The sequence below is a fragment of the Marmota marmota genome, unplaced genomic scaffold (genome assembly GCF_001458135.2).
Source record: "Marmota marmota marmota unplaced genomic scaffold, marMar, whole genome shotgun sequence".
Taxonomy (NCBI): domain Eukaryota; kingdom Metazoa; phylum Chordata; class Mammalia; order Rodentia; family Sciuridae; genus Marmota; species Marmota marmota.
The window spans coordinates 3,347,136-3,461,823 of record NW_025999977.1 but is presented as its reverse complement, the minus strand read 5'-3'; the positions used below and the strand labels follow the sequence as shown (position 1 = coordinate 3,461,823).

The 114,688-nt window shown below is 43.3% G+C and overlaps 2 protein-coding genes, 1 long non-coding RNA gene and 1 pseudogene across 16 annotated transcripts; 1 reads left to right on the top strand and 3 right to left on the bottom strand.

Annotated features, from left to right (window-relative positions):
- Nucleotides 1-1,196: 1,196 nt before the first annotated feature.
- On the bottom strand, nucleotides 1,197-2,862 carry Asprv1 (aspartic peptidase retroviral like 1). Its single transcript, XM_015479563.2, is given in 2 exon segments — nucleotides 1,197-2,679; nucleotides 2,681-2,862. Coding segments are annotated over 2 exon segments (1,092 nt in total). The 5' UTR covers nucleotides 2,848-2,862; the 3' UTR covers nucleotides 1,197-1,754.
- A 35,951-nt stretch (nucleotides 2,863-38,813) lies between these two features.
- On the bottom strand, nucleotides 38,814-38,924 carry LOC125617370 (annotated as a pseudogene).
- Nucleotides 38,925-54,888: 15,964 nt separating this feature from the next.
- Nucleotides 54,889-107,568, bottom strand: LOC107137203. Of its 14 annotated transcripts, none has more exons than XR_007348020.1 (7): nucleotides 106,545-106,821; nucleotides 106,034-106,124; nucleotides 103,314-103,447; nucleotides 63,601-63,766; nucleotides 61,003-61,137; nucleotides 59,525-59,851; nucleotides 54,889-56,430 (listed from the first exon to the last, which is right to left on the bottom strand). It is a non-coding gene; the product is annotated as an uncharacterized LOC107137203 (long non-coding RNA). The 14 variants fall into 14 exon arrangements; XR_001502823.2 differs by lacking the exon at nucleotides 54,889-56,430 and adding an exon at nucleotides 83,374-83,450 and having other exon boundaries at nucleotides 58,417-59,851; nucleotides 106,545-106,827; XR_007348025.1 differs by lacking the exon at nucleotides 54,889-56,430 and adding an exon at nucleotides 83,374-83,450 and having other exon boundaries at nucleotides 58,417-59,851; nucleotides 63,601-63,665; nucleotides 106,545-106,826.
- A 369-nt stretch (nucleotides 107,569-107,937) lies between these two features.
- On the top strand, nucleotides 107,938-109,670 carry Pcbp1 (poly(rC) binding protein 1). Its single transcript, XM_015479562.2, has one exon. It carries the CDS (start codon nucleotides 108,217-108,219, stop codon nucleotides 109,285-109,287), a length of 1,071 nt encoding a protein of 356 aa, XP_015335048.1. The 5' UTR covers nucleotides 107,938-108,216; the 3' UTR covers nucleotides 109,288-109,670.
- The last annotated feature ends 5,018 nt before the right edge of the window (nucleotides 109,671-114,688 follow it).

Genomic DNA, 114,688 nt, shown 5'->3' with positions numbered 1-114,688 from the left:
GGAGGGAGGGCAGCGTTCCTGGCTCAGGTTAGCCTCAGATGTCCAGAAGCTTCCAAGCAAGAAGGCTTAGCCCCACAGCCTCCGGCCTCTGCTCAGGCTGTCTGTCTCTCCCAAGAGTTGTCCAGCTGGAATCTTCCAGAAGAGGCTGATTCTGCCATGGAGAAGGGAAAATGGCCCTGCCTGCCACCCATCAAGAGGCTGCCAAAGCTCTGTGCCCCAATGTCCCTGCAAGCCCAAGTCTCTGTCCTTGTGCCAATCTTTCTGGGCCTGAGTTCAGCCTAGAGGGTGTGGGCCATCATCCCTAAGGACCTGCTTCCCTGATGAAAGGAGTGAGGAGCCCTGAGGTTTGCAACAAATCTGCTCCTCTGTGCAGATTTCCATCCACTCAGCTTCTCCCTTTGATTTGAGGGGTTTTCAGATTCTCAGGCCTGTTGAGTTCCAGAGGAAGAGGCAGGAAATTGGAAGCAAATGTGAGGTGAACCCCTAAAAGAGCTGGACATCCCATTCCTGAATGTTCTTCCCCTCTATCTGGCATCTCTAGTGTCAGGCTCCTTTCCAAGTCCCCCCAGGAAGAAGCTGTCCTCCAAGGGTCAGAGCTTCCCCCAACTGCCTGAGTCCCCCCTGCTGCCTCCCCTCTGCCCTGCAGAATCCCTTGGGCTGCTCCCTACAAGTCAACACTTGTCTCCTAGCTTTACTTTTTGCCTCCAAATTCTGGCTCCCAGGGCATCCGTAAGAACCCATTTGTTTCCAATACTCATTATTTCCCAATTCCCATCAAGACATCTCACAAATAGCCTTAGGGTCACCTTAGGATATAAGGGACAATTTGGATGCTAAAATATTATAGATTAAAATATTTAGATGAATTATGACTTGATTAGAAATGATGAGAGGAATTATAGAGGGAATAAATAAAAATATTTTAAGTTGAGAGTGCCTTAGAAAAATCCAAGACATGTAGGGTCTCCATATGTATACATTATATACTTATTATTATTATTATTATTATTATTACTACATATATAGTAATAATAATCACACACACACACACACACACACACACACACAGGCCAAGCACAAGCATTCAGGACACACTGGAGTGTTCCTGGTCTTTGTCCCTGTTTTCCCTTTACTCCCCGTTCTCCCGGCTCTCTCACATCCATTTCATTCATCCCCAATCAGCACATTACAGGTTCTTCCATCAACTGGTCTTTATTGGTTTTGAAGTAATTGAATTATTGGCGCAAGGATCAGGGGTTTCAAAGCAAATGACAGAAGGAAACATACCGTTGAGCAGGTGGGAAGGTTCCCCAGGGAGGCTCTCAGGGCAACTGTCAACCCCAGCCTGAGAGCTGGACCTGGCTCCTAAGGGTCCTGCAGACAAGGACCCAGCCCCAGCTGAGCAGGCTTCAAGAACTCGGAGGTGACAGAACCACCTCTTAGGGATGTGAAGGGGTTCCCCCAGTCCTCTCTCCAAGACAGATATTTCCACCTCCTGGGAAGCTGCTTCTAGCCTTCCAGTCTTTGCCACCAACAATAGCTTGAGGACCGTGGGGACCCTCTCTCTGAGCATGCCGCCCTGCTCTCCTTCTCCCTGCTGTTTCCATGAAGCCTCCCCCACGAGGGGCAGAGAAAGGCCCCTGCAGAGGGAGGGGAGTGGAGAGCCAGCGTTAGATTTCCCCAGAGGACATGTGCCCTCCGCACAATGGTGGGTCTCCCTACCTATCTTGGGGGGGCAAGGAAAAGGGGGCTTCTTAATGGGAGTGCTGCTGCCGCCTCCCCTCCACGGAGGGCTCCTCCTCCTCCTCGATGAGCTCCAGGTCGAACTCATCCTCCAGGTTCCCGCCGACCGGCAGGAGGCGGAACTTCTTTCCCTTGAGCGTGCAGGTGCGGTGCTCGAAGTCCAGCACCGCGTTGTGGTCCTGCAGCACGTCGGTGCCGATGATGGCTTCCTCGGCGCTCGCGTTGGCCACCAGGAACTGAGCCTTCAGCTTCAGCTTGCCCAGGCGAATCACTGTGTCCCACACACCCAGGATCTTCATTTCGGCCCCGTTGGCCACTTTTACCACGTTCTCGAAGGGCCGCAGGGTATCCAGATCGCCGTCGGTGACCTCCTCCCACAACTTCGGGTGGACCACAGAGACCTGGGCCCCCGAGTCCACCAGGAACCTCACCGACACTGGGCCAATCATCCCCTTGAGGTAGTAGCCCTTGCCCATGCTGTAGGCAAACAGGATCTCTTTGGGCTGGTGGCTGAGAGTGGCACTGGGGCCCCCGAAGGCCTTCAGAAGGGTCTCCCTCACCATCCCGTAGTCTCCCTGGTCCTGGAGACTGAGTCCGTTGTAGACCTCCAGGGCGTCTCCCCTGAGCGACTCTTTCAGGAACCTGAGCTTGGTGGTGTGGTCCCAATGGTTGAGGTCGTTGATGACCTCGAAGCGGTTCAGCCAGAGGCTGGGGGCTACATTGGCCCCATCAAAAGGCTCTGGGATGAAGGCATGCTCCCGGGGGCCTTCCCGTCTCCTGGCTCCGCTGGCAGCCATCCCTCTGCTGGCCTTTGGAACTTCAGCAGCAACCCACACCAAGTAGAGAAAGCCACAGAGCAGTGTGGGCGCAATCACGCTGGAGAGCTGGGCTTCTCTAAGCAGAGTGTTGTTTACTTGCCCAGCCTGGGCAAGAGAAGGGAGCAGGTAAGGGTTGTCGGCTGGCTGCTGGATGCAGAGGCAAGCACTATGTGGCCTGCTCACTCTGCAGAGCCTTTTTGATGCCTATCCTGGGCCCCCAGGGCTCCCCATTCTCCTTTGTTCTGGAAGCTCCACCCCCTTTGGCCGGCTGCCCTCTTGCCAGCATCCTGCCTGACTAGCAGGATGGGTGCCTCACCCTTCTGCATCCATCCACCGGGCTGACACAGGCCAGCCCACATTACAAGAAACTTCAGTCTCAGTGGGGGGAGGGGGCTACCCAGGTACCCTTCCCAGCCTGTGTCCCAGAATAACACAGATGAGGACACAGAGGATGTTATGACATTCCGGTGTTTGTCCTTACTCAGAGAAGGAAGGAGAAGACAGGGACCAGATTCTTAGCAGTTTTTAGTTTGGGAAAGCCCCATTTGGGCCAAGTGACCACTTTGAGTGGCCAAAGAGAAGGAGCTTATGTTTATTGAGCTCCCACTATGTACAGGAACTGAATAGGTGTTTCACACACATTCTAAACCAAGTATGGGATTCCAGAAGTTTCCCTGGAGAGGAAGACAGAGGAGGGTCCCAGAATCAAGAATCCACAGAAATCACCAGGTGCAATGGCTCATGCTATTTATCCCAGTGGCTTCGGAGGCTAAGGCAGTAGGATTACAAATTCAAAGCCAGCCTCAGCAACTTACTGAGATCCTGTCTCTAAATAAAAATATAAAAAGGGCTGGGGATGTGGCCCAGTGGTTAAGTGCCCCTGGGTTCAATTCCCAGTACCAAAAGAAAAAAAATGCACAGAAATAATTTTTTAATTGAATTTTCACATATATATGTGCATGTACTACACACATTCACCGTCATTTTATATGAACTCAATTGCTGTGGTGATTTTCCTTCATTGGTCTTCCCTAATTCAGAGTCAGACCATCTGAGGACAAGGCCTCAGGCCAGGGGCTCTCATTAAGGTCCAGAAGTGGGCTGCTTCAGATCTTGAACTTCTGGGGATCGGCCCATGAATCCGGGATCTGGCTTCAACCCTGGAAGGGCCCCATGTTCCACTTCTCATGTGTTAAATCCTCCCTTCCTATCCTCTCTGCTTTCCAGGAACCCTCCCAAGAGCCCCTTCCCCAGATATGGCGGCCCTGCCTCTCACTCCCTCAGCCTGGTCATTTACAGAAAGAGCAACAGGGGAATCTCACTCCCTTTTTGTTCTGAGTCGAGAAAACGTCAATGTTGACAATGCCAGTGGTGAGGACCTCAAAGGCTTTAGCTAGAGGAGGCCCTGTTGACCCTCCACTGCTGAGGGTGGGAGACAGCCCTGGATATGCCACAGATACCCACAGAGCAGATCTGTGAGCTGGAGATCTGACTTGGGCCTGTGTGGGGTGGTTGAGGCTATTAAAGGGACTCACTTTTATAATCCTGTTCAAATGTCATCTCCTTGGCAGATCTTTCTATCCTGTCCCTAATGTGTGTACATACTTCTGGCTGCATGTGCATTACAGTGTGCTCTGATGGTTTATTCACAAGTCTGTCTTCTGCAATGAACCAGCCTGGAGCTCACAAATGTGATGATTCATGATTGTCTCTGTCCCCATAGAAACTTAATCTGGGACCCAGGGAATGCTTTCTGCTGGGTCTCAGGCCTGGATGTGTGCTGTCACCAAACAGGAGAGATTATGGTTGCAAGAGGAGAAGTCTCAATGTCACACCTGTGGCTCTGGGACTGTTTTTCCTGGCCAAGAGCCCGTCCCCCTCTGGTTGCTTTTCCCATTCATCACTCAGTGTCTATCTGAATCCCAGAGGTATCTGGATCCAATCCTGCCTCTGCATGGCCCCAGGGCCCCCAACTGCACCACAAGACTCTAAGTCTCTGTTGCTGTCTCCGGCCTCTTCCACCTGATGCAGTGAGCCAGTGGAGAAGCAGTTGGGTCAACACCTCTCATCACAGCTGCCTGGCTAAGGTGGGGCCATGGTAGTATTCCAGGAGCCCAGAGGAGGGGAAATGGAGACACTGGGAAGACATCAAAAGCAGATGGGTCTCAGAGAAAGACCTGCATCCAGAGAAAGGGTCCCTCCACTCTCAAGACCAGAAAGCCCCTTCTGCGAGTGCACTTTGGTGGATACACTTGGAGCTCTTGGGATGGGTGTGGTTCTGTGGACCAGGGAACCGACCCTGTCTGTGGCTTCCTGCCACCCTGATATTCGTCACCTTGCACATCTGGTCCCCTGGAAGTGGGGATGAGTGAGGAGGCTAGCATGTGACTGAGGGAAGGGAGAGAGTGGGTGGCTTGTCAGCTTCTGGCTGCATGTGCATTACAGTGTGCTCTGATGGTTTATTCACACCCAACTGCTTCTCCACTGGCTCACTTGCAAGTGAGGACAGGAGTGGATTGCTGGGCTCAGGCAGGCAGGCAGGCCCTAGGTCCCTGGGGACTTGTGCTATTAATGGCCTCTGAGGAGGGCCGTGACCTTAATGGACAGTGAAGCAAGAGCTGATTTAAGTATTCAAGAATTTTCAGAGCCAGTTGCTAAGCCAATTGGTAGCTTGAAATTGGACTTGGTGGGAGTATTCATGCAACAGAAACTGGCAAATGCTGAATCGGGACTTTTTTCCTGGAAAGCCAGTTTATCCCTTGCATGAGGTTGGGGCACGAATATCTTTGGATCTCTCTCCCTCTCTCTCGGGCAGGCAAAGCCCCATGGCCAGTGAGTGACGAGTTTGTAGCAGTCTTTTATCCCTGCTCCATTGTTTGGTCCCAAATCCCATGTCTAATGGAGGAGCCCGATCCCATCTGGCTGCTGCCCTCCCCAGTGATCTTTATACTTTGGGTCACTGTGGCACCAAGCAGGTTATCTTTTTCAAGGAGGCCCTCCAAGCTGGGTTCACACAGTTCCATTGTACAGGGTCTCAGAGTTACCAGGACAGGGGAAGGGGTCAGGGTCAGACTTTGGCTGAGCTTAGGGGCCATCTCTAGCTAGGATCAGGAACGGTGAAGGAGAGTTCTCTAGTTCTATTAGCCCTTGGAGAATGCCCATACCTGGAACACCCCAGAAACACTCAAGGACCTTGGAATGGCTATGCTCATGGTGCATTGATGAGCTAAACCAGCTGGGATAGGCCAGAGCCACTGCCTCCTCCCAGAACCTAGGACATGCAGCTAATTATTGACAAGTAAGGTATTGGGGTGGACCGACCTCATTATTCCCCATTAACATCTCCTGAGTGTGCTGGGAAGCAGGCATGCCAAACTTGACCTGAGAGGAGGTAAGTGAGGACAATAAACAGGAAGGACTTAAGGAATCCCCACCCTCCACACCCCCTCACAGAGATTTCTGGCCCGGGAGCTCCATGAGCCCAATTCTGCTCCAGCTTCCCGATTCCTGTTTGCCATCCCTCCTCCCCCAGGAGAGCACAACAAATTGGCAAAAGCCCAGGGCAGGGCTTATCAGGTCCCCAAGTACTGTAGCTCTTGGTGGGCCATGGAGACACCTGATATGCTTTAGATGGTTCCTGCTGCCTGGCAATTTCTGGGGATCATTGTGCGGACTTGTAGAGGAAGACTTTGACTTTTAGAAGGGATAGAGGACAGGGCCCTGTGATGCAGGATGGGGAGTAACTGGCTGAGAGGACATTGTTTTCTGAGCAAGGAGCCAAGGTCCAGAGATGCCTTGTGGATTGTGATGCCCCTAGCAGAGACAGCCTGGACCAGGAGGAGGCTCAGGAAAGGCCAAGACCAGCCTTGGCAATGCACAGGCGCTCTCGGTGGCTCCCTGCACTGCTGAGGCCAGGTCACCACAGAGAGCTGGCTGGGAGGGTGAAGGGGGAATTCAGACTTCCAAGACATCAGTAAGGGTTGGAAGGAGACGAGGAGGTGCACCTTCTCCACCGAGGGTCAGCTGCCCGGCCTGCAACTTGCCCTAGCACCCAGGACAGGCCTGAGCTTGGCTTGATGCCTTTGGGTTGCTGTCCTGAGATTTGGGCCCATACTTTTTTTTTTTGTTGGGCAAATTATCCAGCTGCTCTTTTCTCCACTAGACTGGGACCCTCTCTTCACACACACACACAGATGCACACACAGACATATTCCTTGCCACAAACCACACGCACTACCCACACACACTCTGCATACTGTACACACAACCCATGCATGTCAAACGTACACCATGGATCCGGTCACTCCACAGTTCCCAGATCAAAACAGCTAAGAAATTGGGCAATGTGCATGTAAAATTCAGCTCCACCTTTCGTTTCGCATATTTATTTGCACTCACATTTACACTGAGTATTAAAATCCTATTTATTGGAGGCACCTGCTGTTTATTAGCCTCTAGGCACACTTGCTGTTTCAGAAAACTAGGCAGATCCCCATCCCCACGGCTTACAAGCTAATGAAAACAGGATACAGACGTTTAACAGCCAGGTTTTGAAGAGTTGAAGACCAGCGTGTACATGCAGGCTGACCCACTTCAAGCAGCCCCCAGTTACAAGCACGCTGCTTTGAAAAGAGCTGGTTTTTAAGTGGGTCATCCTCTCTTTTGCTCCTTTCCACCCAAGAATGTGAGACCCTCCACCTCTGGGCATTTGCCACGCAGAGCAAGCAAGCCCCGCTCCTGGTTGGCCTGGCCCACCCCTGCACGGCTCGCCCCAGAGCTTGTCCCCTGGCCCCTGTGCCAGAGTCAGTGTGAGTACACACACACACACACACACACACACGCACGCGTTTGGAGACTGCTGGACCAGAGAGTGGCCGAAGGAGTCTTGGGCAATTCCTTCCCCAAACACCTAGGAGCACTGCATTGGTTTCCAGAGTTTGCTTCAGGAGATTCTTGGCACCAGGGCTTCAAGATGAAAGGAAAAATGAAAAGGTGAATTTGGCACCAAATTCTGGTTAGAGATTCATATTGGAGTCCAAGGGGGTCCAGTAGGCTCTGACCAAAGCAAGGTGTGTTGGGAATCTAAGACACCAGCAGGTTCCTGTTCCCAAAGCAAAAACCCTCAGGCACCACTACCACATGGGCACTGCCCAGCGCTCACCATCAGTTGTGCCAAAGGCATTTGGGCAGGGTAACTCTTCCTTGACAGTCCCCCTTCTTGGGCCCTGCCAGACATCCTCCAAATGAGGGTCCCTACCCCAACCCTCACCGATCGGGCCAATGTTGCTGCTGAGCACTCCTCCCTGCAGGCCCTTCCCCAGTTCTCCACTGTTCCAGAATCTCTTTCCCCCTCTGGGTCTTCTCTCCTCCTTTACCACCCAACTTAGGAGCCCTTCCACCTAGAAATGAGCAGTGCGGCCCACCAGGGAATCTCACACAGCAGCAGCAACGTGCTCAGTGCCAGTCAGGACCCTGGAGGGTCCCGAAATGTGTGGGGATGGGTGATCTGAGTCCCAGTGTCATCGTGAGCCCTCAGGTCCAGGGTCAGGACCACAGCCAACCAAGAGCTGGTCAGAGCAAGGTGCTGACTAACTCCTAGAAGTCCAATATTCCAAAACTGGTTCTCTCCTGTTTTATCTTTCAATCAAGTGTGAAGCTTACTAATGTGTCCTGAAGGCCTTCCCAGTCCCTCCTCATGGCTCAGCCTCCGACTGGGTTTCCACCTTTTTCTCCATTCCTAGTGCCCCTAGACCAAGCCCTCATCCCTTCCTGCTCTGATTACTCCCACCCTTTGGGGGCACAGAGGCTCAGGGGCTCTGCTTGGTAAGACAGGCTGGCTCCAAGGAAAGACCCTATGCAGATCCCCTCCTTCTTCCATACCTTCAGTGTCCCTCTATTCAACTGAGGTTGAGGGAGGGACTTGTAAGACAGGTCCAGACAGTTTTAAGGGCATTAAACCACTTTTCACAAATGCCCCTGCAACTTATGAAATATTTAGGCAACCAAAATATACAGGTTGAGTAACCTCCTCGTCCAAGTGGGCTTTTAATGACACTAGACAACTAGGCTTAGAGCTAGGCACATGGGGACTTTTGTCCAACCTAAAATACCTCAAAGGCAGCTTTGAACTGATCCTGAAATAGTTTTAATTGCTGCTAATGATAACTAGTATTGTGAGCAATGAAAACTCATAAAATAGTCTCAGCAGAGGAAAATGCTACTTCTGAATGCACTGCCAACTTAGCCTTGCCCTGAGCTTACACAAATGGGGGGCAGTGAAGAGCAGGGATCTTCCTTCCGGCCTGTCAAGGATTCTCTCCTATTTACCATCGAGAAGAAGTGGGAGAGATAGGAAATCCAAGAAACGTAAAGCCAGCAGAGCCCCTAATGTATTAAAAAGTCCAGGGTATTGGTAGCAGCATTATCAAATGTGTATTAAGCACCTACTTTGTTCCGGATGCCATGCTGGAGACATGAATTAGAGGAAAGCAATCAGAAAGTCTGTGGTATAGAAAGGGCTGGACAATACCAAATAAGTAGGTTGATGAATTCCATGCATATTTACTGAGGCCAAGCCTGCCTCCCTTTGAGAGATGAATCAGACACAAGGCCTGCCCTCACAGAGCTCACAGGTGAGGAGGGACACAGACCCCAACCTGGATATTCAGGATCCAGAGAGAGAGAGAAGACACACACACACATACACACACACACACACGCATGCACGCACGCATTTGGAGACTGCTGGACAGAGTGGCAGAAGGAGTCTTGGGCAATTCCTTTCCCAAGAAATCAACCAATATCATCAAAAAATGACAAAAATAAAAGGAATGTTGAAGGCGAAAAAATACATGAGCATTGAAACTAGGTAACAGGCATCCACAAAACAAAAACTTAGATTCCTTTTGTTGCTTCCAAAAGACCCCCTGAGGAAGGAATATGGAATTGAGGCCCTGGGACCCTGGTCCGTGTGGACACACCACCCAGGCAGGCTTTGGGGACTGGGTCAGTCTCTAGGCAACCGTCCAACAGAAAGGATGTGTGTAAACAGAGAAAAAAGACTGGAAATAAATACACCAAACAATGACAGCAATTTTTGGTGGCAGCAGAATCATTAATGACCTTAATTTTCTTCTATGTTCATTCTATGAATATTCCTCTCTCCCTCTTTTTTTGTCCCCCAGTACTGGGGATTGAACCCAAGGATGCTTATCACTGAGTTACAACCCCAGCCCTTTTTATTTTTCATTTTAAAACAGGGTCTCACTAAGCTGCTGAGGCTGTCCTCAAACTTGCAATTCTCCTGCCTCACCCTCCCAAATTGCTTGGATTACAGGCAAGTGCCATCTCGCCCGACTGAATAAGAAAATGTTCTTTAAGAACAGAAATGACGTGCTTGTATGCTCAGTGCCTTGGGAGGCCAAAGCAGGAGGATCTCAAATTTGAGGCCAGGCTCAGCAATTTAGTGAGATCCTATCTCAAAAACAAATTAATAATAATAATAAAGACTGGGGATGTGACTCAGTGGTAAAGCACCTCCAACTTCAATCCAAAAATAAAAGTAAAAACCCCATTCTTGCCATTTTCTGTAAGCTTAAAATTATTTCCAAATAAAAAAGTTTTAATCAGGGAATATACAGGAAATCTCTGAACCTTCTGCTCAATTTTATTGTAAATATATAACTGCTGTAAAAAAAATGAAGTCTATTTAAAAGGCATGCAAGGGGGACTGGGCTTGTGGCTCAGCGGTAGAGTGCTCACCTAGCACATGCGAGGCCCTGGGTTCGATCCTCAGCACCACATAAAAATAAAGGTATCGTGTCAACTACAACTAAAAAATATTTTTTAAAAAAGGCATACAAGGGGATGGGCATACAAAGTAAGATTGGCAACATTAATAATTGCTAAAACTAAACGATAGACGTAGAGGATTCATTGAGTTTCCCACTACCTTTGAGTGTGTTTGGAAATTTTCCATGGTAAAAAGTAAATAATAAGTAAACAAAGTCTCTTTGCCAGGACCCTCCCCAGCCTGGCCTGCCTAGTTCTTGGCCCAGTCCCCAAGCAGTCTGCATGCCACCTAATCTTGGGTCACTTGGGACAGACCATCTCTGCTGGTCTCAGTGTCCCTGCTCCACATGCAGATTCTGAACTAACTCTGCAGTTAGATTCATCTAGTAGCCTCTCTTCCTGAACCTCCAAATTCTTCATGGGTTCCCCTCCCTCATCCAAATAGGTGTGACCTAAGAAAGAAAACCCTTGCATGATCCTGCATCCCCGTGGTCAATGATGGCCTCTCTCCTTCCTTCCTGGGAAGTTTCTAGAAGGGTCGATCCACATTCTCAGGGCTCCGTGGGGCCCACGGGGGTTGAAGTCCAGCCTGCATCCCTGTTGCCAAGCCAGTATGCAGGATGAGGGGCTGAATCTGCCTGGAGGAAGGACACCTTCCTAATTCGCACAAAGGTGGCCCGGTGGCCTGGGTGCCGCCTGCTTGCTGTGCCTCACTGTGCCACCTCCTCTTACCCACAAAGCCTCTGGTGAGTGGCTTGCATCTGCCCTTCCCCTTGCCAAGGGCATCCTCAGCACCTTCCGCCTCCAGGGAAGTGGGTCTCCGAGAGCTTCTGTGTGTCTTTTCCCCCACCAGGTCTCCTGTGCCTAGTGCCCAGTTCCCTTCTTTCTTGGATGGGCTCCTCTCTCAGGCCCTTTGGATCAGTACTAAGGCCCACTGCCCTCTGTGTTCAGGCTGCCCTGGTCCCTGTCTCCCAGCTAACCCAATGCCAATCTGCTGGGTTTTCTTTTCTTTTCTCCCTGCCCCACCTCCAGTACTGGAGATGGAATTAAAGGGCACTCTACCACTGAGCTACATACCCAGCCTTTTGTATTTTCTATTTTTTTTTTTGGGGGGGGGGCTGGTCACTTAGCCACTGAGCCACATCCCCAGCCTGTTTTATTTTTTATTTTGAGACAAGGTCTCACCAAGTTGCTTAGGGCCTCACTAAGTTGCTAAGGCTGCCCTCCAACTTGCAATCTTCCTGCCTCAGCCTCCTCAGTCATTGCGATTACAGGCAGGTACCACGGAGCATGATTCATGCTGTTCTGCTCAACATTCCTCCATGACTCATCCCTAAATAAAATCTTGACTCTCAATATCAACTGTGAAGGCCTCTCCCTAGTTCATGCTCCACCTACACCAAATAGCCTATAGTGCTCCAAACAAAACTGGCTTTCTTGGGCCTTGTAGCAAGCCACTCACCTGGCCAGGAGAGCCCCTTCTCAGCTGCTTTCCTGGCACACCCCAGTGCTTGCTTCAGAAGTCAGCAAAAGCACTGCCATCTCCAAGAAGTCTCCCTTGATTTCCCCCAGAGAACTTAGCTGCCTCTTCTATACTCCCAGCACAGGGACTGTGACCCTCAGGTCACCTGCAAGCTCCCAGAGGCCAGGTCCAGACCCTCTCCAAATTGGAGCACCAGGACAAAGATGCAGGGAAGTGGTGGTGTCCCTGGGCCTTTGCTGGTCCCTAAGTGGACATCCTCCTACCCCAGCTCCTCCCTCTTTCCCCATGCAGTGTCACCTGGCCCTCCTCCTCAGGCACTCCTGCTACAAGGGCTCTGAGAGCCAGGCCTGGTGGTACCATGGTACCATCGTTATCTGTAGATAAAGTTCCACAGAATAAAAGTCTTTGTGGGGACCAGTGGCTCACACCTATAAATTCAGTGACTCAGAGATGGAGTCAGGAGAATTGAAAGTTCAATGCCAGCCCGGGCAACACCGGGAGACCCTGTCTCAAAATAAAAAATAAGGGCTGGGGATGAGGTTCAGAGCACCCTGGGTTCAATCTCCAGTACTGCAAAAATAATAATAATAATTTTTACTATAATCATAGTTTTTACATTTTTCATTACAATCTAGGACACAGATTTATTATAATAGATGACTATGTAAGTACCTAAAACAGTGCGTTTACTACAGGTATTTTCTATTTGACTATTTCCTCATCCCTTTCTTTCTTTCTTTCCAACCTGCAGCCCCCCCATCTCTCTTTCTCTCTGTTTCTTTCCAATGCTGACAAGAACACACTCAATTAACCTGCCCATCCTCTGATGGTCCCCACCCGTCCTTTGTAAACGTGCTCTGGTCAGCAGGGATCAGCACAGAGAAGGAACATAAGAGGCCTGCAGGTGAGGACTCTGCCCTCTCCTGTGCTCTGGGGGGCAGGACCCAATCATAAATTTTCAATTTGCCATGGACTTTATAAAAATGAAGTTAACAATGTATCACTCAAAAATAAAATAACAGCCAGGCCCCGTGGAGCATACCTGTAAATCCCACCTACTCCAGAGGCTGAGGCAAGAGGATTTCGAGGGAGACCCCGTCTCAAGAATAGATAGATAGATAGATAGATAGATAGATAGATAGATAGACAGATAAAAAGGGCTGGGAATGGAGCTCCATGGTAGAGTACCCCTGGGTTCAATATAATAAAATAAAAAAGGCCTGGTGATGTAGCTCAGTAGGAGAGCTTCCCTAGGACTGGTGTGAGACACCAGATGGTCCCCGAGTATCACAAGTAAAATAAGACAAAACAAAACAACAAAGATATGGAAAATGCAAGCCCTCATTCATTATAATGAAAATCCCTAGGCATGGGGGCAGGAATGGGGGGTGGAGTTAGGAGCCTCAGGTAGCAGGAATGTGCTAGGAGATGGGGGCTGGAGATATGGAGTGGCTTTGCCAATCCTTTTCATGTCCTTAAGCCCTTGACACACTTGGCCACATCTGCCCTACTGATCTCGGTCCTGAAGCAATGTGAGCTTTCCTAGCCTGGGGGCTTTGCTGGGGAGAAAGTGCCTCTGTGTGGTCTCCCGCCTGATCTGAGTTCAAATCCGGACTCAACCACTTACCTGCTGAGGGCTATGGATAAGGAAAATTTTCTAAGCTTCCTCCTAGGATTGTCCTGGGAGATTGATAAAGCCATCTCCACCATGGAGCTTAGCCCAGATCCAGGACCTGGTTGGCACTCCCGGCTCCTGTGGTCAGGGTCATGATTCCGTGGCTGTCATCCTGGCTGTCATCCGAGTGGTCACTGTGTGCAGCAGTTTTCTGTCTCCCTGGGGGCCTTCTTCCGGCCCCACACCTACTGCTTCCTCCACTCCTCACTTTTCTGTCCTTTACTCTCGGGAGTGTCTTGCATTCTATTTTGCAGAAAAAATAGGGAGCCCCAGCTTCCTGCCTCCCCGCCCACCCTGCCCCAAGCCCTCCTCTCTCCTACCTCCTTTCTTGGGGACTCTATGCCCGTCCAGGCTAATCTTTCCACTCAAGTTCCACCCACCCACCCCTTCTCTCTTCTCTGGACCCTCTTTCTGCCAATGGTTCCCTCCTTTTTCAAGGAGTCCTTCCAGAGTCAACTCTCAGGTCACTCCTCAGCCTAAGGCCATCTGCCCAGTGATATGCTGGTGTTTAACCAGGGGCTCTCTGGGGGGAAATACATGTGTATAGACCCATACAAATTTTAGTAATAATAAAATTATAAATTTGCCAGGTGTGGTGGTGCATGCACGCCTGTAATCCCATCGTCTCAGGAGGCTGAGGCAGGAGGATCACAACTTCAAAGCCAGCCTCAGCAAAAGTGAGGCACTAAGCAACTCAGTGAGACCCTGTCTCTAAATAAAATGCAAAATAGGGCTGGGGATGTGGCTCAGTGGCCGAGTGCCCCTGAGTTTAATCCCTGGTGCCCTCCCCACAAATTTATAAATTTTATTAACATAAAGGATGGCTAACTATTTATACATAATAATAATATACAGTACTATTTATTGTAAATGGCATATAGCCAATGGTCTTACAGAATGCTTTCACTGATTTTGGCCAACCTCCTAAATTCATAAACAACCTATAGTTATAATTAACAAATGGATGTCATTCTGACATGTATGTTGATGCTTTTGTTCGTACTGGTAAAAAGAAAGTGAAAGAATAAAAACGTATGCTGGAACTTCATTAGTCAACCAATGGTGTGAGCAAATAATTGTCTTTGAATTCTAGAAGATTTGCTTAATTTTTCTGTGTCATTCACAATGTAATGCCTGTAGGCAAACATACTTTTAAGAGTCATGAGTTATTAACACTTACTCCATGACTTTCTTAAGTCTGGACAGTCAACCAAACAATAAATCAAGGCCTGATGGGTGGTGGTTGCCAATTTCTGTGGGGTAAACATTCCTACCATGGCTGATTTCAAGCCATCAATACAATGTCAATGAATGCATTGTGTAGCATTTCCACAGATAAAATAGACTTAAATGATCTTAAAAGTATAAACAATAATAAAATATTGTAAAATTGCAAAGAAGGGATGTTTTGAATATCTGCCATCTGTTAATTAACTTAATTCTAAGTTTGTATGATCTAATTTTTAACAACTTCTGTGTTTGACCATTGGCTCACAAAATTCCTAAATACTGTAACCATCAGCTCTTAAGAGCTGGTGATCTGAACGCCCTTGGATGTGACCCTTCCCCCCCCAGCTCTGCTGGAGTGGGGCCTCAAAAAGGTCCCCAAACACCTGGTGGGCTCTTCCTGCATGGACTTTCTGAGCCTTGTCTTTTAAGCAGAACTGAGTCATTCCCTTCCTCTCAAACCTGCTCCTCTCTGGGCTGCCATTTGGTGAAGGGCCCCACTATCCACCCGGGAACCACGCCAGAAACCACAGTGTCAGCCTCCCACAGCCCTCCTGCTGCTCTGGCACCAGGTCCGGGCCATCGGGACACCTCTCCAGTCTGCCCTGCTCCTTCCGCCTTCTGGGGCCACGCCCCCACCTCCGCTCCCTTGACTGCCCATATTCTCCCTGGGCCATCGCTGTCTGGCATTGCTGCTCCTGTCCATCTTCCTCATAGCATCCAAGCACTTGTTATGTCCTGCCCTGGGCAAAGCCGTGCTCCCAGGCTCCCCAGAGCCCAATTGTCATTGTCGCTTGTCCATAGTCTGTCCCTCCAGATCATCGCAGCACATGCTACGTGATCAGCCTTGGCTACCACAGCAGAGCTGGCTGCGGCTCCCTCAACACGCCTGCTCTCGGTCACCTTCCTGCCTTGCATGGCCGTGCCCTGGCCCTGGGAAGCTCTGTTTTATTGAAGAGGCTGCTTCACAATCCAAGTGTGGATTCTCTTGGACTCACGCAGACCTTAGCTCCCCACTGAGCACCTCACCCCAAGCAGAAGGCATTTATTTGCTCTCTCATGCATTCCTTGATTACTAATATTTATCCATTGCTGCCACGTGCCAGAGTCTGGGCTAGGTGCTAGGGGTACAAAATGAGCCAGGGTCTCAGAAAGTCCTCAGACTAGTGGGGAAACAGGAATAAGATAGGGTTAGAGGTTTAGCTCAGTGGTCGAGCGTGTGCTTAGCATGTGTGAGACTCTAGGTTCAATCTTCAGCAGCCAAATTTTTAAGAAGAAAGAGATAGGGCAACCAGGATCTTAGTAGATAGTGCTCTTTGGAGGGTACTAAGGAAAAACAGAGGGGGACACACTACATGGGCTACTAGGGTGGCATCTTTGTCTGAACTGTGATGGATGGGTAGGAGTTAGCCAAGTAGGGAGTGTGGGGTGAGGAGGGTAGCTTCAGGCAGAGAGAGGCAGGTGCAAAGGCCCTGAGGCATGAAGGGGCAGAATGTGTTGGGAGATACCTGTGATTCTGTTTGGCTAGCCTTCAGGGTATCAGAAACCTGTAGAGGAAGACCAGACCTGCTCCAGTAGGAGTTTAATTGATACATGGAGAAAACTCATGTGGTGATAACAATATGGCAAAGGCACTGGGAAGCAACAGAAGCTTCTCAGTACAGAATTACAAGCTTTCAGGAAGATTGGCTGGAGGAATATGAGGTCAGAATGAAGACCCTGGTGAAGGACCCAGCTGTGCAGGAGAGAAGTGCAGAGGCCCACACCCTGCAGTGGCAGCAGGAGGAAGAAGGACAGGCAGATGGCCACCTGGACCTGAGCCTGAAGGGACAGCCAGGTTCCTGATGTGGGTCATGTGGAGGAGGGTGGCAGCACTGTCTGGAGTGGGGACCTTGGAAGAGGTCATCTTGGGACATGGCTGGTTTGAGGTCCCCATGGTACAACCCAGTGGAAAAGTCCCCTGGTATAGAGATCTGGACTTCAGGGGGAAATCCCAGTTGAAAGCTGGCACTTGGGAATCGTCGGCAAGTCAATATCTGGAAATCATCCCCCCCAGCCCCCAGGAGGGAGGAAGTCAACTGAGAAGAGAAGCAGGCAAATCCACGAGGACACCAAGTTTAAGTGGCCCGTCTTGGAGGAGGAGAGGAAGCTGCAGCAGGAGAGGAAAGAAGCAGCTCTCAGAATGGAGTCCCAAAAGATACGGGAGGGGAGAGGTACTGGGAGGACCAGGCACTCGGCACAGATCCACCAGGGAGATTGAAAGCTACCCCAGAAACTTGGGAAACCATGAGTCCCCACAGCCCTGGTGATGTTGGGTGTAGGGCATGTGGCTGTCATGGGAAAATGCAGGGCAGTGAAGAGCAGGAGGAGACAAAGGAACCAGGCAGGGGATCGGGAGTGGGGATGGCAGGAGACCTCCAGGAGCACCCACGCGGCCCAGTGGGAGGACTCACCTCAGCAGGCAGAACTGCCTCCCGTGGAGACAGCGAGAAGGCAAGGGGGGGAGCCAGGGAGGAGAGAGTGATCGCTGGGACCCTCCAGGGAGCAGAGAGCAGATGGAATTAGAGGCACAAGAGATGTATGGGGTGAGGACTGCAGAAGCTGGAGGGGAGAGTGAGCAGGGAAGGCTGGGACAGGGCTGGCCACAGGAGCCTCCCACTGTGGCCTCTGGGGCAGAGTAGCCATGTCCGATGCTCACTGCTGGCTGCTGCTGGGCTCTCTGATCCCAGAGATCTGAGCAACGGTTACTGGCTGCACAGGGGAGAGCTGTGGCCCGTGACCTCAGATGTCGTAGTAAAGTGGGACTTGGGGCTGTTGGACAGAAGCGCAGTGCAGTGGGCACCCGGGAGAGTGGCCGGGGCTGGCTGGCCGGCTGAGGTGTGGTGTGATCAAGGTGAGGACTGGGTGACAGCAGTCCTGGGGAAAAGCTCTGGACAGGGAGGGGTCTGGGGCCCGAGGGTGGGGATTCCGGAATTGTTTCCTAGCAGAGATGGGACAGTGCTGAGTAAGGAGCATGTCTGGCGGCTGGGGAGTCCCTGGGCTGAGGAGGGCATGGAGCCATGAGGCCAGGCTGTTCCCAGGAGGTCAGTCATGGGCCGATGGCCTGCTCACATCCTGCCACGTCCCTGTCAGCCGACTGCCCTGCAGTGCTGTGTGTCTGACGGCCCCCAGAGCAGGCCCTGAGTCACGTGTCCAGCGTCGCTGCCACCAACACCACCTCGGCCCTCCCTGGCCCCCTCCCTGGCCCTAGAATAGTTCCAGGATAAGGTCTGATCTTCCTCCCAGGAAGAGGGAGAGTCACTCTCCACAGAGGCATAGAAAAACCGAAACCCCCAACGAGGAAGGACAAAGCCTCTTCAGAGGAGAGTCAGGGCCTGGCGGGGAAGGGGTTAGTCACAGGAGGACTTGACTCAGGCTTCCCAAAGAGGCTGTGCCTGGGCCAAAACCTGGAGAAGGAAAGGGCATCCCAGGTGGAGTGTGGGCTTGGGAATGGAGCCCACAGGGAGGCCCTGCCAGCCCCATAAAGGGCCAACCTGCAATGCCATCTTTCCTTCTGTGTCCCCAACTCCTTCTCAGCACCAAGCCACTGCGCTCCCTGCCCTCACCATGGGGCCTGTGCCCAGGCTGTCCCCGCTACAGGCCTCCCGGCATCCTCTCACATACTTTAAGGAATTGGTAAGTTTGGAAAGCACCTGAGCTACTTGGAGAAAGGACTGTCTGCAGCAGGTCCCGGTGGACTTGCCAAGCAGCTCTGCCACCAGCTCCTCTCCCTCAGAGACCCAGGCCAGGCCCAAGGCTTGTTCCCCAAGGTGCCATGGCTTCACAGGAAAATGTGGGCCTTCCTGAGCTATAAGGGGGAACCAAGTGGCATGTGGAAGAGACCAGAGCCAAATAGCACACAGCACGGTGTGCGGCCTGGAGCAGGTGCTCAGAGATCACCGTGCAGGATGGAAGGGCCCTGCCCGGGTGGCTTGTTTAGTAATCCCCCGCCCTTTACCCAATGGTCAGTGAATCGCTGTGGATCTCTAGTTTGTTTTGATAAACTAGAGCCAGAGTCCCTTTCTACATGGCTTCGGGGCCACAGGCAATGGGTGGAGGCTGCACTCCTCAGGGTGCAAGGGGCTATACCTGTCCTTGCTCAAGAGTCACGGGAAGTTGCTAAACAGAACAAAAGAAGAACCTGGTGTGTACCGTCCTCTGTGTCCTCCACCCCACCCGGCCAGCTGTTGCCTCACGAAGGGTCAAAACAGGCAAGATAAAATCTGTCCCACTCATAGTTCCAGGGAAACAAGACTTAGAAATGAGGCGACTCTGCCCCACCCACCCTCTCTCACCAGCTGTGAGGCCCTGGGAGGCCCAGACCCTTCTGGCTGGTTGTTTGCATCTTCCCTGAAAGTCAGTGACTGACTGTGAGGGAGGGATGGAAACCACTGACCCTTCAACTACTGCTCTGGGCCAACAGCTTCTCCAAGATGCTGGCTGCCATTTTCCCTAGAAGCCAGGCCCAGCCCGCTGCACCCCCCCCCCAGAGCTTTGCTCCCCAGGACCTGATCTGATCTGATCTTGGTGAGGCATCAATGTAGATGGGCAGTCTTCACCCTGACCCCAAGAGGCCCAGAGCCAGCCCGTGGGGTCACTTACCAGGAGTCACCTGCTGAGCCCTGGAGACCAAGTAAGCCCTGGAGCAGGCCTTGGACCCTAGGGAGACTAACTCTCTCCTGTAGAGGAAAGAACATAATCAAGATACAGCTTGGGTATAAAATAAATCCTTTCTGGAACCTGATTCAAGGCCTTTGCCCCAAATAATTATGTTCTAAGTGCTCTCCAGAACTGGGCAATGTTGGCACACATATATAATCCTAGAGACTCAGGAGACTGAAGCAGGAGGATAGCAAGTTAGAGGTCAGCCTCAGAGACTTAGCAAAACCCTATCTCAAAATAAAAATTTAAAAAGACTGGGGGTATAGCTCAGTGGTAGGGCACCCTGGGTTCAAACCCTAGTACTAAGAAGGAAAAAAAAAAAAAGTAGAGCAAACTCAAAATGATCCTGCCTAACTAAATGTTCTCCAGAATTCCCTGAGTGAATGAATAGATGACAATGACCCTAAATCATGAGCCTTCAAAATCTGCCACTGTGGGTTCAGAAAGCCTTTTGCCAGCTTCCTTCCCACATTCAGAGATACACCCTAGCCCACCGGGGGAGAGGCATGGCAGACACCCTGTCCCTCCAGCACAGTATTCTGGTCAGTGAGATGGCACCATTCAGCCTTTGTACGAGGTCCGGGACCTATGTCCCCACACTCCTCCGTCATTTTATTTCCATTCAAGGTACCTGCAGAGAGAGGCCCCACACAGATCAACCTGTGTGAAATGGTCTAGAACACCCCCCATAACACACACACACACACACACACACACGAGACACAAATTGAGAAAAAAAAATTAGATTTCGATTTTACTAAATCTTTTGTTTAATTATGGAAATTCCCAGTGTCTAAAAAAAAAAACCAACTTGTAACTCCTAGACACGTATCTATAAGTACACAAACTAAAGATATTGGCAGTGAGCCCACTGTGGGTGGGAAATCACCAACAAGGGGAACTCAGCCCCCCCTGGAGTTCTGCAATTGTTTCAGAGGTGAGATTCCTGCTCCTCTGACCGTACAGCAAATTGTGTAAGATGCTGTCGAAAGAGCACAGGGTTGAAAGGCAGGAACCTTGGGTTCCAAACCCAAGCCTGCCCCCAAGGAGCTGTGTGACCTTTGCATCTCTGGGCTTCCATCTATAAAGTAAAAAGTGGCTTCTTTACCTTCTGTGTCTTCTATCTACCCCACAGCGCCTGGCCCAGAACCACCTGGGAAGGGCTTCATGAATACCAATGGGAAGAAATGCCACGGCATGATCTTTTTTTTTTTTTTCAATATCACCTAAATCTGGGTTAAGCTAAGATTTGGGTAAATAAGATACCACTTCTCCACTACTTTGGGAAAGTCGTGTGGAATATGTCTTTGGAGGGTCATGGAGTACTAGGAGTCCTCTCTTTCTGATGTTTAGCCCATGAGGTGAAGGAGAGAAAAGTAGATACAGAAGTAGAAGGAACTCTAGTAATTGTGACAGGCTCCTGAGGCAGGGCTTGGTGTCACCCTGAGTGGACCACTGTAGCCTCTATTGTCCTGTCCTCGATATCATAAGGCCTGGAAGTGGGTCCCTGCTTTTGAGTGGTCCATAGTGGGTACACGCCCTCCTAGGATGCTCTAGCACCTTCTCTGCATGAACACAACTGGCCAGGTGCCCATCCCTGCCCACAGCCCTCTGCAGGGTAGGCATGTTGACAGGGTCCCAGGCCTCATGGCCAGGTGGGGACCCCAGTCCTCTAAGGTATGCTTGCTCAAATTCCTGGAGTCCAAGAGAAGCCTCTTCTCTATGCTGCCCATCTCTCTCTCTCTCTCTCTCTCTCTCTCTCTCTCTCTGTGTGTGTGTGCTTCTTTCTTTCTCTCTTTCTCCATCCCTCCAGGATCCAGGACTCAGGGGGACATGAAAACCTAGGAGTCTCTTCAGAGAGGGTTTGCCCAGACTGGTTCTGAGGATGATCACACACCTGTCTCAGGACAGCTGCCTTTTGATTCTCTCTGCCACAATTAGGGCGCCCATAGGACTGGAGAGGTTAGTTTAAGAGTCTGAGCCGCCCCACCCCTCACCCATCAAGCAGCTGTGGGAAAGGCTCTGGGCCCAACCCAACAAATGCTATGTGGATTAAATGAAATAATGTTGGGGAACACTTAGGCCAAGCCTGGAGCTAACTCGTATCTACCACAATGGGTATACAGGCCTGCAAAACACCCCCACAGACCAGACTGACAGCAGGCAGCAGGGACGATCTGTCAGTGACGATCGTGTCCTGGTCAGACAGTGACTGAGAAAAGATGGGAACACCAAAATGAGCCCATGAGCCCTCCCAGGAAGTGGCGGACTTGGGGCCTTCTCTAGAGGTTAGGGAACCCTGCCCCTCATTGCACAACCGAGGAAACTCCAAGCCTGGAGACAATCAATGGGACGTGCTGGAGGCCACACTGCAGGTTTGGGACAGTTTGGTTCAGAGGTCATATCTCCCACGTGGTCAGGTTTTCTTCTTAGATACTCATTTGCATTTGGATGTTTGTAGCTTTTCCTTTACCTTCCCAGTCCAAGAAGGACTCGGGCTGTCCTGTCTTGGGCTCTCAGGACCAGGCTAGAGCTCCCTAAGTTCTTTCTCTCCTCCATCTCTCTTTTCCTGCAGCTGAGTCTTGAAGGCTGCCCAGAAGGAAGGAACTAAGGGGGCGGAGGGAAGAGGCACTGGGGAGTGGGATGGGAAGCAGAAGGCCATGATCTGCCATCTAAGAGGGGCAGGCTTCAGAGGTGGGGAGGCTGGGCTCCAAGGCCCCAAGTGTGGCCTGGGGACAGAGTTTGAACCTCATGGAACCCATGAGTGGGTAACCCATAGATGTTCCCCTTGCCGGGGCCATCCTGCCCATACTTCCTGGGCAGCACCAGCAATCTCCTAGATTGTGGGGTGATCCTCACAGGGAGGAGGCCCAATAATAACCAAAAGAAATCTCCTCCGTGTCAGGCAAGATGAGAGCACAGAGTTGGAGCTGAGTTGATTCCAGGAGCATTTGGGGATGCCCAGGAGGACCACTGAGATCATGCCCTCCATAAAAGCACAAGGCATTGCCCCCCCAATAGCAGGCACCGTTCCCAGCAATGGCATCACCTGTGGCCCAGGGCTTGACCAGTGCCTCCTCAGTCATCCTTTCAGTCCCTGCCACTAATCTGAACTTATGTCCATTTAACAGATGAGAAAAACTAGATCTCAGAAAAAAGCCACGTGCAGGGGGAGGGTAGCTGCCCTGTGGGCCTTGCCAGGGTGACCTAGTGCAATGCAGTCGCAGCTTCTAGATGCTCACCTGACACTGGTTGTGTGTTACCTTGAATGGAATCTCAAGGCCTAAACATTGACAAAAATCCCTTCAGGTGACTGGGAAGTCAAAAGAGGGAAACACAACTAGCTGCCAAACATGGCAAAGTCTGTAAAATCACCAGGGATGAAGAAATGCCCGAGCCTGCCTGGCATGGTTTATGCACGCCTGTAATGCCAGCACCTCGGGAGGCTAAGGCAGGAGGACCACAAGTTCGAGGCCATTCTCAACAATTTAGCAAGGCCCTAAGCAACTCAGTGAGACCCTGTCTCTAAATAAAATATAAATGGGTCTGAGGAAGTCTGGGGTTGTGGCTCAGTAGTAGAGCATCTGCCCAGCATGTGTGAGGCACTGGGTTCAATCCTCAGCACACATAAAAATAAAATAAAGGTATCGTGTCCATATATGTATATGTATAGATAGATAGATAGATAGATAGATATAGATACAGCTATAGATATAGATAGATATAGATATATTTTTTTAAAGGGGTGAGGATGTGTCTCTGTGTATCAGTGATTAAAGGCCTCTGGGCCCAATCCTCAGTACCTTAAAAAAAAAAAAAAAGAAAAGAAAAAGAAAATGTCACAAGCCTGGGGTGATAATGCATACCTGTAGACCCAGTTACTTAAGAGATTAAAGCAGGAGGGTCATTTGAGTCCATGAGTTCAAGAGCAGCTTGGGCAATCTAGACCCCATCTCAAAAAAAAAAAAAAAAAGAAAAAGAAAAGAAAGAATAGAAAAGAAAACAACAACACAACACTCAATAAAGCCACATTGTTATTATTGCTGTCATGCCTATTAAGTTGGTAGAGCTCCCACACACACCTTCTGATGCCTATCAGCAGAGAATGTAAACTGATACAACTTGTCCATCTATACTGGCACACATATATAAACATACACTGTGTATGGGTCTCAAAAGCCTTACAAATACTCACACCCCAAATATAATATGGTATTTTGAATTGGATCCCAGAACAGGAAAAGGACATCTGTGGAAAAACTAGTGAAATTCAAATAAAGTCTGGGGGTTAGTTAATAGTATCACACCACTTCTAGTTTATTAGTTTTGACAGATGTGCCCGGTTAGGTCAGACAAGTAGCATTGTTAGAGGAAGCTGGTGAAGGGGAGGTGGGAATTCTCTGTGGTATCTTTGCAATTTTTTTGTACACCTAAAATTATTTCAAAATAAAAATTTTCTCTTAAAAAAATGTTCATGCTCTTTGACCCAAAATTTCACTTCTAAGATTTTATCTCAAAACTTATCAGAGATGCAGATGGACATTTACGGATATTGCACTCTTTGTGATAATCAGAACAATGTGGAAATTTTTGACACATCCAAGAGTAACAGGTTGGTTAAATGAGTCATGAGGCACCCTAGGATGATACAGTGTAGCCAGAAAGAATTACCTTGTACAGCCAGGCACAGTGGCACACACCTGTAATCCCAAATATCCAGAGTCTGGGGAAGGAGGATCAGAAGTTAGAGACCTGCCTCAGCAATTTAGAAAGACCCTGTCTCAAAATAAAATAAAAAGGCTGGGATGTAACTCAGCAGTCCCTCACTTGCTCAGCATGCACCAAGCCCTAGTTTCAATTCTCAGTACAAAAAAAAAAAGTCACATTAGAAACAACTAGCCTAAACAAGTTAAACTCAATATATTTTTTAAAAACTATGCCCATCAGAAAGACAAGAAGAAAATATACCGATAAACTAAAACTAAAGGTAGTTACTAATGGGTCATATTATTAGAGTGAATCTTTTTTTTTTTTTTTTTAGTTATAGATGGACACAATACCTATATTTTATTTTTAGCCCTGTATCACTGAGCTACAACCCCAGCCTTAGAGTGAATCTTATCTTTTTAAAAATTTTTATTTTAGTTGTTGAGGAACCATTATTTTATTCATTTATTTATATGCAGTGCTGAGAATCGAACCCAGTGCCTCACACATGCTAAGCAAGCACTTGTCCACTGAGCCATAACCCCAGCCTTTTATTGTATTCTGAATGCATTTTTTTTACATTATAAGTTTTCTACAGTGAATATATGTTTACAATCAAGGGGAAAGGCATTAAAAATTCCCTACCTATGCCAGTTCCTCAAAAAGTTAAACATAGAATTACTATATGACCCAGCAATTCCACTAGAAGGTATATACCCAAGAGAACTGAAAATTTATGTCCAAAAAAGAAAAGTGTACACTAGTGTTCATAACAACATTATTCATAACAGACAAAAAGTGGAAACAACCCATTGGAATGATAAACATGTGGTGTATCCCTACAACGAATATTGTTCAACCACAAGAACAAGCCAAGTACTGATACGCTCTTTGACATGGATGGACCTTAAAGATGTTAAGTGAAAATTGCCAGACACAGAGCCCACATATTTTATGATACTTCTTTTTTTTTTTAAGAGAGAGAGAGAGAATAGAATATTTATTTATTTTTAGTTTTCGGTGGACACAACATCTTTGTTTGTATGTGGTGCTGAGGATCGAACCCCTCACCGCGGGTATGCCAGGCGAGCGCGCTACCGCTTGAGCCACATCCCCAGCCCCTGATACTTCTTATATAAGATACCCAGAATAGGCCAATCCATAGAGACAGGACGTAGATTAATGCTTGCCAGGGGCTAAGTGCGTGGGAAATGCCTGCTAAAGGGTCCAGGGTTTCTTCTGGAGATGATGAAAATGTTCTGGAACTAGTGGTGATAGTTGCACCACATGATAGATATATTAAAAAAAAAAAAACACTGAACTGTACACTTTAAAGGAATTTTGTAGTTTGTGGATTATATATAAAAAAAAAGTTTAAAGGAAATAGGGAACGAAGGGAGGAAAAGAGAAAAATTCCACAGCCCAAAAGCTAGATTTTACTGCTTTTTATAATTTTCCTTACGAAAAATTGCTTTAAATCATGCTCAGGATGGTAAATTTTAGCTGCCCCCAAATCCAACGCTTTGAAGGCAGAACAGGCAGCTATCAGCTTGTTTGATGGAAGTAGTCCTGAGGAGGGGATTGTGACTAGAAATCACCCATCCACCCATCCACTCACCCATCCATTCATCCATCCATCCACCCATCCATTCACCCATCTACCCATTCGTCCATTCATCCGTTCATCCATCCATCCATTCATTCACCCATCCATTCACCCATCCACTCATCCACCCATCCATCTACCCATCCACCCATCCATCCATCCATCTACCCATCCACCATCCATCCATCCATCCATCCACCCACCCATTCATCTACCCATCCACCATCCATCCTTCCGTCTACCCAGACATCCTTTAAGCACTAGAGCTACACTCCCAGAGAACTTCACAAGAAGAAGGAACTTCAGTTATCCTTCAAAACTCTGTCATTAAAATTCCCCTATTAAAATAAAATTTTTCTGAGATTTTAAAAATTTACTGCCTATGTGGGAATTCATTGGTCAAAGCTTTCTAATTATATAGATGCCATCATAAAGGAAAGATAAGCTTTAACAGGGGCACAGGAAGGGAAGGGAGTTGGGATGGGATTAGGAAAGACAGTAGAATGAATCGGGCTTAACTTTCCTATGTTCATATATGATACACCACCAGTGTCACCCTGCATCATGCACAACCACAAGAATGGGATCCTCATTAGAATAAATTATACTCCATCTACATATAATATGTCCAAATACACTCTATTGTCATGTAGATCTAAAAACAACAACAACAACAAAAAAGGTAAAAATAAATAACTAAAGGCACAAGAAAGGGAAGGTAGGTGACAAGCGGTACCTCCCTGAACAAATAAATCTTGGCGGAGCCAAGATTTGTGTGCAGCTCTGCACACTAGGAATCTTGAGGGGATGGAAGAGAGACGCAAAAGGCAAGTCCACAATGCCACATCCTGAGGGAGGGGGCCTGATTCATGACCCTGGACAGCATCACAACTTGGGGCTCTGAAGTATAATCCCCTCAGACCTGGAGACCCTTTAAAGGAGCAGAAAGGACTGGCAAAGCCTGGGATGGGGCCCTTGGCCAAGCCCTTCTCTCCCGTGGCCATGGGGAGGGGGCCTCAGGAATCCTCAGAATTGGTGTCTTCAATTCTCCCTGGAGCTGCTGCTCTGCTGGATACCCCCCAAGTCTCCCAGAAGCTTCCCGGGAACATAGTCGCTGCAGGATTGGCCAAGAGTAAAGATTTAAAAAAAAAATTGCTTTTGACAAGTCAAAGTAGGAAGAAGCAAAAAAGAGCTTTATAAGGGAGCCTGAGGTTCTCTACTTAGGGTGCGCATTTGGCCTGAGAAGGGCTGGGGAGAGAGCAGGAGGCCCTTGGGGCAGGGTAGACCTTTGAGCAAAGATGCCACCCTCCTGCTCAGGGCTGGTCTGGGTCAAGTAGATAGTGTGTTGAAATTAAAATGAGTGGAGGAATTTGAAGAATGGGGGAGGGTGGGGTGGTAATTACATAGTTCTGCACAGGAGTGCTGAGGGTTACCCCGCAGAGCCTCAGTGAGCCTGGGGGTGGGTCTTCCTGTGTGGTGGCCTGGGACTTGCACCTCCCTTCTTCTGGACTCACTTTCTGAGGGGAACTTGGGGTCACGTAGTCCTGATGGGGCTGTCAGCACAGGATCCAAACGGACAATAAGACTGGGGAGAACCTGGAGGTCACCCAAGGTTGGTACTACCTCTGCCCAGGGGCAGATTTGCTGAAATCCCTGGCCTTCCTGAGATATTGGGAATCAACCCCTTTTTCAACCCTTTGAGTCAGGAGTTGTCTAATAAATGCCCTTTTTTTTTGGCTTAAGTTAGCTAAACCCTAACTGATACAGCATGCAAAACATTTTGCTATGGTAATAATAATTTCATTATTTACTGTCTGCCACATTCCAAGAGCAATGTGAGGCACATCACGTACATACGTCTGAATCTCATTCCACAGATGCAGAAAGTAGGGCTCCGAGAAGAAGAATATATTAGACCTCCACAATTAAAAGAAGTGGGCAGGGGATTCAGGCCCAGCTTGTTCTGGTTCTAAGCGTACACCTTGTCTCCTTTGCTTCTTTCCTCTTCTTTCTTTCCCTTCCCTCCTTCCTTCCTCTTTTTCTCCTTCCTTCTTTCTCTGTTTCTTTTGAATTTAGTCCTCAAGGGCAGAGAACAGAGTTAACCACATCCCAGTTCCTGGCACTTAATCACCCCTGGTTCATGCAAAGCCCCTCCCTTATTTTCTTACCCAAGTTCTTCTCACCCCACAGAACCACCTTCCCATGGCCCTATGATTATGGTACACATGATTGGGTCTGGCCTTTGGCTGGCAGATCTTCCAGATATTTGGCAAAATCAGGCCTTTGGGTTTTTTTGTTTGTTTGTTTCCTCGAAGATCAAAATCCAGTTTGACTTGGAAAAATTTTGAAGGTCACTCTCTAATAGTCCCATCAACTGGCTAACCCATTGACCCCATGTGTGCTGAGCTCTGGGCAGACTGAGATGTGAAATTGGTAAGAAAGGGGTGGAGGGAGTCCCCACACTCAGGAAGTCTAAAATTCCATCAACTCAACAAATACGTAGACAGCACTGATTTCATGTATCTGGTCGGGGACAAAACAATGACAAGGACAGTTGCTGCCCCCTTTGAGAGCTAAGAGCCTAATGGGGGCAGACAATGAAGCAATCTCTCTGCCTTGTGTCATAGCTTGGTGGGAGGGTGTAGGACAGTGCCAGCAAAGCCCAGGCCTGGGTGTGGCACGGATGGTAACATGAGCTGCAGTAGTCACCAAAGAACCACACATGTGCATAAGTGCAATTGTTTCCGCTCATCTGCCTTGGTATTGTGCAACAGTAAAGATTTCTTTATTGACATTTGAAGGGGAAGTTCAGAATGGCCAGACTTAAAATGTGACTACATATCATGCAGAAAATTTTAAATTCACTGACGGAGGAGAGTATAAGAGGATACCTCAGAGAAGAAAGCAGTCACCCTAAACAAGATCTGTGGAGACTGCAGCCAGATGCGTGCCTTGGAGAAAGCAAATGTGGCCCAATATAAATCTCTATCAAAAGACACAAGTGTAGAAGGTTCTGTCATACAGGTGGATTCATAGCTGGGCTGCTTCTTTTTTTTTTAAGTTTTTTAATATTTATTTTTTTAGTTTTCGGCGGACACAACATCTTTGTTTGTATGTGGTGCTGAGGGTCGAACCTGGGCCGCACGCATGCCAGGCGAGCATGCTACCACTTGAGCCACATCCCCAGCCCGCTGGGCTGCTTCTTGCATGCGTAACTCCACATGTGGCCCAAATGCATGGGGCAGTTTAGCCAACAGGGTGAATGTCCTCCCCAGCAACCCACTGCCCAGTGGGTGAGAAGGCAAAAGCACCCATCCAGTCAGACACAAGTGTCCCCGGAGCAGGATCTGCTCACCAGGGCTGCCCAATGGGTAGGTCAAGGCATCCCAGATCATGAGTCCATATGGGCACAACCTGGAAAGCTTACAGAACTCAGGCCTTCAGGTCCCCAGTCAACTGTGCTGAGTAGAGGGGAGATCGCATTGGAAATAGGAAGATTATTTCCCAGACCCTTGTCCACGCAGCAGGTCGTAGAGGTGCCCTGGATTCTGGTATCAGTCCCTCTTCATTCAGGATCCAAAAGGTGAAGGACACGAAGGCCATCAGACTCCCTCTGGGGAGCCCTCACTGCTGGTCTCTGCTGCGCCAGGCCTCACCCTGCTCTCTGTCTTGATCATACAAAAGGAACACAGTTTGGGGCCCCATCTGTACACACCTCTCACTGTGAACCAGGAAAGGATTGTGAAGCCACTGAGTGGCAAGACTCCTGTCTTGCTCAAGGAGTCCCCATCAGCACGTAGTGCCCAACACGAGCCCACGCTTCTGGTCACAAACCACAGACAAGGCAGGGCTGGGCTTGGCAGGGCAGAGGAGTTCAATGGTGGGTAGAGCCCTGCACGGGAGGTACACATCCTAGGAAGAAAGAGAAAGGAGAGGGGATAGCCCGGACAGAGGTGCAGATGGGGAGTTTGGGAGGAGTCGGATTGAGTGAAGAAGACCCTGCTGGAAATGGGAGTCCTGGAGACTCAGAGACCATGCCCCTAAACCTGCCAGCTCTCTCCAGTGTCTCTGCTGCAGGACTAGGCACAGAAAATGGGGGATGTTCCCAAAGGTCACATCCCATCTCTCCTACCACCCAACTCCCAGGTCCACGCAGACAAGCTCCAGGATCTACAGAAAAAAAGAGGTGGGCTTTCCTCACCCCCTGCCCCACAGCTTCCTTCCTTCACGTTCCTCAGGCCCCTCCACTCTTCTCTTCTCCCTGGATGAACTTTTACTTTCACATAAACACACACACACACACACACGCACACACATGCACACACACCTGCTTAAAACTTTCCCATGGCTCTTCACTGATCTTGGGATAAACTATGCCCTTGGGATAAACCCTTTCATCTCCCCAGCACACAGTAGGAGCTCAGAGCAAGATTGTACAGGCTGAATGTTCAATTAAGGGAGAAATGTTCCCGTATCACGGTGAGCCCCCAAACAGTGTGGGCTTCCTGATAAGGTGAGCAAGCTCTGGACCATGGGGAAGTCTTGAAGTGGAAGCTGTGAGCCCAAACAGTGGTGATTCTCAAACTCCTTGTAATCCAACACACATACACATAAACACCACACGGCAGACAAAAGTTACACAAAATGGTATGCATTTTTTTTTTCCCCATGTGGTTTTCCCTGGTATTTTTTAAATTTCATTTTTCATAAATGCTAGATTTGGCCATTAAAAATTGGTTTCAAGGGTCAAAAATGGATCAAGACTCGCAGTTTGAAAAATACTCCTGTAGAAACCAGCTTGTTAGAGACCCTGACCTCCTCAGAGCCTCCAGCTCCATGGTCCTATTTGGCATAATTTTCTTTTCAGTGTAGCTTTTGACACCAGCAGGCACCTCTAAATAGCTTACCCCTTCAAAAGGGTGATTCTCTTAGAGGTGAACAGGGACTCGCAGGGGAAGTTCTAGGGACCCTGTGGGGGCAGGGCACTACTGATGGCGTGCCAGCTTCAGGTGGGAAGGTTTCCAGGTACAGCTGCTCTGAGACCGATTTCCTCCTCCCTCCTTCCCTCCCTCCCTCCTTTCCTTCCTTCCTTCCTTCCTTCCTTCCTTCCTTCCTTCCTTCCTTTTGTTCTTTCTTTCTTTCTTTTTTTAGTTGTAGATGGACACAATACCTTTATTTTATTTTAATGTGGTGCTGAGGATTGAACCCAGTGCCTCACACGTGACAGACAAGTCTACCACTGACCCACAGCCTCAGCCCTGGTCCCCCATTCTTTTACTCAAAAATTAGCTATTAAAGCTGGTCGTGGTGGCTTATACCTGTAATCCCAGCAGCTCAGGAGGCTGAGGCAGGAGGATTGAAAGTTTGAAGCCTGCCTCAGCAATTTAGTGAGGCTGTAAGCAACTTAGTGAGCTCCAGCCTCAAAATAAAAAATAAAAGGGGCTGGGGATGTGGCTCTGTCTTTAAGCACCCTTGGATTCAATCTCTGGTACAAAAAAAAAAAAAAAATCTACTGAGTACCTACTGTGTGTGTTCCTGTCTATCTCTGAGGATATAAGCATAAATAAGAAATTTAAAAACCCTGCCACATTGGGTGAGGATGTGGAGAAATCAGAACCCACCACCACCACCACCCCAATCCCCACCAACATCCGCTGCATTGCAGGTGGGTATGCAAATGTGTAGCCACTGTAGAAAATGGTAAGCAGCGACTCAAAGAGTGGATCAGAGTTACCCATTCAATCCAACAATCACACTTCTTTGGGTATAGACCCCAAAGAACTGAAAGTAGGGACTTGAACAGAGATTTTTACACCCGTGTTCACAACAGCATTATTCATTCACTGTAGCTGAATGGTAGAAACAAATTAGATGTCCATGGCTAAATGACTAGGGGGACAAAATGTGACATGACCATACAATAGAGTGTCATTAACCTTAAAAGGAGGTGGAGCTCTGGGGCTGGGGTTGTGGCTCAGCAGTAAGAGCTCTCGCCAAGCATGTGCAATGCGCTGGGTTTGATTCTCAGCACCACATAAATAAATAAATAAAGGTATATTAAAAAAGGGGGGTGGAGTTCTGATACATATTATAACATGAATGGATGTTGAAAACATTATGCTCAGTGAAATAAGCCAGACATTAAGGAAAAAAAGAAAAACAAACATGAATATGGTATGATTCCACCTACATGAGGCATCTAGAGTAGTTAAATTCATAGGGACAGGAAAGTGGAACTATAACTGCATGAGCTGGGGAGGAGGGATGGGAAGTTAGTGTTCAGTGGATACAGAGTTTCAATTTGGAAAGACAAAAAAAGTTTTGGAAATGGTTGGTTGCAGTAGTTACAGGACACTGTGAATGTACTCAATGCAACTGGGCGGTACTCTCACAAAGGCTAAAAATGGTAAAATTTATGTTATGTATTTTACCAAAATTAGAAAACAAAACAAAAATATAAACCTGCCACATGGAGAAGAACAGTAGTCTAGGGGATTACATTTTTCCTCGCTTTTCATCCAGAACAAACTATTTTCTATTTTGAGTACAATCACACGAAAGATCAGCCTCAGCCAGGCATAGTGGCACATGCTTGTAATCACAGCAGCACAGGAGGCTGAGGCAGAAGGATCGCAAATTCAAGACCAGCCTCAGAAACTTGGTGAGGTCCTATGCAACTTAGCAAGACCCTGTCTCAAAATTAAAAATTAAAAAAGCTGGGGATAGGGGCTGGGGCTGGGGCTCAGTGGTAGAGCGCTCATCTTGCATGTGTGAGGCCCTGGGTTTGATCCTCAGCACCACACAAATAAAGGTATTGTGTCCACCTACAACTAAAAAAAGTTTATAAAAAAAGAAAAAGATATTTATGAGANTATATATATTTTTTTTTTTTTTTTTAACTGAAAAAAGGGGTGGGACTAGGATATGGCTCAGAGGTTAAGTCCCCCTGGGTTCAGTACAAAAAAAGAAAAAGTCAATCTCTTACATCTGTTTTCCTTAAACCATGTCCTTCTGTGTCTACAGTGGCCCCTGTGAAGACATAGAAAGGTTGCTGTGAGAGGGCGCGGGGGTCCACCTGAAAGAAGGTGGACAGGCTCTGCAGGGCAGGCCCCTCACAGCCCTCTGCCCCCACCCCAGACTGGGTGGTCATCTGGCTCCATCTCCTCCCAGAGGTCAGGGTTCTCAGCTGAGTCACTTCTGGTCTTGCCTAGGGTTGGGTACGGAAATGGCACCAGATTTTGGCATTAAAAACCCTAGCTCCAAGTCCTGGCTCAGACTTTTATAAGATACTTAAAGTCCCAGACTGTTTTCTTAGCTGTAAAATGGGATGACCCTGACACCACCCATCTCCCAGGATAGGGTGTGTCACCACACCACAAAGGACTCCCAGCACACGTGTGGGGAGCTTTAGTGTGGAGGCCTGAGGCTCAGGAATGGGGGATTATGGGCCTCAGCTATGCCCGGGGCCCTGGGGCGGGGTCCTGTGCCCTCAGACCTGCTCAGCCAGCCTGGGCAGTCCTAGTGCTCAGTTGGGGCGTGTCAGAGGCACCTGGGTACAGCCACCCCCAGAGCAAACAGCCTGAGAGCACAGCCCAGCAAGACACTGAAAATGCTTCTGAGCCACGTCACAGTTTCAGAAGCTGGTTTCCGCCGCCCCCAGGAGCCTTTCCAGATGGGCCTGTCTCAGGTGACATCACCACACCCCACGCTGCACCCCCATCTCCACGTGTGATAGTTCTGTGCCTTCCACACTAGACTGCAACTGACTGAAAGCAGGCACCCCACCTACTCATCTCTACACCCCCAGCAAAGACAGGGTTCAGTTAGTGTGGTGAATCAGTGGTGGTGACGATGGTGGTGACAATGACAATCCAGCACATAGTCTTCATCTTAGGTGTGGCACAGCTCTGAGTGCCTTAGTTTATCTATTTTTAACCTGCAAAGAAATCCTAGCAGGTGTGTACTATTGACCCAATCCTCATTTTTTGTTTTTTGGGGGTTTTTTGTTTGTTTTTGTTTTTATTTTTTAGTTGTCAATGGACCTTTATTTTATTTATTTATATGTGGTGCTGAAAATCGAACCCAGTGCCTCACACATGCTAGGCAAGTGCTCTACCACTAAGCCCCAACCCCAGCCTGGTCCTCATTTTTAACGAAGGGGTAGAGGCTCAGAGAGCTTAAGTAGCTTGTCTAAGATCACCAGAGACAGAAACAGGACATGAACTTGGCACTCTGCTTTGCCCTTTTAATCTCTTCTTCAAACTGCTGTTCAAGGATGGGTCCAGGGCGTCCCTCAGCATCTGGGGAGGGGGCTTCTGAAGTCCTCAGGCCACCTTCCTATGTAGGCTCTAAAGCCCATTTTGAGGAGTTCCTGGCAGGGAGACCATCCGGAGACCCTCTCACTGCCAGGAATTTGCCATCACACACAGCATCTTCCTCAGACAGAGCCCAAGTCTTCCTGCCTCTGACATGGCTGCTGGATGTACAGAACTGTGCTGTCACCCTCGGGCGACTTCTCAGTATCTAAATTCACCTTTCTTCTCCAGGCTGATGGCCCCCTGCCTTACCACCACTCCCCTGTCCCCAAACCTTCTTCTTCCTGGTGGCCTGCCTGGACATTTCCTATGTGGTCAGTGTCCTGGAGCCTGCACCCCATACTGGGCCAGGGAGTGAGGAAGGGTGGTGGCCTCTCTTTGTTCTAGGTCCAGAGAGATGAGAACTGTGGCTGGGCTCTCTTAATCCTCTCTCTCCTGGTCCACAAGAAACTATAGAAAACCAGCTCCCTTGGGCCCCTCGCTTCCCCCACCATCTACCCGAAGGACTTTTTAGTGGACCTGAATATAAAGTATTACATTTTTTTCCAAGTAAAATTCCCTCTTTTTTTCCCTCCATCCTGATAAGACTAGAATTCTGATTTTGTCACCCCAAAGCCATTTACTGTCCCTCTCCAGGTCTAGGTCATCTAAATAAATCCCTTCAGGGTATTTATTTTTAAAAAATAAATAAATAGCTTAGCAGGATACGTTTCAGTTTCCTCATCTGTATTTGAATTTAGAACTAATAAATGGATTTGTCTCTGGTTAGATGGCCTCCCTTAGATACTGATTCAGAGGCTCTTGTCTACCAGGCTGACCCCATTTGGGAAACAGAACAGATGGGAGTTGCTCCAGAAAGGGGTTGAGGGGCCTCACTAACGTCTTCCCTACTGTTGGAGGCTTTATTTAATTCAATGATGCTTATTCCACGTTTTTTTCCCTCCTGTTTGAGAACTATTCTCAAGGGAGACAGAGTTGGAAGCAAAACGGAAATTAGACACTTTTTCTTTCTTTCTGATATGAACACTCCCTGACAGAGGGGAGTCATTGCCTCCCATTCCACATGGACCTGATTCCTTTGCAACCAATACTGATTGTGGACTTTGGTCCTCCTGGGGGATGTGACATACCTGGATCACCATGAAGAAGAGCACAGGTGAATGTGAAGAATCAGGAGGTGCCTTGAAGAACTAAGCTCACCTGTCCACTTTAGCTGCTGCCCTGCCCCGCTTTCTTCCTGTTAGGATCATTTGTGATTTCATCATCAGAATCCAGTTGATACTCAGCACGGTCAAGTGAAGGAGGTTTTCCTTAGTCCCTCGTGTTATTATATTCTCACTAAGCAGCTTCTTGAGACTACCACTTGAACAAGCTCTACCCCATCTCTGGTGCTGGTGACATGGGACAGCTTTGTAAACCCTCTGAAATTTTATCAAAGACCTTTGATATTGTTATTTTACATTATTATTTTTTATTTATTGTTATTCTGCCCCCTAGCAGAAGAAATGGTTTCATCATTTTATAATCAAATAGCATGTGCAAATGTCAATGTATTATGTATGTATAATGCGTAGTAATCTATTGTTAAGACAGAAAATTCCTGATGATGTGACAGGTCCCCAACCTTACCACCTTGTATTTCATGTTCTCTCCAATGGTATGGAATAATTCGTCTTTCTTTCAGAAATGCCTGGCTTCTCTTTGATGTCCCCTACCTGAGGAGCACCCCTGTCATTACCCAGGATGACTCACAGAAGCAGATCGGGGGTCCAAGTGGCCAGAGAGCTTGGAAGGACATGTTACCAAATAAACAGGGTCCCAAAGTGATTGAGCTGCCCTTTCTCAGGCAAAGAGGATAGAATTTGTCCTTAAGCTCACCCCTCTGCTCCAAAAACTGTCCCCCGCAAGCCCAAATACTGAGTGGCTCTGTCTCACCCTCTCATCACCTGGGCCTACCTCAGAGTTCTCTCTCCACACCCATCTCCAGGTGTCAGCAAGTAAATTAGCCCAACACTAATGGAGGCATTTTCTGGTGAGACAGACAAGCTCCAGGAAGGCGGGGGTGGGGGGGTGGGAGGGGCCTGAACCTGAGATCACAGTGTGTACAGTCCCCAGGGGGAGGACTAGCTCAAAGAGCGCAACTCAATAGCATCTCAATTATCCAGAATCTTCGTTGAATTCTTTTTCTGAAAAGTATAACTTCAATTGCCAAAAAGTATTTTAGCCACATTGAAGGGAAATGTTACTAAGATTTGGCTCACAGTTTGTGATACCTTAAAAAAAAAAAAAAAAAAAAACCCTTCTTTTCCCGCTGCAGTGATTGATTTCCTTACAAGCATTCCCTGTGAAACTGGACCCTAATGGAATTGTGCTTCTATTTTGTTGTTCTCTATCCTTCCCTACAGCTTCACCTTCCTCTTATCTACAAGTCCGTCTGTAAAGCCACCTGCTGCCTCTGCCACTTTACCCAGCTGTCTTCACACCCTACCCTACAGAGGTGTCAGAAGAGTTTGAGGCCCCGGAGGAATAAAGCACCTGGTTTGGATGCAGGAATTTTGCTTTAGCTATTTCTTAGGGTCCTGCTTTTCATAACGTCCAGTTCAGTGATAAAATCCAAAGGAAAATGGGGCATGAAGACTCATGTGCTCCCAGGAAGCTCCTTAAATATATTTATCATCTGTCCTCTGGCCAGAATGACAGCTCCAGGTCTTGCTCTTCTCCTCCTTACCCCTCCCCCACCCTTGCCCTTCTTCTTTTTAGATGGAGGTCTCACTATGTTTCCCAGGCTGGCCTTGAAATCCTGGGCTTAAGCAATACCCCTGCCTCAGCCTCTGTTGTCATTGGTGGCCCTGCTAGGTCAGCAGTACCACTACCCCCTACTAGGACTGGAAGGTTCCCTCATCAAGGATGAGGTATGCAGCTTGTGACTCTGACCCTGAGCTGGCATCTTGCTCTTGAGTGTCTAGAATGCTTTGCGGACTTCAGTCTCTTGAGACCATATCTGTGACTATGGCCATTTTATGGCATGACCAACCAAGGCACATAAAGAAGACTTTTTGGAGAGCAGGGCCTCACCAGGAGGCCACCAGCACAGACTGGGCGCCCACTAGCCCTCTCTGTGAGGAGCCTGGAATGCCATGTCTGGACAATGCTGGGACAGGAAGACAAGCTGCTTATCCCAGGTTTGGACCTGCCTGGAGTCTGGTCAAGGCTGGCTGTCAGGGCTGAAATCAGAGATTAAGCTATAATCTCATGATATGCTTTTCTCCCTGTGCGTTGTGACTCATTGGTGCATTGTGAAATCAGTTCCATGGGTCATAATCAACATTTTTCTTTAAAAAATAAATGTAGCAGAAAATATCCACATGCTTCATTTGTGTATTAGTGAGGGTAAGTATTATGTTTATAAAACTTTTGTTTTTGTGTTTTATATATAGGAATATGTGCTTTGGTTGGTACATGAGATATATTTATTTCTCACTGTGAGAAGTAGCCAGAGGTTGGGTGCAGTGGTGCACACCTGTAATCCTAGCAACTCCACGAGGCTAAGGCAGGAGGATAGTGAGTTCAAAGCCAGCCTCAGCAAAAGTGAGACCCTAAGCAACTCAGTGAGACCCTGTCTTCAAATGAAATACAAAATAGTACTGGGGATGTGGCTCCGTGGTCAAGTGCCCTAGGTTCAATCCCCAGTACCAAAAAAAAGTAGCCAGAGAACCTGAAATACAGTGTCGTGTAGCCACATCTTCCTGAGACCTATCACCACCCCACCCCTCACTCCCAACTAGGAAGCCAATGGAATCTGCTCAGGGCCCTAAAACTGTCTTCACCTCATAGGGACAGAAGAGTCAGGAAAGGCTTCTTGGAGGAGATGGGGTTTGATCCATGACCAGGAGTAGGGAGGGGGATGCCAGGGCAGAAAGGCTCAGGTGACCTTCCAGGAGTTGGAAGAGTGGGAAAGACAATGGCTGGGAGAGGTCATGGGGTATGGCTGACATACCTCTGTTCTTGTCTTGCCTCTCAATTCAGGCAAGACAAGAACAGAGGACAGAGGGATGGCAGGAAAAAAGTCCATTTGATTTCAAAGATCTATATTCAATGTCACCCTTGAGGGGTACTTCATAGTGGGGCAATTGAGTGGAGTGTCAGGCCTAATGTCCCTGTTTCTCATTGAATACAACATAATGGCATCTGCTTTTCTTTTGCCAATTTGAATTCTAATTAAAATTTAAAAATCCAGAGCCTGGCCAGGTGGTGCACACCTATAATCCTGGTGGATCAGGAGGCTGAGGCAAGAGGATTGCAAGCTCAAAACCAGTCTCAGCAATTTAGTGAGGCCCTGAGCTACTTAGTGAGACCAAGTCTCCAAATAAAATATAAAAAGGGCTGGGGATATGGCTCAAATGGTTAAGCGCCCCTGGGTTCAATCCCTGATACAAAACAAACAAACAAACAAAAAAAAAAACAGTTCCTTGTTCATACTGGCCACATTTCAAACATTCAAAAACCACAGGTGACTAATGGTTATCAAATTGGACAGCACAAAGTAACATTTCTGTCATTTTAGGAAATCCTATTGGATGGTGATGCTCTAGAATAAGCAAGTTAATAATAAATCCACTCCAGTATCACCTTCTTTGACGAATGCAACATTTTTCATGATTTCTATTACACCTGCAATCCTAAATGCAAATGCTTCTGAGAAAGGCACTGGAATCCCTTAAATTCTTTTTTTTTCTCCTCTCTCTCATGACAGATAGGTAATATGCCAATGGGTCAATGTCGTAACAAGGTTCAGAGGGAGGCACATCTCACACAACAGCGTGAACACCCAATCATCACACTATGAACCAAAAAGGATCAGACCTTAAATTCTTACAAAAGAGAAACTAATTGACAGCAGGGGCCTGAAGAAAGCCAGGGTATAAGGAAACCATCCACCTGTGGCTGGCTGTGACAACACAGGAGATATCAAAGAATGACACTTTCCATGACTCAGTGTGCTGCTTGAGGATGCTGATGGATCAGGGCAAAGCAAGCAAGCTCCTCTGTTGAGGGATATGAAAAACTTTGTGAGCTTGAGAAAAGGGAATGACCTAAAGTCATTATTTATCTCTAGATGAGAAAACTGAGTTTATTTTTCAGTCTTCAATAACTTCAGGGGGGTTACTACATGAGAAAAGAGTCTTCTCTATCTCTAGGGAGGGCAGATTAGGTGGACACAGACCTTTGTAGAGGTGGATGCTTGTGAACTTGGCCCTCCTCTGACCTCTGCATTCACTCTGTGGAGGCTCTATCCATCTTCTCTGCACCTGAGCCTCCCAGAACTACACTACCCACCCAAGCCTAAAGATCCAAATACTAAGGAACTCAAAGGGAATTATCACAATCTCTGTCCCACCCCCACCCCTCCTCTTCCTGTAGTTCCAACCCTGGCTCATCCTCCACCTGCTCAGCCCTCACCCAGATCAGCACACTGTGAGTCACCCTGACTCCTCTCCTTCTTACATCCCCCGCCATGATCACCTTGGCCACCTTTCCACTCTGCCTAAGTCTGCCCAGCTGGGTTTCCTCTCCAGCCCTGCCCAGATCCTGAGGCAGCTGCACCCTGGCAGGGGCCACCTGTTAGCCTCTTTGCCTCCAGTCATAGCCACCTCCAGCCTGGTGGTTCTTAGCCATGGATGAGCTACAGAATGACTTGGGAATACGTGCAAAATCTAGATCCTGACTCAGGAGCTATCTGGCTGGGTCAAGCACATGTGTTTTGCAAAAGAGCCTCAGGTGACTCTGATGTACACTCTTAGTTCAGAACATGGCCTCCTCCTCTTCATCATCCTTATGAATAACAACAAAAACAGCAATTAACATTTTTTGTGCACTTACATGTAATGCCTCATGTAATCTTCATGACACCCTATGAAGCAGGTTATTGAAACTAAGGAAAAAATTTCCATGGCTAGTTAGGGGGATGATCAGAATATGATCAGCCACTCCACTCCATTCTCCATATCCCTTTCTAAAACCAAACTTGACATGTAACTCCTCATATAACCCTTCATGACATTTCTAGGAAAAAATAAATAAACATAATGGGAGCACATTCATTCCTCAGTTGCTTATTAACTCCAAAAGAAATCTTGCTGGGCACAATGGCCCATGCCTATAATCCCACAGGTTTGGGAGGCTGAGGCAGGAAGATCATGAGTTCAAAGCCAGTCTGGACAACTTATCGAGGCATTTAGCAACTCAATGAGACCCTGTCTCTAAATAAAATATAGAAAAAGGGCTGAGGATGTGGCTCAGTGGTTAAGCCCCTGGGTTCAATCCCCAGTACCAAAAAAAAAAGAAAGAAAAGAAATATTTTGAGTTTTAAGTGGTTATATAGTGAATACCTATGTAAAAGTTTGCTGAGATATATGTTTAGGATTTTTGACTTTATGTTTGTTATTCTCCATAAAAAAAATATCTTGAAAATAGGTTAAAAAAAAAAAAGGCTACCAAATGTGAAATAGGTCAAAACATGGGTCTACTAAAGAAACCATGAGAAAGCCATCTGGCAAGAATACAGATAAGAAAAGATTTAAAGATGTCCTAAGTGCACCCACAAAAAATCCTCAGGGGAGGTTGGGCATGGACAGAGCATGGGCTGGAAGATGGGTACCATGCACAACTGTCTGAAAAATCCCACCACAGGATGGCTTGGCGACAGTGGGGAGCCAGGGCAGATGCAGCAGCAGCAGCAGCACAAGAGCTCTGAGAGTCCACAGACTGTCTTTGGGTCAGAGACTATGGGCAGCCCCATGGAGAGATCAATGACAGTAAAGAGCTTATGCATTGGGAATAAAGTCCAACTCTACAAAATCCAGCTCCTGCTGATTTGGTGCTGAGGGACTCAAAGGATCCAAGTGGGGTCACCTATGTTCCCAGCTCCACTGAGCAATCCAGAGACACAGCTGTGGTAAAGTGATTTTGAAACCCATCCTCAAAGAACAAAAACAATTCTGAGAAAAAAGCATTGTGAAGCCTGCCTCACTCTAGCTCCTGTTAAGGTACACTTACACTGTGCCCCCATAATGATGCTGCTCTAGAGCTACTCCATGGAACCTACCAGAAGGTCCTGGAGCTGACCTAGGGAAAAAAAAAAAGCCACCAATATTAGGATATAGTGTATGCGAATACACAATTCTGTAGCAGAAAAAGCCTGAGTCTAACACAAAGCCAGAAATCAGTTCAGTCCTGTTGATCCAAATACCAGTGAATTATCCCACAAGGAAACTCCACTCAACAAGCCCAAAGGGAACTGTACCAATCTCTGTCCTGCCCCTATTGCTCCTCTACCTGTAGTTCCAATCCTGGCTCATCCTCCACCTGCACAGACCTCACCCAGGTCAGCATCCTGTGAGTCATCCAGACTCCTCCCCTTTCCCTGCTTCCTGCCCACGATCACCACCTCCTCCACCTGAGTCTGGCAGCTGGGCTTCCTCTCTAGCCTTGCCTCATGGGCCTCATCCTGATGCAGCGGCATCCTGTCAGGGGCCACCTGTTGGCCTCCCTGCTTCCGGTAAAAGCCACCTCCAGCCAGTGATTTGGAAGACTACCTAAATTACATGGACATTTTACATTATAAATGCTTTATAAATGAACAAAACTAAATAACAAATGATAATCTAGAATAAAATATTTATAACATATGAAAAACAATGAGTTAATAGCCTTAAAACATACTAAGTACTCTTATAAATAATTAAGGCAAAAGGAATATACCCCATGAAATAATAAAAAAATAAATGAGCCAGGTGCTGTTGTGCACACCTGTAATCCTAGTATCTCAGGAAGCTGAGGCAGGAGGATCTCAAGTACAAAGCCAGTCTCAGCAACTTAGCAAGGTCCTCCTAAGAAATTTAATGAGACCCTGTTTCAAAATTTAAAAATCAAAAGGGTTAGCAAGAAAAGGAAAGAAAGAAAGAAAGAAAGAAAGAAGATATAGAAAATAGAAGACTAGAGAGTACATGATCAGATAATTCATCTAAAAAGAATCACCAGTGACTAATTGGCCGGTAAAACAATCTAAGTAATAAAGTAACAAAAAGAAATCAAACTAAAGTTACAATGAAATATCCTTTTTTCTTATCAAATTTACAAATTTTTTAAATTGTTAATATTTAGTGATGGAAAAGATGTAGTTAAAGAGCTACTCTCACAGGACTGATGGTGAGCACCTATGCTGATATGCCTTTTTGGAAGGCAATTTAGCAATATATATCAAAATCTTGAAAGTGTGCATGTTCTTTGATCTTGCCATTCTCCTTACAGACCATATCCAATAGATAAAAATAAAGGTGCACCCAGTGTCAGTATATATAATGGGTGCAATTGTTAATAACCTTAAGTGACAAAAATAAAAGATTAGTTAAATCATGTTCAATACACAATAAAATATGAGAGATTCATAAGAAGTTTATTTATGAACAAGAAAGAATGTTCACAACATATTGATAAGCATGAAAAGCAAATCACAGAACAATATGTACAATCTGAAAAATTTCTTCCTGTGTTTCCTACTTCTTGAGAAGAAGCATTGCAGTGTGTCCTGGCAGAAATCTCACAGGGAATGCAGACCCCACCACAAGTCCACCTCACCTTTCATCTGGTGGAGAGTCTGCCTCTAAGTCCTACTTGGCCCTGAGCACTCACACGCTGTATTTTGACATATACAATATTTCTTGTGCTGCTGTTTAACTTTCCAAGATTAATCTTGACTCCTCAATTCACTAGAATGTTGCTAAATCTCACATTTCCTTCCTCTCAGTGCCTCCTACAGAACAAGTTATCAGCAAACAGCAGAAGAAGAAAGAATGTATCACTTCTGTGCATGCTCCTGTAGGCTGGCCAAACCACTGGCTGGCTCCACAGGTGTGGCAACCAAGCCCAGTTCTAGGCCAGGCTTGGGGCTGTGTGTTGTCGGCCACCTATCAATCTAGTTCTATGAAGATGCTTATTGTTGCTGCTAATTATTGTTGAGTGACAGGGCTGTTTGTTTAAAGCATTAGGTTACTGCCCCACACCCAGAGGCACAGCCAATCCTACTGCATCCTATAATTAATGAGCTGATAAGTGTTTCTTCCTTATTTCCAGTGCAAAGTTGGCTTTGGACCAACAGACCACGCCCACTCCTTCTGCAACCCTCTCCCATCTACAACCTCATGTCTTGGCTGTTGGACGCCTCATATGGAGAGGCATCCTCTTTTTTTTTTTTTTTATATTTATTTTTTAGTTTTCGGCGGACACAACATCTTTGTTTGTATGTGGTGTTGAGGATCGAACCCGGGCCGCACGCATGCCAGGCGAGCACGCTACAGCTTGAGCCACATCCCCAGCCCCGAGAAGCATCCTCTTTATCCAAACTGTGGACATGGTCAGAACAGCCATACGTAAGTCCCTGTGTCCCCACCCAGACTCACCAGGTCCTTCTGGTCCTCCTAAGTGACAGAGTTTCATGACAAGTCTAAGCCAATCTATTACCCAAGCAGCTCACCCTCTAGGCCCAGAAATCCATACAGGAGGTACAGAAGGGCTCTCGCATTCAAATTCAACAACTCAAGTCTCACAGTTGTCCTAAATCCCTGCAATCAGTGCTCACTTGTTATGCCTCCTGCAGGAAAAAAATATAAAAGCCATCGGAAAAGGAGTGGGAGTCAGAATCAGGGAGAGAGAATTGGGCAACTGCTTCTTTTTTCCCCTTCTACAGATATGAACACATCCTGGTGTTCACAAGGTCCAAAAAGGAGCAGAGAGGGAAGTCCTGGAGCATTTGCCATGAGCACATGTAAGAGCTTTATGAATGCCAAGCTTGGCCTACCCGCCACTGGGACTTTGGGCAAGGTATCTGATCTCTGGATTCAGCTTTCTGGCCTGTAAAATGGGACCACAGCAATGGAACATGTCACACAGAGTTGTCAGGATTAAATAAGTTAATGGATGTCAAGCACTTAGAACATGCCAAGCATGGAGTGAGGACCAACATAAATGTTGGCCATTGTTAATGTTGAAAATGTCTTCCTGTGAGTCCCCTGAGCTCTCTCCAGCTTCTGAGAAAACAGATGCCGCACAGCCAACACAGGGCAAGCTGCTCTCCCCGGTGCTTTGAAACTGGCCATGAAACATTTCTGCAGAAACTCTGCTCTGAGCAGACCTCCAAGGATGTTGAGTTGGCCTAGCCAGACATGGCAGCTGCCACAGGCCTACAAGGCAAGGGCTGTTTGGGGGTGATCCACAATGGCCCCTGGGGAGAGTCCCATTTCCATAGAGACAGTCTCCTAAGGGTTGGGAACTGGAAACGGCTCCAATTTCCATAGCAAAGATTTCTTGTTACCTGGGGGCCTGGAATAGGGAACAGAAAGGAAGGGAAGGAGGGACCCACTCCAAAGTAAGTCCTTAGTTTTAAGAGATTGGGTAATTGGGTGCTGGTCAGTCCATCTCATGGCCCTTCAGACACACTGGTGAGTAGATAGGTTCCCTGGGTCATTAATAAATATTAATTTTCTAGCCAGGTGTGGTTGGCACATACCTGGAGTCCCAGCACTCAGGAGGCTGAGGCAAGAGGATCACTTATGAGTTTGGGACAAGCCACAGTAACACAGCATGACCCCATCTCAAAAAATAAAACTGAAAAATAAATATTAATGTTTTTGTGTTCTTTTTCTGCCCTCTGGATCTAGGCTTTCTGAAAAGAAGTTTAAATTCCTCTCATCTCCTGCTTTACCATCTCACCTGAGCTGCAGCATTTTCTTGTTTGTTCAACTTACATTTTGGGATCCAGGCACTTTGGCCAGCCTTGGGACTTAGCTGAGCTGATGTTACTGGTTCCCACCTGACATTACCTCAAGGCTCATTAGAGCTCAGAATGGCATTGAGGGCATTGCTCTTCATCTGGTTAGTGTTACGCTCCCAGTGCTTAGAAAAGTGCCTTGCACACAGCATGTGATCAGTAAACTGATGTTAAATAAGTGCATGTCGATGTTGTAAAGTCTGTCATCCTCCTTGTGCCCCCCTCCCCCCCCACACACACACACAGAGCTTCCTCTGTGGCTTCTTCAATCAATGTTTTGTTCCATTTCCAGGTCCACTTGTATCTAATTTTATGGTCTTCAATGTATTTATTAAAATGAACAGATTTCCTGTTTTCTAATTCATTAATTTGTTTTATCTTGTTTGTTCTATCTTGTTTTCATCAGTTTGTTTTCTTATGCTTTGTCTTCATTCTTGAGTTCCCAGCTTGTGGAGTTTAATTCCCTTTTTTCTGGTTAATGATAAAACATTTAATTCCAGGCATTTTGCTTGAGACTAGCTGGGCCATATCTAGTAAATTTTGGAGTGTTTTCCACATCCTTAATTTCTCAATAGTCTGTAATGCAGGTAAGGAATGCTTATCTATCCCACTACCCACCCCAAACTTCACCAGCCATCTTCCTATTCTTTGACAGAAAAATAGTGTCTACTATATTCTATTTAAAATAAAAAACAGGGGCTGGGGATGTGGCTCAAGTGGTAGCGCGCTTGCCTGGCATGCGTGCAGCCCGGGTTCGATCCTCAGCAACACATACAAACAAAACAAAACAAAGATGTTGTGTCCGCCGATAACTAAAAAATAATAATAAAAAAAAATAAACAAACTTCACTGACTTTATAAAAAAAAAAAAAATTTGGGTGTAATTACTACTTCCAGCCACTGCCCTTCACACAGCCACCCACCTCTTGGCTTCACTTAAATTGATTCCAAAGCCACAGGGGGCAGCCATGTGCTGGGTACTGTCTGCCCTCCCATAGCCCAGGGTTCATTTGGGGCTGTATTGTTCTTTGTTGTAGGCGCTGTCCTGTATGTTGTAGGATGTTCAGCAGCATTCCTGACCTACCCAGGAGATGCCAGTAGTGTATGTGTGGCGCCAAGAGTGTGTGTGTGCATGCCTGGGCATGTACACGCCACACACACACGCCACTACCATCAAGTGTAACAACCAAAAATATCTCCAAACATTGCCACATGTCCCCTGTTGGGAGTTGGGAGAGTTGGTTCTCTCTTGTCGGAGAACCACTGATATATTCCCATAAAAGCAGAGGCCATGAAGAAGCCAGGCCACACATTGTGACCACCCACCTCTGTGCAGGTCTGGTGAGCATCAAGGCCTGGAGGTCCTGCAGTGGGCCCCTTGTGGTTAGATGTAGGAGCTGCAGGTGGGGAGGTGCACCTATTTCTCTAAGTGGATGTCCTTTTCTCCTCTTGCAGAAAGAATAGGAAAATGGGGAATAGAGGGCTTCCAGTTGGAAGGTACCCTCACCTTTAGGAGACTAAGAAGGTGCAGAGAAAAGAGAAGGGAAAAACTCCTCTAGCAGTCTGTGGCCTTGGCCTTAAAGGGCATGAGCCGGGTTCCCAAGACTCCTGGGAACCCAGTCCAGTATGAAAGGGAGAGAGCCAGAAAAAATTCAGAGCTGAAGCCCTGACCACAGCAAGAGAGGATGCTCTTATTTAGTGGGGCCTCTGGGCACAGGGGCAGCAGCAACCCCTCTGTTCTCAGGAAACAAGTGGGCTCCACAATTGATTATGAAAGAAGCACATTGCTCTCCTCATAAAACAATGTCCCCACCATTTAACACTATTAAAGTGTAAAATGCACAAAGTTTGACCTTTTATATGGACATATCAGCATGAGTGCTCGGGGTCTACAGAGGGGCTGTAGTGTTGTGATCTAGAGTACAGGAGTGGGACTCAACTGCCTGGGTGCAAGTCCCAGATCCTCCACCTACCAGACGTGTAACCTTGTGGAAATTATTGATCTTTTTGTGACTTAGTTCCCTCATTTGTGTAGTAGGGGCAATAAAAGAACCTATCTCATTGGGACATTTCAAGGGTTATATGGCTTACCACATGACAACAATATCTGTTGTCAACAATTGCTAGCTATTTTTCTGTTCATTGTGCCCTTAATTGGTAATAGCTAAAAATCTGGATACTTAAATGCCAATCAACTAATTAAATACATGTGGCACATCCAATCTATGGGAAGACTGGGCAGCCATTGAAAGAAATAAAGTAGAACTACATCTACTTAGATAAATAGAATCTATTTAATGATGAGTAATAAATAATATTATCTTTTATTTATTTATAGAGAAATAAATAAAATATAGAAATAAATATTTATATAGAAATAAAGATTTCTATTATATATAATAGAAAATATATGCACAAAAAGTATATAGAGTTAAGAGCTTATTATTATATAAAAAAGCTAGTAAATAAATAGATATGTGACGTAATCTGCAAAGAAATTTTCTAAGGTTTTAACAATAGTTATATCTAGGGAAAGGAAACGGAGGATTCAAGAACTTCTGCTTTCTGCTTTGATACTGTTTGAATCTCTTATCATGAACACTAACTTTTGAAAACTTTTTTAAAAGTATGTGCTCATGTACTTTTCCACTGGTGTGAAATTTTAAAGATATATTGTTAATTTTTAAGTGGCAGAATATGAACAGTACATGACATCTGAATCTTAATTTACAAACTTAGGCATGCAAGAAATCACATTTTAGTGCCTGTAACTCAATTCACTGCTTATGGGAAGCTTCAGTCCTGACAATAGGAGACTTGATGTCAGACGTGTCTAAATTCTCCTGAACGCTGGAAGAGCCAGGCACAAGCTAGAAAAGGTGAAGGTGAGGCTGGCTGAGGCCAGGTATGGCAGTCCCTGCTGCTATGTGCCTCTTCAGAGCAATTAGGAACCATGGATCAAGTTGCCAGTGACCTTGTGTCCTGCCTTCACCATGACGTCAACTCTCTTTGGGATTTTACTGCCTGTCTAGGCGAACAGGTAGAAAACAAGGTGGGACATTTCTCCTCTTGTGTCTCCTGCCCTTAGTCAGACTGGAGAAGGGAGGGCTTACAAGGGTTGGAGGTCTTTCTACTCCAAAGCAAATTATTCTTCCATCTTGTTTCTAGTCAAGGCATTCAATCTCTGCAAGAGAGCCCTTGTCCTTTGATAAGCTGTTCAGAAAATCTTGAGGTTGCTCTAGAGAATGCTTAAGCTTTCAGCACACAAAAGCCAGAGATACTTGAAAGCTGATTTGGATTTCTAACCTGGAGAGAAGTTCAGAAGTGATGAGCTCCATGAATGTGAGGACAAGAAAGGGGAAAATTCAGGGATGAAAAAAGATCAATTCCACAAATATTATCTCAGACTCACATATGTGTAAGTGCAAAGCAAAAAGTCTGAATGTTTCCACCAAATAATTAATAATGCCTACTTGGAGGATAGGCTTTTGGATGTGGGGTGGGAGGAAGAGGATCATTAACTTTTTATTCTATATTTCTAAACCATTTGGTTTTTCAACTATGAAACTGTATTCAGCATTGCTTATATAATTTAATATTGTATTTGTTTTTTTGGTACTGGGGATTGAACCCAGGGGTACTCTACCACTGAGCTACATTCCAGTCTTGTTTGCTTTTTCTTCTGAGACTGGGTCTCACTAAGTTACTGAGGCTGTTCTTGAACTTGTGATTCTCCAGCCTCAGCCTCCCAAGTTGTTGGGGTTACTAGTGTGCACCACCACACCAGCTAATTTATTATTTTAAATAAATAAATATTCATGCATACTTTGCCATCAGGCTGGTGATAGATGGTGGTGCAGGCCAACATCCCTTTCTAGCACGTTTATGGGCAACCCTTGGGAACCTCTTTGTATGAGGAGTTGAGAGACCTTCTGAGAAAGAACTCTTTCTAAGGTAAGAGGGAAACTGGCACAAGGAGCTGACACAGAGACGAAGCTTTGCTCAGTGGGAAGGAGCTGATTCTGAGATAGATTGGTATTTGTGAATTAGATATATTTGCGGGCCAAGTCCATGGCTCTACAAGGCAACAGGGGACCAACAGCTCCCAGCACTGCTGCTTCAGTGAGGTCAACCGGCATGCTGCTGACTCCCTACAGGTGTAAGGTGCATGATGGGTGTGGCAATGTCCAGCAGAACTGATAACTCCATGGGGTGTGGTAGGGGCACAGGGAGGTTGCAGAGCTGGAGGAAGGAAAATGATGGGGGTGGGGGGGAGGTGGTAATAATTTTCTAAAGTTGTCCACTAGGACACAGGAAACACACACCCTGGGAACAACCAAAATGATCTTGGGGTGAGGGTGTGGGAACTAAGCATGAACTGGGATCCTGAAATAGCAGTCAGAAGCAAGAAAGACATGTGGATGAGCCCTACCAATGTGACATGTGCGTGAGTCCAGGTGTGTGCACAGGCAGGGAACACAAGAGAGGGAGCCACAAAGTCTACATGGGCGGGATCAGGGAAGGTCTCCTGAGACAGCTGATGTCAGTGACTCAGAGCTTGATAGATAGGCTATGGGACATTGGATGGCAAGGGTGGAGGAAACCAAATGTGCAAAGGCCTGGAGCTGAGAAAGAGTGTGGGGTTTGGGGAACTGAAAGCAGCATAGGTTGATTACAGTAAATGAAAGGGTGTGGTAGAAGATGAGGCAACAATGGTTGTGTTCCATGGTAAAGAATTCGGACTTTATCCTGCAGCAGTGGAAAAGCTCAAGAGGTCTGTTTAGCAGGGAAATGAGATGATCAAATTTATCAGAGAGCATTTCACTACCATACTCCCGCTTCTCTTAATTCCCACCCAATAAGCAGTCTGAGTGTGAGATTCTTTTCCTTCAGAAAGTGTTCCTTGACCACCCTGGGACTCAACCAGCTCTCAGCTTATGCTTCTAGAAGTTCCCAAGCACCTATTCCATCTTTCCCCATTGCACTGCATCTTAATGATCCATATCCTGTACTTTTCCCTCCTCCTCCATACGCCGTGAGTACTGGTGGTAAGGAACAATGTCTGTTGTGTTCTCTGTTGCATTCCTGCACCCTGCACATTGCCTGCAATGGTAAGTACTCAATATATACTTATTTAATAAAACATAAAATGTGAGACACTCTTATGGTTTCCAACCCTTGGAGTCTAGGCTGGAAATGGGTGGCAGGGGACCAAGAAGAAGGCTCTTGTAATAATTTAGGTGAGAAGTAATGAAGGCCTAACCTAAAGTGGTGGTGATGGAGATGGAGAGCAGGGAGACATAGGGAAAATATTTGGGAGGCAGAATTAATAAACCTGGGTGATTAAACCAGGGTGCCAGATAAGGGAAGGAGGGCTCCTAGGCTTCTGGCTTCAGCAGTTGAGTAGATGAGGAGTAAACCAAGAACTGGCTATTCTGGAAGAGGAGACAATGTGGAGAAAGGGAAGAAGATTCTGGAATCAATTTAGACTGACTTTGACATGCCTTTAGTACATTCAGGTAGAGAGGTCCCAGGTGGAAAGATGAAACTGGAGCTTAGGATAAACATCTAGATTAAAGAAGAGATTTGGGAGCCCTCAGCCTGCAGGTAATGGTTAAAAACCAGAGAGGGGATAAGATCACCCAGGGAGAGGAGGAGGAGGTAAAACAATGGGGATGTCAACTTTTAATTGGTGAGCTGAAGAGGAGTCAGGAGAAAAGAAAAAAAAGCAGGTATGACATGGAAGAAGGAAAGAAGCCAAGGTCGTATCACAATTAAGAGAGAAGCATTTTCAAGGACTAGAAAATAGAGTCCAATAGGGTCGAAAACTAGGGCCTCACTTGCAGTAGAGAAAACCAAGGCCCAGGGAGGCTGACTAAAGTGGTAGAGGCCAAATGCAATCGAGGTCTATGGTCATAGAGACCAGTGGCTCTCAAATTGTGATCCCTCCCCTTGACTTGTAGAGTACCCAAGACCCTTCCAGGGAGGTCCATAAGGTCAAGACCATTTTCATAATAATTCCCAAAGGTTTTTGTAGTATTCACTTTGTGGACATTTGCCTTTATGTTGTAGAAGCAACAGTGGGTGACACTTATGGGGCCGTAACCCAAATCACCAAACTGGCACAAAACTTCCTTAAAAGTCATACTCTTCACCCACCATAGTTGCAGTTTTTAAACTTTTAAGTTGTTTCATATAAGAATGTCCATAACAGCTAGGTACAGTGGTGCATGCCTGTAATCTCAGCAACTCAAGAGGCTAAGGCAGGAAGATCAAAGTTCCAGGCCAGCCTCAGCAACTTAGCAAGACTCTAAGCAACTTAGCAAGACCCTGTTTCAAAATAAAAAATAAAAAGGACTGGGGATGTGGCTCAGTGGTTAAGCACCTCTGGGTTCAATCCCTAGTACCACACACACACACACACACACACAAAAGTCCATGATAATATTTTAATAACCATTAATTTTATTAAAACTGGACTATTAATTACCTGTCTTGCTAACAGTCTGCTCATAAAGCAATTTTGAAAACAGAAGTCCAGGAAGAACTTGTACAATTGTTTTTGCAAGCTGAACTACCTGTTTTTTTTTTTTGTGGAACATCATTTTTGTATAAAGGACTAACAGACTATGCTTCTTCATACTCGTATATCTTTCAGATGTTTTCAGGGAAATGAATGAAGTGAGCCTTTCACCTCAAGAAAAACAATTATGTGTTGCCAGGTACACCAGCACACACCTTTAATCCCAGCAGAAGGATCACAAATTTGAGGTCAGCTCAGGCAATTTAGCAACACCCTCTCTCTCAACAACAAAAAAAAGGGCTGGGGATTCAGTGCAGTGGTAGTGATAGAGCATCTCTGGGCTCAATCCCTAGTACAAAAAAAGAAAAAAAAGAACACACAATAGGGAAAAGACAGTTTCATCAATAAATGGCACTGGGGAAATTGAATATACATAAGCCAAAGAATGAAATTAAACCTTAATCTCACACAAAAATGAACTCAAAATGGATTAAAGACAAATGTAAAACCTGAAACTGCAAAACAACTAGAAGTAAACAAAAAGGAAAAAGCCCACAATATTGGTCTGGGCAAAGATTTTCTGGATATGACTCCAAAAGCACCAGCAACAAAAACAAAAATTGACACATGGGATTCCATCAAACCAAAATGCTTTTATAAAGAAGAATGAAATTATGTCACTGGCAGGAAACTATGTGAACCAAAATAAGTCAGACTCAAAATTCAAGGGTGGTATGTTTTCTCACATTTGTGGAAAAGAAGGTTGGTGGGAGGCAGGATCTCATGAAAATCAAAAGGAGATCAGTGGAATAGAGGAAAAGTACCAGGGGGATGGAGGGGAGAGGGGAAGGGAAAATACTTGGGAGTGATACTGATCAAATTATTATACTGGGGCTGGGGATGTGGCTCAAGCGGTAGCGCGCTCGCCTGGCATGCGTGCGGCCCGGGTTCGATCCTCAGCACCACATACAAACAAAGATGTTGTGTCCGCCGAAAACTAAAAAATAAGTATTAAAAAATTAAAAAAAAAAATTATTATACTGTGTGCACTTACAAATATGTAACAAATCCCACCATTATGTATGACTATAATGCACCAATAAAAAATGTAGGAAAAAACCCTAAAGGACAGAGCAAATGAAACAATAAACAGAAGAAAGAGACAATCTACAGAATAGGAAAATATTTCTGCAAATTATTGATAAGTGGTTACTATTCAAATAACTCGACAGGCATGGTGACATACAACTATAGTTCAGGCAACCCGGGAGGCTAAAGCAGGAGGATAGCAAGTTCGAGCGCAGCCTAGGGAACTTAAGAGAGACCATGTCTCAAAATAAATAAGAAAAAAGGCTGGGGATATTTGTACACTCATGCTTTCAGCAACATTATCACGATAGCAAGCAAGGTACAAGTGTTATCGAAGAATGAACAGATGGGCAAAATATGGAATATACATACAATGGAATGTTGTTTAGGCATATAAAGAAGGAAGTTCTGAAACATGCTACAACATGAAGCCTGAAACCACTGTGCTGGGTAACGTAGCTGGTCACAGGGAGAGATGCACTCTATGGTTCCACACACTTGGGGTGTCTAATAAGATTCATGGAAACAGACAGTATGGGAGGTGGCTAGAAGAGGGAGGGGAGAAAGGGGAGTTGTTATTTGGGGGGTATAGTTTCAGTTAAGATGAGAAGAGTTATGGAGCTAGCTGGTGGTGATGGTTGTACAATAAAGTAAATATACTTAATACCACTGAACTGTACACTTAAAATAGTGAAGATGGTAAATTTTATATTATAATCTATTCTACCACAATTAAATTTTTTAAATTATATAATGGAAACTTGATGACCATTGAAAAATGATTTCCTATTACTCCCTCCCCACACCTTCTGATAGCCACCATTCTATTCACTTCCTTATGCCTCATAAGGGTAGAATCATGCAGTGTTTTTCCTTCAGTGTCTGACTTGTTTCCCTTGGCACAGTGCCCTCTAGGTTTACCCACGTTGTTGTAGATGGCATGATTATTGTTAAATTTTATATGTGTGTGTGTGTGTGTGTGTGTCATTTTGGTATGTATATTCTACTGTATGTTTATACCATTTTTTTTAACCCTTCTATATACACACTGAATAAGTTCTAGAGATTTATCATACAACAGAGCCATACAACATTGTCCATATAATTGACAATACAGTATTGTGCACTTTAAAATATGTTTAGAGGATACATATCATCTTAGTTTTCTCACCCCTCCCACTAAAAAGCCACATACAAACAAAAGAAAACAAGAAAAATTTTGGAATAGATACATTTTCTCTACCTTAGTTGGTAGAGAATTGCAAGAGTATTCATGTGTTCAAATTTGAAATGTACACATTAAATGAGTGCTATTTTTTGTATATTAATTATACCACAATAAAGCTAAAAGGGAGGAGTAAAATGTTTCTAAGAGCAAAACATCTGAGAACCTCTGATGCAGACTATCTGTTCCTGTCTTCCAGTTCTTGGACCCTGTTTTCAACACACCTACCCTTCCATTTACTTCACTGAATGCAGAATTATAAAACTCCCCAAACAAACTTAGTTGAAGAGATAAGACATCAGGCATAGCAAGCTAAAGAGAGAATAAGACCCTCAAAATCATTTTCCTCTAGCAATAGTGGCAAGGCCTGGTAACTAGCTCTGCCAGGCTAGGCTGGGTTCACAACCCCTGCCTGCAGCCCACCAGTAGGAGAATAATAATGCCAGAGCTTAAACAGGAGTTCAGGTGTCTTATCTTTTTCACATTCCATATCTGATGTGATACAACAGTGAAGTAAAGGCAGGTGGAGCCATTTTTTTTTAAAAAATCAGTTACGATTTACAGGGGAGAAAACACCAAAATATAAAAGAGAGGGCTGTAGTGGGGCACCTTCTGTCTGAAGTCCAGGGGTCCCTTCGCCAGGCACTGGCAACAAGATGCCTAAATTGCAAAGCACAGTGGCACATGCCTGTAATCCCAGCATCTTGGGAGGCTGAGGCAGGATGATCACAATTCAAAGCCAGCCTCAGCAATTAAACAAGACTGGAGACCCTGTCTCAAAATAAAAAATAAAATAGACTGGGAATATGGCTCAGTGCTTCAGCGCCCCTGGGTTCAATCCCTAGTACCCAGCAGACAAAATGCCACTCAAGCCTGGAGGTCTACCATTAAAACATGCATTTTTTACTTTATTCTTTGCATTATGTTTATAAGCCATGTAGACTTCTTTTTTTAAAAAACTTTTTCCATTCTTTTGGGTTATTAGTCTTTTTATTTTATAAGATAAAGTGACCCTCTATATTATTTTTTATTACAGAATAAATATTTAAGTGATTAAAAAATAAAAGCTGTGGTGCACGCCTATAATCCCAGAGGCTCGGGAGGTTGAGGGTAGGAGGATCACAATTCAAAGCCAACCTCAGCAACTTAGTGAAGTCCTGAGCAACTTAGTGGGGCCCTCTTTCAAAATAAAATATAAAAAGGTCTGGGGATATTGGTCAGTGGTTAAGCCCCCCTGGGTACCCCCCCTCCAAAAAAAGTTAAGGAAATAGAAGACAAATAAGAGATGACTAAAACAAAAGCTGATTTCTTAAGAGGCAGATGAGTAACAAAAATTATTATGAAAAAAGACCACAGCATCAAATAAGTGACACTAGGAATGAAAAAGATAAAATACAATAGATATGAAATATAAAAAATTCTATATTAATAGCCTCAAGACTTTTTTGAGAATTAAAATTATCAAAATCAATTAGAGAATAAATAATAGTTTTAGTAATACTTAAAGTCATAATAGAGGTAATATCCTGGAGTTTCCTCTTAAAATACACACTTGTCGAGGTAGTTAAGCACTAGTAAGTCGTTCCTCAGCTGTGGTCTTCTATGACAAGAGTTGGAACTTTGGACCTTGGACTTTGTCAGTCTTGTTTGGAAGGAAAGAGGATGTTGAGAGTATAGCAGAGGGACTGGTCTGTGTTCCCTGAAGTCAGGTTACTCCAAGGCTGAACCAGGCTGCCAATACATCCCTTCTCACCTCCTCAAGAGTAGCAAACCACCCACCTCACTTAGCCCTTCCCACAATTCCCTCCTCACTCACTGCTTTCCTTCTTCCCTATTCTCCTCTTCCCCCTCTGAGCCTCCCCTCCTTACCCCCATCCTCTGTTGAAAGAAAAGAATAGCTCCAGGTGCCATGCTACCTCACCCAACATCCTACCCTCTCCTGGCTCCTGGCAATTTCAGCCTGAAGAATTCAGCAAAGAGGTAAAGTCCTGAGGCCTAACCCTATGCCTGTCTTGGCCCATTCCTCAAACTCATTTCTCAGTATGATCTTACGAACAAAAAAGGGACCCCAGGGGTAAAGGATATGCAGTAACAGGTGATAGTTGTCTAGCTCTGAGCCCTGGTACTAGAGCTAACCCAAATGATCCATCATTTCGTATCTTGTTCTATTTGTAATCCAAATAAATGTCTCACATATATAAACAATACTGTGTCTCAAATTTGTCAGTATAGTTGGATGAGTAAAAGTTAAATGTAGTTAAATTTGCTATTCATTCTATTCCAACTGTGAACAACTTAGTATCTCCAAAAATACACACTATGAGTACCACATACAAGCATGTATGTGTTGGGAAGTAGAAAACCATTAAATATTTTAATGACAAAAAGAGCCATCTCCTTCAGGAAAAGAAGGGGATGACCAGTGTACCTGACATTACTGTGGTCAAGTTGATGTCTCTTTATGGTTCTATCCATGGGGTGGGTGGAAAGGAGTCAACACAAGTTGAATTCAGGTAGGAAGTCTTCCTTTGTGGATCTTGACAGAGATTTAGTCTTGGATTGACCCCCAGCCCTTAGTTGTTCCTAAAGCAGGTAATTCCATGGACTCCTTACCTTGCTCAAAGACTGGGAGATAAGATGGGAACCGGAAGGCAGATATTCTCCGAGATGCCCAACTTCCGCTGATGTTTGGCGTGACCAGCCTGTCCAGATACAGAAAAACTGATGCTGCAATGATGTCAACCAAACCCAAGTCCAGGACACATGACCAGGTTTGTTCAAGTACATGAACGAACATAGTTAGGAGGATAAAAATCTGGATCATAGCAGATATTTGGTGGTTCTTACCAAAGTCGATCTTTGGCAAATGTGAATAGAAATCTAGCTCTAGGAAATGAAAAATCCACAAGGGTAAGAGAGAGGTACCACATCATGAACATTAGCCAGTTCAGGGAACTGTGACTGAAAATCCCTAAGGTAGGTCCCCAGATACTCCCACCTATCTCATGAAATGCCTAAAATCCAGAATAAGAACTATCGACCTTTAAGCAGGTTGGGCAGGACGGGTGGGGCTAAGTAAGGCTAACTGGAGCTGGAACCAGTATTATTCTGAAATGCTGACACTCTGCCACTCCAGTACAGATGAGGGCTCTGAGAATGGAGTATGATGGGTATATAGAGGAGTATACAGAAGTAATGATGAAGAATGGTGAGGAAACAACTTTCTAGTGTTACTTGTGACTGGGTCTATTTACCATCTGAACTTCTGGGTCCCCCTCTAACCCTACCGAACTTATATAGGTTCAGTTTTGGAAATTAGTGAGCTGCCTTCTTCAAAGTATCCACCACTCTCTAACATCAGAGACCTAGGAGGTAGAGGGCTTTCTGCTTGGGCTTTATACAGACTCAAGGGCTGTTAACAAGTGACCAACTCAAAACCTCCCTCTATGGTTACCTCTGGAGGTAATATCATAGGAAGCCTGAGTGTGTTTTTATGTAATCTATTAGGCCCTTAGAAGTCTTCTTTCCAAAAATATCTTCCCTGCTCTAGATCCACCTGGTACCTAAAGTTTTACCATTAGGGTCCTTAAAGTTGCTCAAAGTCTCTAGAGAAATATAAATATAACCCTTAACTCAGGGTAGGAGTAGGGGATTCGTGCAGAGTTACACAAGAACAAATGAGTGGAAGCCCTGAAATTCCTTTATCAGGGGCACAGAGGGCAAAGGAGTGAAGTGTGAGTGGGGAAGTGGAAGAATTAAGGGTGTCTATCTAGAAGCTGTTTTCAGAGAATACATGGTTTGTAATTACACTGCATATTTATTTAGAGTAGCTTTGACTAAGACTGATAGGGATTTGGTATGCCAGACTCTCCCCATAAGCCACTCCCTGGCTCCACCACTGCACAAGAAAATAAGCTGACTACAAAGACCTTGGAAATCCAGACACAAAGACCTGGACTTTGAGGGGAGCTGTCAAATTCAACTCCCTCTCCCTGAGCCACTGTGCTTGCCAGAAGCAGGTAAACACAACAGGACTGAGCTAAGGATTATCCACGGGGGATCTTGTATCCTCTGAAGGAACTGCTGGCAGCACTCCCATCCATGGAGAGGCCAAAGAAAGAAGTGCAGGACTTTGGGTCAAAAATGGCAGGGAAAAGGCACATAAATTGTGGCTGTATTATCCAGTCACAAGATGCAATCATACTGCTGCTTGTCACATGATGTCTTTTCCCCTCCTCCTTTGGTCTTTCCCTCTTCTCCTTTCCCCTCCCTTTGCTCTGTTTTGATTTGGTTAAAATAGATGCAAACCCTGGTCTTTTCTATTTTTACTACCCAGCCATTACATAATCCACACCGTAATTGCTGACTTGCAAAACTATTGGCAACAGTAGAAAAACCCTGGAGTTTTAAAAAGGAAAAGGATTATTACAGTACAAAAGCCTTTGGCAGCTTTACTGACTGGTAAAGCATCTGTACTCGTCACTTGCCAGTGGAAGTCACATGGGCCCTGGGAACATCCCCCACACACATACCTCAGGGAAAGTGGGCTAGGGGATGAGAGGCAACCTGGCTAAGAGGAAATGGCAGTGGGTGGGGGCCTGGGCTCATATTTAATAAATGCCCTCACCAAAAAAGTACTCAAGATTGAGTGCCAGATTACCAGGGGTACCTTTTACTGCTTTTGTTTCTTGCTAGGGAGTGAAGTCTCCAAAGGCCAGGACCTTGCCCTCATCAGCTTCCGGGCCTTCCTTCAACCTGCAACATATTTCTGCAAGAGTCTGAGGGAGGGAAGACTACCTCAGTTAAACAGGTGCCTGACAGACACAGGAGCAAGGAAGATTTCAAGCACAAAGAGCTTCTCTGCAAGGCTTTCCAGATATTAAGCCAGAAACACATTATTCAATTATTTCACAAAATGGTCCAATAAAAATATAAGAACTAGTGGTCTGGTAAAGGGTTTCACAACCAAAAAGAAATATTTCACTGAGCCAAAATTCTCTGTATGTTGAATATGGGTAATGCAGTAGATTAAGGAGGGTTAATGTCTTCTTTCCCTGATTTTGCCAATGTTGCCACATTCCTGATCCCCCCCCCCAAGAATCAAAGTGATCAGTCCAATTTGGATAATTGTATGTGACCATTTAAAATATTTGCCAAATGTGATATACTAGAATGGGTGATGAGATGGAACTGTGAACAACCCAGGTCAATCAGGAAGGCAGGTATTAATCAAAATAAGATACAAACATAACATTACAACACAACCATGATGAAAGGTTATAAAGGGAAAGTATAGGGTGCTAAGGGCATTTAGAACAGTATGACCAGATAGGGTCTGAAGGTTCTTAGAATATTACCCTAAGGACTTCAGGGTTCTTTCAATTTGGCACCTTTGTTTCCTTCTGTCCCCTATCCCTCCCTCCTTCCTATATTTATTGGGTTTTTACTATGCCAAAGATAATACTAAGTTCTTTACATGTGTGGTCTCATTTGATTTTTATAACAAACTTACAATTCAAATTCAGCACTTTAAGATAAAAGGATCTGTTGAAAAAAGCTGAACCTAGCCGGGTGCAGTGGCACACACCTGTAATCCCGGCAGCTCGGGAGGCTGAGACAGGTGGATGATGAGTTCAAAGCCAGCCTCAGCAACAGAGAGCTGCTAAGCAACTCAGTGAGACCCTGTCTCTAAATAAAACACAAAAAATAGGGTTGGGGATATGACTCAGTGAGTGAATGCCCTAGAGTTCAATCCCTGGTACCCCGCATCCCCCACCAAAAAAAGGTGAACCATACCATATTCTCTGTAAGAGAATGATATACCATTTATGACATGGATTAATTAAGACACTTCTGGCAGCAGGTGATGATTCAAATCAAACTTCTATAAGGGGTAAAAAAAGGGAAAGTCTAGGTCCACGCAAAATAAGCGTCCAGGATTCCACCAGTTTAACACGTGGTTACATCCAGGTACTCAAGACACCATCTGATCTCCAGTTTTCTCTATCTCACAGCTCAGCTGTCATCTGTGTTGCCTTCATTCTTGGGCAGTATTCTCCTTAGGGTGGCAAGATGGTCTCCAGCAGCATGGGACTTACATTCTGTAGGGTCAGGGCAACCGAGCTGGAAAGGAAAATTAGAGTGCACTTCTTAATAGTTCTAACAAAAACCCTGAGAGACCTGATTGGCCTGGATGTGGGTCTATGCCCCTGCCTGCCAAGTACTATTCTCTGACTGGCACATGACTATGTGTCCTCCAAGAGATGAACTTACTCCACTGGAACCACTTCTGAAAATAGGAAAGGAAGTGGTCCCCTAAAGAAAATAAAAATGCTCTTATTTAAGAAAGGAGAATGGCGAATAGTCAAAGCTCACTGACCTCTATTGTTCTCAAAGTGGGTGTTGAGACCATACAATAGGTTCTTCCATCAGCCAGGTCTTCCCCGCTAAGGCATGCACAAAAATACTAAATTCAGTGTGGCACTGACTAGATTCACACTGCTCAGAGACCATGACTTCTTACTTTAAGATACTAACTGAAGGGCTGGGGAGGTGGCTCAAGTGGTAGTGCGCTCGCCTGGCATGTGTAGGGCGCTGGGTTCGATCCTCAGCACCACATAAAAATAAAATAAAGATGTTGTGTCCACCAAGAACTAAAAAATAAATATTAAAAAATTCTCTCTCTCTCTCTTTTAAAAAAAAAAAAGATACTAACTGAAGTCTTACTATTTATTTAGGTCCTTGCTCAGAACAGTTTTCAAGTTCCAAGATTTTACAGAAGATTTTTCCCAATTTTTATTTACCCCTAAATGATAGACCCTACTCGGCAATAGCATGGCTGGGAAGGGTATAGCTCATTGGCTCTTTAACCAGCATCCTCAGGTTCTGCATAACTCACAGGGAAGGAGAAATATGACAAAGTCCTCCGTGTGGACATTTTTTTTTTTTTGCTTCCCTTTTGAAGTCTGAACGGAAAACAGCTTTCACTGGGCAGAAAGAGGAATATAATATGATAGCTGGAACATTCACAGAGCAAGATTTTGGAGAACCACTGTTAAACATTCTGAACTATACAGCACTACAACAATCAGATGTCAGCTGCAAACCCCCTGTCATTGTGCATTCTTTTAAAAGCTGCCTGGATCCTCCCATCCCAAGAAGAAATCCAATGGTCTTCCCAGAATCTCAGCAAATTACCAGCAGTTAATACTCTTAGTAGTCTCTTTGGCTCTGCTCCAACTCTTGCTAGAGCTTTGATCTTTTTCACATCTCACCTCCTGAGGCTGGTCTGTTCTCTCTGCTCTAAGCAGTCCCAGATGTGGGACTCAGCTCTTTTTCCATGCTTTACTCCAAAGAAAAAATATGTACACACAAACTCACTCAAAGCATCATGTGTCTGTCATATTTCCCTGAAAGTATAAAGAGACAGAGATTTTATATTACCCTGCTGCTTGGTCCTTTTATCTATTCCACATGCTCCTCACATTTTGTTGGTGGTAGGGACTAAATTCCCCTTATATTATTCAGAGTACCTTAGCTCTCCATCCCCCTTCCAGAGTTGGGAACCCACTAAGAACCATTCACTCCAGGTTTCTCCCTGATCGGCACCAAGGAACAGTTAAGAACTTTTACTCTCTTGTTGCTACCACCATTCTGTAGTGGTCAAAGGAATGGAATGATTTTTTTCCCAGTACGAATACGAATTATATCACCCCTCTTTACAAGAAGAACTAGTCAAAGTTTTTGTTTTAAATAAATTTATATTACACTACCCTAAATTCTCCACCTCAGAGAACAGCTTATGTAACAAGTCTGAAACAATCCCCATTATGTCCACTGACACTGAAATGTGAGTAAGCAAAGCAACACTTCTGTCCCAGAGACACTGCCAATCTTTGAAAGACAAGGGAGTATATATCCTTGCCACCTTCTGATGGAATTCCTGCTGTTTCCAGGCTGGAGTTTTGGAGCTTCAAACTTCAGCAAAATAGGTAAAACTAGAGTAAGTTTCAAAGACTCCTTTCACCTAGGTTGGTGAGTCTGGAACCAAGGTTAAAACCAGTGAGAAAGCCTCTCCAAAAGAGAGGCAAGGACAGATGCAAAGAACAGGTTTCCTCCCATGGGCTAGGCCAGCTTTAAGCCTTGCTTTCCTGAGCCACTCATGTTTCCCATCCTTTTCTAAGAGCATGGGACAAGCAAGGCTTCCCACGCAGAGGCCCCTGCATCAGAGTCAGAGGCAGGGAGGCTCTGCAAGGCTGTAAACACCAAAAAACAAGTAAATCCTAGCAAAGAAGAATCCTGAGCTTTGAATTCCTTTATTCATCACTCCAAAACATGCAACTGCAGACAACATAGTAGCATTCCTTAGGGATCCTTTTAGTTCCTGGGAAGATAGGGTGAGAAGTCTCTAAATTCTTCCCAGAAGCTAAAATTTATAATACCAAAGTACATTAACAAAGAAAGGATAAAGGTAACGATGTAGAATATATATTTTCTATCTTATATAAGAAACTGGCAAAAGTTAACATTTCATTCTTTAATGCCATCATTAGAAAAATACAGCCTTAAATAAAGGAAATTACTATAAAAATTATATAAAGTAACTTGTATACATTCTAAGTCAAACAGGAATGATTTTCAAAATAAATGGGAATCTCCTATTCATACTGTTCCATGCTTTCTATTTTTACTGACACAAAAACCTACTTCAATGTTTTAACAGCCACACAGAATTTCACAGTACCCCTACTCATGGATATTCACCATTGCAATGAACATCCTTCTCTAGAAGACTCTGGGCATAAGGGTGAGTGATTCCTTAGATGAAATCTGTTTGCTTCGCTGTAACTTGCCTATTTGTATTCTATGCCATTTTATATTGGGTTTATAGTATTTTTCTTATTGATTTGTAGGATCTCTCTAAAGATTGTAGATATTAATCTATCATCTATTACATATAGTGCAAAAATAATCTCCTAGCCTGTTGGCTCTCTTCTAACTTTGTTTATAGTAACTTGTGCCAGAAACAAGTTTCTCTCCTCTCTCTCTTTTTTTTGGACCTAGGGCCTTGCATATACTAGGCAAAATGTTCTACCACCGAGCCACATCCCCAAGCCAAGTTTCTCACTTTTATGTAGCAAAACCAATTACAAATTACTTAGAAAAAAGTGAAATGGGAGCAATGCACCTCAAGCTCTAAGCCACTATGGTCTCTTCCATTTAGGTCCCTTGATAAAGTGGCTGGTTAGACAGTTATTTTCCGAGTTCTGGTTTTATAGCCAGGGTGACAGTGAAAATTGATCAAGAAAGGGCAAAAAGAACTATGAGGATTTTTGTTTGTTTCCAGTAATTTGGGGTTGCTTTTTTAAATGTTTGAAGTCATAGTACTAACAATGTTGAAGGAATCCTGAATCACTGAAAATCCTTAAAACAGCTTTATGAACAATGAACTGAGAATTTCCAGACTCTTTCAAACTATGTAAGCTTTAGGGCATTACTTGCTGTCACCATGAAGGGAATGACTGAACACAGCCCAGGAAAAATAAACGTCAGACCCCAAAGGAATACAAAGGCTCAAGAGTCCACTGATTCCTACCAGAGTTTTACGCAAGAAACTTTTAAAAAGTTTCCATTCAGCCTCTCACAGATGATTAGTACAGCCCACTCTAGAGCAGTTAAAAAAAAAAAACACCCTAGTGGCCAAATAAGATTTGCCTACAAGAGGGCCAATAGCTTTTCCCTAAAAGTACTTGGCTCCTGTATCTGTAAACAAAGGCCCAGGATCTTAGGCGGTTGTCCTAGTTGGCCATTACTCACCCCAGCAACCCCATTAAACCCCCACACTATTTAAGCAGGCAGTGTAGAAAGCATACCTGAAAAACTGTCCTGGCCACCTTCCCTCCAGCTGAAACTTGACACTCCTTTATGAACTTGCATTCTGGGCAATGAAAGTTCCAACATAAAAACAATCTTCAGTGTCCAGCAGGAGGAGGAGGAAAAAGAGACTTCTTTGCTTGATATCTTGTTGCCTTGATGTTGCTTCAAAACCATTATTGTTATAATATTACCAAAAAGCATCTTTTTTTTTTTTTTTTTGCTAAGTCTTATGCTGAACAACTATATTCCTACTCATTGCTGTCATCTGCTGACCTCCTGGTCATCAAGGACTTGGTCACAGTCTGCCTTTCCATCTCAAGTCAAACCTTTGCCTGGTCATGACCTCCTCTATTTCTACTTCTCATCATTGCTTCTATAACTTCTGTTCTTTAACTTCACTGTGATTTCCAGGCCCTTCCCCACCACTGTGCCACCATCAGAACTCTCTTGGATTCACTTCTTTCTCTAGTCAGCTAAAGGACAACCACTCTCCCACCAATACTCTAGGCCACATTTATTTCTCCTCTTCTATTTGTTGTACAACACAGTTTCTATCTGAATGCAGATATTCTCAGCTTTAATCCTCCACTTGTTTCATACTGCTGAAATAATCATTAGTAATGAGGGCTGCTTCCTCTATAAATTAATAATCTCCAACATTGGGTGAGTCTTCAGCACTGCTCAGTTATCCTCTTACATGTCTCTCAAGGTCATAGCCAATGGCACAAAAGTTTTTTATGAAACCATACCACTCTCCCCACTATCTCACTTGCTCCTAACAGATGATTTCAACTTCTGTTCAGAAAAAACAAAGCTCAAAGAAAGCCCAACTGTCTCCCAAAATCTCATCAAATCACTCTAACCATTATATCCCTATGAAATAAGACTTAAAAGTACTCAGCAGAACTCAGCGGTACACATCTGTAGTCCCAGCTACTTGAGAGACTAAGGCAAAGAATCACTTGAACCCAGAGATCAAGACCAGTCTGGGCAACACAGTGAAACAACATCTCAGGAGGGGAAGGAAAAAAAATAAGTGTTCAGAAGAATCTTGGCAAAATGTAAGAAAGTAACAAATGGTGGTACTGGTGGTGATGTTAATCTCAGTGCAGCCTTGACCTTTGTTCAGTTCAAGTTTAAACTTGTCCACCAATACTCAGGATACAGTATTCCCTTTTCCCCAGGAGACTTTCTCAAACAATTTCTACTTGCTGTTTCCCCACAGCATAGGGTTGTGCTCTCAAGAAAAGAGATTAATAGCCCTCTTTATATCTTGCACCCTCTTTTTACTAATTCTTCTCACTTCACAGCTGAACTTCTTCAAAGAGGAGCCTCCCCAATGGGGTCACACCCTTGCCTCTCATTCAGGAGCTGCAGTCATGGCCCACTAAAACAGTGAATTACTTTTTAAAAAAAATACTTTCTTAGTTGTTGATAGGCCTTTATTTCATTTATTTATTTATTTATATGTAGTGCTGAGAATTGAACCCAGTGCCTCACACTTTCTAGGCAAGTGCTCTACCACTGAGCCACAACCCCAGCCCAAGTGAATTACTCTTACTTACCAAAAATTCTTCTCTTTGAAAAAATTACCTTAGCAATTAGCAAAAGAGTACAGTGAATGGAAATACAGTGTATTATTGATATAGAATTATAATAGTGAGGGCTGGGGATGTGGCTCAAGCGGTAGCGCGCTCGCCTGGCATGCGTTCGGCCTGGGTTCGATCCTCAGCACCACATACAAACAAAGATGTTGTGTCCGCCGAAAACCAAAAAAAATAAATATTAGAATTATAATAGTGAGAGAAATTTTTGATAATATGAACTAGAACAGATTTTCAACACTGTTGATACAAGCAACAGAAAGATTGCTTTTGCTTTTTTAAATGTTTGAAGTCATAGTTCTAACAATGTTGATATAAGTAAGAATATTTACTGTTTTTTTCTAAAACAAACCAACCTGTTTTCTAAAACCTTACCTAATTCTCTAGATCCAAATATTGGAAAAAAATCTCTTCTTACTCTGAATTCCCATATCATTACTCTGAATCTGTCATACTATGACTTTCTCTACAATTAAAGTTATCTACGTGCTAAACTTAAGTTCCTCAAAAGCAGGCTCAGTTGAGTTATTGCAGAACTCTCTGCAGTTAATAAATATTTGATAAATGAAGAAATGGACTTAATAAGCATATATTATAGAAAGCACAATTTTAGTTCGAAATCAATCTAATTGGCCCATTAAATCAGGCCCCCTGAAGAAGAACCTCCACTGACATTTTGCTAACCTAATAATTAGCTTTCCTTAATAAACTTGCATTCATTCACATGTTGTAATTTAGGTTTTTACTCATTAAATATGCCTTGAAAATGCAAATTCTGGGACTATTTCCTTTTAGGACCAGTCTGGAAGAACTAAGATAAGTCAATGAGGTAGGAATTATCCAGGCTGAAGGCAGTGAGCCTTCTCCCTTACCCCCAAATACTTTAACTACTTTCACATAACCATGTCAGCTCCTCCGCACAGGTCTGGCTTTGCCCCTTGCCCAACCTCCCTAGATCTACTCATTTCAAAGACAAGGAAGTTGATCTAGAAAATCTAAAAAGTTTTTTTTTTTCTGGTACTAATATTCTGTGAATAATTGCATATTACCATTTGAAAATCAGATTTTATTCTGAAAAGCAGAATGCTTAAAGAAATGCAGTAGTATATCCTTTTGTGAATATACTTTATGCCCCCCAACACTCTCAATATAACTGTTAGATCATCTATATGAGACCAGTAATGCTCCCAGGGCACAGGACATAGAAGAACTTCTTCTAAAACACTGACATTCCTATCCCACATCCCTCTGAAGAAGCTAGCCCCTAATCCTTACCTAGGCAGAATTACAGACTTGGAGAAGCATGCCAAGGGTAAAAAGGTGGCCAGGAATGCATGATGGAAAACACAAGGCAAGGTTAAGTGACAGGTCCCAGTCCCTCTGGAGCCAGAACTTACACCTCCCAAGTTTGCTTTACAGTAGAGAGCATAATTTCTAGCAGGGCTAAAAACCACCAATGGCAAACAACCAAAGGGCAGGGCCAGTGTGGGTAAGCAAAAGTCAGAGATAAGCAAAAGAGGCTCCTGATTTAGTATCCAAACAGTCAGGAGGAACATCTATAATGTAACTCTTTGGGTAAGATCCAGTTTGCCAACAGGAAATCTCCTATCTCCTTGGACCTCTTCATTTGTTCTCATCCTTTACGAGGAGAGATCATGTGACTGGGACCCAAGTGACACTAGCTTACTAGTTTTGGAAATACCTAAACAATCACCAGTTCATAAAGCAGAAACTTCTAATAGTGCCTCCATTTCCTCCCTCCTCCCCATAAAATCTGAGCAGTAACACTTATTATGAACAACCCATCAAAGCTGTGGTATGAGGCTGTGGGAAAACTGTTCCACCCAGCTCAACAAGCCTCAGGAAGAAAGATTCCATCAGTCCTTCACACACTCATTCAAGCACCCTTCCCGGACTCCCCAGAATGCTCCAAGCACTGGACTGTAAGGATTCCCTGTAAGATTCTTTAAAGACTCAAGTCTAATGACTGCAGACCATCCTTAAAGTTGACCCTTTGGATTCAGAACATCTAAAAGGTCATAACTGCCTTTTTATTTATGCTATCAGAATAAGCTAAATAATTTAATCTCATAAGTATAATTTCCAGTTGGAAAACTGAAGTGACTTAAGAGACTCATGATTTTCTACTCACTAAAGCAGGTCCTCCCAAGATTTCCACTAGTTAGTGAATACCCAAGTGGAGGTAACATGGGATTCCAAAACTAAACAAACATCATGACTTCAAAAAGTTCTTTTATCATTTAACTAACTCAGACAAGCCTTTCCCTCACTAGTCAAAGTCAATACACTTTTACTGTATTGCTTTCAAAGACTGAAGCCAGAATTCAATAAACTACTACACCACCACTAACTATGCCATAATCAAACTGGACACCCTTACTTCCAAAACACTTCATAGCTATTTATGGACAGGTTAGGACCCCTAACCCACACCCCCCGCCTTGAATTCAATGGAACATCCAACATTCTCTGGGTTTAGGAGAATGTCAGAGCTCAAAAGGACCAGGGAACAATGCAGTGACTATAAAGTGGTCCTCTTCTGCCCATCTCATAACTGTTCCTAACTCCAGGCTGCAGCTTTTGCATCAGTATTTCCTTCCTTAGAAAATTCACCTTTAAGAGGCAAGGGAACGGGAAAATTAGAAATGGAATTTGAAGCTGAATATCTCAATTTGAGTCCTAATTCTACATTCTAATTGAGTTTCAATGTCCATATAAAAGAAAAAGTAATAAAGAAAAGTATGCAAGATTGTGTTAGCTAAGTTACTGTATTGGTGGTACTCTGTAAATGATACAGTGATTTTTATGTGTTGTTTTGGCTGTTGTTTATTATTACTAAGAACTCCTATCTTTCCCCAAGATCTACCCTTAGATCTGATTGAGATCGCTGTCATGCACTCCTCTCCAGTGTCTCTTAAGATGTACAGCAAAGAAAGAACTAAGATACCACCATGCTTCCCCCAAGCCTGTAAGGGCACCAAATTTAGGGAGTCTCCATGCTTACCACTTCTACTTTACAAGTAACTTTCTCTCTAAATGGAGATCTGTAGCCTACAAAACATTTCTTCTCAGATATACCTTTAGACCTTCAAATTCGACTCCAGGAAACAAATTCATCTCCCACTTCTATAAGAGTGGCTCCCTTTTCTAATTACCCCCTTTCTGTCATAATGGATAGTCTTCCAATTTTATAGGACAAATACTAGCATTATTGGGTGACTTACTACTCTTTGTTCTTTCTCCTCTTCCAGCCTTACAGACTATCAAACCAGTAGTTTCTTCCATGAAATGTCTTTAGATTAGCCCTTTCTCTCCCTGGTTAAAGTTATAATCCTACTGTCCACCCTAGTTGATAACTTATTACTTCAGGCCTATACTGTCACTATAGCTTCCTAATCAGTTTCTCAAATATTATTTTCTGCTTCATTCATTTCAGACACCCACACCATAAAAACTTCCCTGATCACTACTACTTTTATTACAACCACCTGCCCAGTAATCTATAATGGCTCTTCATTAGCTAATACACCAAGGTAAAATAATTTTATCAGCTCACCCATCACTCACAAGTCAGAATTCTGTTTTTTCAATAGTTTTTTCCCAAATCTGAAGACAACTTCTGATAACATTGTGTTGTATGATTTTTTTAAAATATATACACATAGTTATGCCTATATTTATTTCAGGTGAAAGAAGTTCATATACTATGTTTTTCATGTATATATTATAGCTATCTTCCATGTTAATTATAAATCTACCTCATTATCAATGTATGGACACACCATATTTGACCAGTTTATTATCAATGGCTATTTTGTTTTAAATATATATATTTGTCCCTATAAACTTGCCCTTAGTAGTAAAGATACCCAGAAGTGGAACCAATGGTGCACTATACACACTTTAAATTTTGATAGATACTGTCAAGTTCAACTTCAGAGTAGTTGTACTAATTTATATTTCCAATCACAAAGTATGAGTTCCTGCTTCCTCAAGCCCATATCAGCAATCCAGTAATAAATATTTTCTTCTTCTCCTTCCTTCCCCTTCCTCTTCCCCTTCCCCTTCTCCTTCTTCCCTTCCCCAGTGCTAAGGGTTAAACGCAGGGCCTCACACCATACTTGCTTTTCCACAGAGCAACACTTCTTCATTTTAATATTGGTTGATCTAACAGTTGAACTATGGTATCTCATTTCTATTTGTGTTTTCCGCATCAGAGTGAAACAGGCTTTTTCTGTGTGTTTTATTGGTTATTTGTATTTATTCTCCTATGACTTTGGCACATTTTCTTTTGTGGTATTTGCTTTTTTTCCCTATTGATCTGTAAGACTTTTGTGTACATTACTGATATGTTTTTTAAAAACCTAATTATCTCCTAATAAATTTATTACTTTAGTTTTAATGTAAAAAACCTCTTCTCCATCTAGAATTTATATGGAAACAGTGAATTTTTTTTAATGGTTAGTCAGTTTTCTATTTTATATAATTTGTCCTAACTATCCTTTCCTAATTGAAACTGAGATCTGTTTCTGGACTTTTTAATCTATTCTGAGCTCTGTTCACCAACAAGAATTCTCCCTTGCAATAGTACTAGTTTTTCTTCATTGTCCACACAGGTCTTATAAAGGTTGCTGTCTATGTTCAAATTGTTTTCCATGCCTGGATAATCATCCTGCTTCTACTCCATAAATCATTCAATGCAAAATCATGGGGCTAAAAAGTAAATGCATTTTCAAAAAGAAATGGCTTTAAAAGAGGAAGATAATGAAAAGAACACATCAGAGGTTCTATAGATGATCTTCTGTGTAGCTGAAGAAGTGGATGGAGCACTTTATTGAGCTGAGCCCTATAGTGGGTTCTGAACAAACAGAAATGAACCAAGAGTTGCTTTCAGGAAGAATAATTAGTGAGAATTCAACTGCTGTGCAAAACACAGTAAGAAGAATTTGTAGTCCTTAGTCACAATTATAGTATGGAAAGTTTCAAAGGAGAAAAAGACCAAGGCCATATGCATGGGCAATATGAATAGTGATGCATCCCTAATAGAGAGCACTTTTTTTTAAAAAATATTTTTTATTTTTTAGTTATCGGCGGACACAACATCTTTGTTTGTATGTGGTGCTGAGGATCGAACCCGGGCCGCACGCATGCCAGGCGAGTGCGCTACCGCTTGAGCCACATCCCCAGCCCCAATAGAGAGCACTTTAAAGTTCAGGGATAGGCCAGTATTAGAATAAAGTTACTTACCTTTTTGCAATGTAAAATCCTGCTCATTACTCTAAAAGTTTAATAAAGCCTACTACACATACAAAAGCTTTAATTGGGGGTTCTGCATCTGGTACAATGTAGATAGAAATGGGAACAAAACATGCTTGAACTGTAGGACTATCCACAATCTGAAATAATTTAGTGGGAGCAAGACCTCAAAGTCAGAGGGACTGTAATACATGAGCTCCCAGGAACTTAGAAATCTAGAGGAAGGAATCAGACTTCCTATAAATTGTTGAATGATACTTTGAGTTAAAATTTAAAAGGGAAGAATAATCCCAGTCAATTGATGGCTTAAGCTGGGATCTTAATCCTTAAACTGTTTAAAAGGAACCAAACTGCATAAGGTTCAGTACACTTACAAACACAGTCACCAGAGGAGGTGCCAATTACTCTGCTTATACAAGAAAGGATCATAGGTTCTACCCTTTCTCCATCCTTCATGCATACAAAGGTGTCAATTCTCAGCTCTTCAATGACATATATCCCCGCCCCCTTAGCCCTCAGATGTTTTCCTTCTAGGACTTCCATTTTATTTAGAATCTAAACCTCAGATAAACCTTTAATTGCTCTTGAATCTTTTTTTTTTCCTTTTCTGTTATTTTTTTTACTGTAGAATTCAACTAGATTCCTTGTAGACCTTTAAGAAAAAAAAGTGCAGGGGCTCATACTAAACACCTTACATTATACTCAGAGACTATTAAATTTCTAATAGGGGAACAGTGGAAGATGGTGATGCAAAAGTAATGCCCGATAGTGACATACCTGAGTCTAAGAACAAAACTGGAAGAGAAGGAGATTTGGAATAGGAGAAAGAGAATGGGTTGATAAAGAATTTAATGTGGCTTGAAATGCTGACTTTAGATGCCTAAATGCTATCCAGGTTACAGTTATCAATAGTGTTTTTGTTACTGTGAGATAGGAACTCAGAAGAAAAAAATGCTATAGACAACAAGTTTAAGAGTATTTGACATATTAGTAGAAGATGAAACCATAAGCAGATGGCATCACACCAGAGACAGTATATAAAGGGAGGTGGGAAGTGGGCCAAGGATAGAATCTTAGGAAATGGCCTCATTTAGGGAACCTGTTAGGGACAATCTAGTAATGGGAAAACAAGTCTTTTACAGATATAGGCCAATTTAGTAAAAACCTATAAAATAACAATATAACCAACAGGCTCTATTTAAGATCTCTGAGTGCCCATTTCAAGTCCTCTTTGTACCTTCCTAGAAGTGAGCTGACTCCCTGATCTTCACATGCCCCTATAGTCCCAACTACTAGGAGGCTAAAGCAGGAAGATCTCAAATTTTAGGCCAGCCTGGGCAACACAGCTAGACCCTATCTCTCATAAAAACCAAACCATAGTCTTTCAAAGGAAATAGCAGACAGACAAGTACTACAGGTCAAAGCCCCAAGGCCTCTTCTTCACCCCTTGTGGGTAAAGGATACTACATGATAGATGTTCAAAGAACATCATACCTAAGTATAGATGAAAGTTGAGTCTTTCCATCTATTTTGTTTTAGGATTAGCTCAGTTAACAATCTAAGATCAGCCAAAGAACAATCTCACTCAAGAAAGGAAAGACATATACATCAGGATCTTCAAAAGACCAGTAGTTTTTAAATCAGGAGTCCTAGAGATTTCTATTTGCTTCGAATGGTCCTTTCCTAGCTATACTGCGAATGGCATGCAGAGAAAGTGGCAGGCTTCTCTTTAGTTACCAGCTGAGCCAGCTACAACTCCTGGCACTTGCTCATCCATCCTGTAGATTTAAAAGGCTCTCCACTTGTAACACTGCCCCACTCAGAAAGCAAGTACCTATCTTCATTCAAGGACTGAGAAATACTACTATATTCCATACTGCCCATGAGATGTAGAAGAAAAGGGACTTAATACTGAAAGTATAAAATGTATCACCCATTCCATAAAAATGAGCTCCATGCTACTTGGCACTGATCTCCATGTGTAGGTAAAAATCCTGAAACAGCATTGAGACTTAAGGCTGATGCTGAGACAAACAGTTCCAAAGTAGGAGGAAGAGTTGCTCAGAGTGTTTTAGAGAAATCCTGACAGAAGTCAAACCTGGGTAAAGGAGCCTTGAGAAGCCCTCCTTCTTTGCATCCATGAACTGATGACATCTATAGCCATGATGGTATCACCTCACTCACCACTTCCCATTTCAATGGAGACAAAAGGAGGAAAGGATTCAAAATGGGAAAAAGAATGCAGAATCCTTAGAGCTCCACTCTAGATCATAGCTGCCTAAGCAGAAGCACAGTAAGTAGTCTAATATATGGTATGATTCCAGAGAAACTGGTGAAGAAGTGTAGGTATCAAGAGAGCATTTGTTGCCCCCGAAGAATTTTTTCACTGATTGTCATATTACTTTCATCTGGAATCATTTCATTTGCTGTTCATTTTGCAGGCAAAGCCTCACACTTTCAAAAACTATCTTCCACCAAATGCCATATTCTGTAAAATTCTAATAAATATTTTCCAGGAGAAAAAAAATAGTTCTCTAGTTAAATAAGTTTGGAAAATGCTATATTCTCATTTCCCTTTGGAGTTTTTTTTTTTTTTTAATTTAAATCTTTTTTTTTTTTTAGTTGTTAATAGACCTTTATTTATTTTTATGCGGTGCTGAGAATGGAACCCAGTGCCTCACACATCCCAGGCAAGTGCGCTACCGCTAAGCCACAGTCCAAGTCCCTCCCTTTTGGAGTTTTATAATGCTTATTAAAAGCTCTTTTTGAGGCGGAGGCAGCTGGAGAGCTAGCATGAAAAGCAGGACAAAAGTCCATCTAAGCTAACAGCCTTGTTCCAGAAGAGCAGCCAGACAGACCAGAATGACATCCAGTTAGCACAATGAGCAGTAGGCAGAGTTCAAGGAGGTCAGTACAAGGAGATCACTGCATGGGAAGGACTCTACCTACTGAAGCCTCGAAGGAGGAAAAAAAAGAAAAAGGCTTTAATATTAGAAAAGCTACCTGGACCAGGAAAGGCTGGAAAGCAAAGGCCAGGGCTGGGGATGTGGCTCAAGCGGTAGCGCGCTCGCCTGGCATGCGTGCGGCCCGGGTTCGATCCTCAGCACCACATACAAACAAAGATGTTGTGTCCGCCGAATATAACTATAAATATTAAAAAAAAAATTCTTTCTCTCTCTCTCTCTTTAAAAAAAATAAAATAAATAAATGTCATTTTCTTTAAAAAAAAAAAAAAAAAAAGCAAAGGCCACAGACCCTGGTGAGGGACAACAGCAGGATTTTAGTCCTGGATAAGGTTGGGGTTCCAGGCAGGGTGCTGGACAAAGCCTGGTACTGGTAAAAGGCAAAAATGGTAAGATGGAGAGGAGGCAGAGATTGGGTGGACAGAGAACTATCATTTATGGCACAGAACACATGCCCCAAAATCAGGCATTGGTTTCAAAATGCTGGTGATCAGCAGATCCAGTTAATTTGGTGTAGAAGGCTGTGAAGGTTGGGAAGAGACAAAGGGGTGTGGAATATCCAGAAACTTCCACAGAGTTGAGCTGATTCTGTTAAGAAAAGAGGTCCAGATCTTATCAAACACTGGGGAGAAGAGAATAGAGGTCATTTTCATGATAGCTCTCTAAAGAATGTACCAAAAGAAATGACTTAAAATCCAAGAGAACTGAATGAAACCTAAAGAAGTTGCTCTGGACTTAAGATGGGACTGTGTTCAGAGTAGAATTTGTAGCCTGCAGGTGAAGGGAATCCATGAACAACACTGTGAGGAGTTGAGAAGGATATGGATTTGAGTTGCCCCAGAAAAAATTCCCTGGGGAAGGAAAAGCCATGAGAATTCATATCATAAAGGCCATTTGAGAACACTGAAAAATGAAAGTGGATGCCCAGTCAACTAGGAAGACTATGGAGAAACTCAGGCCAAAAAAAATTTCTATATCTGAATCATAAGGGCTACCCTTAAAAGTTTTTGGATCTATTTAGTAGGGCAAGGGGGAACTGTACCTTTGTGTACACACTCCAAGTGCTTTGTCATTGCTGTTGACATGGCTTGTGTTGTTTTCCAGCAAAGTCCCATCACAACATAACTCACTGGGAAACAGAGCAAAAGTTGTCTGTGACCAGCAGCCACTGAGGAAGTGCCCTGCCCTTGGTGTCAGTGGTGGCCTCTTTTGCGCCACTATGTTGCACCACTTCTGGGAAGCTGTACCTCCCTCTTCCTAAGATCTGTGACCACCTCATCTAAAGACATCACAGCAAACCACAGACCCAAAGCTTCTACACTCCTAGTTACTACCCTCCAAACAACACTGTCTGTAATATAGCATGCTGGTGGGAAAATCTCTCTACTCAGCATCCCCTCTTTTGGGGTTAAGAACCTCTATTCTCACCTATTTTTTGTTTGTTTGTTTGTTTGTTTTCTTGGTACTAGAAACTAAACCCAGGGACAGTGTACCACTGAGGCCACAACCTCAGCTTTTTTTTTTTTTTTTTTTTTGAGACAGGGTTTTGCTAAGTTGCTTAGGGACTTGCTAAGTTGCTGAGGCTGGTCTCAAACTTGCAATACTCCTGCCTCAACCTCCTAAATCACTGTGATTACAGATGTAAGCCACTATGCCAAGCTAGCTATTTGTCTTTTTATAAACAAAACTGTGAAGGAAATAGTTTCTTTAGGGAGTCAGTTTCTCTTTTCAGCACCTTTACCTCAATTTCATTGTGCCTTTTTTCTGTTTCTACAACTAGGTGGGCAGTGTCCTCTCTTCTCTACTCCTTCCTTAGTCTAGTTCTCAGAATCAATTTCACAAACTCCTTTACACTTTCATTTATATGACCAAGATGCTTTATCATCAAATCCCTTCCTGGAGGGATGTGTGTGTGTTTGCTGGGAATTGAACCCCCAGGGCCTTGGACATGCTAAGTATACTCTCTACCACTATTCAATAGAGTCTCAGAGATTTAAATCAAGGGGAAGAAATTTCAGTTGTGGAATTCCAAGCAACAACAAACAGCTGTGCCAAGTCTTTGAGGGATAGGACACATTATTGGAACCTCTGAAATTATACCACTTAACAGACCAGACTTTTTATTCCATCACCTGACACCCTTCTGCTAGTCCAGAGACCAGGATCCCCTGGATCAGGGCCAGTACTTTTTGCCACCTGGTCTCCCTTAGAAAGGCAAAAGAGAGATACCTCTTGTTTACTCAGTACTAATTCATTGTAACAGACACACAACAGGTGTCACCAGCTCCAACACACACGGTGAAGGCATACCACACCCTCACCTCTTACCCATCACAGCTTACTCCTTGAGACACATCAGATTTCATGTGGAGGACAGGATGGAGCCACTTAAGTAGTAAGCCAGTTACCCATGGTTATTTTTGACTTGTGGGCTACACTGAAAATGTAGAGGTAAAGAACAAAGGCTTTTTTAATCCTCCCCTACAGCCTATTGGTATCATTCCCATATATGTTGTTGCAGCATTTCTATATATAGAGCCTAGTATTCTATAAACAGGATCCTCTGGCTAAAAGGATCACTCCAAGCAAAATTGTGAGGTAGAGAAAGATAGTATCTTCCTGTCTTTCCTCATCCTCCTTTCCTAAATCTCACAAGAGACAGAAAAGCTCTAGAAAGTAGTATGGACTTTGAAGCTGGACAGACACAAGGAATAAACCTAGCTCAGCCTTTTATTAGTTGTGTGACCTTGAGCAAGTTATATAACTTCAATGTTCAACTTGCCTATGTACAAAAATGAGGATGATATTTTTTACTGGTTCATATTATAATTAAGAAAATACATGAAAAGCATCTAATACATGCTTGACTCTCAAGGGGTAACTATCTGTTTTTCCCCATTTAGTTCATTATGCACCTGGTGCCCTCAAGATATTCTCTGGCTGTCCAAAGCCATGAAGTGTTCCCCATACAAACCTTCCTTTCCTTTCCTTTCCTAATCCCTATCAAAGTTCCCAAGATTCTATCTCTTATGAGAGCTGACCTATCACACTGTTAAAGGAAAGCAAGTCTGATGGTGAAATGAATTCAAGTACAATGTAAACAGTATTGCTGGGTTCCTACATTAACTCTGTGGGGGTGTTTCTGTATTTTAAAAAGGAACTTAAAAATTCAAATGAAAGAATTATAATGGTGAGACTCTCCCACAGGATAAAAAGACTACAGTGTCACCTCTTTCCTTGGGAACACAGCCTCCATGACTCTCTGAGATGAAGATGAGAAATCAGATCTACAGAATGTCAGCTCGGATTGCTGTCATATCTCAAATCAGTAACAGGTCCAGAATAGAACTTGGGAGCCTTAGCTGCCCCTCCTGCTATAGCCAGCACACACCACTTCCTTAGCCAGGAAGTTATAGTGATACTTTTTTTCCTAGGAGGTTTCCAACACTATTTTAAACTCTTTGGAATCAAGCAATAGAATTTGAGGATAGTCAGAGCCTTGGAACAGTCTATGGGAGGCCTGGGCCCCATTTCCAACATCACATTTTTCTTTTCCTTTCAAAATGGTCTCAATGAAGCACCGATTAACACAGGAAGTAGAAAGGACCTGCATCCTAATTTCTCTCGCCATGATCCAGAAAGAAGGATCACAGAGTAATTTCTAGGCTTACCATATACAGGATCACAGAAGCAGATTATTATGCTAAAATCAGCCTTAGTATAATCACCTGGCACAATGTGCTATGCTCACTATAAATCACCATTCAGCATAGGAATTCTCATTGCCAGGTATTCTTTAGCATTTTTGTGTGTATATTCAACTTGACTTTCCTGGAAAGCCCCTGGGGAGCCAGGAATACCAGCCAGACTGGGTTCTCAGGAGCCAGACATCTCTTGTGGGTGGAAAAGGCTGGCTGGCAGCTTCAGCAGGTGGTATAAAGAACTGAAAGTGAAGTCTAGGTGAGGAAGGGACTGGTCCAGGCAGGATTACCCAACAGTATGTGTTTAGGAAACTGGCAGAGACTATGACAACAAATATTTTAAATTATTTTTTTTAATGTTTATATTTAGTTTTAGGTGGACACCATATCTTTATTTTATTTTTATGTGGTGCTGAGGATCAAACCCAGTGCCTCACACATGCTAGGCAAGCATTCTACCATTTGAGCCACAACCCCAGCCCTTAAATTATTTTATATTTATCAAAGTAGTCACTACAATAAAAATCAGAATTTTACTACATCTTCCTAATTCTTTGCTGTATTTCCTTATACTTTTTTGCATTCAATACTGATTTTGATATATACACTAAGGACTCAAATGCTTTAAACTTTAAAGTTCTTAATTTGGCCCTTTGCTTCAGGAAGAGGGAAGAAAAACCAAGAGTCTGAAACTTCAAGGTCAATATTCATTTCTTCATTCAGCAAACACTTCCTGAGGGGCTAGTAAGTGCCAGGTCTTTGCTTATCCTGAGTAACGAACTAAACAGATATGGTTCCCATATTCCTGGAGCTCACAGTCTAGTGAGAGTAGCTGAGAATAAAAACAGGATCCACAGCCAAAGGTCTATACTGCAAAACAAGATTCCTCAGCCAACAATGAGATGGCAGCAGAAGAGTCCATAAGCAGTCAAGGAGCTATTCAAGATGAGCTGGTTCAGAGAATGACTTCCACCCCTCACTTCCTATGTGCAAGGGAAAGAACCACTGTGATGGGTTGAGTTCATCAATAACATGATGACTGATGCCCCTCACAGCTGGTGCAGCCACACAGTTGCTCCTTTTCTGCTCATAGCCATGTTCTGAAAGCTGTGAGATCCTGAAAACTTCAAATAAAAACACAAAATCTGAGCTATCAGAACAGAAATTCTAAAAGATACAACTGGCCAGAAGCAGGAATCATAAAAACAATGGCCAGAATCAGATGAGGGATATCCCCAATCTTGTCACATCAGGTCTCTGACTGCATGAAAAATAATTTAAAAAGGAGGAAAGCTGTGAAAAAGAGACTGATTATAATGGTCAGGATACCATCAGAAGTCTCTTGAAATGAGTTTCTGCACTACAATATGAAGTGGGTAAGAACTGGTGAAAGGCTATGGCCTGATACGTTAGACAAGGGAGACATATCAGGAGCTCAGTTCTGGCACTGCCAGAAGTTGGGGAAGGTGGAAAGCCAACAAGAGCATCAGCAGGAGCCAGAGAATCAGAGCAGTATCTACAGAGATCTCAAAGTACCTCACCTCTTTGGGTTTCTGTTTTCTTTATCTGAACATGGAGATGATGGTAACAGCATATATTAGTTCCTTAGGTCTGCTACAACAAATTGACATGAATTGGATGGCTTAAAACAGAAATTTGTTATCTCACAGTTCTGGAAGCTACAAGTCTGAAATTAAGGTGTCAATAGGCCCACACTCCCTCTTAAAGCTCTAAGGAGTTCTTCCTTGCCGTCTCTAGTTTCTGGTGGTTGCTGGCAATCCTTGGAGTGCAAAGCCATTCCTGAGCTTATAGCAGCATAACTCTAATCTCTGCCTCCACTGTCATGTGACCATCTGTATCTCTCTCTCTCCTTAGAAAGTCATTGGATTAGGATCTGCCAATAGGATCATCTGAAACTTGATTATATCTGCAAAAACCCTATTTCCAAATAAGATCACATTCAGAGGTTCTGGATGTGTATATGAATTTTGGGGGAATGGACCTAACAGAGCATCAAACTCATAATAAGGGGCTTATGTGTGTCAGTGCTCCAGACTATGCTATAATGCATTCTATGTAAAGGTTAATCACCCTTCATTATTGTTTCTGTCAGGCAGCAGCTGCCAACAGGACATGTAAGTGCTCTGTTATATAAGAATCACCTTACCTCCATCTTGAGTTAAAGAATGGAACTAGAGTTCTGAAAAGAGATGATGAGGACAAAGACAAAGCAAAACAGGTTTACTACAGTACTACCCTGGGTTCCACCTCCAGCACTGGGGGCGGGGGGGGGGGAATAAAAGGAAGAAAGAAAGAAAAAAATCATTGGAAAAATGTTCAAAGGACATGAATAAGTCAAAGAGAAAAATACAAAATCCAAAATATATTTGTAAAGATGTTCAATCTTTTATATTCAAAAAATACAAATTAAATCATATTTATTGAGTGTTATACCCCAGTTGATATTCTAAACATTTTAATTGAACTGATTTATTCCTTATAATAATCCTTTAAAATAGGTGCTATTATCATCCCTACTTTACTAAAGATGAAACTCAGAGGAAGGTAAATGACTTGGTCACACAACAAGCGGTTGAGTCAGAATTCAGGCTATAAGAAGCTAGTTCCAAAGACACCTTCTTTACTCTTGACTATCATGTGACCTGTTAGACGGATAAGATATATCACCTGTAGGATGGATAAGACAAAAAACACAATGCCAGCCAGCCATGGTGGTGCACACCTGTAATTCCAGCAGCTCGGGAGTCTGAGGCGGGAGGATAGTGTGTTCAAAGCCAGCCTCAGGAACTTAGCAAGGCCCTAAGCAACTTAGCAAGACCCTGTTTCAAAATAAAATATGAAAAAGAGCTGGGGACGTAACTCAATGGTTGAGTGCCCTGGGTTCAATACCTAGTACGAAAAAAAACCCTGCAATGCCCAGTGTGATTAAAACTATAGAAAGTCATGTGCTACTTTCTTTTTTTTTTTTTTTCCTCTCTTTTTAATTTTTTTCTCTCTCTCCCAGCAATTCAAAAGGCTAAGGCCCTAAGCAACTTAGTGAGACCCTGTCTCAAAAAAAAAAAAAAAAAAAAGCCTGGGAATGTAGCTCAATGGTAAAGAAAGCACCCGCTAGGTTCAATCCCCAATACAAAAAAAAAAAAAAATTTTACACATATACATGCTTATACTCTGTGAGAGAGGATTAGCACATAAAGAGATGGTTAATAATAAACAAGGGTTCAGATTAAGTGCTAGGAAAGTGGTACAGGTAGTGTGTATGTTCTCCCACCCACTTACATATCTTCTTCCCCATACTTTGTTCCAGAAAGAATATAAGGAGGGGCTGGGGATGTGGCTCAAGCGGTAGCACGTCACCTGGAATGCGTGCGGCCCGGGTTCGATCCTCAGCACCACATACAAACAAAGATGTTGTGTCCACCGATAACTAAAAAAAAATACTAAAAAATTCTATCTCTCTCTCTCTAAAAAAATGTTTAAAAAAATTTAAAAAATAAATAAATAAATAAATAAGAATAAGGAGAGCACATCTACACACCCTCCCAAGTTCTTTAACTTTCCCCATCCTCCCTCATCCTTTCCCTCTTCTTTCCAGAAGCCAGGTCACTCACAGGGTGAAAAGGGGATACAAGAGGGATGGAGGAGCCAGGTACAGTGGCCCACACCTATAACACCAACAACTTAGGAGTCTAAGGCAGGAGGATCTCAAGTTCAAAACCAGCCTCAGCAACTCAGTGAGACCCTAAGCAATTTAGTGAGACCCTGAAAAGATAAAATACAAATGGGCTGGGGATTTAGCTCAGTAAAGTATCTCTGGGTTTAATCCCTGACTGACTGACTGACTAAATAAATAAACAAACAAACAAACAAACAAATAAATAAATAAATATATTGTATCCACCTAAAACTAAAAAATAAATATTAAAAAAATTTATTAAAAAAATCACTTTTGATCATAATTACTTTTTATCATATTCCTACTATGTGCTATTGAATTTAAGACGTCAAAGGAACATTCAGGTTCAGCTGACCTGCTAACCTGATTAAATATCCAGGCCTGATACTAGAAAGAGGATGGAAATTTGAGGTTCTCCTAGGGCTATGACACAGAAGTCTCAAACTACATACTATTTGACCAGAGACTTTAGGCCCCAATCTGTCTTCTGCTGCTTTCCTGGGCTTTCAGCAGGAAACATTCACAAATTCATTTTCTCTTTCTTTCTCTCCTTCCTCTCCTCATCCCCTACTTTCCTCTCTCCCCACCCCTCCCCCACTCCCCAAGCCCCCTACACACTTAAGTCTGTCAAAGAGAAGAAACAACCTGCTAGAGAAGTATGCAAGATGTGTCAGAAAAAAACAATCATTCCTTTTATAGAAGAGTCTTTCTTTCTCATCTTTGTTGAATGTTTAATAAGCAAATCTTATGCTACTCACTATAGGATAAAATCTTAAGAGATGCCTCCTTCCTTTGAGAACTTACTCCATTTGGGAAATCAAAAGCAACATACATATACATTTTTTTAAAAAGGATTGCTCCTAGCCAAGTGCGTGGTTTATGCACACCTGTAATCCCAGTGACTTGGGAGGCTAAAGCAGAAAAATATCAAGCTCAAGGTCAGTCTCCACAACTTAGCAAGACCCAAGCAACTTAGTAAAATCCTGTCTCAAAAAATAAAAAGGGTTGGGGATGTGGCTCTATGGTTAAGTGCCCCTAGGTTCAATACCCAGCACCAAAATAAATAAATTCAATTCAATCCAATCCAATTCAAAAAGGACTGAGGATGTGGCTCAGCAGTATAGCACCTGTCTAGCATGTGTAAGGCCCTAAGGTTCAATCCCCAATACCTCAAAAGTGCAGGGGTGTGTGTGTGGGGGCGGGGGGGTTCCAAGATTTCTATTGAATGGAACAGGAAGAATAAAGATGCTAATAAAACAAATGGTAGGAAGAGCAAGAAAAATAGTGTGATACTCTGTTGTACACAGGTTATCTTAAGTTTCAAAATCAATCAAAATTCCCCAATTTTTTTTAGTCTGGGTATGTAATAGGTATACAAATTTGCCCTTTTTTCTCATATGAATAGTAATACTAGCACAATAACCATAAGTACTATTATGTACCTCTCTCTAGTTATCTCTTAATAATAGGTCTCCACACCAGTATGTATTTGTATCATTCTTTTTGATAGCTACATAATACAGCAATAACCACCTTTATGGTTTGGATCTGGAATGTCCCAACAGTTCATGTGTTGAAGACTTATTCTTTTTTTTTTTTTTTTTAAAGAGAGAGAGAGAGAGAGAATTTTTTTAATATTTATTTTTTAGTTTTCGGCAGACACAACATCTTTCTTTGTATGTGGTGCTGAGGATCGAACCCGGGCCGCAGGCATGCCAGGTGAGCGCGCTACCGCTTGAGCCACATCCCCAGCCCATGAAGACTTATTCTTAATGCAGCACTATTCAAAACTGGGAATTATGGGAACTGATTGGATCATGAGGACTCTGACCTCATCAACGAATTAATTCACTGAGTATTCAAAGCTAAATAGACTATTGGGAAGGGGTAGAAACTGTAGGAGATAGAATCCAGTTGGTTCAGAGCCCTTAGGGGCATGCCCTTAGAGACTATATCCTGTCCATAGCCCCTTTCCCTCTCTCTGCTTCCTGGTTACCATGAGGTGAGTGACTGTGTTCCACCACACCCTCCTCAGTATGATGTACTGCTTCACCACAGGCCCAAAAACAATGGAGCCAGCCAAACAGGGGCAGAAACCTCTGAGACCATGAGCCAAAATAAATCTTTCTTTATTTAAATTGATTTTCTCAACTAATTTGTCCCAGCAATGAAAGCTAACATATCCATTATAATTTATTCAACTAGTTTTTATCAATGTTTTGTTGCTGTTGTTATTGCTGTTATCTGGCCTCACACAAGCCAGATAAGCACTCTACCACTAAGCTACACCCTTAGCCCATATATTTTTAAGCAAAATGTACTGATGGCTCTCTACACACTGTTCCCCTCAAAAAAAAAAAAATGTTCAGACGTCATTCTTCATATATCCTCTAAGAAATCATGAGTTAATTATTGATAACTGCTTTGGTTTGAATTTAATAGTGCTCCACATCATTTCTACCAAGCTGTAGGTTAGTTTTCTCAGAATCACAAGAAGACACTAAGGAGAACTGGGCACAGTTGTGCATACCTATAATTCCAGCGACTCGGGAGGTTGAGGCAGGAGGACCACAAGTTCAAGGCCAGCCACAGCAACTTAGCAAGACCCTGTCTCAAAATAAAAAATAAAAAGGGCTGGGGTGGTAGCTCCATGGTAAAGCAACCCTGGATTCAATCCCAGTAGCCAAAAAAAAAAAAAAAAAGTCACCAAGGATATGACCAAGAAAATACATGAAATATACATCATCCTTTGAACACTACAGTCACCCTTTTTCTCTATTATCCCTACTAATGGCTTATCAATATTACTTATTTTACTGTGTTTAACTCTCAGGATACTTTAAAGAGCATACACAGTAGTGTTACCTAACTAATAATAATAATAAGCACCCCTTTGACTTCAGTGTTTCTATATCTGCTGATTTTTTTTTTTTTTTGGAGGGAGCATAGTGAAGTAGAATAGGGCTTCTCAGGGTTCAAATTATCAGATTTCCTATTTTCAAGTTAATTAATCTCTCAGAGCCTCCAGTTGGTCACCTATAAAACTGGCAATACCACCTATCTTTCACATAGGCAAAATCACAACACAGGGTGAGAAAACCTATTCAAGAGGAACAAAATACTGTCTCTGTTGAACCAGCACAACCTGGGAAGGTCAAAAAAATGCTTAAAGAAACAGTAGAGGACAAGAAGCAATCTGACAAGTTAATAAGAGAAAGGGTGTTTCTGGGACAGGCAACAGCTTATGCAAAGGGCAAGAGCTGTGCAGAGCCACAATGCAGCAAAACAGATACTAAAAAGAAAACAAAAATATGGATTAGTCAACAAGGACTTATTGAGTGGCTTTATGCAAAAGGTACTGAAAATACAATCATGAACAAGAAGACCCCTGCCCTCATGGAGCTTATAATCTAAAAGGAGAGAAAGACAAACAGGTAAATAGCATTAAGTGATCTGACTAAAGCCAATGGAGGACTAAGATAGTTTCTTGATATACAGTGGCCAAAAAAGATCTCTAAGAGGAGATTATACAGATATACAAAGTTGCCCTCTTTTTTATACAAATACTAATATTAGTTGACATGGTAAGTCAAAGGATAGTTAATGAGATAAAGTACAAGGTAAAAAGTATTCCAGGCAGAGGCCATATGGTATTGCAAAGGCCCTGAGGCCAGAAATAGCTGGAAAAATGATCAAGCGACTGTAAGCAAGTGAAGGTAGGAGTAAGGAAGGAGGAGAGTAGCCTGGAATGAGATTGGAGAAACATAAGATATTGCAGATCTTCAGACAATTTGGGCCAAATTGTTCATGATTGTTTATTCCAACCTGATACATTTGGACTTGAGTATATAGGTAATAGGGATGTAACAGAAGATTTTAAAGGAGAAAGATAACATCAAGTTGTCCATAGAAAGATGGATGGAAGCAGTATAGAAGATGGCCACAATGGAGAGTGAGGGCAGCTTCAAGGTTAGATAAGGAAAACCAATGTCAGAGCACAGTCAATGTAAATAAAAATGAGAAGAACTCCAGAGGCAAATCTGAAGTGTGACTGGCAGCCTCAGGGTCTACATTAACCTACTTTCTCTAAGTCCAGTGCCAAAGTTCTCTATAAACCCCAAAGATACTGATCTGCAATTGGAGAGATATTAAGGTCTTCCACCTCATCTGGGCTCTGTTCCTACGGTGTCTCATGTTCTGGCACTCTCATAGGAGATGGAGGGACAGAATATAAGACACTGTCATCATTGCATGACAGGCAACAAGACTATGGTTCTAGGATCTTAAAACCCAAATAAAGGATTCAAATTCTCTTCTTGCTCTTTTAGGGATGAGGAGCTGACAGGGACCTCTGTCAAGGGTCAGAATCAGCCTGGAAGATGATCAAACTAGATTCCTGGTCACCATTTCACATCTAATGAATCAGAATATCTAGGAAGAGAACAGGAGTCTGTTTTAAACAAGTATCCAGGCTCCCACTTGACTCCATGGGTAATTTCTACACATTAAAGTTTAAAAATAATAGCTCTAGGAACAGGGTTAATGGAGGAAGGCCCTTACTTAAACCTGGATAGCAATGTCAAAATTAGGGGATGATATAGGGGCAAAGCCAAGCTGGGTATGGAGTGAATAATCTAGAAGGAGAATTCAGAATGAATATGCAATTTGAAGGCCTTAAACCATAAAAGAGAAGGCAGAACATCAGAGCCTGAAGCTTAGAGCAGTGGGGTAAGCAAAGACCAGGAATACATGGGGAAATCATGAACAATGGTCACGATTGCTGACTCTTAGCCTAATTTTCCCAACAGAGCCCTAGAAGGGGAGTGTAGATGTCTTGCCTTACACAGGCCAGATGACTGGCCATAGACTATCCACTCTGCACACACAACCACTCCATCTAACCTTCAAAAGAGAAACTGTTCGTTGAGTGTAGTGGTGTATGCCTGTAATTCCAGTGACTACAGAGACTGAGGCAGGAAGACCACAAGTTCAAGGCCAGCCTAAGCAACTTATAAGACCCTGTCTCAAAATAAAAAGAGCCGGGGATGTGATTCAGTGGTTAAACATCCCTGGGTTCAATCTCTGGTACCAAAAAAAAAAAAAAAAAAGAGAGAGAGAGAAACTACTTCTGCTCTCAGTTAGTACTGTTTCTACTCTCATGACTCCTTCTCAGCATATAGAAGAGCTCTAGGCTACACAGTAAAATACAAAAAAACATCTAAGGGCTAAGGACTAGTACTACTAATGACTCTCTACTTGGTATATCAGAGGCCCTAACATTGCCTAATTTGAGGACCATTCCAGATCAGAAATCTTGAAATCTACTCCACACCCTTAGATCCTGCCATCTACACATATCTACTCAGTCTTCTACTAATTCTGACTATGCTTCATTGATAGAATTCCTTCCTATAGTCTAAACTCTTATGACCCTCCCAAAATTCCAGATTCAGTCTCAACAGAGTCTTGAACTCCTGAGGCTGCTGAGCTCCTATGCCTGGTTCAGTGGGAAGAGATGGTCTGAGGAGTGCTCCCTCCTTTCATCCTACCTGAATGGAACTCCAGGACTGCTTCAGGCTTTCATATAAGAAACTTATTTCAGAGATAGTTGAACCTGATATATTTAAAGGAATACAAAACAGAATCTGGTAACAGAATCTCGTAGCAGAATCTGAGGGAGGATAGGTAAGGTAGACTTTGATTTTAAAATAAATAGCAAATAAAATACAAAGAAAAGAATATGCAATCTCACTCAAACACTTGTAGGTCAATGACCTGATAATTCAAAAGGTGTTTCTAGATGAAAAAGGTGAGACTACTAAAAGATGATTTAAGTAGTCCCCAAGTTGATTTATGACCCTAATCCTGAACTGCTGGCCCTGTCCCTGCTTACACTATCCTGATTCTCTAGGTTTCTGACCTAATGGTTCAGCTTCCTGTTTCATCTTTGCCTCGCCTTATCCCTCAGGCCTTTTGCTTCTCACCTTGCTTACAATTTTGTTCCACTCTCAGTTATTCTGTCTTCAGCCAATCTTCCTACCTGAGTTAACAATCTTCCTACACTGGTTCTCCATTTCATCCTAAGCATACATGTCCCTTTCATGGGCAAGTCCCCTGTCAGGTTTACTCTAGTTTCATGAACATGATTTGGAAACTAAACACAAGCACATTAGATGATTCAAGTCAAGCATGTTAGAAATTCATCCTGGCAAACACTGGAATTACCAAAGGTGATCAAGTAAGTAGAATGACAATAAAAAGGGCCAAATTCTAATTAAAGAATACTATAAACAAATATGCAAATAAATCAGAAAAATATCAGATAGTACTACGTATTACTCAAAGAATAAGATAATGGAATAGAAAATATCTGGTGACTACTTTTAAAATTATTAATCAGTCTGAGGAATGCCTCTCAGAAGAGATGACATTTAAAAGCTTGTATATCTCTCTCTTTCTTTTTTTGGTAGGGCTATGGGGTACGGGATTGAACCCAGGGACAATTTTCCACTGAGCATTCTAGTCCCTTTTATTTTGAAATACAGAGTCCAAGATGCTGAGAGTCTCACTAAACTGCTGAGACTGACCTTGAACTTGTGATCCTCCTGCCTCAACCTCCTAAATCACTGAGATTACAAGCATATGCCATCAGCATCTATCTTAAAAGCCGGTATCTCAATAAAAGGAAGCCAGCCTTTCAAAAATCAAATAGGAAAGGATTCTAGGTGGAGATAACATGAACAAAAGCCTAACAGATATATCACTGAACTATTTTTAGGCAGAGGAATAACTCCATAATCATCCTTACATTTTATAAAGATTATTACAGTGTGGAGAATGGAATGGAGGTAGGGATATATAGAGATAGATAGATATTCAAGTAAGTAGAATGATAGATAGATAGATAGATAGATAGATTTCTTTTTCATTTAAATGCTCACAATATGGTTTTTTAAATTAGGAAACCCAGGTATAGGGTAGTAGCAATGAAAAATGAAAATTACTAGATTCAAGAAATATCAAGGAAGGGAAAAGGAAGAAGCCTAAGAAAATTATGTTATATACATATACAAACATGGCATAATGAATCCCACTATCATGTATAATTACAATGCACTAATAAAAAATAAATTAAAAAAAAAAAAAAAAAAAAGAAACATTGAAGAGCTGGGTATGGTGGTACATGCCTATAATCCCGGCAACTCAGGAGTCTGAGGCAGGAGCATTTCAAGTTTGAGACCAGCCTGGGCAACTTAGCAAGGCTCTATATCAAAAAAAAAAAAAGCTGGGGATGTAGCTCAGCAATAATGGGCCCTGGATTCAATTCCTAGTGCTTAGGAAAAAAAGAAAATAAAAATCTGAGGATGGAAGGAAGACAAGTCCTAGTGACTAACTGGTCATCAGATGTGGGAAAGAAGGAAGAACTATCCATCCCTACTAGGTTTTGGGCTTCAGTCATTACATGCTAAATTACAATGTATATGATAGGGCATTGGAGAAACAACAAGTGGGACAAAGCAGGAGACTGTGTTTTGTCATGAATAAAAGACATTCCAGTGGAGTTTTCCATTAAGCCGTTGGATATTCTGGTCTGGAGAAAGATCTGGGCTGGAGATTTGGGAATCATCCACATGTAGATGGTAACAAACTGTCAAAGAGGCTGAGATCACCCAGAGTAAGTACGAGGAAAAGCACAGGGCGGTGGAAAAGGCCTAACAGCAGAATGCCAACATTTAAAACAAGAATCATTTATTATATTAAAAAACTAGAAATATCTTATCTCCTTCAATAGAAGAGTTAAATATCGCCAGGTGTGGTGGTGCATGTCTGTAATCCCAGCAGTTTAGAAGGCTGAGGCAGAAAGTTTGTAAGTTCAAAGCCAGCCTCAAGAACTTGGCAAGGTCCTATTTCAAAATTAAAAAAAATAAAAAGGGCTAGGAATGTGGCTCAGTGGCTAACTACCCATGGGTTCAATCCCTGGGTACAAAAAAAAAAAAAAAAAAAAAAGTTATTAGCCAGTCTATGGAACACTATGCAGAAGCCAAAAAGAATGAGATGTGGGGCTGGGGTTGTGGCTCAGCAGTAGAGTGCTCACATAGTACATGGTTCAATCCTCAGCACCACATAAAAATAAATAAAATAAAGGTATTGTGTCCAACTACAACTAAAAAAATAAATATTTTTTTAAAAAGAATGAAATGTATCTTTATGTACTAATATAGAATACTGGCAAGGCACATTCTTAAAACAAAAAAGGAGGGGCTGGGGCTGCAGCTCTGTGGTAGAGCAGTTGCCTTGCGCTGTGAGGCACTGGGTTAGATCCTTAGCACCACACAAAAATAGATATTATATCCATCTACAACTAAAAAAAATTTAAAAAAAAAACAAAGAAGGAAATACCAGAATGATACATAAAATGTAATAATATTTGTGTAAATAAATCACCAAAATTCACTTCATACAAATGGATATAAACTCATGGGAAAAAAGTAGTCTGAAAGTTTCACTCTAAAACACCAGTGTGTTACCACTAAGGACTATAAAAATAATTGAGATGGAGGGAGTAGTCAAAATATTTTCTACAGCTGGGCACAATGGTACATGCCTGTAATCCTAGCAACTCCAGTAGGCTGAGGAAGGAGGATCCCAAATTCAAAGTCAACCTCAACAATTTAGGAGACCCTGTCTCAAAATAAAAAATAAAAAGGACTGGAGATATAGCTTAGTGGTAAAGGGTCCCTGGGTTAAATCCCCAGTGCCAAAACAAACAAATAAACAAAAAACATATATATATGTTTACAATATTTTGACTTTTTAAAAAGATAACTTGCCATATTCTTTCTAAATTATACTTTGTGTGTGTGTGTGTGTGTATGTATGTTTCTGGTGGTTTTTTTGTTTATTTGTTTGTTTGTTTTTTATAGTGCTGGGGATCAAATCCAGGGCCTTTTTGTTTGTTTCTTTGAACCCAGAGGTGTTTTCCCACTGAGCTATATCCCCAGCCCCAGCCCCCACTTTTTTCCTGTTTTTTGAGACAGGGTCTCACTAACTTGCTTAGGGCTTTGCTAAATTGGAGAGGCTAGCCTCAAATATGTGATCCTCCTGCTTCAGCTTCCTGAGCAACTGGGATTGCAGATATGCAATGAGACTTGAGCGCTAGGCAAGCACTCCTTTTACCACCGAGCCATACCCCCAACCCCAAACAGCAATTACCCTTTTGGGGATTTTTTGTTTTTTAGTAATCACCCTTTTTTCTCTAAGTTAAAAAAAAAAAAATTTTTTTTTTTTTTTCCAAAACAGAATGGGCAAAAGAGGAAGCCTATAAAAGATATCTTCTGTTTGTCCCTCCCACACTCCACTAGTCTTCATGTTCACATCTTCCGGCTTCCTATCTGCCCAAATCTGAAAATGCTAACACCAATCCCCCTAATTCCACACTCGATTCTGAATCCTTGGCCCCAGGTCAGTCCTAGCCACCGAACCCCCAAGTAGGGCCACAGGCCTAGAAAGGGAGGTCAAAGCCAACCTCAGCAACTTAGCAAGGCCTTAAGCAACTCAGAGAGACCCTGCCTGTCTCTAAATAAAATAATGTAAAAGGATGGGGATGTGGCTCAGTGTTTAAGCACCCTTGGCTTCAATCCTTGGTACAAAAAAAAAAAAAAAGAAAGAAAGAACAAGGATCACAAGGATCAGGTAGAAATCTCAACGGGGAAAAGATATTTGAAGGTCTAAAAGCAGCTCCCAAGTGCTGGGAAATGGGGATGAGGACAATCAGGCAAAGTCATTTAAGGGTGAATTAAAGGGTGAGCTAGTTCTATTTGTAAAGATTCCAAGTGAAGTGCTGTAATCTGGTGGAAACCAGGTTTACAGCAAAGGGAGCAAGACAAGCTGTATTTTGTGAAGAGCCAAGTTGGAAGGAAGGGTATCTAAGGGAGTCACTTCACAAAGCAGCAATTCTAGGAAGCACACTATAAAGGATTACTATAGATGGAGCAGCAAGAGGAGGCTAGAGGCTTGAATAAAAAGGAGGTAAGTAGATTCTACAAATGAAGAAAGATGCAGCTGAGATAAAGCTTCTCCTTCTTAAGTGAACCAAAGGCAGAGAGATCATAGGCAGCTCTCTGGTGGACTGTGCTCTTAACTTTCAACTTTCTGTGGATAAAACACAACGTACTTCCTCATGTTTTCCTGGTCACCCAAAGAAATGACACTGCCCAGGCCTTACACAATAGCTGATTCATCATCAATTACTCTCTATCACAGTTTGCTGAGCCTCACAGCTCACGCAGACACATACCAGACGGCCCTGGAAAATAAAACAACCTGGTGTGAGCTGTCAAAGTCCTCTTGGTACTTGACCTCACCCTCTGAGGTAGGTTTCATTTCAAAACTGAAAGGTACTGTAGAGCTGGGGAAATCCAAAGATCAATAGAGCTAGGAACAGGTGGTTCCCATCAGAAAAGGGTCTCAGGATGGAACTCAAAACAGAAACCAGACCAGTGATAAGACATGGTTTATGATGTCTGTCTCCAAGCCAGCCTTCAGATGCCATTTATATGTTTTCCAATATTTATAACAGGGCATGACCACTCTTATCCACTGACTGACTACTAAATATCTAATTCCCTGAGTGCTTAAGCAACTTTCTCGTTTTATTCAGTTTTAGAGCTTTGGGGTAGCTCATTAATTGTGATAGTAAGGGACTTATAAACTTTTTAGTCTTTCAAAAATGGCAGATTTTCCTTTTTTTTTTTTTTTCCTTCAATATGGGGATCACACCCAAGGCCTCATGCATGCCAAGCAGGTGCTCTACCACTGAATTACATCCTCAGTCCTAGCCACATTTTTTTTTTTGGGGGGGGGGGAGTTACCAATAATAAACTCAGGGGCACTCAACCATTGAGCCACATCCCCAGCCCTAATTTATATTTTATTTAGAAACAGGGTCTCACTGAGTTGCTTACCACCTCACTGTTGCTGAGGCTGGCTTTGAATTCTCGCTCCTCCTATCTCAAGCTTTGGAGCCACTGGGATTACAGGCGTGTGCCACCACACCTGGACGTGGCTATATTTTAATTGTAATGAATTTTATTATCTTTTCTTCCTTGTTCACCTCCCCATGAACCCTTTCCAAAATTTCTGTTTCACTAAAAACTTTCCAAATTATTCAAAATGGCCCACTCACTGAAGCAATATTAATACAATAAAATTTTAGTTCAAAGAGTCAAGTTATCTTGAGGTTCAATCATAACTATATGATTATAGGCAAGACATTTCATCTTTCTGGGTTTGGTTTCAGTTTCTTCTTCTATAAAGTAAGGAGACTAGAAACAGAAAGAAGGAAAGCAATACAATGTCCTTTAAGAAAGATTTAAGCTCATCAAGTGCCCAGCAGGGTTACTTTAAAAAGATACTGACTGGGTGCGGTGGCACATGCCTGTAATCCCAGCGGCTTGGGAGGCTGAGACAGGAGGACCAGCCTCAGCAACAGCGAGGCACTTAGCAACTCAGTGAGACCCTGTCTCTCAGTAAAATACAAAATAGGGCTGGGGTTGTGGCTCAGTGGTCGAGTGCCCCTGAGTTCAATCCCTGGTACCCTCCAAAAAAATATACCTTAGCATATTATGGTGAAACTCTAAGCAAGAACAAAAAAATTCAGAAACCTCCAGAGACAACGGGTTATTATTCACAAAAGAAAAAAAATCCTATTCACTGAACTTCTCATCTGTATCACTAGAAAATCAAGATAGTGAAAAGCTGCTTACAGTCTTTATAGAGACTAAGACGAGTATTTCAAGAATCCTGAACCCAGCTAGGCTGAGTGGCATACTCCTGTAATCCCAGCTACTAAGGAGGCTGAGGTAAGATCACCATTCAAAGCCAGCCCAGATAATTTAGCAAGACCCTGTCTCAAAAAATAAATAAATGAAGGGGTGGGGATGGTGCTCAGTGGTAAAGCACACCTGAGTTCAATCCCCAGTGGGGAGGATGGAGAATCCTAAACCCAATCAAGACATCATTCATGCATGAAGTTTACAAAAAATTGAACAAAGAAGACATTGCACTGCCAGGTCTATTGCTAAGAAATGGAGACAACCTCAGTGTCCATCAACTGATGAATGGATAAAGAAAATGCAGAACATATGCATAAAGGAATACTATTCGGGAATAAAAAAGAATGAAATCTTTTTTCTTTTTTTGGTACCAGGGGTTGTACCAAGGACACTTAACCACTGAGCCACATCTCCAGGCCTTTTTTTTTTTTTTAAGTTGTAGATGGACATAATGCCTTTATTTTATTTATTTATTTTTATGTGGTGCTGAGAATTGAACCCCGTGCTTCACATGCGCAAGTCAAGTGTTCTACCACTAAGCTACAACCCCAGCCCCATCCAGCCCTTTTCATTTTGAGACAGGGTCTCACTAAGTTGCTTAAGGCCTCACTAAGTTGCTAAGGCTTGCTTTGAACTTGTGATCCTTCTGCCTCAGCTTTCGAGGTACTGGATAACAGGCATGACCCACTGTGCCTGGCAAGAATGGGCTCTTTTAAAAAAAAATCCTGTCATCTGTAGCATCATGTATGAAACTGATGATCATTATATTAAGTAAAATAAGCCAGGAACAGAAAGACAAGTACTGCATGATCTCACTCATATGTGGAAAATAAAAATAGCTGATCTCATGTAAGTTGAGAATAGAATAATAGTTACCACAGGATAGAGAGAGAAAGAAAGAATAAGGAGTGGAAGAGGTTGATCAATGGCTACTAAGTTATAGTTAGACAGGAGTAAGAAGCTCTAGTGTGCTGCTGGGTGTGGTGGCGCACGGCTATAATCCCATCAACACAGGAGACTGAGGCAAGAAAACTGCAAAATAGAGGCCAGCCTTGGCAATTTAGCAAGACCCTATCTCAAAAAAAAAATAGGGATGCATATCAGAGGTAAAGCACCCCTGGGTTTAATTGCCAGTACCAAAAAAAAAAGTAGTACTTCTGCTGTGCTCTTGCACAGAAGGATGATATTGATACCAATAATGTCCTATATACTTCAAACAGAAAGAAGAAATAATTTTGAATATTTTTACCATAAAGAAATAAATGTTTGAGCTGGGGATGGTGGCACACACCTGTAATCCCAGTGACTTGGGAGGCTAACACAGGAGGACTGCAATTTCAAGGCCAGCCTCAGCAACTCAGTGAGGCCCTTAGCCACTTATTGGAGACCCTGTTTCAAAATAAAATATAAAAAGGGCCAGGGATCTAGCTCATTGGTAAAATACCCCAGGGTTCAATCTCCAGTACCAAAAAAGAAAAAAAAAGAAAGAAATATATGAGGGAATAGATATGTTTAACTTGATTTAAATATCACATGATATACCATGAATGTGTACAATTTTGTTTTTGTATGTCAGAAAATAAATTTAATTTAAATGTTTAAAAAATTGGACATATAAAGACTGTTCATGGGGCTGGGGATGTGGCTCAAGCGGTAGCGCGCTCACCTGGCATGCGTGTGGCCCGGGTTCGATCCTCAGCACCACATACAAAGAAAGATGTTGTGTCTGCCGAAAACTAAAAAATAAATTAAAAAAAAAAAAAAAGACTGTTCATGGAAGAGAGACAGTGGAGTAGAGGAAAGAGACCGGAAGAGGAAAGAGAAAAGGAAAATACTGGGGAATGACATTGGCCAAATTATATTATTATTTTGTGTGCATGTACAAATATGTAACAATAAATCCCACCATTATGTATAACTATAATGCACCAATAAAAAATATGGAATAAGAAAAATTAAAAATTAAAGAAATATATATTTAAAGATTGTCCATAGGAGCTGGGGATGTGGCTCAAGTGGTAGCGCGCTCGCCTGGCACGCGTGCGGCCCGGGTTCAATCCTCAGCACCACATACAAACAAAGATGTTGTGTCTGCCGAAAACTAAAAAAATAAATATTAAAAAAAAAAAATTCTCTCTCTCTCTCTCTCAAAAAAAAAAAAAAAAAAAAGATTGTCCATGCCCCTCTTGTATAAAAATCAAAGAAACAACCTAGCAAAATCAGTATCTAAAATTAGAATAAACCCAAGAAAAACAAAGTATACAAAAAACACATTTCCTCTCTTTACTCCCAAAAATCCTTTTAATAAGTTTGGACCAGATGACTTCGGATGGCCTTTCCAATTCCAAACAGAAACCATCCTTGTACACCACAGTCCCTGGCAGTCTGGATTTGAGTTGTTCATCACCTAGTGGTCTGATGTAGTAAATGCAGTTCATCGACCTGGGATAAACTTATAGCCATTTTGTGACTTCTAACAGTGCGCAAGGCAGCAGCCTGAACTTCTAGAAATTATAAGAGTAGAAGATTACAAATCCTCCAAAATCATATGCAATTGTAAAGGCTTAGCTCACCATCTATTCATTCTCCAAGGATGTGGGAAAGGCCCACTTTGTGCCTAAGTTATCACAAGAAATAAAGATTTGTTAGGTTGAATTTACAAAATAGTGAGAGGCAGAGATTGCTCTTGTGCATATCAATCAGAATTCAAAGCAAGTTTAGATGCTATAAGAAAATTGCAAATATGCCTTAGGAAGACTGTCTCCAAAAGTTCACAAGACTGGTATATGGAAGATGAATTATATTTATCCTATATGGTTCATGGGATTGGCCTAAAATTAATGAGAAGACTGAATTAGATTTCAATTCAAAAGAAGAAACAGTTATCCACCAAAGAGAGCTATTCAACAATATAATATCTTCAAGAAGTGATGCACTCCCCCATCAATGGAGATATTCAAAGGGAATTTGGATGATTATCTGTCAGGGAGACAATAGAAAGCATTCCTGTAATTGGTTGGCAGACTGGAGACAAGATTGTATTAAATTACTTTAATGGCCCTTTCCAGCTCTGAGAGTCCATCATTTCTAAATAAAACGAAACAAAAACAAACAAAACTCACTAACAAAAAACTAAAGTTCTCCTTCTACTTTTTTTTTTTTTCCTTTTAGACCTACTCAGACAGTATAACCCAGTGGCTAAAAGCATAGATTTGACTCTATTTTCTACTTGAGTAAACGTGGACAAATTATTTATTTCCTTCCATTTCATTATCTGTAAATTTAGAAAAGGCCCTATTCTCACAAGCTTACTATAAAAATTAAATAATATAACACTTTGTTAAGTACTTAAAACAGTGCCCTACACATGAAAGTGTTCAGAACTAGCAGTTTGAAAAGGAAAGGGAAAGGAATGATGGGGGGCAGGGGAGTAGGGGAGGTAAGGACTGAAACCTGTTTGTTTTAGTTATCTGTACCCAAGCCTCAACCAAAGCATTTCTGGCTATTGCTGACCAGCTAAGTTCCTTTGGCAACCAATCTCAAAAAAGAGCCCAGACCTGCCTTCTTCAGGAAGGAGGCACAACCCTTCACTGAAATCTGGCATCCTCCTTGCATAAAGCAGAGTTCCTAAGACTGCACAAATACCACTACACCAAGCTAAAAAATGTCATTCTTCTTACCTGCTATTATCAATCCCAGAACTTGAGAGTTTAAAGGGACCTTATAGACCATATAGAGCAATTCCTTTGTTTAATGAATGACGACAACAAGGCTAAGAAAATTGAACTCCTAGACATAACAAGTTGGTAACAGAACCAAGAAAGATCAAAGGCCTCTTTATTCCTAGTCACTAACCAAAATCTTGCCATTTTGGGAAAAACAAAACTGGCCCTTCTACCTCTCAAACCACATGGCCTACATAGGTTGAGCAACCTTTTGAGTTTCAAGATATAGATGTTGGATTTTTAGATTAGAGATACTCAACTAGTAAAAATCTATGCAAATATTTCAAAATCCAAAAAACTCCAAAGCCTGAAACACTTCTAATGCTAAGCATTTCAGATAAGGGATATTCAATTTGTACCACCTACTTCACACAGGTCAAAGACGCCTAGAAAGAGCAGAACACAAAGCTTAAAAGCATGGACTGTGAAGCCAGGCCACTTTATTCAAATCCCAACTCTTATATTTATTAACCGTGTAGCTTTAAGCAAATTTCCTAATCTCTCTTTGACGCTATAAAATACAGGAGTAAAAATGACGATGTATTTATTTGGTACGAGGGATTAAGTCCAGGGGAACTCTATCACTGAGCTACATCCTCAGCCCTTTTATTTCTTATTTTGAGACAGGGCCTCGCTAAATTGCTTAGGGTCTCTCTAAATTATTCAGGCTGGTCTTGAATTTGTGATTCTTCTGCCTCAGCTTCCAAAGTTGCTGGGATTATAGGCAACTGCCACCATATCTGGAAAGAATGACTATTTATAAGGTTATGTTTAAGGATTGAGATAATCCATGAAAATTCTCAGTACACTGCTCTGCTTCTCTTTGTTACCAGTTGTATTAACAAGAGAAACAGGGGCTGAGGATGTGGCTCAAGCAGTAGCGTGCTCACCTGGCATGCGTGCGGCCCGGGTTCGATCCTCAGCACAACATACAAACAGCGATGTTGTGTCCGCCGAAAACTAAAAAAAATAAATATTGAAATTCTCTCTCTCTCTCTCTCTCTCAAAAAAAAAAAAAAAAAAAAAAAAGAAGAAGAAGAAGAAGAGAAACAGGGGCTGGGATTATGGCTCAATGGTAGAGCACTTACTTAGTATGTGTGAGGGGCCCTGGGTTCGATTTTACCACATAAAAATAAATGAATAAAATAAAGGTCTACCAACATCTAAAAAATTTTAAAAAAGAAGAAGAGGAGAAACAAGCATAACCACAAAAGATCAGAGAAACTCCCACTTCTGTTCCAAAGAACACTGAGACACACATATTTATTTAGCTTCATTTCCTGGCCCAGGAAATACCCAATCTTACAAGAGGAGACTACAATTAACCTATTGCTCATATATTTCTTTGGATTGAGGGAAGAACCAGTTCAGAGGATTAAGGCACATGCTATGATGATAAGATGCTTATGGTCAGAAATAAAAGTTAATAATGTCAGAACCCTTTACACTCAGTTCAAGTTCAACAAGATGCAGTTCTTGTTCAATCTCTTCCCCTCAACCTACTAAAGACAGATAGCATAACAGTTAAGAGCAAAAGCTCTGCTGCATACAGTGGTGCACACCTGTAATCTCACCAACCTGAGAGGCTGAGGCAGGAGGATCACAAGTTCAAGGCCTGCCTAGGCAACTTAGTGAAACCCTGTCTCAAAATAAAGTCTAAGAATGTAGTTCAGTGGTGGTGCACCCCCAGGTTCAATTCCCAGTCCAGGGGAGTGGAGAGGATATATAGATATGTAGATACATATACATACACATATAAAATATACATTCAATTAAGTATATATTATAACTTTTTTCAAAATAGGGCAGAGATATATAGTATTTACTTAAAAAGAAAATAACAATCCCTCTTCCACTTTCCATTCTTTTTTTAAAATTATATATTCATCATTTAATTTTCATAACAAAGACTGGTGTCATTTGTCATTATCTCCATTTGACAGGTACAGAAACAGGTTCAGAGAGCTTTAAGGCCAGATAGTTAGTAAGTAGATGGGCAGGATTACCAGAAAGAACTTTCAGATATTCGGAAGGTAAAGTTGGTGAACTCTTTTCACTCATCCTGGGAGGCAGGGGCTACATTAGAAGATACCTAGAAGGCACCCAAAAAGAATTAAGACTAATAATGGGATTTTTAAGAAATTCTTCAAAAGGTCATAACTGCTCTAACAAGGCAAGACCAATCAGGAATTGTAACCTAAAAAGCCAGTAATGAACTAAACTATCATCAATTCTGCCCTCCCAGAAAGAGCACAAATGATTGATAGGCCTGACAAAGCAGGACTTCATCTCTGATGACAAGCACACCCCTTTATACTAGCCTTAATCTCCCCAATTCCAGAATGATGTAGCACTTTATCATGCTAAAGAAACAGCTTTTTTTTTTTTTTGGTTATAAGCAATTTAGGGGCGGGAATAATACCTTATTCACAGATATTTCCCTTGTTATGTGGTCCTTTATATACCAAATATATTTTTGTTTGAAAATTAAATAAATTTATTCATTCAACTCCAATATCCTAGGCACTATTCTAGAATATGAGAACACAGCAATGATCAAAACAATGTCCTGGGCTGGGTGAGTAGCTCAGTGATACATCCCCCAGCTCCACAAAAAAATAAAAAAATAAAAAAAGAATTATCAGGTTAACAAATATATATATTATATAATATACAAAGTGTATATTATATGTACGATACACATAAATATTTTATATATTAAATATAAAAATGTTTTGTGTATAAATTTTTCTCCTAGATACTGGGGATTGAACCAGGGGCATGCTACCTCTGAGAACCATCCCCAGACCTTTTTTTTTTTGCTTCCAGGAATTGAATCCAGAGGTGCTTAACTACTGAGCCATATTCCCAGCTCTTTTTTGTATTTTATTTACAGACAAGGTCTCACTGAGTTGCTCTGAACTCATAATCCTCCTGCCTCAGCCTTCTGAACCACTGGGATTATAGGTGTACGCCACCACACCTGGATATATGGTATTTAAAGTTTTGAAAAAAAAATAAAGCACTAAGAAATAAGTGTAGGCAGAACAGGGATATATGGACTACTTTGAGTACTCTGTCACTGGAGGCTGAAGAGATGAGAAGGCATTAGGAAGAAAAAAAATGTTAAGGAAGAGGGGCCAAGGAGGTAGACAGAGAGCTAAGAGAATGCCATAGAAATTAAGTGAAGCCATAGTGCAAGGAAGGAGCAGCAACCGCTTCTGATAAGAAAGGTAAGAAAGATGACTGAGAAATGACCATTGAATCTACAAGCTGATTTCTAAATTTATTCTTCCCTATTTCACATATACCTTTTTTTTTTGTTGTTGTTTAATCCAGTAAAAATCCCAGCATTATTCAAGGAATACACATAAGGTTTCTGTTTAATGGAGCTAGGACCATGTGGGGAAAAAAAACAAAAACAAAAATCAATGCTCTTAATCTGAACAAAACAGACTTTACAAAGTGAATGATGTTGAACAAACATTTTGTCTAGTTGAAGTAACTGTCTTTCTAAAACAAAGTTCCTGACTATGCCTTGTTGTGCTTAGTTGGTGGGATCAGAGCTTTTTAAACATATTTTTTCTTTTTTTTTTTTTGGACCAGGGATTGAACCCAGGGATGCTTAACCACTGAGCCACATACCCAGCCATTTTTTATTTAGAGACAGAGTCTCGTTGAGTTGCTAAGCGCCTCACTAAGTTGCTGAGGCTGGCTTTGAACTTGTGATTCTCCTGTCTCAGCCTCCAGAGCCGCTGGGATTAGAGGCGTGTGCCACCTCCCAGCATGAAAGGTATTTCTTTTGTTCTGCCATAAAAAGGCACAATTATTCTAGACCCCCTTTCCCTCCTCCCTAACTCAAATATCCTAACCAACTGAATAAGACCATAAATTTACACACACACACACACACACACACACACAGCCTTAAAGCCTTAAAAACAAAACAGAGCACAACAGACCCTAAAGTTGGATGACAAAGATACACTGTACACTGCATCTTTCTTTTTCTTTTTTTGAGATGGGGTATTGCTATGCTGCCCAAATTGGCTTTGAACTTCTGGGCTCAAGCAATCTTCCTGCCTCAACCACACAATTGGCTAGGACTACTGGCTTACACTATCACACTCTGCTGTACCTTCTTTCTTTCTTCTTTTTTTTTTTTTTTTTTTTTTGGTACCAGGGATTGAACATAGGTGAGCTGATGTCCCAGCCCTTTTTTTATTTTTAGTTGTAATTGGACACAACACCTTTATTTCACTTATTTTTTTATTTGGTGCTGAGGATCGAACCCAGGGTCTCATACGTGCCAGGTGAGCGCTCTACCGCTGAGCCACAACCCCAGCCCTATATTTTTCTTTAGAGACAGGGTCTCAATGAATTGCTAAATGCCTCACTAATCTGCTGAGGCTGGCTTTGAACTCGAAATCCTCCTCTCAGTCTCCTGGAGCCACTGGGATTACAGATGTGCCACTGCACCTTCTTTCTTTTACTGTACAATTGATCACCAGTCATTTGCTAATTCAAAGGTTGGGCTTCATTTACATTTTTCTCCTTAGCATTCCTAGATAAAAGTGCAATTTCTGGTGTCTTCATTTTAAAACAGAAGTAATACTCCAAAATAAAGTCTGCAACTTTCTCTGCTATAGCAAGCACAGTAAAGTTAGAATAATCCACACTACTGAAGCAGGAGAACAATAATCACTAAAAATTGGATAATGCAAACATCCGTCATAAATGCCTACAACTTCTCAATGGACTATGCTCTCTCTGATTTTGAACTTTTGTTCCCTCTGCCTATAATACCCTTTCCTACCCTCCCCCTCACATTTGGGACTCTGGATGTCAACTTTTATCTAGACCGCCTTCTCCCATTGCTTCCAAAGCTAAATTAAGGCCCCTCCTCTCTTCTCCCACTGCATTCTCTGCTAACTCATATATTAATACTTAACACATGTCTGTGTTACCTGTCTCTCCATCTAGATAATAAACATCTTGAGGCCAAGGTCAAGATCTCATGCATTTGTATATTCTTAGTGTCTAAGACATATTAAACAATCAATAATGATTTGTTGAATGAATGTATACAAACTTGACCAAGAAAACCTTCAGTAATTTTTTAACATATTTTCCCTGATAAATCAACTGAACTCAGGCTAATATTAAAGTTACTGGCACCCAATCCCATCCCCAGCTGATAGCAGAAGCAAAGAAATTTACTCTACATGGTAATGAACATAGAGGTTTAAAAAAAAAAAAAATGGAAGTGTGTGCTACCCGAAATCAACTCAAGAGGAGTCATCATTTCCACTGCTCTTCTTTGAAGACAGCAGTCTATGCTTCTCAAACCACCAGCTGTGCGCTGGCACACAGGAGGGAAGCAGGGGTGATGAACCTCTAGATTGTTTTGTTCACCTCTTTCCCACCAATACTGCATTTCACTCTTCGCTTTTTACCCATCCTCACTTTCTATACTTTGTATTTGCATTTGGTTTCCATTTTTCCCCTTTTTAAACTTTCCTCTGCCATCTCTTCCACATACTCTATTTCAGGCAGAGATACCATAGAGTATCCAAGGGCATTGCTTTGTCTAATAGGGAGAACTTAGGCCAAGGATGTTGCTGTATCTTTGGGTTACTTCTGCAAACTACACCAATAAACTTCTTATGTTTCTCAGGCAACCAAAGAGTGATCTCCTAACAGCAGAACAAGGAAACCAGCACATGACACCAAATTGTTACTATCTGCAAAGTGGGTAAGATAAGTTTCTAGGCTATAGTAGCCTATAATATAATAGAGAAAAGGCCCTCTCAATTTAATATTATTTTAAATAAAAGAGAGCTCTGAAGGAGGAGAAAAAAATTAAACCATGTTTTTAAAAAACAATGCTACATGTTTATAGAGCAAATTTAAATAGCTATAGTATACTTTGCTGGGACAAGTAGGTTAAAGAAAAGAAATATGGTCCCTACCACCAGGGAATTTGGGAGTCTCATTGAGTAATCACTCTCACTCCTTCACAAACTCATAAATGTAAGCACTAGAGATCAAGAAGAGAAGAAATTATCTTAAAACAAGAGTCAGGAGCCTAAGGTAACTGGAATGGATGTTCTAGGACAGAAAAACAAAGACTGATTTGGGAGGCTTTCTGAATTTAAAGTTATCCAAGTTTCAAAACTGTGACACAGCTGGGCACAGTGGCACACACCAATAATTCCAACAACTCAGGAGACTGAGGCAGGAGGATTTCAAGTTTGAGGCCAGCTGCAGCAATTGAATGAGGCCCTAAACAACTTAGCAAGACCCAGTTTCAAAATAAAAATAAAAAGGAAATGTGGCTAAGTGGTTAAGCACCCTGGGTTTAATCCCCAATACCAAAATAAAAAATAAAATAAAATAAAGTCTATGCCACAGACATCAGAAGTTAAGGAAAGGACAATCTACAAGCAGTAATCAAGAAATCTAACTCATGCTGTATATATATAGGTGACTCTATGACCAGTGTGATTCTGCAATCTGTACAATCAGAAAAATGAGAATTTATACCCCAATTGATTCAAATGTATGAATTGCCAAGATCATTGTAATGTCATGGCAGCTAATTAAAAAAAAAAAAAAATCTAACTCAGGTCCCAATAAGCTGTATAACCTTCAGCAAATTCTTTCACTCTTCTAATCCAAAGATGGCTCATCAGTAAAATTGGTACAATAATAACTTATTGGCAAAGCTGTCTGTGATGCTTATACAAGTAATATAAAATCATTTTTTAAAGTTTTATGTATATAACATGCCAACATAATGTAAGAGGAAGTAAAAATTGTTTCTCTGAATGGAAGATAAATCCTGTGGTTCAACTTCCAAAGTCTAAACCTGGCTCACCTTCCCAGTCATATTAAACCCCTTAACCAACCTGTGGTCATTTGAGTGAGAAGAGTCCTGTGTGAGATTCCAGGGTTGGGGCGGTGACTATTCAATCCATTGTTCCATATCTCAGGAGCTTCATCCATAAAATGGGTAATGTGGAATTCAAAAGTTAATCCAGATCTGAGTAAGGGAGTACAGAATTTTCCAAAAGTGAGTAAAACATTTACACAACCCTACCCACCACCACTCAGAGATAATAAGGTCATTAAATAGTATCACTCCCAGAATAGAATTTAAAAATGGCTTAGTGATCATTTAATTTTTTGTTTTACAGTGGAAAAAACTGAGACCCAGATATATAAATTGTAGAAGTCTCACAGCTAGTCAGTCACAGAATGGGGCTAGGGCATAGAGCCTTGGATTCCAAAATCCAGAGCCCACTTTGACAAATTACAGCATCTCCAGGGCACCTGGAGAGCCTACAGGACACATCACTCTAGGATTTCATCAACAGTAAAATGTAGGCCACTGAAGGTAGGATATAGGATTCTCGGGGAGGTTAAGAGCTAAGGAAGATGAGAAAGGAAATACTTCACTGAGGAGTACAATTAGTCCTAGAGGTACTCAGATAAGAAGAAATCAAGGAAATATTTCAGGCAGAAAAGAATTAAAACAGGCAATCTTGGGGAAAAATTTTTTTTTTTTTACCTGATGGGTAAAAATTTCTTTAGGGAAGATAAAAAAAGTAAATTTGGAGGACCATAATGCATTCAATCAGGATACTCCATGACCATATGCAATTTAGTCCTTTCGTCTCCTGTTTTCTAATATTTTTTGTTGTTGTATTTGGAGAGCGCACCCGGATTTGAACCATTACTAGTATCTTTTTTTTTTTTTTTTTAATTAGGAATTGAATCCAGGGGTGCTTAACCACTTAAGCCACATCCCCAGCCCTTTTATTTTCTGAGTCAGGATATTGCTAAATTGCTTAGTGCCTTAAATTGCTGAGGCTGGCCTTAAATTTGCAATCCTCCTGCCTCAGTCTCCCAAGTGGCTAGGATTATAGGTGTGTACACCATGCCAAGCCATTACTAGTATTTTTAATTCTTTAATCTACTTTGTCTCCCTACAAAGAACTCCAGAGAGACCACATCTACCTTATGGTTAAGTATACCATCTGTGGACTCAGATTGCCTACATTCATATCCATACTTTACTACTTTATCTGAACTTGGACAAACTCCTTCACCTCTCAGTACCTCTGTAAAATGGAAATAATATCACCACCCATTTCATGAGCTTATATGAGGATTAAATGTGTATTCCAGTCACAACCTACTAATGGGTTTTGAATCATTTTAGTTATAACAACCCCTTTTATGTTTGAATATAAATAAATGAACAGAAACTGGAACCAGAATACATTGCATGTAGTAATAAGTAGTGTTTTGCAAAAAAATCTGTTATATAAAATGGGTACAGTGGCACACATCTATCATCCCAGCAACTAGGATGGCTGAAGCAGGATTCCAAGTTCAAAGCCAACCTCAGCAACTTAGTAATTTAGTGAAACCCTGTCTCAAAATTAAAAATAAATAAATAAATAAAAGGTGATGTTGCTCAATGGTAAAGCATCCTCATTTAATTCCCAATTAAAAAAAAAAAAAGAACCGATATGTGATATATGTGTGTACATCTGAATTACAATGTAAAATCGATTTCTTCCAATATTTTACTTTTAATAATGTTAAGAGCCACTGAGTTAAAGCATAGAATAGGCTTAGAACAGGGCCTAGCATACAACTAAGTACTTAGTGCTATTATTATTACTGTAATAATAATAGCACTAAGTACTTAGTTATATCCTAGGTATGTACCTATCAAAGTTATTTACAGAGTTATATAAAACAATATGAAGACTTTTGGAAAATTTGATACACATGTTAATGTAAGTTAAAAGCAAAAATCCCTCTCCATCTATAACAGCCATGTAGTCCTTGTTTAGGCATGTTTTTGTTACCTGGACCCCCTAACCATGTGTTACACTGAGGTGTCCACAGACTATGATTTATCTAACACTATGTCAGGATTTGTCAATATTTGTAGAATAATGGAGGCTTGGTGCCAGAGTAAAATAACTCATTTTTACAGAGCTGGGGATAAGGGGTAGTGAAGAAGGAGTCAAGCACAAGTAGCTGAAGGAAGCAAGTGAGTCTCTCAAAGAATTGTTCATTCCCCTAGAGCCAGGTAACTCAAATGTGCCACTGAGGAGGCCAGACTAAGACACCTGGGCCTTGGAGAAGGTCTGAATCACTTCCATCTCTCTCTCCTTATCCAGTTACCTCACAGAACAGCATTTAAGCCCAGACAGGGCTCAAATGTGTGTGTCACTCACATCAGGAGAAAATGGAAATCCCCAAGGAGATACAAATGGGCTGACTACACAACAAAGGATTACCTAAAGGTAACCTTCAAAGTCAGCACATTAACACGTTAAAAACAATTTAAATTCTAAGCAGATCGGGAGGCTGAGGCAGGAGGATCACAGGTTCAAAACCAGCCTCAGAAATTTAGCGAAGCTGTAAGCAACACTGTTTTAAAATAAAAAAAAATAAAAAGGGTGACGGCTAGGAATGTGGCTCAATGGTTAAGCACCTTTGGTAGCTTTTTTGCTACAAAAAAAAAAAGAAAAAGAAAAAGAAAGAAAGAAAGAAAGAATTTAATTCAAAAACCTTGATTTATAGAAAAACTGGAAAATGTGCTCACCAGTAAAGAAATCAGAAGGTCTGGATTCCATCCCCGACAACGTATGACTTTGAATGGCTCACTTCATTTCTCTGGGCTTAAGTGTCTTCCTCTGCTTAAAAAAGAGAGAGAAAGAGAAGGGGATAACTACCTCGTAGAGCGTGGTAAAAATTAAGATAGTTTGCAATAAAATGCCTACCATAAGATCTGTCCCTTCTAGACCATAAAAGACAATACAAATTATAATAAGCTGTGGGTCACTGACCAACTAACTGCCTGTGAAAATGCCTACAGAGTATGTCTACATATTCGTATTATTTTAAAAATCATATTTTGGTCTTCCCAGCACAACACCCTGTACTAGGAGATCTGGGAAAGCAGTATTTTCCCATCTCATTCCTTAAAGCAGTGGTTTCTAAGTATTTTGGTACAGGGGCGGGGGGACACCTGAAATTTCCCCATGGTACTGCCCATACATTATGAAAATCTAAAAAAAAAAAAAAAAGGCCGAGATGATCGACACCGTGCCTACATTTTACTATTATTCACATTCTCCTTTCAAATTAAAGGAGGGAGGATTAAACTTCTTCCGCCACGTTTCGGACCAGCCTACAGGAGGGATCTTAAGGACTCGCGTCGCAGGGAAGTCCCAGCGAACAGGAGGCGGCGCGTTCTAGAGCTTTCGGGCGACCCCAATTTCTCCTGAGACGAATCCAGGCCACGTGTCGCCATTTTGTGTTCAGGAAACATGGCGACGGGGGGGGGGTGGCGATGGGGAGCGCCACGTTAGCCCACTTTCACTGAGGGACTAAGTATGCTTTGCTCACTTGACATTCTGGAGTCTGGCTTAGCTCAAGGAGGAAAGGGAAGGGGCAGAAATCACAACTCATGTGCCGGCATCTCAGCGACATTTTCTAGCGAGATAAACTAGGCAGAAAAGGCCTCCTAAGATGGCGGGCGTCACCAGGGGCCGCCCGAGAGTGGGGCGCTGCGGCTGCGCTGTGAGAGAAGAGGGCCGAAAAGGGAGAACCGGAGAGGCCGCGCGGGAAATGCCGCAGAAACCTCCAACTCTGGTCGGCACCGCTCGAATTTAAATAAGGCCTCCAGAGACGCACACTATTGTTTCAAGTAGCAGACAAGAGACTGCCACGGTAGAAAGGACCGAATTGCTAGGTTGAGTTTCTGCGGGTTTCAACAGAAAGAAACCAGCAAGATGCAAACAAAGCATTATGTAAATGGACGCCATTCTTTTCATGGCTGTTACGAGCACTTCACAAACACAAAGGCGCGACTCCGCCGGCCCGCGGTAGGGGCTCGGGTTTGGATCTTTCTGCTCACCAGCCACCTCCGTGGGGCCGGGGCAGGAGTGGGGGCTGGCGCAGGGCGCCCGGACGCCGGGGACGAAAGGGCCCCACGTGCCCGCTCGCGCGCGCACCCGCCCCACAGGCCGCACCTCGCCGCCCCTCCCCCCCGGGAAGACGGCGGCTGCCCCTCCCGTCCTCCCCACACCCTCGCGCATGCGGTCTGGCTTACCTCACGCGCACGTTTTAAACCCGCGGCGTCCCAGCTGCCGCCTGCACTGATTGCCAGGGCTGCCCTTGTCACTCTGCGCATAAATCCCTTTGGTATATCAGGAAAATTATATGTGTCTCCCCAAAACAACATTAATATTTTCAGCCACCTGCCAGTGCTGTTGGAGTTAATAAAACACGTGTTCACTGTAAAGCCCTGCCGGACCCACACCTTCCGCCCATCAAATGCATTATTTTCACTACTCCGGTATTGAAAGGATTTTTTTTTTTAAGTACCGCGTGGAGGTTGGCGCAATCTTGTGACCTAAAAAAACGGGTCCTCATTTTTTTCAAGGGGTCCTGCGCAGAAAGCACTTCCGGGGTCAGAGGGTACGCGGGGTTGAAAGCGGGCTTCCCGCCCCGCCCAGACCGCCGAGGCTGCCGCCGGAGTCGCCACCGCCGCGCCCTCGCCCACCCGCCCGCCCGCCGCTCCCGGCCCCGCTCGCCCCCTCCGCCGCCGCCGCCCGCCCCTGCGACGACGCCGCGGCCTCCCGCCCGCTCCTGCTCGCTCCCGCGGCCCTCGCTCGCCTCGCGCCGGCAGTTTTGGGCCTACACCTCCCCTCCCCCCGCCAGCCACCAAAGACTTGACCACGTAACGAGCCCAACTCCCCCGAACGCCGCCCGCCGCTCGCCATGGATGCCGGTGTGACTGAAAGTGGACTAAATGTGACTCTCACCATTCGGCTTCTTATGCACGGAAAGGAAGTAGGAAGCATCATTGGGAAGAAAGGGGAGTCGGTTAAGAGGATCCGCGAGGAGAGTGGCGCGCGGATCAACATCTCGGAGGGGAATTGTCCGGAGAGAATCATCACTCTGACCGGCCCCACCAATGCCATCTTTAAGGCCTTCGCAATGATCATCGACAAGCTGGAGGAAGATATCAACAGCTCCATGACCAACAGCACGGCGGCTAGCAGGCCCCCGGTCACCCTGAGGCTGGTGGTGCCGGCCACCCAGTGCGGCTCCCTGATTGGGAAAGGCGGCTGTAAGATCAAAGAGATCCGCGAGAGTACCGGGGCCCAGGTCCAGGTGGCGGGGGATATGCTGCCCAACTCCACCGAGCGGGCAATCACTATCGCTGGCGTGCCGCAGTCTGTCACCGAGTGTGTCAAGCAGATCTGCCTGGTCATGCTGGAGACGCTCTCCCAGTCTCCGCAAGGGAGAGTCATGACCATTCCGTACCAGCCCATGCCGGCCAGCTCTCCGGTTATCTGCGCTGGCGGCCAAGATCGGTGCAGCGACGCTGCGGGCTACCCTCACGCCACCCATGACCTGGAGGGACCACCTCTAGATGCCTACTCGATTCAAGGACAACACACCATTTCTCCGCTCGATCTGGCCAAGCTGAACCAGGTGGCAAGACAACAGTCTCACTTTGCCATGATGCACGGCGGGACCGGATTCGCCGGAATTGACTCCAGCTCTCCAGAGGTGAAAGGCTATTGGGCAAGTTTGGATGCATCTACTCAAACCACCCATGAACTCACCATTCCAAATAACTTAATTGGCTGCATAATCGGGCGCCAAGGCGCCAACATCAATGAGATCCGCCAGATGTCCGGGGCCCAGATCAAAATTGCCAACCCAGTGGAAGGCTCTTCTGGTAGGCAGGTTACTATCACTGGCTCTGCTGCCAGTATTAGTCTGGCCCAATATCTAATCAATGCCAGGCTTTCCTCTGAGAAGGGCATGGGTTGCAGCTAGAACAGTGTAGGATCACTCATAACCCCCTTCTGCTGTTTTCCCATGATCCAACTGTGTAATTTCTGGTCAGTGATTCCAGGTTTTAAATAATTTGTAAGTGTTCAGTTTCTACACTTTATCATCCGCTAAGAATTTAAAAATCACATTCTCTGTTCAGCTGTTAATGCTGGAATCCATATTTAGTTTTATAAGCTTTTCCCTGTTTTTAGTTTTGTTTTGGGTTTTTTGGCTCATGGATTTTATTTCTGTTTGTCGATAAGAAATGTAAGAGTGGAATGTTAATAAATTTCAGTTTAGTTCTGTAATGTCAAGAATTTAAGAATTAAAAAGGATTGGTTAAAAAATGCTTCATATTTGAAAAAGCTGGGAATTGCTATCTTAAACTCTTTGTTGGTGCTTTTTTTTCTCCCCTTTTAGCATTAGGTGTTTGGAGGGCAGAGGGCCGGCCCGGCTCTTCTCACCTTATCGGTAAGATTCCATTCCCCCTGCCTCAACAAAGGAGCACAGCAGGCTGGGCCTGCTTTGGGTATTTACAGAGATGGAGGGGCTCTTTCCGGAATGACATCCTTCCAACTAAGTTCCAGAGAGTGGCCTCTGCCCATTTCCCTGATAGAAAACATAAGGTTTTCTGAGGTGGAAAAAGTGCCCATTCAGTAGGACCTGATGAATGGAGAGCATCCTCTCCATCTAACCAGCCCCCTCTACCCCCATCCCATATGAAAAACTTAGCCAGGAACAATAAAATATTCTGAGGTGGGAGGAGCCGGGGGTGGAGAAGGGTTGGGGGAGGGGCATGGGTGGGAGGAGGGCAACAGCTGCGTCGTGGTTGTGGGGATAGAGGGGTCTATCAGCTGGACAGCTGGGGGAAGGGGGTCAAAGGAAGAGCTAGGCAGACTGTACCTTGCACGTGGCCTGCATGCACCTGTGGCAAGCCTGTCTGAGGATGTTGTTACACCTGTCAAGTGAGGTGTCCAGAAACAAAAGAGGCCCAGTTCCCAGTTTTTCAGCTGCGTGCAATGTTCAGAGAATCATTGTACCAGGAAGTAATCCTGCCTAAAGGAGGCAAGATTTCTTAAATTCTTATTGGCAAGAATTTTGTACCCATTGATCACAGCCTTAAGGTGATCAGGGTGTTAATACAAATTCCTGGATCCTACCCCAAATAACCAGAGAAATGCATTTTTAAACCTCAAAAGTGTCTGAGTTGAGTATCACTTTCTCTTTGGCAGATGGGGGGAATTCTGTGGTGAAGGCCATGTGTCCCATGTCCACATCAGCTAATGGGGCTAGGATGGACCTAATGAAAGAAAAATTATCAACAAGGCAATGGCAACAAGATAATTAGGTACCAAAGTAGGTAATGCAAACCCTAGGCACTATATGAAATCACTACTAGCAAAGAGAAATTCCTGTGGAAGGGGAGTATTACCCACAATATTTGTTGAAGCTTCTCTATAGGACATGCTTTTCCTGAGGTGTAGGCCTGGTTTTGAGAGTCCCTAGAGGTAATATTGCCATATACTTCACATTCACTGTAGAGGCCGGTCAGGCAGTTGCTGAAAGGAGCTCAAATTAGTTAAGCCTGCTTTCGTAGTTCATTCTGCCACTTGCTGGCTTTGGGAAAATTAATTAAATCTTTACAAAATGAAAATGTTAAAAGTATACAGCTCCTAGGCTTAAGAAAGTAAAAAGAATGTGAGGGAAAGCAAGATGTTGTTTAGCGCAGGCGCAGTGGCTCATGCCTGTAATCCCAACAGCTCAGGAGACTGAGGCAGGAGGATCAAAGCCAGCCTCAGAAACTTGGTGAGGGCCTGTCTCGATAATACAGAAAAAAGTGATGGGAATGTGGTTAAGTGACCATGAGTTCAATTCCAAGTACATACATACATACATATATATATATAGTCTAGAACATGTTTGTTTGTTTGTTTTTAAAAAAAGGCCTATTTTGGGAGGTAGGAGTTTTCTAGAATATCTGAGAAGAGATGACAACTAATTAAAAGGTAAGAAACTAGTATTAAATGTTGAGCTAGAGGAGCTGGTCTGAGAGGCCAAGACACATGGGGGAATGGGGAATAGTGAAGACCTGGAAGCCTGTTCATTACCTTCTGGAAACAATGAGCACTAATCAGGGCAAGTGGGTAATGAACTCAAACCCAGAGACACCATGCCTATAGTCTCTGAAACTTGCTAGGCGAAGTAATTTGAATACCCCATGGAAAATTAGAGCTCAACCTTTCCTAACCCTCCTCCCCACTATACATGCCCTTTATTGGGACAAAGCTGGCGATAATTTGTAAAAAATAATTTGGACAATAAGGCATGTGATTAATTATACCTTGAAGAGACAAAGGGCAGGAACAGCAGTTAGAAAACTACCTCAAGCAGGTTCTAACTCAGACTGGAAAGTGGTATCAATAGGCACACAGAGGGTCCAATTGAAGCAGTGCTATAAGCCTGTAATCCCAGCTACTCGGAGACTGAGGCAGGAGGATCCCAAGTTCAGCCAGACTAGGCATCTTAGACCTTGTTTCAAAAGGGATGGGATGTACCTCAGAACACCTCTGGGTGTTTTGGGGGGAGCAATCAAAGCAAGAGAAACTGGGTGTGGAGGCCAGAGACATATAATGAGGAGCAATGAATCTAGGCATTGTGATAGGAGCATATGCCAGCAGAAATATTTGACCAGTAACTAGAAATGGGAGGCAAAGTAAAAAGGAAGTCAGAGCTATGTGAGACGAATAAGGGAAAAGGGCTAGAGACTTGAGTTTTTCCTTCTCATCTGAGGGTGAGGAACCTAGTTGTCTTCTTCATTGCTGTATCTTGCACCTGTCACTGTGCTGAGTGGAGGCTCAAAAAATATTTGTAGAGCTGGGAATGTAGCTCAGTATTGGTAGAGCACTCAAGAACCTCACACACAAAAAATAGAATAAACATGGAAAAAGCAGCCAATTAGGAAGACAGAAGGAATAGTTGAAGCAGCAGGAGAAAAACCAGGATAGTACCCTTGAGAGGAGCCAAGGAGGAAAGTTTCAAGGTTCACGAAGTGATAGTAATGCTAAAGAGGTTGTTAACAGATCTGATTGAACATCCACCATGGGTAAAATACTTCGAACTTAAACAGGATGATGTGATACATTGGGAAGATGTCTAAGCATGAATAAATGGTAAAGGGAGGAAGATGAGGCTGAATTCTTAACCTCACTAGTGCAGTACCGACTGTCATAATGAAGAGTTCAAGCTTTATCCTAAAAACTCGTGGTGGTTCCCAAACATTTTGTTTTTTGCATCTCCAACAAGAAGCCTTTACCCTTATTACATATTTATTCATAAATTACATGTATACATTAATCATTCTGCTTCTTTGTAAAACATACAAGCAGAATTCTAAGAATTACTTATATGATAAAACACAAAATCTTAAATGTTAGCAGTTAAGATAAAAAAAAAATTAAGGGGCTGGGGTGTAGCTCAGAGATTGAGTGCTTATCTAGCATGTGTGAGGCCTTGGGTTCTATCCCCTTCAATTAATCAATCAATAAAAACCTAATGCGTGAGGCACTGGGTTCGATCCTCAGCACCACATAAAAATAAAATAATGATATTGGGGCTGGGGTTGTGGCTCAGTGGTAGAGCACTTGTCTATCATGTGTGAGGCACTGGGTTAAATTCTCAGCATCACATATAAACAAATAAAGGTCCATTAATAACTAGTAAAAATATTTAAAAAAATAATAATAAAAACCTAAATTTCAAGCTAGGTGTGTTGGCCCATGTCTTTAATCCCAGTGGCTCAGGAGACTGAGGTAGGAGGATCACAAGTTCAAAGCCAGCCTCACAATTTATCGATCTTAAACAACTTAGGCCCTATCTCAAAAAAAAGCCTGGTGATGTAGGTCAGTGGTATAACACCCCTAGGTTTGATTTCCAGTAACAAAGAAATGTAAACTTCAATAGTTTTTTTACCCTTTGCCTCAGTTATTTTAGAGATGAAGAAATACTGAGGAAGACAAATTTCAATGAAGTGAGTGCACTTGGAGAGTAGGATTTCAGAAGAGCAATGAGGGAAGTGCAGCAGGAGAGGGCCTCCTGTCTCCAAGGAATGTGGACCACTCAAACACTTGATGCAAAGGAGGGAAAGAAACAGAACTAGAACTTGAGGGAGAGAGCATCAGGGAAAAGATTCTTTCGTTGTTTTTGGAAAGAACTTCACTTAAGGCAGATAATAAGGAACCCAGAGGAAGCAGAATGTTAAAGGTATAAATAAGACAGAACTGTAGGTAGAAGAGGGTCTTCAATTTAGGCCTAGGCAGTTGGACTATTGAAATTTAACTCACTTATTTTGTGCTCTTTCCTAAGGAGATTTTCATTTCAGAACCCACCCACATACATACTTTGTCCTTTTTCTTTGGGGCAGCTTGAGCATGTCCGGTTCTCTTCCGAACTAAGGATTGGAAATCATAAGGCCCCTTTGCAGTTGCTGTGTTTGTTATAGCTCCATTCCTACCACCAGCTGTGAGGCCACAGCCACTGCCACAATAAAGGAGCCTGAACAGGTTGACAAACACCTGTTGTGTCGTAGCCACAGGAGTTGTATCATGTGTTTAGAAGGCTGATCTCCCTCTAGTCCCCAATCCCCACACACAGGCACATTTGAACATTACCAGCACATGCTCCACTAGGCCAGCACTTTAAGGGACAATGAATCACCATGCTTGGGTTCACCCTTCCAGCACATACTTATTCTCCATGACCTAAAAACTAAACAAGTGTTCACCAAGAGCTTGGTGCTTGAGTTGAACCCACCTCATCCCCAGCCACTCTTGGTGACCCTAAGTGGTACACCACATGCTATCCAACATCCCTGGGTCTGCCACCACCTGATGATGAGACAGCACCCAGCAGACTTGTGAATAAGCAGTGGTGGCAGGAGAAGCTTTCCACTGCCAGGTCTTCTGGTCACCTTGCCTGGTCACAGGAGGGGCCTTTCTAAAAAATTCAACTCTGACTTATATCACTCTCCTACTTAAATTAAGTCTCATGTCCACTCTCCATGTGTGCCTACAAAAGAAAATCTAAACTTTTTAGCAAGACTTACACTGCCCTAAGATTCTATTTCCCACCAACCTCACTAGTGCAGTACTGACCAGCCTTCCACACCCAACAACTTGCAATTCCCCCCAAGTCATTTTGTCTGTGTATCCTTGCCTGGTGACATAACTGTTCCTTCATTCTGACCCTGGCTGGGCTCTTCCATACCTGCCTAGAGGTCTAGGGTTCTTGGGCTCCTGTTTTTTTGTTTTTGTTTTGTTTTTGCACTGGAGACTTGACCACTGAGCTATATATTCTCAGCCCTTTTTATTTTTTATTTTGAAATAGGGTCTCACTAAATTGCTTAGGG

Excerpts from the sequence above, each read along its gene's own strand:
- Pcbp1 (XM_015479562.2), top strand. The coding sequence starts at position 108,217 with ATGGATGCCGGTGTGACTGAAAGTGGACTAAATGTGACTCTCACCATT.